Raw genomic sequence first — 134,239 nt, forward strand, 5'->3', positions numbered from 1 at the left:
CTGGGGACACCTGAGTGGCTGATGCTGAGCTTGGAAACACCAGCTGAAGGCTGTAACTCATTTCTCAGGTAGGATTGTCGGTAATTTTACATGGAGCTCAGCAAGATATGGATGCGCACATGTAATTTCTCATAAATTTCTCAAGTAGAGAAAACTGACTTTTCTATTGTGGGAGAAAGCTTTGTAGAGTTTTTAGAAGACCTGACAGCCTGGAGTGACAAAAGAAAGGTCAAAATCAGCTTGCTCCCTTGTGTTCCCTCCATAGATATCTCCAAACACATTTTGGGTTGTATCTTCCCTTTACAGGGTTGCATGATAGATGGAAGATTAAAATCACTGGCCACCATGGTAATTCTTTCTTCATTCTTCAACTGGTTTTGGCCTTTCGCTAAAATTACCCAATACTTTCCATTATAAGGACCTTATAGCTTTGCCAAAGTTCAGTCATTCTAGCTGTAATTTCTCCTGTTGGCTGGATGCCTCTGGCTGATTTTGTTTGGACTTCTTTTGACATTTTTTTTGGAAAATTTTCAGTCATTTCCAAGAAAAAACCTAGGGGAAAATGTATATATTGTTGTCTCTGTCAAAAAACTTGTAGATGTTTTCTTTCAAAAACTCATTTCCCAGACTCTGGAGCACAGTCCTGAATTCTGGTGGGTAGATGATATTTGCGCCTGGAATGGCCTCTTCTCTTTCCCAGTGGAAATCTGCATAGCATAGAAGCAAGATGTCAACCACAGATTTGTACAGAGAAGAAAATTTTAAGTCTTTTAAGAGTTCTGCTTCACTTTTATAGAGGTCAGAGAAGAGGCAGGGGGCGAACTAAATTCTTATTTTCAAAGCTAGTGGCTTCAGTGATAGATAACAAGACTCTGTCAGGCAATGCCTATGTGATGTGAGCAACTGTGCTGGGTCTGGTTGAGGTGGAGGTCGTTTTCTTCGCATCAGTCTGAATGGTGCTGTGGTTTAGATTTGTGACTAAGCCAGTGTTGATAACACACTAATGTTTTTGCAATTGCTGAGCAGTGCTTGCATAGCATCAAGGCCTTCTCTGTTTCTAAATCTGCTGCCTCAAGGAGTGGGCTGGGAGTAGGTAAGAGGTTGGGAGGGGACAGCTGACCCAAACTGACCAGAGAGATATTCCACACCATATACATCACACTCAGTAATAAAACAGGGACCTTTTTTTCCAAAGTAGCTGCTGCTCAGAGGCTGGCTGGGCATCGGTCTGCTGGTGGGAGGTGATGAGTGGTTGCCTTTGCACCAGTACGGATTTTTTAAAATTATTTTTGTGGGTTTTTTTTTCTGTTCACTCATTAAACTGCCTTCATTTCGACCCATGAGTTTTTGTCACTTTTGGCCTTCTAATTCTCTCTTCCATCCATCTGGGGGAAAGTGAGTGAGCAACTGGGTAGGGGCTGAGCTGCCACCAGCTGTCCTCAACCCACCCCAGCAACTCACCAACATCCAGCTCATCCTAGTTTATCACTACCCATGTTTTTCTCAACAGTCCTGATAGGAACTCTACAGTATCATTTGCAGAAGGGCTGAGTACTCACCCATGCTATGGAAGTCAATGGTACCTAGCTGTCAAGCATGTAAAACACCATGCATGACTGCAGCTGGATCAATGAGTTTGTGCTACCAGCAGCACAGCAAATGTCCTGATCTGTCACCCACATGTGGGATTTGGCTCAGAGTATGCCAGGGTTGCTTTTGCAAGTTTCATACATGTGGAAAGCAGAGAGAGGAAGGGCAGAGGCAGCATCGTGTGTAAGCCTGAGCCTTGTGGGGCTGTGACTAGGACTTTTAGCCAGATTTGCAAAGTGGAAGGTGCCCTTGGTGTGCAGGGTAAAGATCAACTGTAACACTGGGTACCCTGAGAAATCATAACACTCTGGGTGATTCACTTCTTAGGAGATGATAACTTTTAACCTTAATCTTCCTGTGTCTCAGCCCCCAAAAATTTAGGTAATAATACTCCTTATGGCTTGCAAAGTTCAATTAACATTTGTGAAACATATAAATGCTGCCCTGATGACAGGCATAGAGGAAACTAATAATTTTGTCTTCAGAGCAGGGCATCAACGTTGCAGTGAATGGGACCTAGAGGAACAATGAAGAAAAGATAAAATATTGAACTGGTACTCACTAAATGAGTCCAGTCCCTTCTCTGTACTGGATAAATGGAGTTACTGGAGAAAAATGAATACACTGTTACAAACTACCATCTATATCAATATTTTTATCTGTAGGGACAAATATGTTTTGTCAATAATTTCAAACATAAGGTCCCATGGGAAATCTTTCTCCTGGAATTTCCTAGCTTGTGAGTGCTCAATTTCACCACCTCAGTAGTGTTCTTTGACAACAATTATTTGTGTGTGGTATTTATGAAGTCTGACAAGATGAAAAAGACATGGGATCTCTCCAGAACTTTCATTAATATATTCAGCGAATATCTAATGCCCTGTAATCTACCTGAAAGAAGATAGAAATTCTGCATCAAAAGCAACTGTTGATAATATAATGTCAGAAGCAATATACAAGGGACTATTTATCACTATCTATCTTTTGGTTCATTTGCTCCTTTTCAAATCTGTTTACCATAAATGCAAGACCAATGTAAACCTGATAAATATGACTAAAAATACTTATTAGAGTGGCTATCTCTTATGGTCATTATGACCCAACAAGCAAAACTCCAAAGGTTCAACTTTCTTCATAAATGGTAATTTACATAAATTACAGATATGCTCTACATAGTGAGCAAAATACTTTAAAATTGCAATCATGATGTTCTCTGATTTTCAAAGTTTTTTCTTCTGTACTTTTTGGGCCAAATTCAGAGCTGAAGAGTTGTAATTTAATATTCCCCTGGACCTACTTACACCCACTTGTTGAAGCGTCAGGGAGTCCTGGTGGGTGTAACTCACAGGCTGGAGAGCCAAAATATATTGCAATAACGTTAACTTAATCTAGGGAGGATTCCTTGTCTTTTTACTTGATTTTATTGCTGTGCCTTTCTCCTGTGGCCAAGCAGTATACATGCCATACTGACTTAGTCTCTGACTCTTAGGTCTATACTGCAAGGCAAGAGGTCAAGAAGACCATGCATGATGCATTTGAACTTATCATGTGGATCTATATTGCCATAACCAGTAAATTAGGGGAGCAGACACGCCTGAACCAAGCCATGTCGGTGTCTGTAAGTAGCACAGCATTGCCAACCAGGGGAGGGAGGTGATTGTCCCACTCTATGCTGCACTGGTGCTGCTTCACCTGGAGCACTGTGTGCAGTTCTGGGCACCACAGGATAAAAAGGATATAAAGCTACTGGAGAGTGCCCAGAAGAGGGCTACAAAGTTGGTGAAGGGTTTAGAGGGGAAGCCATATGAGGAGCGGCTGAAGTCACTTAGTTTGTTCAGCCTGGAGGAGACTGAAGGGAGACCTCATCACCATCTACAGCTTCCTCACAAGGGGAGAAGAAGGGGCAGGCACTGATCTCTTCTGTCTGGCGACCAATGACAGAACCTGAGGGAATGGCAGGAAGATGTGCCAGGGGAGGTTTAGGTTGGACATTAGGAAAAGGTTCTTCCCCCAGAGGGTGGTGGAGCACTGGAACAGGCTCCCCAGGGAGGTGTCACAGCCCCAAGCCTGACAGTGTTCAAGAAGAGACTGGACAACGCCCTCAGACACATGGTGTGAACTGTGGGGTTGTCATATGCAGGGACAGGAGTTGGACTCGATGATCCTTATGGGTCCCTTCCAACTCAGGACATTCTGTGATTCTATGATTAGATTATACCAGCTTCCGCTCCCTCTAATGCCAGGTGACCTTACAGAGACACCACTGTGCATCGCCTTACACATTGGAGAAGTCACACAGGAGCATGCAGAACATACCCAGTTGGCCCTGAACTGGAGATGAAATGTCTGGCATGTAACAACGGCTAGAAGATGCACCTCTGGGCTGACAAAGCCTAATTCTGGGTTCCTGCTTGCTGGCTCCCACTGAAGATAACTGGAAGTCGAACATCCTTTGCATTTGAACAGTCTCAAAACATGACAACATCTTTGCTTCCTTCAATCAACATGAGTCACACCTTGGCCAGTATTGTTTTGATAACACTCCAGCCAAAGAGCTGACGTGGTTAGACCTCCAGCAATCAGAAATTATTTCTGAGGAAATTAGAATTATTTTACTCTGTGTGTTGAAAGAAACACATGCTATGAACAAACAAAATGTTATTACTAATGTATAAAAATCTACTTCTGCAAGCATTATAATAAAATCTGGCACTAATTATTTGGTCTTGGTTTTGCTGTCTTCAACATTTAAGCACTCTAGCAGTAATAGAATTACTTTTCATTATGTGAAATTTTCATGCACAAAAGGTGAGTATTTTATTGGTTTAAAGATTCACCAGATGCAACAGCTACAGTTGTTTTCAGTAATTTTGACAAAACATTGTGCAAGGAAATTGGTCTATAGATTGCTAGAATAAAAATTCCCGAACTTTCTGAGCTTGAAATAATTGCTCTTCATTGAAAATAAGAATAAAACCTATAATGATGTGTTTCATCAAATACCAAAAATATAAAAGTGGTCCCTAAATATCATCTGCAGGTAATTGTAATAGCTGTTCTTTTAATTGCATTCCAGCATTTTGCTTTTCCTTAAATTTAGGGCTATTCTAGAGCTGTCTCGTGTTATCCTTCCAAGAAATCCAGGTTCTGAGAGGAAAATGTCACAGCAATTGAAAGACAAGAGAACTAGTGCATGGGCCTTCGCATGATCAACATCCAAACCATAGCTAGAACAATTCTGTATCTCTGAGTAACTCTGGCATCCTGAAAAGATAGCCAGCTGTTTTGCTGCCTTCACAATTTCCTTCAGTTTCCCAGTTAATCAAAAAATAGGAAAGGAAAAACAAAACCCAAACTCATTTGTAAGAGATAAGTCTAGATAACTAAATACTTTCAAATTACAATACTAATTACCCAAATTAAGAAAAAACTCATTGTGGATTTAACAAAATTATTAGTAAATAACTTCACCATTTGTTCAGGATCATTTACAAACTCATTACCCAGATCCAAGGATAACGTCTTCACTCTGGGCACAAATCCAAAATGGTCATTAACAACAATATGAAATTGTTGTGGAGAAAAAGATTTATCATTAAAATATGTTATAATACTCAACTCTTACTTTTCAGATGCACATTTTGTATTGAACCCAAAGGGTGCTTACTTCAGACAAGTGATCTCTCACATATGGTTCCCATGTCACATGCAGTTCTCCTCAATGATGCGTGCAATACTTTTTCAGATTTTTAAAATTTAATTGTTGCCCTTTGTATCACATCTGGGCTCAGGCAATGAAAAGGCTGCCAGTCAAAAGAGAATGCCACACATACCTACCTCCATGTGCATGGACTAAGGCTTCCTGCAGCATCGCTCTAAGACACGCCAAATCACCAAATAGCTTGTGGTTGGAAAAGAGAGGAGCGATGCTGACACAATTTTGTACGTTAAGACGTGGGAAAGAGCCAGGTGAGGGTAATGGTCCAGTGTCGAGTCGAATCAAAGTGAACAGGAAATGTGCACATTACCTCTGTTTTCAGATCACTTCAGCAAAGTGCCTCTAGGGAAATTAAATCTGCAACTTTTTCTTTTGGATTACTGCCGAATTTGAACATGTTTTGCAGATTAAAAGTGAGTGTGAACCATTATAAATGAACTTCCTTGATATTCAAGAGAAGACTGTAGCAAGGAAAAAATGAGCAACACACACATGGCTGGTAAGTGCTTAAAGTCACACTATGGCAGAACAACTGCAAAGCGCTCACTTTGGTTCCTGATTTCAGCGTTCGATGAATAAATGGTAATAGTTTCATATAAACAAGCCATATTAAGCCAATACGTAAACATTTCTAAACAAGGATGGTTTGTTTAGATCCCATAGACCTTCTCTGAGCCTGAATCTTGCTGCAATGTGGCATCACTTTGTGACAGGCAGCACATCGCAGTAGTAAGATGTTGTCATACTATTATTATTGGATAAAAAAAGGCCTCATAATGTATGTCCTGAACTAGAGTAACAAAAAAGTCTGCAAAATGAAGATTTTGGTGAAATTAGATTTCTCTAGAACACAATTTAAAGTTTCCTGAAAATAAAAGAATATGAAAATATGCTTGAAACTTTTTCTGAGAAGATCTGTGGTTTTAACCAGAGAGGCAGTGTAATTGTGTTTGGCAAATTTCACTGCAGCTTTAAATGAAACTTGAAAAAATATAAAATACTCTATAAAAAGCTTAAGGTTGTGAAGGCCCAGGACCAGACAATGCTAATTGTATGTTGCACCCTGTATTACGTCTTGTATTGCACCTTAAGTATGTATATGCTCTGTGGTTTACCTGGCTAGTAGGAATATCTCTTGATCCCCATGTAGTAAGAAATGGAGATAAAGCTTAAGGTCCAAGTTTGGGGGAAGCTCGCATCTAAGCAGAAATAAGAGGAGAAGTCTGCAAATAGCACCCGATTCAGATGTTGAGGGTCAGCATCTGTCTGAAACCCAGGCAGTGGAAAGGTACTGGAGAGAGGCTGCTCTTGTTAGCTGAAATCAAGTATGCTGGGGTACCTGCACAGTAGGTAGGGCCAAAATTTGGGAGAACTGTGCTCAATTGCTTTTCAGGTCACAGGTTGTGTCTCTGGGTGCCTCCTAGTGTTCTTGTGCCTGAGTATTCTTGTGGGCAGAGCTCAAAGGGCACAAAAGGAGAAAGGGAAAGATGCCCAGACCACAGGACAGCCATAACATTTAGCTCTGAGCTGCCCCAGTAAAGCAATCTTGCTTCACTTAGAACAAGAAATGGTTCAAACCTTGGGACCTGTGGCGCCACTTCCTCCAAAATCAGCCTGGAGAAGAGAAGGCTCTGGGGAGACCTTATTGCAGCATTTCGGTATTTAAAATGGGCCTATAAGAAAGATGGGGACGGACTTTTTAGCAGGGCCTGTTGTGACAGGACAAGGGGTAATTCGTACACTGAGGATGGTGAAACACTGGCACAGGTTGCCCAGAGAGGTGGTAGATGCCCCATCCCAGGAGACATTCCAGGCCAGGCTGGACGGGGCTCTGAGCAACCTGATCTGGTTGAAGATGTCCCTGCTCATTGCAGGGGGTTGGGCGAGATGACCTTTGAAGCCCCCTTCCAACCCAAACTATTCTATGATTCTAAAATACTCCTGGCAGGTTGGCTGGAAGAAGTGCCACGGGAACTGCCGTGTCTCTGTTGTCATTGCCCGCTCCAGTACTGTCCCCCCGTACCTTCACCGTAACCTGCTCCAGGGATGCACCAGCAGCACCCCACGATCCACCTCCTGCAGGTAGGCTGGGCTGTCAGAAGCCAGGCTAAACATAAGGCAAGTCTCTGGATGTAGTGGCTCAGACCGTCATTTGCAGAGCGCTCGCCAAACAAGAACTGGAAATTTGGGGAGCTGTTCACACAGGCGATTGAAACAGAGGCAATGGAAAGGAGACTGGAGGGCTGTATCTATTTGCAGATGGAAAGGGACATGCTATCACTGATTTTTAAAGCAAATATTTCTAAACTATGCCACTCAGTGGTAGGGGTGGGGGGCTGGGATCTAGAATTCTCTTGATTAATCAAACTCTTTTTGACGAACAGAGTATATGCCCCATAATATCAATAATCTGCTGATATTCAGCTCATTAAGTATGCTTGCTCAATTAACCCATGTCCATGAATCATCAACAATGTCTTTCCCTTCATTAATCCCAGGGCTGATAAGGGTGGTGACAGTGTTTAACAGCTATACCTTCATCTGGTGCATGGAGATGGCTCAGTGGGAAGAAGAAAGGAACACTTACTTCAGAAACCAAAACATAAAATACTTGGTTTTAGAGGAAAGATTGAACACATGAAACAGTTCATAAGTTTCCTGAATTTCTTTAATAACACTAGATTTTTTAAGCAGTACTAGTAGAAGCTCAACAGCCATTTAAATAGATAACATATTTATAAGAAATCTAATTGGAATACAACTTAGATAATTAAAAGAAAATATAGAAGCTTACTTTGGAAATATGAAGTGTCTCACTATATCCAGAAATTAAGAAATATTTTAAATTCACAAGAATTGAGGTAGATTTCAGGCCTAATGAATCAATCATAAACTGTATGAATTCAAAATACTAATTATTTTTCTTTCAATTAGTAAGGAACATGTTTTCCTCAGAGACAGCAGTTCACTCATCAGTATCTGCAATTTTTGGTTACTATCCTTCATTTCACTAAGGTTACTGACTGAAGAATTAGGAAAGTGTTATCAGTTACTGCTTTTGAGGAATTTTCTAAATTCCTGCACAGTCCTGCTACTTACACATTCCCTGATAATACAGGTTTAAAGTAATATTCTTCTTTCTTCTTCTTTTTTAAAGCATTCTTTCAGCATTGTGCTTTCAAACAGAAATACTTTTTCTTTGGAGAAATGGAGCTTCATTATTCATTTTGTCCAGTCTATGAGAATTAATTGAAAGATTTCTTCTTGAAAATATACTCACAGGCCTTGGATCAGAGTCTAGACAGGTTTTAGTTTGGGCAACTGAATGATATTGATTCTTCAAAACAAAAATTTTGAGTTAATTTAGGATCGAAAATAAACCACACAACTAAGCATTAATCCATTTTATAAACACTGCAAGAGCCGTTGTCCTAATCCAACACAACACAACGGGACATCCGTAATCACCTGGTGACTGTATTCAGACTTAAGTGTTTTATAATACTCACAACTTGTACGAAAAAAAGATATTCCAGCCAACTACCAGAGCGTAAACTAAAAGCTGAGTCAAGTCTCTTTGATATCTGAGCCCTCCTTTAAAGCAGCAAATGGCTACTGCAGCTGGTGTTCAAGTATTTTGGGTAATCCCACACTGAAGGTACTGCCTCCAAGTCAGCAAAACTCGCTCAAGCGGATGTCAGCGCAAGTCATCAGACCAACCGAAGGAATTCCAGTTTCTGTTCTTTAACTTTTGCTCTACAATGGTGACGTTTTGTGGATTTAGACCTTCATTCCTTGCTCTGGTGTGATTGTACCTGACAGGTTTCGATAGCTTTTTGTCCTGGTATTAAACTAATGCTGTGATAGTGCACCACAACCTTTGTGGTATTTTATGATCCTTATCAGAGCCATAGACCCCCTGAGAAGACTGTGTAGCATAATAATTTCATTGGGCATCTCCTCATTCAACAGACTGTGATACCAATAATTGCAAAGACAAATTCGTCTGCATCTCCTCTCTGCGATGGGACTTTCTGGTGCCTCTGCTACCTTGTTTGCCCCCAGAACAAATTGGTGCACATTGTATTAACTCTGCTTTATCAGCACTGAAGTCAAAGCTGGACCACAAACAGTTATCACCGTCTTCAGTAGCCTTAAAGATGGGCGATTCGCAGGAAACTAAAGTGCGCCTTTCATGAAAACAGGAGCCTGGAAATGTTTCGTTATTCCTGACAACATCCAGAACTAGAGAAATAAAAAACGACTGGCCCGCATCTCCCTAACCCCACAAATATTTACACACATTCTTCAGTGTGTGCACTGCGCGCAATCCCATTGAATCCCACGGGCCTGCGCGGGGCTCTTCGTTCCGCGCCAGGGTGAACTTCGCACGTCCTGCAGCCTCTTCCCATCTGACGGACACGCACTCGCAGCTGCGGGGTCTGTCGCTCGGCACACCGGGCTGTGAGGCACGCTGTCGTGGCGAGCCCGGGCGGTGCGACACTCGCGACAACAGCTTTAGCCGAAACTCCCCCCCGGGTGCCTGCCATGTGCGTGGGGAGGGCAGGGAGAGAACCGTTCTCCCTCCCGGCAACACCGCGTCCCACTCAAGCTCCCCGGCCACCGCTGGGTGCCCTGCGAGACCTGTCCTGAGCTGCTCCCCACGGGCAGTCCCTGCTGCCCACGGCCCCGCACGCCGGGAAACCCCACGGTCCCGCGGGACGCGGCGGAGCGGAGTGCGAGTCCCCCAGCCCCCGCCGCCGGCGGGGCCCCAAGCCCGCCGCCCACAGCCCGGCCCCGGCCGCGGCCCCTTCCCCGGGGCGGAGGGAGGGAGGCGGGGCCGGGCCGCGGCTCCGCGGGGCCGGGCCGGGCCGCGCGGGGCTGGCGGCGAGAGCGCGGTGCCACCGGCGGCCGAGGAGCGACGGCGAGCGGCAGCGGCAGCGGGGGGTGCGCAGCAGGGCCCGCGGCGGGGGCGCGCCCGGCCCCCGGCATGGCCCGGCAGTAGGCAGAGAGCGCCGCCCGCCCGCCGCGCCCCGTCCGTCCTATGCGACCCGCCCCGGCGCCAAGATGAAAGGTAGGGACGGCAGCGGGACGCCCGCTCCGCCGCCCGCACACGTGCAGCGCCGGCACCGGGCACCGGCAGGGCTGGGTGCGGGCAGCGCTGGGTGCGGGCAGGATGCGGGAAGGGAGCAGGCGGCGGGCAGGGTGCAGGAACCATCGGTAGGGTGCGGGAGGGGTGCAGGCAGGGCACTATGCGGGCAGGGTGCAGGTAGGGAAGATTTCGGGCAGGGCGCAGGCAGGACAGTATGTGGGTAGGGTGCAAGCAGGCTAAGCCGGCTGTAAGCACGGTGCTGGCAGGGCACCGTGCAGGCAGGTTGCAGGCAGGGCAAGCCGGGTACGGGCAGAACAGCAGCGGGGCGCGGGCAGCCCGTGCCGGGAGAGGCAGAACGCGAATCTTTCCGGGACCCCGGGGCGGACATGGGGCAGCCCCGGCCCCGCGCACGGGGGTCTGCGCCGCCGCTTCGGTTTGGTTCGTGTTGGTCAGTCCCGGAGCGGGGAGCGGGGTGTCCGGGTGTGCGTGTCCTTGTCATTTGCGCGCTCCCCAGCACGTTTTCTCTTGGCACTCAACTTTTATCTCCCCCCTCCCCGGCGTCCCAAGAAACAGACTTTTATTTCTCCCTGATTGTTTATTTTTTGCCAGCGTTTTGCGATGTTCTTGGTGTTGCTTCTAAACATCTGGCAGTGATTAGGTGCCAGTAGAGGCTTAACTGGCTTTGTGAAATGTATTTGGCATATTTGTCCTCAACATCCACCGACTGGAAAATATTTGGTCTTTGCTTTGCATCTGTTAAAGCTGAAACCTTATTTCTTTTTCTCTTCCCCCCGCCTTTGTTTTAAACGGGTGAAACATGCCACTTCTACCGGTTGACCCTGTCCTACAAAGTTGTCACAGAGAGGTACTAGATAATACACTTCTTAAATCAAATAAAGAAGCAGATTGCTAAATTGCTACACTAACCTAGTAAATACCTATTGGGGGGGACGTTGCAAGAAAGCCTTCCATTTGTGAAAATTGATAGCCTTACTGCAAAAGGCAGAGAATTTCCACACTGGGAAATAGTTACAATGAAAACATCAAAGGACATTACAGAAACTTTAGGAAGTAGTTGGGAGTTTGCGAGAGTCAAATCTAGTTTTTCTTCAGAGGCAAAAATAAACTTGAAGGGTGAGAAGGAAAAAACCATACACACAAGAAAATTGCTTTTGGGCACCAGTGTGCCTGTGCTTGGATTGTAGAGTTTGATTCCAGATGCCAGGAGGTCAGTAAACACCATGACAGTTACACTTAGTTTCCAGAGTCTGAGACACCAAATGATATGATTATTTATTCACTTGCCAGAGTAGCTGCCTGAAGGGAGGAGAAGCTTTTGGGGGGGGTTTGTTCTTGCAAGCCCACACACACTATTTAAGTTACTTCTGGCACTGTGACATGGTGTATCTACAGAGCCGTGCAACATATTAAAAATAATGTATTTACAATGGTTTTTATTTATAGGGTACTCATGCCAAAAGTTTTGTCATCAGCTTGTCATTATCAGCTTAAGTGTAATGTCAGGAACAAACCAAAACAATGGGAATCCAGTAATATAAATCCATGCGTGTTATCACTGAAAGCCTTACGCTCTATTTTTGTTGGGACTGCGACTACACCAGTTTTGGGAGGAGGAGGGATGGAAAGGATCGAGGACAGCAATAACATATAATGCAACTTGCATCTCCTGTTCTGCCTCCATTGCTTTTCTTTGCAAAGTGAGTAAGTGGCATTTGGAGGGAAGATGTTACTCCTGCTAGGAGCACATGTTGGTGCCCCACACTCCAGCAAGAGGGAGATGATTCACTGTGGTTGCGAGTCCTTACTATTCAGTTTCCCTAAGAGACATCACAGCCATCTTATTTCTTTCCCCTGCAGAGTTACGGAAATTGGTAGTAAAACACGCAATGAAGAACCCTTAAATGACTGTGCTAATAACAAGCAAAAAGAAAGACTTTAAACAAATCATCACATCAAGTGCCATTGCCAGTGTTATGGAAGTTAAGAGAGCCAAACCAAATTTTGACTCTATGTTTTCCTTTTCTGGGTAGAGACTTGGTTTTTGATATTTTCTCTTTAAACTTGATGGTGGTGACGATTGTAGGACTTAGAACTCAGTGTAGTTACACATTTCTCTCAATAGCAACAAAATGATCTGTTGATTGCAGCTGTCTCTGTATCTGCCCTCTCTGGAGAACAGAGGAATATCTAAATAATTACATCACTAAATATCTGTAAGGAATAAATTATATTTTCCATTGCTGCTATTTGTAATGTGTTATGTTTTAAATCGGTAAAACAAATTGAAGTTCATGTTTAAGATGCTAGCAGTTTTATTTCCAGCAAACTACACTGAGCTCACAAACTTTGTGATACTTTTTAGTAATAATTCCTGTGATTTATAAAGGGACTTGACTGCTTTAGGGTCAGATGTATCTTCATCAAATGATACTTCTAAGTTGTAGTTGTTTATTGGGTACGAAGCAGTATTTGTTGCCTGGGAAACAAATGTAAACAGCTTCCTCATAGTCAAACACCACCACATGGTCAAAAACGTTAGCCCTAATTTAAGACAGGGATGAGTATTGTTAAAACTGGGAATTTATTTCTATATATCTGTGATATCTTTTGTAATTATTATTTTAAACTGTATCTGTAATCACCACTGTCTCGGCAGTTCTGGTGGTAAGTATTTTCAACTGAAATGTGGATATTGTTTGGGTAACCACTTCATACTAATGCCCAAAATCAGGCAATGATAAAGTCAAAGTGGTCACTTTGGGACTGTTGCTCCAGGATGACAGAGGAGCTCTGCATCATGATGCCCAAGGTAGCTCAGCTGCTTCTTTCCACTGATCCTCCTCATCCTTCTCCCTTTCTGCTGTCGCAGGCACCTTGTTATGTACCACCTGTATAGCGATGGTGCTGGAGGACAAAATGTCTGGTGTTTTGTGCTTGAGAACTAGAATGTGACCAAATACCCTGTGCTGTGCAGTTCCTCTCGTTTATTAAAAAAAGATGCTCAGAGTGAGGCAGTGGGACAGATTCATCCTTGGGTGTGCTCCGCTGAAATCAGTGAAGCCGGCACTGCCTCAGGAATGGTCTAGTCTCAACACCTGGCTTTCTTAGTCAACCAGTTTGCCTCAAAGGCAGCTCTACGTGCTTTGTACACAGAGTTTTCAGTACACAGAGTACATTGGGCTTTCATGGGATACACCGGTTTACCTCGTTTGCCTTATACAGTGCACACTTTAACAGACAATTAATGATATATCACCTGCATTTCTAAAATCATCCCTTCTGTGTTTTAACTTGGAGATGTAATCTGCAGGTAAAGTCTTTTTTGCAAGAGTTGAGTATGCATGCAAATTCAGTTGCTCTTTCTTAGCTGTGTTGAAAAAGTCTTAAAATAAGTAATCTATTTATATGATGTCTACCTTCTTAACAGATTTCATCTTTCTAACCATTTTGATGCCAGCCACCACTGTTTTTAAAGGATAAAGGATTAAACATTCTAATTTTCTAATACTGGAGAAAAATGTCTCTCTTTCTAATCTTCATGTGCACAAAATCAAATTAATAGCCATCTGCAAATAGGTCTTTCCTGGATAGAAACTTCAAACTTCAAATTTCAAAAAAATCCAGTCCATAGCATTTTGCAGAAGCCAGAAAGCATCTGAAAGCCAAAGATTAGAAGTGGAGTGGTCCAGTAACCTTTACTTAGTCCAGTTATAACAGAGTTTATATGAATATAGTGACATAAACCTGAAACACATGCAGGAGCTCTGAGTGGTGTGTGTTGGACATGTCACAGGACCCTACTGCAGAAGTTCAAAGGAATGAGCAGTTATAATAAATGTGTGATACAATGCAGAACAAATCCTGAGCAATGCTACTATACAGTCAGTGTGTATCCTGAATTGGTAGCAAAGAGGATTTTAAACATATGGATGAGAAAGATGATTATGCATGCATATGTCAAAGGATATGCTTATTAACAATATAGAGAAAAGCAGAGTGTTAAAAGCTGTGAAAACAAAAGAGAAATCTGTTATTGCACAGATCAAAATGTTACTGTACAGCTGTAGCGGATATTGAGCAGAATTAGCATATAAGCTATTTATGACAGGAGTATTTTTGGTAAGAAGTTGTGATTGTTCCTCTTCACTTTCAATATTCTACTTTTCCCAGCCACATAGGACTAAGAATAGCGTTGGTGAGCCTACCCTTGTGAAGATGGGAGTTGTTTCAAATTTCTTGTGGCTCTTTCTTCTCCTACTTTGGGTAACATAAATTTATTCTAGACTGATTTTGCTACAGATGAGAGCTGAACAGAGCCCTTTTTTTCCCACAACCACTGAACGGTTTGCATATATCTGCAAAGATCATTGTGCCCAGAGGTTCAAACACCTTTGCCTGCTAGGATAAGGAGGGAAAGGTAATCTTGCAGAGAGATAGAGCTTGATCAGGCCTTGCAGAGCAAAACCAGAGTAAAATAAAGAGAGAGAGCTGGAAGAAGTGTCAAGGATGAAAGCAATTCAGTGCTGCAAAGGATGTGTGCCCAGTTATCTTCAGCTTCACAAAACGTTCCTTATCCTGAGGTTCTGTGTGTCAAAACAGAAATTCCCCTCTTCCAGCCCTCCCCTTGGAAAGGAAAATAAAGACGCTTTTTTACCAGGCACTGAAAGCGAACCTGATCCTCCTAATAATGTGAGCGTGGTCTGTACAAGTGACGGATCAAGCTAAGATGAATTGTCTTTCAAGGAGTTTCACTGCTTCCACCTAAAACTGCAGTCCCTTTTTGTGCATAAATTTGAGGTGAGGACTGGGACGTCGCCGGGGAACAAAGTGAATGAGTTATGGGACGTAATAGAGACGTGTGTTGTTAGGAATGCATATGCCATTTTAATGCTGTTGTTAATTGCCTCCTCTAACATTTTTCAGTGCCCTAATGAGAACAGATCTGTTTGCTCTTAAATCATTACACTGAAATACGATATGATTTAAACTTTTAACTTCTAAGGGTGACCCTCTGCACTGTGCAGCTGGTCCTGACCCCAGTGCTGTAGCACTGCTCTGCGGCACTTACGGGCAAACAAGTTTTGTTCAAGATACACCCTTATTTACTGTCTTCATTTTGTGCCTAAAAAGCAAAACTAGAGCTGTCATTCTTATATGTTTGTTTTGCATTCTTAATGTGAGCTTTCACATTTTTTGGGCATAGCAGTGGGGGACTAGATCAAGACTGGAATATTAAAATGCACCCATTTATCAAGATTCTTTGTTTTGTTTTATTCGTGTGTTAGGTGATGAGAGACACAATCCAAGTCTAAGATTGTAAGTGTCAGGAGAGGATCTCCGTTCTGAGGCCTTGCCTCATGCTTTCTTGCAATACTGAAAGCAGATAAATTCCCGGATCAGGGGCCTGAAGGACAGAGGTGGGAAAAAGCCTCAGTCTTGTTGCCAGAATCCAGGCTCAAACGATATCCCAAAGGATGCTTTGGGATGCAGGGAGGTGGACTCACTTCCAGAATTGCCTCAGCTGAACTTCTGCCACAGCTTCCCTAAAGACCAGGTACTCTGCAAATGCAGAATCCATGTAATTCCCATCCAAAGGAGCTTACTGCATGAAAAGTTGGACAAAGGACCAGGTGGAAAATATGGGCACAACACACAGAGCCAGCAACTGTGGCATTGTGTGATGTGTCAGCTTGGAACCTCATCAATAGAGAAGGGGTTTAAGTATGGGGTAGGTTTTTATGAGGGAGAGCTTATCAAAATAGAAGCAGAGAGAAAGACTTGAATGTGAAAAGGGGCTATAAAGAAAAAGTAGCAGAGAAAGGCAGAAGAAGAAGACAAGTGAAACAAAGCATCTGTGAAGAGAGAGGGGAATGAACAGCCTGTTAGCACAAGCAGGAGGCTGTCCAGAATAAAAGCTATGAAAACCAGTGGAAACCAATTAAACTGATGAAGTCATCAACATCTGAAGACCACAGCTGCTTGCTGTGCTTCTGCTGGCTCAGTTTCACCTCTAGGTCAGCACTTTGAATGTAGACCCGGTTAATGGTGACCAGAAATGCATATAAACCTGGTGGCTGCTCAAAAAGCTTTTGAAATGTGATATGAGAAAGATATTGGTGTTCACTGTTCTCATCTGTCTGAACAGTTGTTAATATTACAGAAACCTCACAAGTTGACAAGTTTTGCCTTTCCCTGAGAGGGCTGAGATGGAGAGAGGAGGCAGAAGTTGCTTTTTGACACTGCAGGTGGTCCCTCTGGCCAGATCCTGGATGCACTTGTTGCACGGTTCTGAAAAGAGTTCTACATCCATGCTGGCTTATGGATTAAAGAGAGGAATATCATCATTTTCAACTAATGGGCACAGTGTCTTTTCAAATGGTACAAAAACCCCTCCTGTTCTTTATAATATTAAAATGAATTTTACAGAGTTGCACTGGGATACAACTATATAGTTCCTATTAAGTCAGTGGGAAAGGCAGGGTCCTAACTGTTACAGCTCTTTGAGAGAGAGATTTGTTTTAAAGGAAACTTTTGCACTGGATGTCTTTGTTACTACAATTTAGCCTTATAGTCCTGAGTTACTCAGGGGTAAGTTCTCGAGTACTGTAAATTCAATTTGCAGGGGGATTATAAAGTAGCTTCTAAAACCTCAGTTGAAACTCAGCATGGCAATTTTTAGTCCAGATGTCTCATTCTCTCCTGGAGCAGATTTTCATAGATTTGAAATGCAGTATAGAATATTGATGTCTTTTCTTAATTCAAGACTTCAAACAGTGTCTTTAAACAAAGACTTTAAACCCATGTTGACTGCACACCAAAGGTCTAGAAAGGAATGGATACCATGTGTCTGCAGCCACCATAGGACCCAACATCTCCAATGGTTCTGAGGTCTGGTTCGCTTCATTAGTTAATTATGTTTAAATGGCTGAGCGGGCTGTACCATTAAAGGGTGACAGCTGGACATGTACATTAGCAGCTTTCCGTAACGCCTTCTGTATGCCAACAATGACACCTGAAAAAAGGAAGGGGAGAAAATGGAAACAATTTCCCGAAAATCACCTTGCACCAAAGGCTCCTCAGATCTGGTGTTGTTCCAGCAAAGGGACCGAACGGTGCGGTGGTGATAGGCCCCATATAGTCCCAGGGCAGCTTTGGCATCCTTTGTGGCTTCAGGCCAGCTCTTTCTTTCTTGACCTCAGACTGACTCTTAAGTGGTCCATGATTAATTTATTTAAGATTTAAAAACAAGAACTAGAAATTACACAGTTCTACTCCACAGATTTTTGCTTTGCCTCTAGCAAATTAATCAAATGAGAGTCTAATTTGTTTTAGATTAAATGAATTCCCTCTGTTCGCTGTGTTAATCCCCAGCTGAACAGCCTTTTTATAATTTCCCCTCCCTTGAAGCATTGTACTGTAACTTATTTAACTCTACAACTGTATTTATTAGAGGTGTTGCAGTAAAAATTTGTAACTGGAGGGCAAGCAGAATTTGGCATAGGTACTTGGTGGGGTGTGGATATTGCCAAAGTATCTCAAAGCTTTTTTTTTGGGGGGGGGGCCAGAGCTCTTGCTTTGTACCCACTCCCTAAAATATTTGATGTACTGCCACTCAGCTACAGCTAACCACTTGTTTTTAGTGGTTTGCTGTAAGCTCCACGTGACAATCTGTTGTAGCCTCCAAGGAGACTCTTGTAAACCTGATGAAATGGGAGATCTCCGGTGGTCCTTCGCCTACATGGCTAAATACAATTGGTTGCTCACATGTGTTACTGTTCTGCCCAAAGTTCACCTTTTTTATGGACCTTCCTTCTGCCAGAGCTCAGTAGAAGTCAGTGAAATAAGAAATTACATTTTAACCAGCTTTTCATGTTTCTTCGTCTTTCTTAACTAGATTTCCTCTCTTTCAGCGCACAGCTGAGAGCTCAGTAGAACAGTTCATAACTAAATTATACCTGTCTTTCCACGAGCACTAAAGAGTTAATTGTTCCAGCTGGGATGTAATGGATTCTGCTTTATTATCTGCTTCAAGGATGAGTCTTCATATTTTTCACCCCAGAAAAATAAGCCTTGCCTATATATAAATGTATATGTATGTAACAGAAATATTGCATTAATTCCAGTCCTCTTTGTAACCGAGAAGGGTCGGATTTAAACTAAAGAAAAATATTTCTAACTTATGGCTTTCACAACGTTAAACTAACTGCTCTTATACCAGTTGTAGTGCCGCTCAAGTGTATGGGCACCACTGATGTAAAAATGCAAAATTTCCTTTTGTAATATCAGCCATGGTGCTCAAAACTCACGAGTTTCTTCCACTCCAATTTCTGATGCTGCCTTTAAAAGCATAAGGCATAAAAACATGCTGGAGTTTTCTTACTATTTACTTTCCTACTCGGTGTGTATTTTCTTAATCTCTGTAATTCATCACAGATCACATTTTCATCTTTTTCTCTAGAAAAGCTGTTCCCTTTTTGGTGAAAACTTAAGTTCTCTTGTATTTTCATGATTCAAAGTTATCACGAAGCTTTGAAATTTTTGTAAAATTTGTGACAAAACTTTATTATTTTCAGCACTGGAACGGGGAGCTGAGAGCCAAGTTTCTGTTGCCTCCTGTGAGCACAATACTGCCCAAAAAACACGGGAGGAGCAGGCTGGGGCACATGGCTTTGCCTTGGGACTTAAATTTATAGGCTTGTTTGTCAGCTTGATTTTTAATATTCCAAACACAGATTTCTTTTGAAGTAGGACTTTCAGCCCATCCTAGTCTCCTTTTTCCAAAGGACACAGTTCTGTTCATTTCTGAACATTTAGTCTGTATCTTGTTTTATTCGTTTCTTCCTCCCACCTTTATTTTCCTTAAACTTGTAACATTACCATTAATATTGTAAAATGTTATATTTGTGCATGATTGGAGAAAAGTGCCTAGTGGCAATTGTGACTGAAAGATGGCCGAGCTTAGTATGTTAAATAATTTTAATATACTTCCCCTAAAATACTTTGCTGCCTGTTGCTAGATCAACTCACAGGGATTTTTAAAAAGTTTGATATGATGTTTTAGATTTTAGTGAACAGGGAGCCAGGTCATCTGTTGACAAAAGTGCCCTTGCTTGTCTCCACTTCCTTTTTCAAATGCCACAAGTGCTCTTCAAAATTAGGAGATTAATGAATAAAGTATTCACAGAATCACAGAATGTTAGGGATTGGAAGGGACCTCAAAAGATCATCTAGTCCAATCCCCCTGCCGGAGCAGGAACACCCAGATGAGGTTACACAGGAAGGCGTCCAGGCGGGTTTTGAATGTCTCCAGAGACTCCACAACCTCCCTGGGCAGCCTGTTCCAGTGCTCTGTCACCCTCACTGAGAAGAAGTTTCTTCTCATATTTAAGTGGAACCTCTTGTGTTCCAGTTTGTACCCATTGCCCCTTGTCCTATCATTGGTTGTCACTGAGAAGAACCTGGCTCCATCCTCATGACACTCACCCTTTACGTATTTATAAACATTAATGAGGTCACCCCTCAGTCTCCTCTTCTCCAAGCTAAAGAGACCCAGCTCCCTCAGCCTTTCCTCATAAGGGAGATGCTCCAGTCCCTTAATCATCTTTGTGGCTCTAAAAAAAGAGCTTAAAAAAAATTCATGCAAGCACAGCATACAGTGTTGCAAATATTAAAAAGTATATATATATTTTTAAAGTGTGTGTATAAATATATAAATTTTATATATATGTATATAAAACATATGTATGTATATATATATAAATATATATTAAAAAGTCGAAAGAAACTGAAACATGACTATAAATGCATGGCCAGAGAGCAATGCCATTGGGCTAAGCGTGAAAAACCAAACAACTGGAGAAGAGGCTGGCAGCCCAGGAAGAAGGTCTTGGAGATGTGGCGTAGGGTGAACCTGTGGGATTTAAGCACGACCATGCTGTATACATCGGATATGGATCAGATAAGCCAGGTTACAGCTCCTGAGAAACAAAGGAGGCAATTGTATTACGCCCTGATAGCAGGAGAGGGCAGGAAGCAAAGGGCTCTGGAGCTGGTATCTGTTATTGTGCAGCATTTTATCTTTTGTGCAAGAGAGGAAGATTTTTCCTGAATAGTTCGCTGCTGGGATGAGCAGCTCAGTTGTTGACTGTTTATGGTTTATTAGTATTTGTCATGTTTTGTCGGGTGACCTTGTCTTCAGATAACATTTGGTACAATTGTGAGGGTTTATTTGGTTTGTTTTTTTAAAGGATTCTTTCAGCCTTCAAAATGAGGGTGCGCTTGTTTTGCCTAATGAGCGTCCACTGATTCCTCCATTTTTTAAAGTGCACCTCTGAATTTTGGGTCTAGCTTAAGGTATGGACAGGAGTACCTCTGGCAGTGTGCAAAGTATGTTTTACCCGGGGAATAATATGAGTTTTGAGCTGTTTTATCAAAAGTACTGTCAGAGTAAAGAGTGACATTCTGAAAAATTACGCATTTCATGGACTCCTTTGCTTCTTCAAGGCAACTTCTCCCTCAGACTTCTGTGTGTGGCACCTTGCAGGTTGGAAGGAGCAGGTCACGTTTGTTGCTAGGTGTACACTCAAATCATTTAGACTTTGTTGAGCCTGGCTGAGGACCATATCTTCACCTTTGAAGTGAAGGCTCTGTTGTGGCCTGAGTTAGGTGTAGCACCAGTGAGCTGAGTCTCATGACACAGAGCAGCCTGTTCATACGCAGTAAGTCTGTGGACAACAAATGTCTAACCGAACACAGGTCTCACTCCATCAGATCTATTTGTCTGCTTTAAGCATGCTTTTCCACCACTGCCCATTCAGTGTTCCCTTCTGGTGAACTCCTTGATTGGCTTTTGAGCTTCTGTTTCCTTCTCCCCTCGTGCTAAGGATGGATGGAGAGGTTGCAAGTGGGCGAGCTTCCTCAACATCCCGTGCTGGAAGGGTGGCACAAGGTGGTGAGCAGCCACTGAAGCTCCCTGAGGTGCTGAGTCTGCCTCCCACCACTGCGATGCAGATGAAAGCCTGGGAGTACACGGGTTTTGGGGACCAGGGATTGCCATTAGTCCCCGGCAGTGTTTCTCACAGTGTGGAGGCAGGCTCACTCGCCCGCCTCTTCTCGGAAACTTGGCAAAGGCAACATGGCTCCTCAGCACAGTGGTGGCTGCGAACCACCAGCTGCCACTTGGGAAGCCGTATCCAAGGTCCTCTTTAAAGAGAGCCCTGCGGGGGCTTCCCACCACATGAAATGGTGCTTGTGGGAGGGGAACCAGGTCTCCTCTGCTCCCCTTGCAGGAGAGGGGCAGCCTGGGCTGTGCTGCCATCATGGCACCAGGCCTGACAGTGTTCAAGAAGAGACTGGACAAGGCCCTCAGACACACGGTGTGAACTGTGGGGTTGTCATATGCAGGGTCAGGAGCTGGACTCCGTGATCCTTGTGGGTCTCTTCCAACTCAAGACATTCTATGATTCTGTGATTCCCTGGTGCGGAGGCTGGTGCTGGTGGAGAGGCAGGGCTCTCGCCTTCCCTGACTCAGCAGAAAGAGGAGTTGTGTTGGTAGAAAGAGGCTGAACACACAAACAAAAACATATCCTTTAAAAAAAAAAAAAAAGTCATGTGTGTGTTTCTTCTGCTGATGCCAGCCTTTTCCTTTGCTGCTGGAAGGAAGTGGAGAGAAATTAGGCTTCCGACAAAATACATTTGTGATTATTAGCATTTTACTGCTTGCTAGATGGTGAAATTGAGAATGACAGGACTTAAATGGCTTTTATTTTTCTCATCTGTTTGAGTTCCTCAGTTCCGTTTCCCATTTTTTAATTGGTTCTTGCCACTTCAGGCCTAGCTAGTGCCTGTGGGAGGTGGTGGGTGGACAGACAGCCGTCCCCTCTGACTCCTCTCTTGTTACTTGGCATAGCTACACAGAGCACTTTGTGCAAAGGGCCGAGCTGGTGCGTGTATAACCCGAGCCTGACCACCCGCACAGTGCAGGCAGAGGGTTGGAGTGAGTGCTGTGGTCTGGGTGAGCCTGCCCAAGCAGCACACTGGTGACAGTCGTGGCCATCATTGTGATGAGGGACGTGTCTGCTCCGGTCTATACTTTGGTGGCCAAGCAGGCCCCAAGATAGCTGCCAGGTGATAAAGCATTTGTAGTCTGGATTTTTGCTGGTGATACTGGTTTGGGGGAAAGGCTCTGAACTGCTTTTTCCACCCAGGGACAGAGGTGGGATATGAGCAATGGAGGGGAAAATCAGTAACATGCCTTACAAACTCATTAAACTTTCAAGTACATTAATTTATGAACCTGCACCTATAAAAACTTCTCGTATTTTTCCAGTGGTAGTAGTAATCTGTTCCTCTGTCTTTCTTTCTCCAGACGATTTTGCAGAGGAGGAGGAGGTGCAGTCCTTTGGCTACAAGAGGTTTGGTAAGTGGCAGCAGGTCTTTCAGCTTGCTATTGCGTAGTGCTTTGGGTAAGTCAAACACTTGCTATGAAAATCTCTCTTGCCGGCAGCTTCAAAACATACAGGTACGGTCCCTTTATCCACTTCAGTCTAATATCTGCCCAGAGAAAGGTGTGATTTTTAGACTTGGTTTATTTTCTTGGCAAATTTAATGCTTCAGAAAGAGCCACAATCAGAAACAAGAAGTAGTTGATTTCATTATTTGGTCATTTTCATTATTAGGTCATATTCATTATTAAAATGAAGCCCATACCTCAACAGAAATGAATGCGCTGGCTGTATAAAAGGTCCATGCCTCTTACATGTCCTTTGCCCAGCTGGGCTTTCCTTTGGCCCACAGACCAATGTGCAGTGAGGTTTGTAGGTATTCCCAAGAGTGGTGGCATGGGACCTCCTGCAGACTCACAGAAGTTGTATTGACAGTTGAGCCAGGATATATGTTGTGCACTCCCCTCAAAAAAGAACAATTAATACAAGGTTGGTCACTTTCTTGCCTTTTTTTATACTTACTTTCCCTTTTTGATGTTTGTTCGCTGAAAATACCCTTCTCATGTGAAGAAGACAGTGCCACACATCTCTGCCTGGACCACAGCAGCTTTCAGCCTCTTTTCAAGACTCTTGTGCTCTCTTTCCCTCAGGGAAGGGTTCCAGCCTTTGCAGCTGATAGGTTTGCCTGGGGCAGGCTGACTGCTGTCCCTCCAGCCATGAGGCGATGACATGGTGGCCTCAGAGCTCCCACAGCACTGACTCTGTCTTGGCGTAGCCAAACGGGTTCATCATCCAAGCCACTAGCTGCCTTTTCAACTGTAAGCCATCAGGATAAAAGCTCACCTTGCCTTTTCTCTCCTGGGAAAGTGACTGAAACAAGAGTCACCTTCAACAACCCCACTTGGCAAACGGATAGGAAAGTCAGGCTGAAAATAAAAAATAAGTCAACAATTCCTTCCATCCCAAAAGGAGGAGGGGGAGCAGCATAAGGAGGTGCAGTGTTCGGGAGGTGGGGATCACATTCGCATGACCTCTTCTACCCCCTGAACTACTCCACTGCTCCCTGCTGTTGAGCTTTATTTTGGATAGGTCAGCCAGCCACAGAGCCAGCATCTGTGGCTTGGAAAGTCCTGCCACAAGGCTGCACATAGGGTTTTTTCCTACTCTTTTTTTTTTTTTCCCTTTTCTGGATTAGGCCCTGGAATAGCAAAAAAGAAAAAAAAATCTTGAGAAATGGGAAGAAATGCTAACTCTTCATTTCTGTCACCTCCAGCTGAATAAAAAATATTAAGATTTATTAACACCTGTAGAAATAGCTTCCCTCTGTGTTGTCCCCTACCCAGCTATCCCTGGTCAGTATGGGTACCCCACTGTCGCTACTGTCCCAATAGTAAGTGCACTGTTGTGACATGATGGGATTTTTGCGTGTTAACTTGTTTTAATTTCTCTCCTTCTCCTGGCTAATGTGGTGCTACCAATGTGAGTCATGTCTCCCCTTAAACATGCAAGTTTTACCTGAGCTTTTCATAAATGCTTGTGCTGTTGTGCTTCGTGGGGTGGTGAGGAGGGAGGAGAGGGCCAGCGGTTTGGTGGTGGCAGGAGGAGGAGATTTCACCACAAAAGGAGGAGGCAGTGTAGTTCTGCCCTTAGGAAACAACCATAACCTCCATGCTCCTTCATGAAAACAACCTCGGTGTGATGAGGGAGGTTTCCCAGATGTCTGTAATTCTTGAAAGTTAAACTCCAAATCATCCCAAACCCTTCCTTGCTTTGCAAGAGCCTCATCAAAACGGGGAATGGGACCATAAAGCCATAGCAATAGCACTGGTGAGACTTGTGGGATTCAGTAGTGTCCTGATCCCAGAAGCCTTCTTTGTCTGCACCACTTCTAAGCCCAAACTTCCTTCCATACCCCCTTCCTCATCTTTAGGGCAGCACAAGGAGGAGCTGAGCTGACCTGGTTTCCATACGTTCCTTCACCAGCACGAGTGCTGTTTGTGGCTTTTGTGGCCCCCTAAAGGGGTTATTTCCCCTCCTTCAGAAAACCTGACTCGGTGTGTTCCCATTTCCACAGTCCTTGCTGCATTTCCAGGCAGCCTCTGAGCAACCTCTGGAGGGAGCGGGAGCCACGTGCCTTCAGCAGCACTTGCTCCTTCACCTGGCAGCAGGCTCCTCCGTTCAGTAAGGTGACACGCACGTCTTTGAAAAACCACAAATTCACTGGCCAGCCAGTTTGGCATTTCCAGTGAAGCACCAAAGATTGCTCTTGGGGCTGAAATGCAGCTGAGTAGTTCAAGCTCCTACCTGACCAGTAGGAAATGTTATGCCTGCTGACCCAGCTGGTGGTCTCTCTTTGCCCTGTGTCCTCACTGGTCAGAGAAGGCAATATGGGGGAAGCCCAAGGTGAGAACCAAGTTTTGCTATACAAAGCCTTGATGAAAGGTCATTTTGAAAGGACTCTTGTCCTGTCTGCTGGCTGGCGCTATAGAACTCCCAGCACTGTTCATGTACAGCCTGCTGGGGTGGGCAACAATAACAGCAGCAGTGGATTTTTTGTTTCAGGAGCCATGATATAAGAGCAGTTGTGTTAATATATTATGCCCAGAGTAGTCTCTGTATGCCCTGTTGACGTGAGACATAGTAGGAGGACCATGACTCAAGTGCCTTTGACTCCATCATTTGGAAGTGGGAGTCTTTGGAGCAAAACGTGCTAAAGCACGACTGGTTTGTAAAAAACATGGCTTGTGGTGAGTCACTGCTGGCAGCTGGGAACATGTGTTGGTCAGCACTTGGCAGGCAAAACCTTGATCAAACTGCTTTCCTAGAGTTCAGCTGAAGAGTTTATTATTAGTTTCCTTGTTGCTGGAGCCTGTAGTTTGGTTCAAGGAAGGAAGAGATCTGCAGAGGGAAGGAAGGAGTCTTTCTCCAACAATTCTCATTTTGGGGAAGAAGCTTTTGAAAAGAGGACTGAATACGTGCTTTCCTACACCACTTCTCCTTTTTCTGAATCTTTCTGTCTCTCCTCCTCAGATAAGCTAATTTCAGAGAATTTATCATGCTACTTTATTTTTTAGTCAGCAGAACATTAACTGGTCATATTAAGCCAAACACACTAAGCATATCACACTAACATATTAAATAACAATGAATACAGATACAGAGAACTCCAATATGCTAAAAAAATACACACCAGCATTTTTTCTCTTTTGAGCTTGGGACAAATTTGCTGCAGGGGATCAGGGAGGCTGAAGGAAGAGTTCTTTCCAGCTGACTGATGCTGTTTACTTCATCTCAGCGGATGTTACAGATGTGCAGAGATGCTGCCAGAATTGTGATGCTCAGCTGCAATGCCTCCAGATCGCTGCAGTGAGAAAGCATGTGAGGAAGCGTGTTTCTTATCACCGGTACTTCATCATCAGTCACTGCTCAGGCTGCTTTGAAGTTATCTGCTCCAGATAACAAGCTGTGTCTCTCCACTGGTTTTCCTCTACTGGATTGCCACTGATGTTAACTCTTTCGTCAATCAGTGTCATTGGTTTGCACTACCGCACACACACCCCACTTTGGGAAAGAATGAATGAGAAAAAAGCAAAACTTGCTTTTCAATATTACACAGTTTTGGGATGCTAAATACCAGCCTTGAGAGCTCAGACTAGTTTCTAGGTGGTAGATAGCAGGATGAGATCTCTTCACCGCAGGGGTTTGACTCTTTCCTCTGAGATTTGGGCTGCAAGTGTAGCCGCAGGCAAAGGAATTGAAGGGAACTAATGGACTCTGAGGTTGGCAGTTCTGGTCTTTCTAGCTTGTGGCACTCCTAGGTAATAGATATGGAGAGCATGGTGAAATTTGTTTCTTTATGTTAATTTTCTAGAACTTAAAACCTGCACTTTACTGAAAAGTGTGTTTAATGTAGGAATTTCATTGTGAAGTTATTCATTGTGGAGTTTGAAGCTACAGCACAATATGGGACAGCTGAAAGCAAAGGGGATGGTCTTTGAATGGTTGCCAAGCGCATTTGTAATGTTTTAGAGAAGAGGCTTCCAAGAAATGAGCTGAAAGCCCTGCTGATGAAGAGAAACCTCCCAAGGAATCAAAAGATAGGGCCAGTCCACTACAGATAAGTAGGAGACTAAACAGCTTGTGTAGGATAATTACCCTTTGCCCTTGGCAAACACAGCCAGAATTGGAGGCTGTAAGCCTGTTCTCCATGGTACAACCCATCTCGGTCACCCCCCTGCTCTGGATCATGAGTCAGGATCCTCCCCAGCTTCACCATCCCACTGCCATGGGGCTGAGCCATCAATAGGGGATGGTCCCTCGTGTCCCCAGGTATCTCCAGTGCGCACCAAGGCACTGGTCCTCTGGCCTTCCCCACACCATGTAGGTCAACAACTGACAGGAGGGGGAGGGATAAAAGTTACTTTGGGGACCTCTCAAGTAAGGTAGGTGCTTTTTTAGGTCTCTTCCATAGGTTATGCAAGAGATGTCACAATGTCACTTCTGTGCGCTTGTGAACAACCTTGCTCCTGAGCATCATTCCAGGTGTAAGGATTACACCTAGGAGTTTCTGGGCCAAAAATGGACAAATCATCCTGCCATGTGGCAGTGACATCTGCTATACTAAAAGGAGGTGGGGGAAAAAACCACTGGGTTTCAAAACATATTTGGAATTTTTTTCCCCTGATGAGTGTTTTGGTAGCAGTTGAACTTGATACATTTAATAACTGTTTTGTCACCGTATATCATTTGTAGTATTTTATACAGTGAGAAGCTATATATTTTGTCTCCACCTTTGATAGGTTGCACCTGGGGAGTTTTAGGAAGTGTAACAATTGATAAAAGCTTTATGAATGGTTTACAGTGAAGAATGAAAAGTTTGAGATAGAAAAAGTTTTTAAAAATACTTTTTTTTCTGCCCATAAATAACAATTCAAACATGATCATGGTAAGCTCTTCTTAAAACCCATGGCCTGGAATTTTGTGATAGTTTACAAATAGTGTTTATTGATTAACGCTGCAAAGACAGAATAATTTTAGTCCTTATCTCTGGATAAATCCAGGCCATTGTTCACATCTATAATAACACGCACAAAAATTGTCTGGCATCAGTTTGGTGTTGTGCTATATCCATGCAAACCTTAAGCCCCTAACAAAAGAAAAGAAAAAAATTCTAAGCTTTAGAAATTTGTCAACTTTTCTTTACGATCTGTAAATGACTAGTGAGGGATTTCAGGTGCCACAAGCCACATTTCTCCCTGGGCATTCTTTCACATGTATGCCTGCAGCATATAATTGTACAGCTTAATAAAAAATCACAGGGTCACTGATACTCACAAAGCCAGAGGAAAGTCAGGCACATTGCTTCCAGTTCACTGGCCTGGCTGTATTTATCAGATGAGGATTTTGTCTGCCAGCATCCTGGGGTAATTAAATCCACACTGAATGGCGGTGCCCGTGTGGCTGTTCATTTTAGGCTGAGAAATTTCATTTGGAGTGACTCTTTTAATTGCAGTGGTCAGTAGGGTGGAAGGGGGCCAAGCCAGTCCCCTCCTGAGGTGAGCTCTGAGCAGTGGAGATTGCCTAGCACCCTCGGGGTTTGTGTTGGGGCTTCAGTCCCGTGCGTCAGGCGCTGCATGTGGAGGGACTGCCTATGTAAGGGTTTGTCTTTCTTATCTTTTATTTTCCAGTACATATTCAGAGTACTGAGGCAATTGGCAGGGAACTGAAGTCTTAATAAATAAATAAACGCTGACATGCGTGCAGTTGTTGCCATTGCAGAGGAACGTCAAGGTGCTCACAAGCTGTCAAGGTGCCTGCATGCCACCGGCTGTGTTCCTCCTCTGTCAGTAGCTTCTGTCTCTTGTGATGTGAAAGGCATGGGTGATAAATGGATTATTACTGATACATTCAAACCACAAATTTAAAACCACCAGTCTTCCTAAAGATGGAAAATAGTTGGTGCACTGTAATAAATCCATCAATGTCGGCAGTAATAGCGAGATCCCAAAACTTAATGGATCTGTGTGTCCTCTGCTAACTTAGGAGCTGTAAGAGCCCTTCAGATCTGTGGGTTTGGAGCTGCCCCTCTCCAACCTGTCCTGCTGTGCCTGGCTAAAGGCACTTTTCCTTCTAATCCAAACCCAGAAATAGGCCTCTTAGCAGTGCTGTGTCGACTAAAGTCATTCCAGCTGTGTGCTCGTATGTAGGCAATCTATTTTCTCTTAGTTACGGGTTTTTCCTATCTCGTACAATTAAAATTCTTGACATGTTTCTTCATATATTGCATTTGCATGCTTGGAGGAATACCTGTTTGACCAATCTCAGTCTTTTATAGCAGTGCATTGAAAGGTGGTATGGTCACCATTATGTGTAGATTTTGCTCTCTATTTTTCATTAGAGCTATAAAATAGCTGTGTGGGCTGAACAGTGCATTGTATTTACTAATGGAATGAAAATTATTGGCCACACTGTAAGCAACATCTGGGGATTTTGTATTTATTTCCCTGTACACAAGCTGCACAAATAATGATGTTTTGGTAAAGTCAGCTTGTTGCCAAAACACCTAAGTTGCCTTATGGGCTGTTTGACTTCATAACAACATTACCTGTGAAACTGGTGTCTTGGAAGGAAACTTCAGTGTTGTATTTTCAGCACTTGTTACCATTATGTTTCCATGCAAAGAAGTAACACAGGAAAACTGTGAGAGAAATGAAAATTTCAGATAAGAAGCCATCACAAGAAGGAAGAAAAAATAGTTGGAAATACCTGTTAGTGGACTTTCCCTCACTGCTGTGAGATTGCGGCACACATCAACATTACTCCTGAGCTTCTCTTAAGCTTTATTCAAAATACAAGTCTGCATCTGTAGCCAGCTGCTACTATACTCTGCTTTTTACTGCATGCTGTTAACTATAAGGCTGCAAGTCCTCAAATGTGTCTAATTGATCTTTGACTTTTCTGTACCCACTTTGGAGTCATTCCCCATCAGAAAGCGCCTGTGCTGTGCTTACTGCCAGCGACAAAGACAAACTGGTGTCTTGTGAAAAAGGGGGTGCTATTTTCCCTTGAGATTATGTTGTTAGATATATCTAAGAACACACGCAAATAAAACACATATCTGTCAGGTGCTGCTTACGTTGGTATCCTAGATTCCTTATATTTCTTGGTAATTTCCTCAAAACGTCCCTGAGCTCTAACACCAATGTTAAGTGACATGGCAGAGGTGACATCCATTGGCCTGATTCTGCAGGGCACTGAGCACTTTGCAAATGCTGCTCAGCGTCCCATCGTGTCAGACCCTTGAACGTGCAGTCTGCATGAAGCAGTGCTGCTGCCATTGCTTTGTCAGCAAATTTATGAACAACAAGTATGCTAACAGCCAAGAGCTGCATGTTTTAATTAGCAGCTACAAAGATAAATAGTTGGTACAAGTCAGCTTGACAGATGTGTTAATAGACACCTGTGCTACTTCATACAATATGCTCCTCGCTGTCAGATTAGGAAGTCCCTCCTCCTTTGGCCGCCTTGCTCAAAAGCCCCTGTAGTCATTCCTGTTTGCTACAGTTAAAGGGGCAGCCGTGTCTCCTGCTGTCCCCTTCAGCAACATCCCAGAGAAGGGGAAAGATCAGATTCAACTGTTTTGTCTGCTGAACTCTCAGAAGCATTAGAACAAAAGTGCCAAGATGTTTTCACATAGGATGTAATTTAATATTACATCAAGATTTCCCTCCTTTGTGTGGCTGGAGCCACTGCAAGAGAGGTGAGAAACTTCACCAGCTTGGCCCAGACCCAAACCTGGACATATACCTGGACCTAGACCCAGACCCAGCGGTCTCTGCTGCCCCCCACGATCACACTCAGCAGCCCTGAGCCCGGCCAGTGTGCTGGGACAGGTGACACCATGAATGCAGTACATCATGTTGTGGTACTTGGCAAATTTCTTGATGATTTCCAGAGAGAAAATTTTGCATCTGAAGATAGACTTCCATGTGAAATCTGAATGTAAGTCTTAGAGTTGGATTAGTTTCACCTACTTTTACGGAGCTTAGACATCTACCTCTCTAAAGACACACATCCTTAAAATGGCAGTAGCAAGGAGAGGCTGATGCTGTGTGAAGGGGCTTCCATGCTGGGAGCTTTGCTTATAGTCATTTTGAGTTACTACATAGAGATCTTCAACTCCAGATCTCTGTATTAGGTCCTATATAAATGCTGGGGAAGGCGTACAAATGCCTAAAGAAACCTGTGAGAAAGAATGGTAACAGGGATAGGGCAAATAAAGAATCTACAACTGTTTTAGGCTTCTTTTGCCTGTTGCAGACACTAACAAGGGACAGTATGTTGTTTTGTTAAGTCAAAACCAATTCAAACTCCACTATTCTGCAGTACAACAGATTAGCCAAAGGAAAGCTGGAATAAGATTTTATCCAGTCTCGATTAACCTTCCGCATATGGATAAACCTACGTGAAGCAGCCAGGGAGCTGGGAAATTTCCATTTGTCCTGTTTCAGCCTGGGTTAAGTGAGTGGGCTGAGATTCTGGAAAGTGAGGGGGGTCGGGAGGGAGGCGTGAGCAGGAAGGAGCCTCGTTCTGTGCCTGGAGCCGGCATGGACAAGTGTTGCGCAATGAGTGCGTGGAGAGGTTTGTGTCCTGAAGATACTCTTCAGCCCAGTCAGGAATGCATCTGGAAAATCTACCCAGCCAGAGAGAGAGATTGATGCCTTAAATAAATAAAAAGTGAATGTGGTTTTTTGTGTTTCAGCTTGTGACTCTTAACGGAGGCAGCTGGAGGTTTTGTGGGAGACTGAGTGCAAGACACTAGGACCCACTTCTCTTCAGCACAGCTCATGCTCATTAGGAGATTTTTGTGTTAAAAGTCTTGTGCAGACATTCAGGCCAATGTAACAGGACTTTGTGGTATCTTTTCTTACAGCTATTTCATAATGCTACAGATTCATGGCAGATAGAGTCATAGAATTACAGAATCACAGAATGGTTTGAGTTGGAAGGGACCTTGAAGATCATCTAGTTCCAACTTCCCCTGCTTTGGGCAGAGACACCTTCCACTAGACCAGGGTGCTCAAAGCCCCATCCAATTTGGCCTTGAAAACTTCCAGTGATAGAGCATCCGCAGCTGCTCTTACAACCTGTTTCAGTGCCTCACCACCCTCACAGTAAAGAATTTCTTCCTAATATCTCATCTAAATCTACCCTCTTTCAGTTTAAAACCATTGCCCCTCACCCTGTCACTACACTCCTCCATAAAGAGTCCCTCCCCACCTTTTGCTGCTGTAATGTCTGCCCAGAGCCTTCTGTTCTCCAGGCTGAACAACCCCAACTCTCTCAGCCTGTCCTCACAGCAGAGCTGTTCCAGCCCTCTGATCATTTTTGTGGCCCCTCTCTGGCCCCTCTCCAACAGGTCCATGTCTTTCCTGAGGACTCCAGAGCTGGACACAGAACTCCAGGTGAGGTCTCACCAGAGCAGAGTAGAGGGGCAGAATCACCCTTGGCCTGCTGGCCATGCTGCTTTTGATGCAGCCCAAGATATGACTGGTTTTCTTTTAAAGATGTCCGGGCGCTAGGATCTGCTTAACAGGGTTTCACTGCATTTCTTTCAAAACCTGAAATTTTAAAAGTTTGGAAGTGCTTGTTGATTTACTTTAATAACATGTTTCTGTGTGCTTGTTACCAAGGTCTTGTCCAGCAACATGGATAATTCTACCGGGTTTTATATTTTGGATTAGCCCAGGACTTGTTAAGGACAATGTACCCTACATTCAGTAGCACTCAATGGCAGAAAAAAAATACTTGTCTTTTGTATTTTGCTAAGAGGTTAGGGTATAATTTCAGACCATCTGTGTATGTAGTGACAACTGGTAACTGAGAGATTCCTTACATACATTTCTGCTTTATGGAGGACAATCTGGATATGAAAAATAATAATACATAGAGCCAAAGGATATTTTTCTTCCTTCCTCCCTTCTCCCTAGAAGTTAATTGCTTCAAGTGGAAATATGGCATATAATACCTCATGGAACTGATGATTTCATTTTAAATCTGACCTGTAAGACTCAACTTTGGGGTGAGAGAGCTCCTGTCCTTAATTAACATTTTAAATGGTCTGAAGCCAGAATAATCTGCACACCTGCTGTCAAGGTTTCAACATAACATCTGTGCACAACTAAATGCACTTGTCCCCAGAAGTTATTGCATGCCACTGCTTGTGTGTGCAGGTGTTTGTATTTAAACCTGTGTGCTCCGGTTCATATGAATACATCCAGATTGGATTTGGGTCAGTGTGTTGGACTACGTAACAGCACGACTTCAAATATACAAAAACCAGACCCATGGATATTTAGATTGCATGTAGGTTCCATCTGGAAATTTGTACTTTAAATGTGTTCCCCAGCATATCGCTCCCTGGGTCTGGAAAGCCAAAAATCTGAGAGGTGGTTCTTGCCCTCACCCTGTTCCAAGTCCCCAGTCACAAGTCATCTTGCTCCCCTAAACAGTGATGCTTCCCTAAAACAAGCCAACTAATCATTGCTCCATAACTTGTCTCCTTAGGAAAACAGGTTTCTGCTTGATTAATGATACTGCATGTTTAACCTCTTACAAATTTATAAAAATGACCGTACGCATATTTCAGTATTAGGCAAAATTTCCTTACTAAAAGTGCCTTGCAGAAAGCAGGAGAGGCAAGGACTGGAGAATAGGCAGAGTGGATCAGTTTTAAGGGGGAGCAAACAAACCAACATCTGGTTCTTCTGCTCATTGCAGAGGAGCTGAAAAAGCTTTCCAAAATATTGAAAACTTTAAAATTGTTGGTTTTTTAAATAGTTGGTCACGGTTAATTAAAATAGGAGGAAACTTTGTAGTGTCGAAGTAATGAGTTTTGTGTGTGCGAGGGGCAGAACAAACTGAAATACTGCTGGAAGAGGAGAATTACATGTCTTTACTGCCCCTCTTTTGGGTCATCAAACAGAACCAAAGTAAAGACCATTTTTCAGAGGGCTGTAATTCAACCTCTCCTTGCCCCGTCTCTGCCAGTCTTTCCTTTGTCACAGGTCAGACACGTCTCTTCTGCAGCATCTGAAACTGTGTGAAGCCACACCCGTGGAAGATCCCTCTGCTTTGTGCCATGTTCACAGTTCAAGTTTTAGTTCAGGCTGCCCAGGGAGGTTGTGGAGTCTCCTTCTCTGGAGACATTCAAAACCCACCTGGACGCCTTCCTGTGTAACCTCATCTGGGTGTTCCTGCTCCAGCGGGGGGATTGGACTAGATGATCTTTCGAGGTCCCTTCCAATCCCTAACATTCTGTGAAGAAAACAATGTGCTTTGTGGAGATGCCGGTCTGTGGTATCATAAAGGAACCCCGTGTTTTGCTTTTTCTTTTCAAGAGGTAGCAGGAGCAAAGCAGAGGTGGCTCCAGTTCCTTTTCTGTTTAGCTGGAACTCTGCTCCTTATTCCTCCCATTCTCTTTGCCCATACGGGTCAAGTCTGGAGTAGTCCAGCAGAAGGTAAAAAGCACATCTCAGCCTCAAGCTCAGTACTGAGCCCTCCAAGAGGACACAGCAGGGAAATTTGGTGGCTGCAGGACATGCCTGCCATTGTCAGAGAGCAATCTGCACCCTGTAAACCCCGTAAACTTCACAGCTCGCCTCTTGCTTCAACAAACCTTGACTGTGGGCCAGGAAGAGATGAAGAGACGGCACGAGTTCTAACCTCTTTACCCAGCGTGCTACTCCTGTGCGCCCTGACACACAGGGTGGGAGGGTGTCAGCTGGGGCCCACCGTTGCAGCAATAGCCACATCTGCTCCTCTGCTGCAGATCTGACTCCTGAGAAACTCGTATTCTTGGCAAGCTGCTTTGTGAAATACAGCATGGTGGGGCTGCTTTTATTCGCAGTCTATGCAAGAGGTTACTGTGAGTAGTCCAGTGCTTTAATACAGAGAAATGGAGCTGTATTCTCCACAACAAGCCCTTTTTATTATACTTGGTTTGAATATAAATTGAATATAAATCATGTCTCCAATGGAAAGAAGATCCCTTGTGAAAGCCTTTCATTTGCTGCAGAGAATGAATTCTCACATGCATGAAACCAGATTACCAAAAAAACCTCACAAAATAACCATAAGAGCTACCAAGAATATGTATTTGTTCAAGTTGACCTAGAAGAGACTAAGTGGAAGTGTCTTTGTAAGAGGAAGCAGAAGAGCTGACTGTGAAATTAAACAGCGTCTTACGTCAAATACTTAGGTCACTGTAGTCCTCTTCATTTTGAGCTTGCTGATTGCGCTGATGTGGCACTATAATAATTTTATTTTATTTCTTCCCCTCTGGGAGGTTTCTAAAATAGTGTTTTAGAAAGAAAAGTAAATAATCTGTAATGTCTTCTCAGTTGTTCTTCTGGGAAGACTTGTGGTGAGTTAAAAGAAAATACTCAGTGAAGCTGTGAATGGGAGACATTTCCAGGGTGGGTGTGTTTTGAGGTTTGTTTGGGTTTTTATGCTACTATACTCCTATGTCTTTTTTTTTTTTTTAATAGTTTTCATATGCTTTTAATACAGTGGAAACTGAATTAAGAAAGCCTCCCTATTCTACCAGTTGCAGGAGCTTTGCAAGGGTGGTGTGTTATAGGACTATCACCACCTTTGCATGTGTGCCCTTCAGACAGTTCTGCTGGAAGTGATCCGTGATACCACTCTAGTCCTGCAGCCTTTACTTGGGCAAATTCACAGCAAGCATTTTTGGCAGGCACTTGTCTCTCCTTTTGCTATGGGAATTGTATATGAAATGGACTCGTAACCTCTAAGTGACTGAGGTTGAGGTTGCTACTTCAAGAACATCCGAGCTCCCAGCGGGAACTGAGGGTAGTGCTGTGCTCATTACAGTCTAGTGAGAAATGTCCTCTTTTCACCAAACACCTTCATTTGGAGATCATGTAGCTTGCTCCTCTTCTCCTTCACAATGTGCAACACTTTGCATCACAGGTAGGACTTGCTCCTAAAGCATTCTGCCACAAAGTGAAAAACCAACACCTAAAAGCGAATCAGTACTTGGGTGGAATTGCTGATGTGTTTCCACAACTTTCCTCAAGTTACTTTAACCAAAATATTCCCAGTCCTGCAGAGCTGCTCTGTTTGATGAAAGACATTCCCTCTCTGACGGAGACATTGCATTAACTCAGCCACTGAAACCCAGCAGTTGAGGGCACAACTGGTTTTTTGGCACTGGAGTCAATAAAACTGCATGAGGTCAGCTGGGGTTTTCCTCCTGCCCTGTGCTGGAAGCAGCAAAAACTGGAGAGCCAGGCTGCAAAGCAATGGAGACATTCTGCGGCTGCGGGGAAGCTCAAGCCCTGGCAGCAGCCTGGCAAAACCAGGCAGAGCTGGCAGGGAACAGCGGGGAGAGGGTCGTCCCAAAGCTCAGCCAAAGGACTCCGTCACAAGAGTTTGACTACTATCATTTGGACGCCGTTCAGCAGGGTTCATGTTTCCGAGCCCATTCATAGAAAGTGATGTAAAACCCTTTGGACTGCTCTGACTGGTATCTGTTGGGGCCATTCCTGCGCTGGCTTGAATTGCTTTTATTTAATGTTCCGGGCTCGACTTCACCGGAGCAGAGCATGCCACACGGGTGCGTTTCAAGACAGGGTTAAAACCATCTGCAGCCTGGAAAACCAACAGAGTCCCTGGAGAGGGTGTTAAACCCCCAGAGTGCTGATCTGTTTCCTGCCTTTGTTATGATTTCTGCCCTGTAACCCAATCTCCCCCACAAACCAGCCCCAGCCCAGCCCAGCTGTGTCAGCAGGGCACAGACCGCCGCCGCTCACGTCGGCACGGCCAGCTTCCGAAATCCCGGCCGAGGGTTTATTAATTTGCTGCATAAGCCGTGCCGGGTCTGCCCTGAAATCGGTGGGCGCTCACTGCCTTCTCACATGGGCTCGGGAAAGGAGAACGAAGAGGAGGAGAGCAGGGCGTGAAGGGGGTGCTCACCGGTCAGCTGGAGTTATGTGCCTGTCTAGAGGGGATATATAGGGCTATAAACATAACTCATTGCTTTTTATATGGGTCCCCACACAGCCCTTTAGAAAAACCCCATAGAACATGTGTACAGCATTCAAGACTCTGGGTGGGGACTCTTTTTTCCGTGTACACCTCCAAAGCTTCTAAAAGGCGTCATGTTCTTAAAGAAAAAAGAGCATTATCTGCGTGCTTTCGCACATTTTTAGCACAGCGCAGTCTGTGTAGTCTTGCAGAGGTGAATGAATAAAACGGCATGGGGTGCAGTGGGAGCAGGGAGGGACAGCCGTGTCACAACCGGCCACGGCTCGCACTCAGCACAGCCCCACGGTGCTTCACCTCCCACCCTGGGAGACAGCCAGGCCCTACGTGTACATCAGTTACCCACCTCCAAGAAGGGCCATCATCACCCTGGACCTTATTGCTGTTCAACACTTGAGTTAAACCCGCACCCAGGCTTGCTTCCCTTCCTTAGAAGTGGCAGCCCCAAGAGCAGGAGCGCTGGAAGGAAAAGCTCGGCTGCTGCCACAATAAAGTCCCATCACTCAGTGTGGGGAGGGGGATGGGGCAGTGATGGACAGCGTGGTCCTCCTCGCTCTGTGGGTACAGGCCCCACGGCAGAGGTGCCGCTTTCTGCCCGGGAGCCCTTGCATGCAGGTGGGCAGCACGGAGTGATGCACAGCAAGAAAATCTCATTTTCTCATTTTGTTTGTTTTCTCCTCTTTCTTGCGAGACTGATGTGAGCTGCCCTGCCATCTGATCTGCTTTTGATCTTTTTCTAGCATGGCCTGTGTGTTTTTTAAAGCATTTCGCTGCCAGCACTGACCACTACTAAGAGAGTGAAAAAGCAGTCAGCAGACTTCCCCGTTTAAAAATGCACTAGTTTAAAGCTTTGCAGATTACATTGCTTATTTTTCAACCAACTCATAAGGTCATTGCCAACGGATTTCCAGTAAACTAGACATTTAAGTCGAAGTGGCTGCTTTGAAATATTTGAACAGTGGTGTGGGTAAGGTTTCAGTGAACGATGGGGCGGAGGGGAGGACAATCTGTAATTTGTCTGCAGCTCTGCCCGGTGCAGATGAGATACCCACAGCAGACCATCATTCTTTTCAGATTATGGTTTGTTATGAGGATTTGGGATTTTCCATGCTGATTCCTCAGGCTTTAAAATACTGATTATGCATTTCAGCTGTTATACAGTAGGCAAAGAAATGTTTTTTTCTGGGATTTCTTCCTTCAGGCTCCTTTTGAAACTCACTGGAGCCATCTATAACATCATTTCCTCATAATAATATTATATGGCTTTTAGAAATATGAGGAGAGCAGATAATTTTCTGACTATTTCTCACAAATTACATTCCTAGGTCATAGACAAATCTCCTGTAAACAGGTACAATTCCACTGAGTAAAACTGCGTTGTCCTCACTGGTGTTGAAGTATGAAGTGACTTGACTATATTTGTGTCACCCCACTGTTATAAGACAGGGGTTAAATCATACTTGTCTAAAATCCAGTACTGGATCTTCTTGCTGAGCAATGGTATTAAAAGAGTCTGTTTCCCTTTAGCTATTTAATAATTTGGTATTTACTGCAAGGTGAATTGAGATAGACATTCCCACATTCTCATTGTTGTTTTATTATTTTTTAATGAAAAAAAGAGATGTTGAATGTGGTCCTAGATGACTGGGTAATAAAAGGGCTAACAGATAAACTTCGTTTTATATTTTATGCTTCAAAATTATATCCATCTTCGTCTCTATTTGGTAATATATACTATCTCAGTCTGTATGTTTCTCTTATTGGGGAAAAGGTTATAAGAAACGAGCCAGGTAACTCAGAGCTTGCCACCTTGCAGCTCTGTTCTCCGACACTCTTTATTTCTTGTGGTGAGTCCAAGAACCATGTCAGTTACTTCTTGTTGTGCCCCAACTGACTTGCAAATATATACCAAAGGAGAAATAGCAAGGACCAGGCTTATCTTACTTCCTCTATTTTCCTCAAAAAAGCGTCAATGTTCACTCAGCTCCCTTGAGGCAGGCCTCTGGCCTCATCTTGATTTTAGAAGAATGTTTGTTACTGCTTTTATGTAATCGGCCCCCTGGGCCATGTGCACATCCCTCAGTGGATGAGCTGCTGCAGCCGTGTTCGCTCTCACATCCAAGTAGTAGCGTCCCTCAGCCTGCAAGCGTACGTAACACAAAAAAATGAAGAGTGGAGCAAAACAGTAAAGCCAAGGCTTGCTTTTAACGTGAAATGCAGTCATGGGTATCACCAGCCTCTGTGAATCGTGGGCTCATACCCATTCCCTCGATGGCATTTCCACAGCACCGTGAAGAGATGGAAGCACCTGCTTTGTCCCCCGTGCTGCTCCGTGCAGGATCAGCGTGGGCTGGGCTAATCAGAACCGACAGCAATTAAGAGTAATTGAAGTAGTCTTTCTAGCTCAGTGATTTCCCTGTAGCTTTTAATAAGGAGAAATCAGAAGGAAAAACAAATGCTGTTGTTCACTAAGCTCTCATGAGCCGTTTCTGATTGTCTCGGGATTCGACAACTCATTAGATGGAGCATTGGCAGTGCTCAGTTTGAGTAACACCAGTTTTCTGCATGTCTGTGTAATGACATTTTTGTTTGCGTTCTTTAAACATGTGGAACGTTAATTTTTCAGTATTTTTTTTTTCTGGTCTTGGTACAGGGTTCTTGGGTTATTTTCAGCCTGAGCTTGTTTTCTTCTATCATGTAAGAAGTCAAGATAATAGGAAGTGTGATGTTGTTTCCTCTCATGATACCGCAATTAAAGGAACTGCAAAGGCCGGACTGGCCAAACAGGATCCTTGTCACAGACTTCTGGTCACAATAAATCACCATCTTTGGAAAACATATTAACAATATGGGGTTGTTTGTTTGTTTGTTTTATGATATTGTTTGCGTTTAGCATAATGAGGACAAATAAATACCAACTAGACTGCAAAGGTGAAACATGTTTGTGGTGGCAGCAGCCCTGGCTGAACAGCTGCCTCACCTGCAGCCTGTGTGCTGGGACCACATTTGACATACCAAACCTGTGAGCAGTGGCTGCCAGTGGCTGCCAATAAAAAGAAAAAAATGTCAAGAGAAATATTTCTCCCATATTCCCGTGTCTCAAAATGTGGGTTTGTTTTCTTTTTTGGCCTAAATTCAGGACCCCAGAGCAAAGATCGCAAATGATTGGTGAGAGGGGGCAAAGAAGGTTCCATGTCAACTGCTTGTCCTGCTGCCTACGCAGCATGGAGCTCCTCATGCCCTCTGGTCAGAGGATGCCCTTGCCACACCATACCTGTAGGCAGATCTTCATATTCATATGTACCTGTGAACTGGGGTCCTCAATATCCTCTCTTCGTAAAGCGTAGCTAAAATGGTGAATCCTCTACCAAGTTCTCCTCTTAAACACCAAACTTTATTTTTAATGATCAAGCCATTCTAGCATAACTTGGGGTCAGTGATGAGCTGTGGTAGAGAGTACTGTAACAAAGGGGAAGATTGTTGGGAAAATTGTACTAATAAATGTAAATAAGCTTTTCAGATAAAAAGAGAAGGCAGCTGCTGATAAATTCTTCTAGTATAACACAGTTTGTCCTAGAAAATTTGCATTTTTCACTTTCTTGACATCAAAGCTTTGCAAATAAAGCCTTATAAGCTGGTGTCTTCATCAGATACCCATCAGGCAACTCAGGTGTTGTTTTGGAGGGTCCATATACTCTCGGTCTATTTGTGAAAAAAATAACATGTATTTATCACATCTCCTAGAGGAAGCAAATAGAATCAAAGGTCTTCACCTTGGATTAGTTGCTACTTTGAAAATGCCTTCTCAAAATGCAGTTTTCATGTTTAAATAACAAACTGTCATGTTCTTCCTTCTTATGCATTACCTGCCTCACCCCAATATTGATGTGCATTATTCCTGTCATCTGTGCAGTAACCAGCATCTTCGTGTACACGTTCATTACATGCTCTGAGTTTGATTTTCCAAAGCCTGATTAAACCAGCTCTGTGGCTCCCTGGAAAACTGGAAAAATCAGAGATTCTTCTTGACTGACCTACCAAATACATGAGGAAAGCTTTAACTGGACAGTAATTGATAGTTTAAAGCAAGTCTGTGCCCACAAGCTAAACCTGTAGCCATGATGGCACAGAACACCCAAGTAACAAGAACCCCACTGGACGCCACTCTATCAGTGCTTGGGCACCTTTTTGGATATCTAGGAGCATAGAAACACAGAATCACAGAATGGTTTGGGTCAGAAGGGACCTTCAAAATCATCTGGTCCAAGCCCCCTGCTATGGGAAGGGACAGCCTTCACCCGATCAGTTTGCTCAAAGCCCCGTCCAACTTGACTTTGAACACTTCCAGTAATGAGAAATCCACTTTTCTGGGCAACCTGTCCTATTGTCTCACTACAGTCATCATAAAAAGTTTCTACCTTATGTTTAATCTAAATCTACCCTCTTTCAGTTTAAAACCATTGCCCCTCATCCTGCCTTGGTGAAAAGACTCTCTCCTCTCTTGTAGGCCCCCTTTAAGAATCAAAAGGCTACAATAAGGTCTCCCCAGAGCCTTTTCTTCTCCAGGCTGAACAACCCCAGCTCTCTGAGCCTGAGGTGTTCCATCCCCCTGACCATTCTTGTGGTCTCCTCTGGACCCAGTTTAACACGTCCACGTCTTTTTTGTACTGTGGACACTGGATGGACATCCAGAACTGGATGCACTATTCCAGATAGGGTCTCACCAGAGTTTCACACTGGTTGGTACAAGTAGGTGCTTCACCTGTAGACTTTTTTTTGTTTGTTTTTTTATGTCATCACTTTTAGCAGTTAATTCAGGAACTTAATGAAAGACTGTGTGGAAAAGGTATTTTTTCAGTGTATTTTCACCATGATTAGTGGTCCATATATTTGTGATATGGAAGTTTCTAAGCACTGGATAATTCTATAGTAAGACCTCTTTCGGGGGATTATATGCTGCAAATATGACTGAATTGCACAGGGCTGAATTTTGTATTAAATTCCAAGTATATTAGTTTGTTTTTATTTGGAAATACCTCTATTCAAAGAAAATGCAATGCTGATGTGTTGCTCTAATACTAGAGCTTGTCAATGACTTTTTACTTTTTTGTCCCAGAGAAAACTCCGGTATTTTAACTTTTTCCTTTTTTCCCCAAATAAAGACAACATACTTTGCTCCCCACTTCCCCCACCAACAAGGGGCAGTTGTAGAAAGCATCGTCTTGGAAAAGCCTAGACTGCTTTATTTTGAGGTCTTCACTTGAAGTACAATTTCAGAATTCCTGAACAACAGGAACCACTTCATTCTAGTTTGATTTTAAATTTTGTGTCTTTGCTTCAAGAGAGAAACAGGTTAGACAAATTATGTCTCAGTTTTCACCAGGAGGCTGGGCTCCCCAGCCAGAGATGTGTGAGATATCACAGTAATTTATTTAGAAACACCGTCCAGTTGTTTCCTTTTTTTGTTACCTCAAAATAAACACATTTCAACTGAGTGCAGCAGTTTTTCAGTGTTACAGAATGTTTTGATGCTTGTTCATTACAATTTGTCCTGAGTGTAAACGTTATCCACAGCTTATTTTAGCTTTTCTTAAAGAATCTGAAATCTGAAAATAATAAATCTGAAAATATTTGTATAATCAAATCTTTCAAATGGAATTGTCTTATTCCATAGACACAATAATATAGTTAAAAATTCCGCTGGGTTTAATTTCCCCAAAAAAGCGTCACATTCTTCACTATGGTTGAATCAGCAGTGTCCTGCTCTAAAAAATATTACAGACTCCCCCTCCATTTACAGAAACTATATATTTCATATGTGCAGAAAATCTGAGAAGTGACTAAAATGTTTCATGCTTGCAGTGAACAACTGTTCTCTTTCCAGTTTCTGTTGCTCATGGTGCTTATTTCAGTAGCATCTGCTGCTAACCAAAATTCACGCCAAGAACTGTGCAGGTACCAAGCGGCTTGTGGTCTCAGGAGTTGAGATAAGCAAAGTGGGTAATAACCAGTAAGCCAAGGGAAGGATGTGATAGCAGCAATCAGCACATCTGCTTTGCTGGCTGCTAGGCTGGAGACCTAAACAGAGTTTAAATAAAGGTCGGTAGAGTTCAGTGAATGTTGAGACAGCATTTTGGGAGCACCCGTGATTCCAGGAGAGCCTCTCCGCTGAATGACTGAGTCCTCGAGCCTTTATGAGCAATAAATAAATGAGTTCTTCTGTTAGCTGTCATATGAAAACATATTTTCATCTATGTTACTTTCCACAAAAAATATTGTGAACAAGCAATTGCTTCTAGACCTATTTGTAAACAGCTTGTAAACAGGAGGTCAAAGTATTATCCAGGCAAATTCATAAAGACTTTTTTTACTTGTTTGTGTAGTTTCATCTAACACATCTAGGTCTCTGCTGGTACAGGCCAAGGAGAGTCTTTATGTGTGGATTGTCTTCATCTCATTTAAGCTTTGTAATCTGGAACCAACAGAGGGACATTTTACTAGGAGATTTCCCGTTACTTTTGTATTTTTTTAGTTTGAGTATCAGAATACAATGTGAGTTTATCGTGCACAGTCAAAAAATCACCGAGGGAATATGTAGTACAGCTCAAAGGATGGTTTCTAGATGCATCCAAAATATGACTTGGAGAATGAAAACCTCTCCAAAAACTTGACGAACAGGGCAGGGGGATGGAGGATGGGGTGGGATATAGCATTCCCATTTCTTTTGATCAGTTCAGCAATGGTTTAGCATCAAGTGATGTGGTTGTGGCTACAAAACTGTTAAGCTTCTCACACAGGTCAGGACAGTATTTGCCCCAAGCAGTATTTGCTGCAGGAGAGCTTGTTGACAGACTCCTTGCTGCAGCAGCATCATGGAAGGTATTACAGCTAATTCAGCATGTCTCTAGCAGGGGTTAGGCAAGTTTGAGGCTTCTGTGGTATCACTGTTACTTCCACATTGGTGTCTGTGAGAGCTAATTTGTCTTTTTTATAAGCAAATATAAACAAACCAGTTGAAGTTGTACAAATTCCAGGGGTGGCACCAGTGCTCGCAGCTGTGGCGAAGCAGAAGCCTCACCTGTCTAGGACAGAAGGATAGTGTTTTTGCTGAAAGGCTGTAAAGGCAGAGAAGATGGAACCTGCTGAAAACACATTTTTATTCTGATGAAAAAACAACCATCAAGTTACTGCATTTTATGATATTTAACTTAATTTGTTCATAATGTAAAATGATGACACGGGCCGCTTTTTGTTATTGTAGTATGTGTTCGCATCAAAGAACAATTTTTCATGTGGTTAGACCGTTTTCAGCAGAAATAAACAAACTCATTTTTTATGAATGAATAGAGCAGCAAGTGAGATCTGACTCTCATGCAGTTCTTCCTGACAGAAAATCCTGATATTCAATTATACCTTTGTTCTGCGACTGTAGACACAGGCATGGTGCCCACTGAACCTGATGGAACTCTTTCCTTGGTTTAATCAGGCAGCTGAGTCCATCAGCTATGCCTGGTTTTTTGTCTCAATTGGGTTGAATGTGATGTAGCCAGGTATAGTGAAGCAAGCTGGACAGATCATGATTCTGTAGGATGCATAATTTATCATACTGATATTCAACAGTCTTTTTAAGACTTGCAGCCCATCCTGCTGGATGTTTGTACGTGTATGCTGACTGCATTTGCTTTCTTGGAGAAGCTGCTATGAGAGCTTCAGCTCCACAGAGGGAGGTCAGCATTGAGGGTTCCCGTGGCATGTTACGGAGCAATCCAGGCATCAGCTGCAAATCTCCAGTGAGCTGCAGCCTTATGGCTGAGGTGTTGCATGCCCTAGCTCCCAAAACGTGTAATGTGAAAAGGATGAGTATTTTGCTTTTTCTGTTGAGGTGTGGAAGGAGTCTGGCTGACCTGCTCTGTTGCTCTCCAAAAGCTTTTGGACAATGTAGAGAAGCTACAGGCCAGGGAGGTCAGGGATTAAATTGAGAGGAAAGTTTTTAGAAGCGGTTTAGAGTGTGCTCACTGCTGAGGGGTAATGAAGTGTAGCTGTCCTTGGCTAAGCATATGGTAGTAAAGGAAGGGCTGATTCACCCTTGGATAACTTGGAGGGATGGAGCTCTTCAGGTAACAAGAGTTACCCTGGGATCATGGGGCTCCTTGAGCCTTTGCACCCTGGTTTCTGCCAGCAAACATGCTCTGGGCTTGTGCCAGTGGGTGAGAAACCTCCCTACCCAGCACGAGCACTTATAGCTCACTTTGGCCCTGGGGCTTGCTTCCCTTGCTCCCTTCCATTTCCTTCCCAAGCCCCAGCACACTTTTTCATGGAAACCAAATTTCCTGGTTCCTGTGGCCAGCAGAACACATCTCGATTGACATTGTTCCTGTGATGGTTCCCTCTCTTTTGAAGGGGTAATATTGAATTATTTAGCGTATGGGCCAATTCCCTGTAAATTAAACCATTGTTGCCTCCCCTTGTGGAGAGTGGGGTGGTTTGGCACATGCCCTTTTCTATTTCAAGGACTTTCAGGGTGGTCATAACTCTTCTGAGCCTTGCACGGTGTATATACATCCCAGGCAACATTCAGTGCATGGACCTCTCCTTCGGTCCACTGTCTTCAGCTCTGGGCAACGTGCTGACCAGGTGGGTGGCAGATTGGCCACCTCCAGCTTGCCCCCTCCCCACACCTGTGGTCAGCAGTGGGGATCCTGGAGCCACGCTCCTCGGTCTGCTGCTGGGTTTGACTCCTAACACTGTCAAACTAATGAATTTTCACTTGATCCATCTCACCGATCTAACTTGTCCAGCATCAGGCGCTTATGCCTGTTGATGACTTTTATTATGGCTAACTGAATTATGGGGGTATTGATGAGAGAGAATTTTGTGTCCTGGAATCCCTATGAACTATTACGTAAGGATGACTGTGAGCTGCAGGCTTTTTCCACTTTTCCCCAGTTTTCACAAGGATATCTCTATTATGAGATTAAATAACCTTCCTTGGACTGTGGGAAATGGGGTGAAGGAAACAGTCATTTGGAAGAATGATACTGCAGCCTGGAAATATATGTTAATCTGCACACTGAAAGAAACTCTGAATTATTGAAAATGTTTTGCAGGGACCATCCCAAAGCCCATGTAGCTTCAGTAATCCATGATCTGTTCCAGCTGTTACCATGAGCACCACAGCATAATAATCACCTCTGTGTGCATTACTCTTTCTGCATTTTATGGTATCTCTACTTATTAGATCACTGACAGAGGGAACAAGCCATCCGTTGAAGGAGACCTGGATGTAATTATGCATAGTTCAACTGGATCCTATTAGTGTTAAACAACAAAAGATGTTACATGTAATGCGAGTTAGTAAGCTACACGGAGTAGTACAGCAGAGTCAGGAAGACAAGGACTGATGCTCAGCAGAGACTGCTGCTTGTGGAGATACAGTCCTGATGACATATTAGCCAAGATGCATGTTAGCCACGGGTCATTAATTTTGGCTTACTGTTCTGTCCAGGTATGAGGGAGAAACACTGAGATCACACAGGACTAATGAGAAATAAAACCTGGCGTGGCACAGCAAAACAAGGGACTATTGTAGCCTATAGTAAAAACATGCCCAAAATAAGAGAAGAAAGAAAATGTTTCAGGCTGGTGCCTCTGCATTGTCATAGGAATGGCTGTGAAGGTCTTGAGGAATCCTCTGGCCCTGTGTAACAAAACAGTTGGAGCCAGCCAGACCACTATCAGCAGACCCCAACAGGGACTCCCCATCATGCAGGTGGCTCGCACCGCACTCACAGGTCTGCTTGTGTAACTGTGGTGCAGTGCCTGGACTCACAAACACATGTTAATTAGCACCAATGGGATCCAGAGTAGTGCTGCTCAGATCCAGTATCCGAGGCAAGTTATTTAATCCCCAACCCCACCAAGCACCGAGCCTGTTTTCTGACTGACCTGCATCCAATGTGTGGTTTGCACCCAGGCTCAGATTGCTAATAAATTCAGTCCGCTGAAGTGCTCTTAGAAAGGATCAGTTTTAGGCTCTGGCTAGATGTAAGTCTTGCCAGTGTAACTGGGCTCAAGTACTTAATTTTGCACAGATTTCCTCTTAGCACTTGGAGACCTATAAATGTTTAAGTTGAAAGGTTGGGGGAGAAAATCCCTCAAAAGTGGAGCACTTGATTTGCCACTTAATGTTCCCAATATCATTGCAATGCTGTGGGCCAACTGTAGCAGTTTTATTCCACCATAAAAATGATTAAAAGGATACAATTTTCAGTCAATTGTGGGAGCTTTTCTTGTCAATATGGTTGTTAAAAGAAGCTTCCTGATTTTTTAATAAGCAAGAAACAAAATATCTGTGGAGTTTAGTTTATATCTCACATGTTGCAACACAGTGAAACAATGTAGGAGTTAGGAATAACACACAGGAGTACTGAATGCAATGATGATGACAATAATACTAGTAGAATTAGGGACATATCCTGATTTTTTTTTTTCCCTATTATTGTTTCATCAGAGGTCATTATGCTACAATTTTTCTCTCAGAACCAGATTTCAAAATTAAGTGATTTTCTTTGCCCAGCCATACTTCAGATGATACCATTCCCACAGCATACACTTAAAGAGGAAGATGCTCAGTTACATCTTGCACATCCATTTGACTTATTAAAGACGTCTGAAGCCAAAGAAAATTTTTGCTAGACACTCCTCTTTTTTATTAGAAAAAGAGCAATCACTCTGTCTTCACCACAAATCTTTTGGTTTCTCATGTGTCAAGTTATCAATAAACTGCATATTCATCAACAAGGTGAGGAGAGATGAAGAGTTTTTATGGAAATCTTTTCCTCAACAACAATAGGAATTCACTGTTCTTCTCACAGTGATCGTTGATCTTTTCAACAACGGAAATATGTGTCATCATCCTTTTGATACAGGAGGAGAGACTGAGACTGAGGCAAGGAATTTGCTAGCAATCATGGCAGAGCAGTGTTCCTGAGGAACCGTGGAGCAATTAGCAATTTGAGCTCTGATATGAGGCAGCAGGAGAGTCAGGACATGCTGATGGTCTTCTAGCTCTAATGGGCATGCATGTATTGTGTTGGGAAATTAACATAATGTCCATCTGAAAAGGTAAGGAGGAGAAAATATGTGGTTGTGTGGTTCTCCACCTCTGAGAACAACAAACCACAGAGCTCATTAGAAAGCGAGGGAGCTGGAGACAAAGCAAGGCCAGTCGAAGGCATCTAGTTAACTTTACCCAAATATATCTCAGATCCACGATCCCAGCATGGAAATAAAACACAAAACACATTGAACAAGTGATTTGTAGCCCAAGAGATAAGAGCCAGAAGTTTTGGGATGCTTACTAAAAGCTTAGTGTTACTGTGGGAGGTTCTTAAATTGTGGCAATGGTGGGGAATGGCACTGTTAGAGAAATTTATAGGTTTGCCTAATCCTTGGATGAAAAGTAACATAGCAGTGTAAATTATCTTTCACGTATGTTATCTTTCAAAATGTAGCTACAAAAAATAAGAGAAATAACTATATGGCCAGCTTGTGCTGTGGCTAAGAAACTTTACAGGACTAAACATATCACACAGGTCTTTCTGGTGTATGATCCTTAGTAAGACTCCCCAAAAGGTCCTAGGCCCCACAGCAGAGTTTCTTGGTTGTACTTTAATTATATCATTCAGAACAATGTATTTCAATTAAATACATAGCAGCTTCTCTGGAATACATCCTTTAGGAATTCTCCCCTCTTTACCATTTTGTATTTAGTCCATAAATTTGGCCCCAGGTCTCAGCTGACGGCACATTCAGAATGAGCGGATGCCAGTTGTACCCATGCTGGAGATGAGTTGCATCCAGCCAGAACCTGTAGGAATCCCAGCTCTACTGTGTTTCAGATCGAATTTGACTTTGTGATCTTGACTCTCAAGTAGTTTCGTATCTGGGAGAAATCTGTAGTTTGCAAAAAGTTTAAAATTTAAAATTTAAAATTTAAATTGTTCTTGAGAAGTTTCTGCCATTCAAAATAACTTGTAATCTTTTTCGCATCCAAATAAGAACATAATTTATTTGTCAATGTACCAGCTTCTCCAATCATCTCTAGTAGCCATGTCTATGTGAGGTAAAGGAAATTTTCAACTGCACGAAGTAAGCATAGCCCAGTTTTCTTTCTTTTTTTTTTTAATGAAACTGCAGAACAACTACACATTCTGTACCAACTAAAAAAGTCTGTGAAGAAATCGCTTCAAAGGGGTTTGCTGTTATTTTCAGAAAATCCATAGTGCTATTTTCAGATAAGAAATTAGACTGTAGGAAATAAACACAAACCTCCCAAGCCCTGTGCTTGAAAGGTATCATCCAGATTGCAGGCCAGTCTGTTAGAAGACAATTTGGCCTACCATGTAGGCCCACAGGCATTGTCCTGTGTCTGTGTGTTACTTCACTTTTGGGCAGAGACAACTGGTGATTCATGAACAGCTCCTGTTTTGCTTCCAAGCCACGTTGTAGTAGGCAAGTTAAGTGTTTGTGCAGACTGAGTTAGGAGCAGCTTTCAGCTGGTATTAGTACCTGCTGAAAGACAGAAAATTACATTTGCAGATGTTTTATAAAAATATTTTATGCAGAACCTTTTGTAATTATAATAGTAATGTAGGTTCTTGTTTACTGCAATGTTGAGTTTTTGATACATCACTCTCCCTCCTAACCGTTGCACAGTACAGGGATTTGGAGAGACTGTTGAGCTCACCTAGGTCAGGAAGGCTTTTTTGAACTGCGCATTTACTGTAGCTATTGGTGAGGCAGGTAACCCCGAGTCTGGTAACCCACCTCCCATATTGCTAGTTCGTGCTGTTTCCCAGCCCTTTCCTGCAAATGCTGGAGCTGCCATATCCATAGGACTGGAGTAGTCTGATGCATGGTCTCCAGATCAGTGGAACAACCCCCCAACCAGGTATATACAGGACCTAGGATAGAAAAGCAGTCACGTGAGGCAGCAAGGAAAGTGCAACTCTTCTGCTGGTGGTGGCTAAGAGAATAAAATTTGTCTTTAGACTGGCAAGGATGAGATCCAAGCTCTTTGGCTCCCCTTTGACAAGGATAGTCCTCCTGTTTGTTAGTGTTCGTGACTCTCCTTAACCTTGGAGAAGCAAAGGGAAACTTTGGAGGAGAGTTTCATCTGATGAAATGCTTGCTTGCTGAGCTGGCTGAGCAACATTTGTTGCTTATTGAGCTCAAGATGTTTCTTAGCACTTCATGAACTCTTGAAAAAAATCCCTTACTGATGCTCAGCCAAGGTGGCCATAGAAAAGCAGCATGGCTTGAAGGGCTGTCATAATTCCTAAAATTGTTTTAAACACCCCGTGCTACTGTGGGCGAAGTAGCTTCTGAAACAATGTGAGTCCTTCATGGTCGTGTAACCTGGGGAATCTCTGCTGCAAGATGCTTTGGAGGCTGCACTTCTGCTGGAGAGGACCCTACGGTCTGCCAAGGCTTGGCGCTGCCATTAGCTCAATGAAAATGTTGCCGCCCATCATGCCAAGAGTGAGCTGAAGGGCGGTTTTCCTCTTTGAACTGAGGACCCCAGAGCAGAATTTACTGGTTGCACAATAAAATAATAAAAATGCTAGTTTAAATTTTGAATTAGTAAAGGACTATTTTTGGCTTTCTCAGAGACAGCATCTGTAAATAATCAGGCAGAAGCCTTTCCATAAAACAACACAGAAAAACCTCAAAGAGCATTTAGATTCTGCAACATTTAAACAAGATTTTTAACCCATGGCGAAGCCAAAATCAACACAATGCTTCCTGCACATAAAGGCATGGAATTTCTTAGCAGTGTGGGGGCAATAAATGACTATCACATTTCCCTCCTTTCTAAAAACTAAATATTTTTCAATGGAAATAGTAATATTGATGGAAAAAGAAAAGAGGACCATGAGTTATGTAAGAATTTATTTAAGCTCTGAACCTACATATATTGCAGACTGGAGGCTAATTAAAGAAAAACTTAAGCTGTTCGATTTTGCTGTAATTGTCCTCCAAGTGCAAGAGATCAAATATGCTAGCTGAGATCCTTCTTGTAATCATCCACATTCATGACTGAGGTTTCAGGTTCATTCCCGCTGCTCTCAGCCAGGTCCCTCCATAATGCAAACAAAAGAGGTGAATGATATACTCTTAATCATGTCCTCTACAAAGATAGGAGAACATGATGACTAACAGCTATACATATATATGTTCCTAGCAACCTCTGACCACAGTGTTTGCCCACAGTGTGGGCAGAAATTCATCCATAACTAACATATGGATGGGTTATTTGCTAGGGAATAATGTAAACATTGTCCAGTGTAAAAAAATTAATACTTTATTCAAGATGCTGTTAGCTTGGTTTCTTGGCTCTTGGAGAAGGAGTGCTGTTGACTTAAGGGGCTGCCAAATCAGGCTCTTGTGCATTTGAATGGAAAATTGTTTATGAACAACTGGTAACATTTCTGGTCATTAGGTTGACCTGACTGAAACCTATAGATCTCCAAGCTGTGGATGAATGAACAAGTAAATACCAAATTTGAGGGGGAATGACCAATGCAGGCAAACAGAACTGAGAAACGTTACGATTTAATACGTCTCTGTGAACAAACTGTGTGGTTTCACAAACCACCCCTGGTTTGTGAACTGCTGCTAGAGAGGGGCTGAATTAAGCATTTATTTCATCTGTGTGAAACTCTGGGTAAAGAAACAAAAATCACAGCCTTGCAATTCCTGTTTACCAGTCTGGTTAGGTTTTAGCCGTAGTTCATAAGTTGTTATTTAGAGTGACTAATCATCTAGCTTCCCACAAAGGATGGATTTCTGTCTTTTCCCAGATGAGGCACAGTTTTGAAAAGTTATATAGTAGAGGAGTCAAGATAATGGCATGCTAAACTGTGCCTAAGTCTGTTTTTCTCTGCTAAATGGTTTACTCATTTTGATATTCTCAGCGATGCCAAAGCAATTTCCCAAAAAACTAGTGTTTGCTTCATCAGATACTTTCAGAGAAAACAAAATGTTGTGGTTCAGACATAGGAAAAGATTGTCACAGAGATACTGAGTTTACCAAAGTGTGTCCATTGTAATGAATTCCCAGAACCCTCAGTAATGGGTCAGTCAGTGTTGGTGGGACCTGAGAGCCTGGCACAGCTGTATCTCCTGGCTGAACTATGTCTCCTGGCCGACTCCTGCTTTCTGGCTGCCCCAGGCAGGTAGTGATGGAGCACGATGTGCATAGAGTTGTGCCCCTTCCCAGACCGTGCATGATCTCAATGGAGCTCAGCAGTGACATTTCCAGAGGGACAAAGGACATCTAAGCTGGTTTCCACCTTTGAAAATCCTAGTTGGGTCTACTACCACATGAAAATGCTTTGATTAAAGTAAAACATGAATGAAGAGAGAATCCATCTTCTGGAGCTGGAAAGGTTTTACTCCATCCAACAGTAAGAATTTCCTCCTTTTTTTTTTTTTTTAACTCTGCCAAGTTTGAGAGCATCACAGATTGGCACACTTTGATCATGGCACCATGTGGAAACCAAACATTTTGTAGTGTAATTACCTTCTCTGTAGCTTTCTTTTCAAACCAACCTAATCTGCCATCAGAAGAACAAAAAGCCGGCGTGGAGTTTGTTATCATGAGACGGATAGACCTGCAGTGGTGGAAGTGTGTGTCATCCCCTATGTGTTGTCCGCATATTAGTTTGTTTACTTGTTAATGTCATTTGTGGCTTTTAACATTTTTCTTTGACTATAGCACTTACAATTTAAGAAAGATACACTGTAAAATTCTTTTAAGAAAGATACCCTTAAGAAAGATTCCCCTGTAAGTGGGAAGGATGCTGAGCTGAGGAACTCGCAGAGGAGAGAACTGTCAAAGAAGGGCAATCCTGCAGTTCTTCAAAATTGAGTAAGAAAGTATCACTTAGCTGCAATGTGGCTGAGGGAAAGGTTTACTAAATTGGTTAACACATGTATCTTCAATATACAGTTTTTCAGGTAGTGTAAGCTGGTGATGATAGATTTTTAATACTTAGATTGAAGATATAAAAAGCAGAAATATTTCCCTAAGTTACTTGACCATACTTGTCTTATGCTGCTGCATTTTCATGCAGGTACTCCAACTTTTTGCATTAAATGCAGCACCTATGCATGTCACAACTTCTCATGGCACTTTTAATGAGTACAGAAAGTCAAGGTAGGAACACAGTTGATGTAGTCTCATAGATCAAAAAAAATGAACTAGGTCATGCTGTTCAGGTATTATGAAACATTTTCCATCATTTTAATTCAATAGTTAATGAGCGCAGCATGATCAACACAGAAGTAATAGTATACAATATGCTTTTCCATTTTTTGTTCATATCTTACCCATTCACTCTCTTCATACCATGTGGGTAGCAAACAGATGCATTACATTATACTACATTAAATCCTGTGAAGGCAATAGTCTTAAGTGCTGCATCAAATATTTATAATGTGGAATTATTTTAGGACAGGAGCCAAGTGCAATATGGCATCCTTCATAGTGTCTCTCTTGTCTTTCTAAGAAGCCAAAGCTCAGCTACTGCCTTACAATTATGTGTCTTCTCTAACCTTCAACATCTCCTTTCATTTGTCACCATCTGAATATGTTTTAATTATTATCATATATTGGTGTCTCTTTTGCTTTCTTTATTAGCTTTCACACTTAAGCTGGGAAGGGCCAAGTTTTCAAGAGCCCCTTTCTTGCTCTACCACCCATCTGGGTGGTCAAGACCCTGCTCTCTTATGCCCGTCAGACTCAGCACAGGTGTGGGGCGTGTATCATGGAATCATAGAATCATGGAATGTCTTGAGTTGGAAGGGACCCATATGTACCAACTCTGTGCACTCCAGCAAGCCCATGGCTATGGACCAGAGTCTGGGAGTGGCTGGTCTGCGAGTCGCCAGTGCGGTCTGAGAGTGAGGTGGTCCCATAGCCCTGGCCATGACCTGAGCGCTGGGACTCAGATTATTATTATTCTGGCCCGTGGGTGAGTGTGCGGGGTGGGGGGCCCAAGGGAGAGGGGTCACAGCAAATAAACCTGGCACGTTCTGCCACCTGTTTTGCACTTTATGCGTTGTAGAAGGTTATGCTTTTCGAGACTATTTTCTCTTAGGTGCACAAGACACTAATAATTTCAACAGCAAGAGACATTTCCACTCTTGCATCTGCTTTATCTGCATAATGCTGTGTTTCTAGACAATGTCTTGCTTTTCTTTTACTTTGCAAAAATGAAGACCCTAACCACAGCAGCCTGTCCTGAAAACATCTAAAATATCTGCAGCTATTTTCTCTTTAGAAAATAGGGACATTAAATGAGTTTGTTGTTCATCTATAGCCACATGTCTTCTATTTATGCATCTGTTTAAATGCCAAACATTTGCATGCTTCTTTTACTTCACAGAATGTTAGGGGTTGGAAGGGACCTCAAAAGATCATCTAGTCCAATCCCCCTGCCAGAGCAGGAATACCTAGGTGAGGTTACACAGGAAGGTGTCCAGGCATGTTTTGAATGTCTCCAGAGAAGGAGACTCCACAACCTCCCTGGGCAGCCTGTTCCAGTGCTCCGTCACCCTGACTGAGAAGAAGTTTCTTCTCAAATTTAAGTGGAACCTCTTGTGTTCCAGCTTGAACCCATTACCCCTTGTCCTATCATTGGTTGTCACCGAGAAGAGCCTGGCTCCATCCTCGTGACACCCACCCTTTATATATTTATAAACATTAATGAAGTCACCCCTCAGTCTCCTCTTCTCCAAGCTAAAGAGCCCCAGCTCCCTCAGCCTTTCCTCATAAGGGAGATGCTCCACTCCCTTAATCATCTTTGTTGCCCTGCACTGGACTCTCTCCAGCAGTTCCCTATCCTTCTTGAACTGAGGGGCCCAGAACTGGACACAATATTCCAGATGAGGTCTCACCAGGGCAGAGTAGAGGGGAAGCAGAACCTCTCTCGACCTGCTAACCACCCCCCTTCTAATACTCCCCAGGGTGCCATTGGCCTTCTTGGCCACAAGGGCACAATGCTGGCTCATGGTCATCCTGCTGTCCAGCAGGACCCCCAGGTCCCTTTCCCCTACACTGCTCTCTAATAGGTCATTCCCCAACCTGTACTGGAACCTGGGGTTGTTCCTGCCCAGATGTAAGACTCTACATTTTCCCTTATGATATTTCATTAAATTTTTCCCTGCCCAACTCTCTAGCCTGTCCAGATCTCGCTGGATGGCAGCACAGCCTTCTGGCGTGTCAGCCACTTCTCCCAGTTTGGTGTCACCAGCAAACTTGCTGATAGTACACTCAATTCCCTCATCCAAGTCGTTGATGAATATATTGAATAATACTGGTCCCAGTACCGACCCTTGAGGCACTCCACTAGATACAGGCCTTCAACCAGACTCCGCCCCATTGAACACGACTCTCTGGCTTCTTTCCTTCAGCCAGTTTGCGGTCCACCTCACTACCCGATCGTCCAGTCCACACTTCTTCAGTTTAGCCGTGAGGATGCTGTGGGAGACTGTGTCAAATGCTTTGCTGAAGTCAAGGTAGACCACATCCACCGCTCTGCCTTCATCAATCCACCTTGTTATGTCTTCATAAAAGGCTATGAGGTTGGTCAAGCACGACTTCCCCTTGGTGAAGCCATGTTGACTGCCCCTGATGACCCTCTTATCCTTGATATGTCTTAAGATGGCACCAAGGATAAGGTGTTCCATCACTTTCCCAGGGATGGAGGTGAGGCTGACCAGTCTATAGTTGCCTGGGTCCTCCTTCTTGCCCTTTTTGAAGACCAGAGTGACATTTGCTTTCCTCCAGTCCTCAGGCACCTCTCCCGTTTCCCAAGACTTGGCAAAGATGATGGAGAGCAATGACTTCAGCCAGCTCCCTCAGCACCCGCGGGTGCATCCCATCTGGACCCATGGATTTATGGATGTCCAGATTGCTTAACTGGTCCCTAACCCAGTCCTCATCAACTAAGGCAAACTCCTCCATTGCCCTGCCTTCTTCTGGGGCCTCAGGGGTACGGGGCTCCTCAGGACAGCCTCCGGCAGAGTAGACAGAGACAAAGAAGGCATTCAGTAATTCTGCCTTCTCTGTATCTTCTGTCACCAGGGCACCCACCCCATTCATCAGTGGGCCTGCATTGCCTCTGGTGTTAGTTTTATCTGCCATGTATTTGAAGAAGCTCTTTCTGTTGTCCTTGACCCTTCTTGCCAGGTTTAACTCTAAGGAGGCCTTAGCTTTCCTAGTTGCCTCCCTACATCCTTTAACAACAGCCTTGTATTCTTCCCAAGTGGCCAGCCCCTCCTTCCATGATTTGTAAACTCTCCTCTTCCACTTGAGCTTGCCCAGCAGTTCCCTGTTTAACCACGCAGGTCTCCTGGCTCCCTTCCTTGACTTCCTACGTGTCGGGATGCTGTGATCTTGAGCTTGGTAGAAGCAGTTCCTGAATATTAACCAACTATCTTGGGCCCCTTTACCTTCAAGCAGCCTTGCCCACGAGATTTCCCCTAGCAATTGTTTGAACAGGCCAAAGTTGGCCCTGCTGAAGTCCAGGGTTGCAATTCTGCTTGGTATTCTGCTCCCGCCACATGATATTCTGAACTCCACCATCTCATGGTCACTGCAACCAAGGCAGCCCTCAACCTTTACTGCTTCAACCAGACCCCCCTTGTTAGTGAGGACGAGATCCAGCAGCGCACCTCTCCTAGTCGGCTCCTCCACCATGTGCATCAGGAAGTTGTCATCAATGCACTGGAGGAACCTCCTAGACTGAGGCTGGCTGGCTGAGTAGTCCTTCCAGCAAACATCAGGGTAGTTAAAATCCCCCATAACAACCAGGGCCTGTGACTGTGAGGCCACGCTCAGCTGCCCGTAGAAGGCCTCATCAACTTCCTCACCCTGATCTGGTGGCCTGTAATAGACTCCCACAACAGTGTCACCCCTGCCAGCCTGCCCCTTAATTCTCACCCACAGACTCTCAACTTGCTCCTCAACCGCACCTGGACAGTACTCTATACATTGTAGTTGCTCTCTCACGTAAAGAGCAACTCCACCACCTCACTTGGCTGGCCTGTCTTTCCTGAAAAGGACATAGCCATCCATGACTACATTCCAGTCATGTGAGCTGTCCTACCATGTCTCTGTGATCGCCACCAGATCATAATCTCCTGACTGAACGCAGGTTTCTAACTCCTCCTGCTTATTCCCCATGCTGCGCGCATTGGTGTACAGGCATTTCAGGGAGCGAGCCGAGTACACCGATTTCACTCTAGGGGCCTGAGGGGCCTCCCGGTCTTTATGTATTCCAGCATGCTGCCCCACTGATGCAAGCCCAGCTACAACCCCATCCCCCTTCAAATCTAGTTTAAAGCCCTCCAAATGAGCCCTGCTAATTCCTGTCCCAGCATCCTTTTACCGCTGTGGGCTAAACCTTTCCCACGTATCACTGACCGGACTGGTGTCTTATAAAACCAGCCATTATCAAAGAACCCAAAGGCCTGCCTGTAGCACCACTCCCGAAGCCAATCATTTACGGACCTAATTTTTCTATTCCATCCCACATCATCACCCCAAAATGGAAAGAGGGAAGAAAAGATAACTTGAGCCCCAGACTCTTTCATCATTTGTCCCAAGGCCCTGAAATCTCTCTTCATTTCCCTCAGACTACGGGATGCCGCTTCCTCCCCATCTGTCTGGAAGATCAGTAGCAGGTAGTAGTCCGTTGGGTGCACCAGTTTGGGGAGGGCTCTGGCGATGTCCCTGATCTGGGCTCCAGGTAGGCTACAAACTTCCTGATGATGAGGGTCAACTCTGCATATCGGGCCCTCTGTCCCGCTCAGAAGGGAATTGCCTACTACAATTACCCTTCTTTCTTTTTTATCGGAGGCAGTCTTGAGGCATGGAGTCAATCACCTCTTCCTATGTGACCTTGTAGGCGGCCCTTGCACCACATCCCCACCTACATCTTCTTCAATATCCAGGGCCTCAAACCTATTACGGAGGGGCACCTGGGGAAGCAAAGCAGGTAGGGAGGGGGGTTGCCCGCGACACCTAACTGGAACTTGCTTCCAACCCTCCTCAGCTGTTTGGTCCCCTACCTCTGCCCGACAGCGACAGGGCAGGGGCTGTCTCAGGTCCTCCTTCTCTGCCCGACAGGGCAGGGGGTCCATCACCTTTTGGGGGGGTTCCTCCTTGGGGCCTTTCTGCCTGGCACACCAGGGAGTTACTCCACCAGTCGATCTCCCTTTCACACTCCCTGATGGACCTCAGTGTCTCAATCTCCTCCTTAAGTTTTGCAACCATGCCGAGCAGATCTTGCACCTGCTCACACCTCACGCAGGCGGAATGCTGCCTCCCTCACCTGGCAGCAGCAGGCTGTGGCACTCCCTGCAGCCGGACACCTGGACAGCCACGGTTCGAGGCAGTTGCTCTGTCTGAGTCACCACAGTCTTTTTGAGGCAAGCTCTCTTCCTGGAGGAGACCATGGTTGGCAGCAGTCAGGGACACTAGCAGTAGTTGAGTGGGTCTAACAAGCGAGGAGTGATAGTCTCTGCGCCCTACTGCACGAGCTACCCCACCCGCTGCTGCAGCACAGTGTGGGTGATACTCACCCGCGTCACAAGCTGGTTGCCTCTCCCAGCGCCTGGTGCGTCGCTGCCCTCCCTGAAGGTTTTTCAAGGCGAGGGGCGGGGGTGTGATCACCGTCACCGTGGTAATGCCCATGCCACGTCAGCCGCTCTCGCAAGGGCTGCCGGGGGCTGCCGGCTCCCGAAACTGAAACCCACCCCCATGCTTCTCCTTACCTCGAGATCGCTCTGACTTCATTTGACTTCGAAGCTTGTCCAAATCATGTTTTTCTGGAATTTACAAGTTAAGTTAATCATTAGAAATTCTTCACTCAGAAATATTGGCAGTATTTTTACTCTTTATTCAGAAATGTTTCTCTCCGAATGCATTCGTTACTCAAACAGCTGTATGACTGACTTAATAATTGAATTATTCAGTTCTTTTGATTTTTTAAATAATTTACCCACACATGCAGGGCCCCAGCTTCACAGTTTGACATTCAATAGGAGAACATCCTTTTGTTTGTAGATGATTTTCTGAGGACTTAGAATGTTGTTTTTTTCATGTAGATGAAAGTTTTGCAGCATCATCCTTGCCTACAGTTATTCTTAGGGTTTGGGTTTGGTTGCGGCCAGAGTCCATTGCACTGTCTCAGTTTGTGGGACCAGCTAGATGCTGACCAAGACACTCCAACATAGTCTTCACATAGAGCCTACAAGCAACCCACAGGCTGCCCATGTGGGGGCAAATTCAGCCTGCCTTATTCACGCCCATTTTTCTTTGCTGTAAATAGACAGCCTTGAATAACCTTAGTGTGGTTTGTCTTCCTCTTACCTCCTCTTTGTGGTTATGGGTTTCGATGTTGAACTTGTTGGAAGATGCATGAGAACTCATGGGTCAGAACTTCCAAAAAAAGAACATTGCTCTTCATAGTGTGCTGCCCTCAGGCTGCTGGAGAGACTTCCCGGTGTGCATGGCTAATGTAGCATGGAGGATGCCCAGGCATTTCCACTGGGTTGTAGTGAACCACCTCAGTCTCACGCATGGGCGCATAAGCAGGACTGTTGGCTATCACTCTATCACCTGAAGGAAGACTTTACACTGATCAGCACTGGTATGGCTGTAGATGAAATACAAGGAAAGACTGAGATGAGATGATGAGATGAGATGAGATGAGATGAGATGAGATGAGATGAGATGAGATGATGAGATGAGATAGCTGAGTGATGAGATATGGCTTTATTTGTACAAAAAAATGTGTGCCCTCTGCCAGCCGTTTTCTGAGCAGTGCCAGTCCTTACCTCTGCAGAAGAAGGCATGCGTTCATTTCAGTGCTATCAGTCTGTTGGAAATTTTTCTCCACGTTTAGGAATCTGGAGAATGTATTCAACTACATCTTGTTATTTAATCAATATTTGCTTGCCTTAGAGCTGAGTTCCAAACTAAAAACACCAGCTTCTCTATTCTAATGATTATTGCAGTATGAAGGGGGCAGCTATGAGCAGTGTGTAGCAGGGAAAATGAGGACAGCCTGAAAGTTTCTCTGTAAGTGCCCTCTTTCAATACTTCCAATCCCAAATCCTGATGTGAAAGTACCATAATTCTTATCATAGCATCTTGACAACCTTAATCCTCTCTGCTAGCACAGGCTGTTGCTTACCCTTTCTCCTGTTTGAAAATGGTTTCGAGGAAAATGGAAACTACTATCTGCTGTTACTTTAAAAAGGCAATTTAAACATAAATATCTTGGCACAGAAGTCCAAGTCAATATATTTTTTAGTTTCTCAAATTCAGTGCGGCATTTTCTCATTCCATAAGAAAGGAACGCTGTCTGAGGTTTCCAGCTTCTCTGGGTGGGCTCATAAGCCAGTGAAATGGAGGGGTGGTTACTACCAAACTTGCCTCGGGTCTTGTGTAACGTCTTGGGTCTTGTATAGCAGCTCATAAACACTGTGATTTGCATAACCTCTCCAGTATCTGAGGAAAAGAGACTGTCAGTCAACACTTCTGGCATGTTAGGGTCATTCCTAACACATTTGATCTGAAAGGGCACCAACAGGGTGAACTTCATCTCCCTCCACTGATGTGACCCACATACCATCCGAGACAGGGAATGATGTTTTCAATCAAGTCAAAATGAAGATGACTACAAACTGAGACCATTCAGTCTCTGAGCCTTTTATTGAACAAACTTCATATGTGATATTCTTGAAACTATCTAAATTTGCAGGTCTCATTGAGACATAAAATACTCACGCTGTCAGTCTGGTTTTCATTTGCAGTCCTTCTAGCTCTGCTGTAATTGAGAGCAGGCCTCATACAGTCTATCTATAGCTTCCATATACCTCTTTTTTGCTTCCTGGTTTTGTACAGGGTCCATTAGAACAATAAGAAACAACTTTGGGAAAAAAATTGAAACTGTAGAGAATATATTTTGCTTTGACAGGCTATTTGACTAGATCCTGAAGAAATTCTGCATTTTTAATTGTGCTGGCTTTCAATGTTGAAAGGTGATGTTTTCTACTTGTCTTTTAATGCTTCTTTGATTTCAGCAGGATTTAGTTGTTAAGGCACTTTTTAAAGTCACAGAAGGTTTGCATCTGCATCTTTAGATGATATAGTGCTTTTAAGAGGCTGTGCCTTCATGACTTGCTCTGAGCCCCAGTAGAAGCCAATGAAAGGACATTGACCATTCCAAGCCAACATCCTGGCTCCTAGGCTGCTTTTCTTTGGCTGTACCAAGGAAAATGTGTGATGTACAAGAGGGCGATGGGGAAAATTTAAATTAAACTATTAAAAAAAAAGTAATGAGGTGGATGACTTTGTGAGAATTGTCACATCTGGGTCTGAATCCTTCCTTAAGCCACCCTGCATTTCTTAGGGCACTTAAGAAGCATTGCGATCCCTGACTAACTGGAACTCCTGCTTTCATGCTGAGCACAGTGTTAAGTGCTATTCCTCTCCTCCTCTCAACAGGCTCAAAGGAGGGAATTCTTTTAGTCAGGCCTTCTGAAGGTTTATCCACTGCCCTATTCAATGCCTGTTGTGGCAAACAAATCAGCTTCATTCTTTACATGTTTCCTCACCGTTTGCCTGTCGTTGTTTGTTAGGGTTTTTTTCTAGTTCACTTTAGACATAACAAGTGGTTGGATGCTCTGGTATATCTTGGTATACATTATCCCTGAAGTCCATTTAGTGCCCAGTATTTTTCCAAAGTCTTTATTTTCAAAAGCATTCAGACTCTGCCTGTGATGTCTTTGATAGATTTCCATCTTTCACATCCACATATGATGACATAAGTAATATCTGAGTTGGAGATTTGTACTTTGGTCTTTTAGCAATAGATGTTTGCTGACCATATATTGTTTCAAGTGGCAAATGCAGCTGTTGTCCTGCCAATTTGTGGCCTCACTTTGTTTTCTCTATCTCTAGGGGGATAGTACGTGGTTTCCAAGGTATGGAAGTGATTTAATTTCTGGTAATCATTCTTATTTCCAAGTAATATTTGTACTAAGGTGTCACCAAGGTTCTCATTAGATTTTTTGTTAATAATGAACTATTAATACTTTGGGTTTGTGATGCTGAATGCTAGTTAGATATTTGCCCGTTGGGTGAGCTGTCACTTAGAAGAGCAGGACTATCAGCAAAACTAAGTTTATTGTTGGTAAACTTTGAGATAGCTGTATTATAGACCGCCCCGCTTCTCTTTCCCCAAGAGCAAAGTGCAAGTCAAGTAATGGAGATGGATGTGGGGATATTGCTCTGGAAAGGCACAAGGTGCTGGGCTTGGGAAGACTAGGGAGGGTGCACACCCTCGGGGAAGTGCTCCACGCTTCCACACAAGTTTGTCGTGGCTTTATTGAGGAAATACTCTTACCCCAAAATATTTAGTATGATTAATAACAAACATTGGATTGGATGTAAGGAGTTGAATGTGCTTATAAAATTAAGGCCAGATCCAGCTTTGGATCAGTCTGTGATAATGCCTGCCTTTTGCAAACCTGATTGTATTAATAAATTTTAAAAGAGATTGAAACGCCACAATGATGAATATCATTTGAAGAGAAACAGTTAAAGTGGAAGGGAGTTTAAATGCACATCCTTCCTGTTCTTCATTTTAAAGAACTTATTTTGAATAAGGTCCAAATGACAAAATCAGATTAGCTTTCTGGTGCTTTTTGTCAATTGATTTTACCTCTTTTTGACAGCTGCATCCCTGTGCAAATGTAAAATCTGAGCTCCCCACTGAGCCCTGAGTTTGGAATAATTCAAACCTCATCTGAAACTCTTTTTCCAAGCTTCAGTGCTGCCATTCTTTATATATATATGAAGTGCAAGCCTTTTTGTTACATGAAAATGATTGAAAGAAAATTTTACTTAACTGAAGACTAGTTGAATAACGTTTAATGTATTTAATTCCAAACAATTAGTTCCATGTGGGCTTATAAAATGCTTTGCTTTGCAAAAAAGCGAGCGTATTTTTATTACAATTTTATAATGCAAATACATAGAATGTCCTGAGATGGAAAGGACCCACAAGGATCATAGAGTCCATCTCCTGTCCCTGCATAGGACAACCCCAAAATTCATGCCATGTGTCTGAGGGCATTATCTTTCTCTCTCTAAGTCCTGAAGACTACATGTAGCTCATAAGAGTACTAAAAAAGGTTCATGTATACAACGTGTGTGTTTCTGTGTGTACATACACATAAAACACACACGAGTGTTACACATATCTATGTTAAGTACTATCCTATAGATTTCTAGGTACATCATTTGCCACAATTATATTGTTTAAGGTGATGGTAGGTTTCCAATCATATTCTGCATGTGTCACACTGAGAAACAATGAGAGCTATCTAAAATAGTTTAAATGCCTTATAATTATTTTATCAGCTGTGGTTTCAGTTACTTTTAATTAGTTCCCCCTGCAGCTCTAAATAAAGAAAGGCTTCTGTTAGATGCAGTTATTTTCTTCTGCAGATGGAGTGGTAAATTTTGGCTACTCGTAAAAGGAGGCTACAGAACACTACATGGCAAACTTGGAGCTCTAAAGAAATGTGATTATTAATTAAGGACAGTTTCTACATGGGTTATTCATGATTTCCAGTCACCATGGTTTTAGATCAGAATGGTCAGCCCTAGATTTTATGCCAGCTGGCATTTCTAAACAGTTAGCTTAGATGCTTATGAGCTGGTGAGATAACCCTCCACCATGGAAGCAAATGGTGTTTTGACAGTGCCCTGTATTTTCCCTAAATCATTTACTCGGTTCAGTGACCCCACCACTCCTAGAGAGCATGGCTCGATCTCTATTAACACATATTAAGCAGATGAAAAAGTCTCATAAAGAATATTTCTTTGTCTTACATATAGGACAAATTCTCACACCCCGTTCAGACCAATATGGTTTTAAAACATTTCAGATGGAAATTGTAGGGCCGCATTCTGTTTCCATGGGACTCAATGGTATGTGCCTACCTGCATCCATAGAAGCAAACACAGGCACTACTTCTTTCCAATAAAGATTTCCTATCATAATTTCTTAGAGAATCATTGAATTTCAAGACTATTTCAAGACTATTTCAAGGTATTTCAAGTCTATCAACTTTGCGTCTCTTCAGTTGTATAAACAAAAGCCACATGAAGCAAAATTAGGGTTCACAACAACACAACTTGAGTTTTTAATTTTTTTAAGGTAAAAATAAATATACTTAAATAAATATTTCTGATTTATATTGCTTCTGATTGACAAGGAAGGTCGGTATCAGAGTTCTGACTATACCCTGAGAGTGAGCTTCAGCCTTGACAGAGCTATAAGATGTAGTGCAGCAGGTATCAGCGGGCAGGAGAGCTCTGCTGGCTTCATTCTGCAATTTCTGAATCGTTTAATTAATTAAAGAATTGTTTCTGTTGCAACCACAAATGTTCCAGTTTGGACTGTTACCCAAGGTCAGAGCTTGCCTGACCTCCCTGGCAGAGAAAGAGAAGAGTAAGGAAATCAGAAAAACAGAGAGTAAGTAAATCCCTTCAAGGAAGCCTTGTTTCTCTTACTCGCAAACCCAGCAGAGCAGAAAAGGCTGAATTGAAAGGGAAGAGGGCTAAGACTGAGATTGATTAAGAGAGGTCCAGCCTGAAGACAAGGCAAAGAATTAAACAAGTAAGACAGAGAAAAATAAACTACATTAATAGTGAGCTTGGATGAGAAAGTCGGCCGCCAGCCAGGAGGGAGCAGCTGTGGCAGGAAGGCTGGGATCCCATTGAAACAGAAAAGGGGCCATCTCTCTGCTGGAATGAAAGGGAAACAAAAAAATTATTCACCTTTAAAGGCACAGAAATGGGATTCGAGGCTAGAGGAAGAGCAGAGAGGAATGGGAATTTGTGAATCAGAAGAGTAGTTGTGTGTTGGTTTTTGTTTTGTTTTGTTTTTTTCTGAGAGCAGCGCAATGGCTGTTAAAGTCCTCCCAGAGAGCTGGGTGATGGCGCAGATAAATCAGAGCGGCCAGGGCGAGTAAGCTTCTCCGAGCAGCTTCATGTTGCATTAGGACCATTGAATGAATGCTGAGCATCAAGCAAATTTCCTCATTTTTACCAGGGGAGATGAGGCAGATGACATACCATACTGATGACATCATGCCTTGCTCCAGATGTGAACAAAGAGGGAAGAAAGTGTAAGATGGATGTTTCACCATGAGCCAGAGTAATCCTCAGTACTGAGGGGGAACATGAGGTTGCAAATCTCAACACACTGAGGTTAAACAAAATAAAGGGCAAAAAGAGGCAAACCAAAACCATGGGCAACTCTGAGTGAAAGTTAAAGATTCTGGCAACAGAGAACGGGACATCTTGAGTTAAATATCTGTGCCTTCTAGAAAAGACACCGAATGAATGCCATCAGTGTCACAACAAAAAGTTACACTGGACTGTGTAAATCTAGTAATTTAGGCGTAGGCTGGAGGGGAAGCAAAGGGTGTGGAGACAGCATCTCACCCGAAAGTGTCCACAAGGAGGTTACCTAGAAAGCTACTGTAGTTTGGATGTGTCAGAGCTCTTACCTGCTTTTAAAAGAAAGAAGGCTGTTGATGTCCCACTTCAAGAACTGTTTCGGTCTCATGGTACCATAACTGTAGGTTTTAGGGCCTTGCATTGGAAATCAAAGAAAATTTTCAAGTATACATATCTAATCGGAACACAAGAGGTTCCACTTAAATTTGAGAAGAAACTTCTTCTCAGTCAGGGTGACGGAACACTGGAACAGGCTGCCCAGGGGGGTTGTGGATTCTCCGTCTCTGGAGACATTCAAACCCCGCCTGGACACCTTCCTGTGTAACCTCACCTAGGTGTTCCTGCTCTGGCAGGGGGATTGGACTAGATGATCTTTCGAGGTCCCTTCCAATCCCTAACATTCTGTGATTCTGTGATTCTGTGATTCTGTAATTAATGTAGAAGCAAAATATTCTCTTTAAAAGTCTGCTGGACTGCAGCTCCTAACTATCACAGAGCTCTTCAAACTCTCCCTTCCTGAACTTTCATGTTGATTCTTGCTAAATAAGATACCAGACCTTTTCTTCTTCAGATGAACCATGCTATCTCCAACCAGCCTATGAGAAGTTTGAGACTCTTTTGTATGATATATCAGCAAGATCGACAAATCCTGGCGGGGGGAAGGACAATTTTGTAATATATATACTAAAGTATGGGGAATATAGCATCTAAACTCAGCTCAGGACACCTTCAGAAAGGACACTTGATTATGGGAAAGAATGGAAATACAGCTGTAAATCCTTCAGTGATGCAAACACTGTGTGGAGACATAACCAGGAGAGTGATGCCACCTCCTTTTCTTTTTCTTGATCTCAGAACTGCTTACAAAGTTTTTTTCACAATGGTAGAAGTTAATAGTGAACTTGTTTGAATGTCTTGGTATTGTTGCCTTTATCTTTGAATAGATGATTTATCTTCTGTGCCTGATACTACAAGAACTCCCAGCTGCACCAGAAATCACTGTTTCTCAGCACCACATAAATTGTCCCAGATTTATACTGATGAACTATGCAAAGACATTCTGGAGTTTTGCAATATTATAATGCGTGTTAAAGCTCTCCTATAAACTCTAAACACTAGGTTAAAGAATGACTGCCGGTTTTGCTGTTTGAATCTTTTGCAATGTTTCCCCAACTCCCAAGTACTGTTGTAAACAAACAAACAAAGCCACAGGAATGACTACAATTAGGCAGTATAAACAGGCTGCATCCAGATCAAAACAAGGGCTAGCTAAATTCAAACAGTTAGGGTTGCATTCTTATACAAAAGAGGTTGGTTTGTAGTCTCAAAGACCCTATCCCTGCTTAGTTATGCCAGGCATTCCCTTCTGGTGGTTACTGTCAGGCTGCATTTAGGTGAACTGAATCATAGAATAGTTTGGGTTGGAAGGGACCTTCAAAGGTCATCTAGTCCAACCCCCTGCAATGAGCAGGGACATCTTCAACCAGATCAGGTTGCTCAGAGCCCTGTCCAGCCTGGCCTGGAATGTCTCCAGGGATGGGGCATCTACCACCTCTCTGGGCAACCTGTGCCAGTGTTTCACCACCCTCAGTGTAAAAAATTTCTTCCTCATGTCTGGCCTGAATCTCCTCTCCTTTAGTTTAAAACCATTACCCCTTGTCCTATCGGAACAGGCCCTGATAAAAAGTCTATCCCCATCTGAAGGTTACAGCACATCCCTGAGAATTCGTGCCTTAGCTTTAGCTCTCCAGTATCTGGCATGACACCTCCCAGATAACTACCACCTGGTATAGACCTTCCACCTTTTAAGGTGGTAACTTAATACAGTTACACCTGCATCCCTGCTCAGCCTTGTGCCTTCTCTGGGTCGTATCCTGATTTCCCAAGGTAACATACACACAGCCTGAGTTACAGATCGCCAGCTCCTACTCAGTCCAACGAGGCACATCTCCGAACAGAGCGCAGCACAGGTAGCCAGCTCTGCAGGGTCATTAGTTTGCATTTCATCCTCATGTGGCAGAGACCCAGCAAGGACAGATGGTGGGAAAGCAGAGTGCTTACCGGAGAAGCCTGACGATGAGGTCTGTGCAGGAGGCAACAGGATGATCTTGGAGTTAAGAAGCAGCAGAGGAAATGACAGGAGCAGTGAGGTCCAGCTCTAAAAGGCTTGGGAATTCACTGTACCTAAAAGTAAGATGCTGCCTTAGCTTTGTGTGAATCAAGCCTTTGGTTTTCCAACCTAAGCAAGCTAGAGCAAAGATGCCAGCTTCCCTGCATCTCAGCTAGCCTAGATTAATGAAACCTTGAACATAAGAGATGCGAATCTGTACAGCGTGTTGAAAGAGCTGTTGTGACGTGTCGCCTGTGGTGAGAAATTCCTAGCAAGTGGGAAGCCACAGTGTGTGGCAGCTGTTGCCTCTGAGTGCTCTTCAGGGGTAGCTCCAAGCTTGAGTGCACTGCAGTAACTACATCTTGAAGGAAAATTAAATGGAAGTGGAAAGCTTTGGTTAACTATGGCAGGACCAGGGTGTGAAGAAAAGGTTGTAAAGCCTTCAGTGATGCAAATACTATGTGGGCACCAAACCAGGAGAGTGGTGCCACTTCCAAATCATGAGCTTCTTGCATGAGAGGAGAACAACAGTCTTCAACAGCAGCAGAAACAACCCCTTCCAGTGCATCACTGTCTTTCCCTCATGTATGCTAGTGATGTACACCTTTGGAGTTTCAGCCCAGGTCAAGCTTCAGCAAAAAGAATCAGTCCAAGCCCCCATGCGAGCCAGAAACTGGAGAAGAAAACTGTATCGTAGTGCTTTGATGAAGGCAGACTTGAAATACACCTTTTGATTCTGAGTAATGCAGCAGCCTCATAGCACTTACTGAACTGGAGCAGTGGCACTAGGATGAGTAAAATAAATTGCTAACACATTTTTCATTTCTCATTTGATTTCTTCAAAGTCTATTCTGTCAAACTGCTGTGGAACATTTAACTAAACTTTTAATACCTATTTACATGGCAGAACAGATATTTTGTATATACTTATTGCCTCTAGACTTTTTTTCCAGTGTCACACTGCAATGCAGCTGAAGCATTTTTTTAATCCAACCCCAAGTTTCCATGGTTTTCTCAAGATAAAGCCAGAGATGTTAACTGTAGTCAAATTTTATACTAGTTTAGTAATAGGAACATGAGAATTGAGGCATAGTTAAGTTAGACTTAGCTTTGATTTTGACCTATCTGTACCCAAGGACTTTCCCTCTAAGCTTTTCCAGTTCCCTATATTGTGTTGTTAGAGAACATAACGCTTGTGAATGGATATATAAACATCCCTCCCACAGTGTGAGATGAGGCGGCGTGCAGAACGTGTGGTTGAAGTTGTCAGCTGCAGACACTTCTCCACATGAAGATATGGAAATCTCAGTGGCATTCAGCTGTTTTCAATCTGCTGAAGTATTTTGGTTTGGGTTTTGGTTTTTTGGTGGGGTTTTTTTGTGTTGGGTTTTTTTTTAATTCTTTTTGGGTTTTGGTTAAATTAAAAAGATGACAAACACCTTATAACTTTTTAATAGAATTTATAGTAGATGTCTCTGTCTGTAATTGGTACATCACACAGATATGCTACAGTAAGTAGCTTCAGATGAGTTTTCATATGCGTACTGTAAGACTTGGAGTCTGCCTTTGTAGGTGCCTTCTCTGTATATCCCTTCACAGAGACATTCTCTGAAAGCAGTGAAAACTGCAACAACCCTGTCTGATGCTGTTACTTTTTCAAAACATTCTTTAGCAAAACAAGACAAGGAGGCAGTCTTGGGATTCTTGATGTTTCTTGAAGGCTCACTGAGACTGTAAAAGATCTTCTTTAACTTGTTGAAACACTTTTAAGTAAAAAAAGAAAGGCTAGTGGTGGATCACTACTGAAAGTATTCATTGGAAAGCAAAAAATATAGAGCTCTGTTTTGACTCAAAATCACTAAAAGTTAAATGCAGGGCTAGCCCTGCACAGAATTTCAAGAGAGTTGAGAAGAATATGAAGAGATTTCCCTTCTTTGAGCAAGGAGAAACCAATATCCTTAGCTTTTTGCTCCAGAATCACAAAAGTCTGGATTTGATGCTGGAAATTTTCTCTCTGCTGTAATAAGGAGCAGTTGCTAGCTGGATGCTGGCTGTGAGATCAGACTTTTAACTGGCTTTACTGAGTACTGAAAATACTGAGCAAACCTGCTGCCTCAGCATGGTTATCACATGGCCTGAGCTGGATCTGAGGCTCTGAACATCAGTGGAAGCTTAGTCCTGCATCAAATTTCATGTTCCACAAAAAGTAGGCTTACTTTGAGCATCCTGTAGTGAAGCAGTTATTTATCCTGGTGCTAAGAGAAATATAAGGTTTGTCTGGCCATCTGAGCAGAAAGGCCCTTGGAGGAGTTTCATGCACACAATGATTTGCGAGAAGCAGACTTTGGTCTCATGAGGACATATCATCCTTCCACATCACTAATCAATCAGCATTTTTCATTTTTAGATGTGAATACATTTGCCCAAGACCACTGGCATCTCTTCCTGGCCCCTCTTCACTTTTCACCACACACTACAATTGTAAAAGAGTGCAGCTTTGAAGTTTCTATGCAGGAAAGTGAAAGCCTTTTTATTCTCTTGAATAAGAGTAACCACATGAGGACTTAACTTGCTTTAAGTCACATGCAACGTGCTTCATATGTCTAATTGATTTATCTTAGCTTTCCCACATGTCCTCACACAGGCATGCCTCAATGCAGCTTGAAAGGAGGGAGTGCAGCCTTATGGCTGAAAAGCTGATGGTAAGTAATTAAACCTAGCAGCAGTGAGAACCCCTGAGACAAAATCTTTGGCAGTTTTCTACACCATGTAGTGAGCTTGGGTCACCAAGGGCCTGTAAATAGCATCATAATGACTGGTTCCTCAGCAGGGATAAACATGTGCTTTGAATTTTCTAAATGATTCAAAGGCGTGCTGTGAGATAACTACTGATAACAAGCAGATGTGAAGTTTGCTTTTCAAGACAGGGAGGCTGAGGGGGAAAGTCAAATAGATTTTGGCTTATGGTCCTCTCAGAAAGCTTGATATTTGAAGATCATGAAAGCTTTTTTTTTTTCTTTTTCCAGAGGAGGAATTCAGTTGTATCTGATGAAGGTAATGCTGTTTTAAACCAGTTCTCATGACGTCTAATGAGATACTGTAGGCAAAGCTTTCTGAGAGTATGAACCTGAGGACAAAAGCAGAACACTATTTTGCAAGATTAGTAAAGTTGTAGAATTTCAAAATCCATTTTACATTATGCCAGTATCTTTCCAAAAGCGTTCTCAAAACCTGCATATATGCAAGTCCTTTTTTCTTTAAGTGGTGCCTAAGTGTCAAAGAATGTGTTCCATCATACCAGGCAATAGGACAGGAAACAAAGGTGCTGAATAATGTGCCCGTACTGATGCAGCGGTATAGGTGCAGTAGTGCTGTGGTACTGTGAGCCCAGGGACAGGGTCAGGGTTAACTTGGAGCTCTCACAGCTGTGTTTCATGTTAGCAGGACAAATACACGAGCAGTGCTGTAGGATGATGCGTTTGTGAGGTCTCAGAGGAAATCTGTTAGTCTCCTAAGTCAAAGGCTCTTACCAACAGGCCACCCGTTCTTTCTCGGGGAGGTCTGGAGTTTTGCTAATACTGTACAAGTGGAGTAAAATAAATTATTTAAAAAGCCAAAGAACATGTCGATATTTTTCTCAATTACAAGAGTTCCCAGCAAACTGAACAGTGAGGTGAAAACTCTTTTGGTGTTCAAGGAGAGAGTAAACCATTTAGTAAGAAAAGCAACTGCAGACATCACTTATCCCCAGTGACTCTTCTGTGGGGATGGATTTTTTTAAAAAAGCAACTTTTCTGTATGTTGTTTAGGAGTTCCCTTTTAAATGGCTTACCCTGATGGCACGCAATACTTAAAAAAATCCCTTTTTCCTAGAACAGCAAAGGAAAAGCTTCTCCCTGCTCTTTTTTGGGGCGCTGGAGGAAGAGAGAAATGAAAAGACATAACCAAGCCGTATTCGGGCTCATCAGTTGCCATATGTTCCTGGTGCCTCTTCAGTTTATATCTTGTCCCAGATTTCCCACCAGAAATCACTGATTCCTCTGGCGCGATGCCTGCTGGTCTGTACTGTGATGTTAGCTCCTTGTTTGAAGGCTGAACCCCCAAGTGCCCTGGTGATACACACTGCCCGTATGGGACCACATCCCTGCTTTGAGGGTGGAAGGGACCAGCCAGGTTTTCAAGCTGGGAGGCTCCAGCACAGTGGAGTTCTGGTGACACTTGAGTCCTGCATGCCCAGGCGGCTGAAGGTGACCGTCCTGACCCACCTGGCTTTGGAAACACGAGTCCCAACTCAAGCACAGTTACTAAACATGAGAGAGAGGTAGCCAGAGTGACGACTGGTGCAACAGGAAAACTGAGTTCAGATGCACAAAGGGAACAAGCACGATATATTATTAGTATTTTCCTTCCTGATCTCCTTCTACCCAAGGAAGGATCCAGCATGGCTCACGCAGCCTCTGTGCCGTCAGGGAGCCTTTTGTACAGACATCCATGTGGTATCTATGTGTTTGCTTTTGCAGTTGAGTCCATTTCCTATAAGGATAGCAGCTGGTTACTAGCTGTTGCAAGATACCCTCTTCAGGCTCTCCATCTAGACAGTGACTCATTTTTATAATCATGTAGTTTGGTGGAATTAACTGTTTTCAACAGCTTAGAGTGTTTTAAAAGTGCATAGGCTTGTAACTTTACAACCAGAGGGGACCATTTTGATCTCGCAACCTGACCTTTTGCATAATGCAAGACAGAGTAATTGCTGGATGATGCCCATTTTTTTTTTTTTTCTGGAGCTAAGGCACATCTTTTAAAAAGACATCCACTCTTAATTTTAAAACTTCATGTGACAGAGAATCCATTAAATGTCTTTTCCATTGCTTCCCATTGTTAATCATCCTCTCGTATAAAAATCGTCAGCTTGTGTCTGCTAGGAATGTGTTTAACTTCACTGTCCACTACATTGGCTCTTATCATGACTTTGTTTACTGGGAAGCCCTGTATTATCAGAAAGGGTTTCATTTATGAACGAAACATGAATAAATCAGCTCAGCCTCCTCTTTGATAAACTCAGTGAAATGAGGTTCTTTAGCCTTTCATTTTAAGTCAGGTTTTTATCATCCTTTGGTCTATACTGTCCAAGCCATTGCTGCATCTCAGTTTTTCAATGAGTGGATGCAAAAGTGATATATGTTATTCCAGGAGCATCACCAGACACAATTGTGCTGTGTATCTAATCTTGCTTATACACACACCCAGCTATTGAATTTGCTCTCTCTTCGGATACAGGGTTTCTTACTGTCAGGCTCTGGTGGTTACCTGCCCTGTCTTCACCTGCTTGCTGAAACACAGTCACCTATCCCTCCCATATGACTGGGCTTTTTTTAGTATATATTTAATTGGTAACATTAAAAAAAAGATATTGGCCAAGTGAAGCCAATTGCCCCACAACCCAGCTGCTTTGTAGACCTGAATTATCTGTATTTTTCCAGAGTTTGTGTCCTCTGGTGGCATTTTCAGCTGCAACCCACAGACTGGGGTGAACCCTGCTACGTACCCACCACAGTTGCCCCATACTTTATGCTGTACAGACATATTCTTCATATCCTCATGCATCATGTTGGAGATCATATTGCCATTTGAAAGGATGTGGTGCTGAATACGGGTTTCACATCAGGCTGTTTCTGGCTCGGTGCCTCTTTGATGTGTCCTCTTTCAACAGCCAAGTGGGCTTGAGGTCAGTACTGAAGCCATTCTGACAACTGCAGCCTTCAGATAACCAAGTTTATCAGCAGAATGGTAACTGTCTTTTGATATACTGTCAACATCTGTTTCTGTCGCAGCCTCGTTACATGACATATCATGATTTGGGGAAAGCAGATAATCCTCTGAGCCTTCATTGAAGTGGTATTGCAGTGGAAATGGGTACGTTACTTTGTCTCCTGCTCTTTCAGGGACCGAGGCAGGGGATGTCAGAGAGGTTTATTTTTAGCAAATTTTGCTCTGTAGTCCTTCAAAAGCCCTCACTGTCAAGACTTCAGATGGAGTAGCTATAATACTATATTCACCAAGTCATTTATAATACACTTTAGATTGCACCATTCAAACTGGAACATATACAGTGAAGTCCTTGCCCAGAATTGTTTCCAAGTTAAGTACAGGGACGTACACCACAAGAGCGAATCTAAAGGTGGCCAGGCAGCAGATGCCTGTGCAATGCAACCACTGGATCTCGAGGGCATCAGGGACTTCTGCAGAGGAGTAGGGAGGAGGAGAAGGTTATGGAGCAGGGCTGGGGCTTTCTGCACAAGGACTTGGTGCTGCTTGGCTCACAGGAGATGGAGAGACCCAACTGCCTGCTTCATGTCAGTTTTACAAATGAAAGGAGCAAGGTAAAAGGCCAGGGTGTGAGAAGAGAGACATTAGGAGTGGGAGAATGGCCAGGAGTGGACCTCTGAATCAACTGGCAGGCCTGTGTGTGTGCTGTGGAGAAGGAGAAGGGGGACATAGCAGGGGGATGCAGGAAATATGATGGAGGTGGATGGGGGGAAAGGAAGTAGCAGCCACCTTGGATCTCTTCTGGAAGAGGTCGGAAAGAAATGCAAGGAATCCGGTGGCAAGGGGATTTTAATCATTGAGTTCAGAGGTGGCCAACCTGGAGTCCAAAATTCTAGCAGAAAGAATGTGGGGAAAGCTCACTGTAGAAACTTCTAAAGAAAGAACCTGTAAGATTTAATGACAGCTTCAGCCTGATTTATTCATAAACCAGCAAGGGATGAACCACTGACATGCTCTCTTTTGAAACAACACAGAAAATTATCACATTGTTGTAAACACCTATAGGAGGGATTTCTGGCAGTTCTAATCCCATGTTGCACAAGGCTTCAGCTATCACAGTAGGAGCTCGAATTGCTGAGGTGAGAAACATCCTGCACTGGCAGGTGGGATACCAGCACAATGATGTATAATATCTAGCTGTATATAGATATGCTTCTACAGTGGAAATTAGCTGTGCGATAGGTGCTGTCAGTAAAGTGTCAGAGACCTGCAAAGCTCTCAGGGTATTCATGAGGGGGGAAACAGGGATGTGTGAAGAAGACTGAAGATAACTGAATAGTGAGTTATTGCACCACATGTGAGTCACTAAATTTTTACCTAATCTGGCTAAAATTCAAAGTCTGGTTTCAGATGGCTAACTTATCCCAGCCTGGCTCCTATTTCTCTGGTATCTACCGAATTGACTATCTAGATTAGAAGCGAGGCCTGGGACTGGAGAGCAGGGACACTAGGTCAGGATGGAGGCATATGAGCTGGAATTGCATTAATCTTAAACCTCAAACTGTCGTAAGTGCTCACTTAGCTAAACAATGTGCTGTTAATTATGAGGCGTTCTGAATGCAGATCACTTTCTAAAACTGTTAAGTGAGCCTTTAGATTTTTCTCATGTATAACTTGCATAAAGGAGGAAGGTAATTTAGGTACAGGAGACATTACAGTTGTACATGGTGATCTTGCAGAGAGACTCTGCATTAATCGTTCCTAATTATATTATTCCCTACAGACCAGACTTCATATTGCTTGTTTTCAGAGTTCCCAAGGGTGTTCATGGAAGCACTACCTTGACAGGGAACTAGAAGGGACTACAGAAAGACATGGTCCTGGGAAGACATAAGCTGATTTCGAACATAATTTTTGATCTGAATTGATGACCCCTCTTTCCAAGTCCTTTTGGATATCCCAGAAAATATTTTACAACGACAAAGCCAGAGCTTTTGGAAATGGCTTCTACAGTTTATTTCAACAAGTAATTTCTTAAGTACGTCATACTGTTCTGTTTTCATTTATAGCATTTTAAATCCAGTTACTACCCTGGAGTTATCCTGGATTTGCACTGATGTAAAAGAGTTAGGAATTTGGTTCAGCAGGAAAAATTTGCTCAAGAAGGCAGCAAATTCTGTGGAACACCTGCGATTATAACTTTCCTCAGCTGTCCTGGTTTCAGCTGGGATAGACATAATTTTCTTCTTAGTAGCTGGTATAGTGCTGTATTTTGGATTTAGTATGACAAGAATGTTGATAATACACTGATGGTTTTGGTCGTTGCCAAGCAATGTTTATACCAAGTCAAGGACTTTTAAGCATGAAGGCTGGGATCACAGACAGGACAGCTGACTCAAACTGGCCAAAGGGATATTCTATACCATATGATATTATGCTCATTATGTAAACTGGGAAAAAGTTAGTCAGGGGATCACTGTTAAGGGACAGGCTGGGCATCGACAGGTGGTGAGTGATTGCACTGTGCATCATTCATTTTGTATATTCTGTTATTATTAGTAGTCCTAGTATTTTCATTTGTTATCCTATTAAACTGCTTTTATCTCAACCAAGTTTTAAGTTTTTCAATTGTCTTGACCATCCCACCAGTGGCAGGGAGGAGTGAGTGAGCAGCTGCATGGTTCTTAGTTGCCAGCTGGGGTTAAACCACAACTTCAGTGTAACTCATCAGAAGAGGGACCAGATATTTCAAACTACTGCCTGCTGGGAGTTAATTTTTGTTCCTGTGCTATTAAAGGTGAACAGTAGGACTGACAGTTTGTATTTATAGGACAAAAGGTATATTATTACTGAAAAGCATAGTCAAAATTCCTCTGAAAAACATAACAGAATACCATAGATTTGGTCAAAGTGGCATATTTCAGGGCTGAAAATCTAAATTTGAGGCAAAATTTTTGTGACTAAAGCAAAGAATTTTCTGTTGGAAAAATGTCAAAATTATAGAAATAATTTATTCTGTTTTCTGTTCTGTGGTTGCCGGATCATGGAATTTTTTCCCATTAATTCACTGTTTGTCTCAAACATGTAGGTTTCTTTTTCAGAGATTTTGTTTCACCCTGTCTACTTGACCAAAATCAGGAACTCCAGTCACTTTTTGATTGACAAAAACAAGTAAGGAAGTGGGATTATTCCAGAGTTTTCAAAACAGGGACCTTGGCTGTGGAGGTACTTGCTAAATAATAATAATAGACCAAATTTCAAAAGAGATGAACCACCAGCAACTTCAGTGAACCTCCTACTCATGTATTTAACCTTAAACTGTTTCCTCGATGAATGGTCTGAATTTCAATAGGAGTTGCCATGTAATTTTGAAATTTAAGCTGTTTATTTAGTAACTCCCCCGAACCTGGAAGTGCTTTACATTCTTGTGGTGCGAGAGCATCTCTTTTTCATATTCCACGTAGAGCCGAACGGTGCGTCCATACTGAAGAAATGCTCACTCTGCTGACCAGCATGTCAGAGGCAGGGGAAGATATATTAAAAAACCCACAGCACTAGAAAAACCCAGTAATTTCCACTTTCTCGTCGTTTTTACCAAGAGTGGTGTCTTTTGCTAGATATTCTGAAACTCTGTATTCTCTGTTCACTTGAAAGCCAATACATTAATTGTGTCATCAAACAATTGCAGATTTAGGGACAAATTCTGCTGATTTCCAAGTGCCTACAGCTGTGAGTTGGCGCATCTGCAAAGCCATATGAATATCAGACATGATTTATGAGGTGAATTTATACTACAGAAAATTATCCTAATTCATTATAATAATCTTTTAGAGCTGAGTTTCAGTCTGTAATAGCTGCTGAGCAAATTCAATCTGTTTAAATAAATGTACATTCATCAAAGAAAGTCTTGATCAAGCAAGTAAAAATACAAATTATAGAAGCGATGCCTTCAGTAACATTCTTTGTTCCACACAGATGAAGGATGGGCTGCCCTCTTTTTTTCTGAAAAGCAGTGAATGGGCAACAGTCAGCACATCAATTTTTGGTCCGAGTTTTATCTGTGTGATGACATTAACTCAGTGAGGCTCCACTGGGGCAGGTACAAAGGTAATTCGGCCTTACTACTGTAAAAAAGTAAAATAGTTTAATCTGCAACTTATCTTGAAGAGGGAGCAAGACAACAGGAACTGGCACTGAACTTGAACACCGAGCCTTAATGAAAATTCAAGGCAGTGTTTTTCACTTTGTAAGGTTGCCAGGTGCTACTCAGATGAGTTAAGAAGACCCTCAGTCTTTCTTTCACAACACGTTAAGCTGAAACGCAACACTGTTAATTTAAGGCACCCCCAGCATTACAATGGCATTTTATTTGTTAATAGGTGTCAGGCTGGATAATATGTTAAGTCTGCGCCCTCAGCCTTCCACATTTTGCTCCCTACCTAGATGAAAAAGGTGAAAAGAACAGTAACAGACCTGCAGGCTGCAGAAAAACTCAGCGTGAGCATGAACATGAACAACCCTTGAGCACGTAGCCCTGAAGTGGAGGTGGCCACACGCTCTTGGCAGTGACCGTCCCCTATCAATGATGGAGTCACTGCTGTGCTGCAGATTCCCCAAAGTGCCCTTACCCCTTCTCCTGGCACAGCAGAGTCGTGGCTGGAAGCAGAGAACAGCCGTCCCCGGCTGTGACTGACGTGCTGAATGGTGCAAGTTACAGCTCACGGGGAGGCAGGTTCCTTGGCTGTAAAGGGCTGATGCATTGATTACCCATTATGCCATGAAAAGCTAACAAAAAAAAAAAACAAATTGCAAGCTGAAGGAACCTTCCCAACAGACACCGATAATGGAAAAATTGCAAGAAAATTGGTTTTAATGCTTCAGCCTTCATGCGTAGTTGTCCAGTATTTCTAGCCATCTTCCAGTATTTGATTTATTATAGCATTTATTATGCTTTTTTTGTTGTAATCAAATCGGCCTGAAATGCAGCATTTAATTTTATTGCCATAAGTAAGGGGTGCAAATACAACAAAGTATGCTCAGAATAGGGACTGCAGGGACCAGTTACATCTCAGTAGTTTTCTGTGGATATCAAAACTACTTCAGTAAACAGCTTCTACAAGCCTGTCAAAGTTAGCACTTTCCAGTGTCCCGGAGAATGCTCTTGTTTCACATCCTGCTCCTAAACCTCTACTTTCCATACTGTGCCTCTTAGCAGTCACTAGCATTGTCATCCGATTTTCATTGATTTGTGTAGTCATGATACATGTGGTTTAGTACTATTGCCTTTTCCCAGTTCATATTAATTGACTGAAATGTTCTTCTTCCCTCATACTTTTCCATATGCTTTGTCTATACTTCAAGGGAAAAGTTGCACTTTGACAAAATGAGCTTACCTACAGAATTTGGTGAGCAGCTCTGAAAAACATCCTGCAGACCTTCTTCAGGACTTTGATTCAGTACATTTATTTAGAGCAGGAAAAAAAAAAAAAGGGGGGGCCAAGATGTGTCCTTTCACCTCTGGGTAAGAGATATATACTTGCCTTGGTTGTCGTCTCTCCAGAAGAATACCCAAGTGACAGGAGATCCTGGCTGAGGACAGCCAGGTCTCACAATGGAGATGGTGCCTACTCTCAGGGAGAGCAACAGATTGATTTCTCAGTGGTGTTTAACGAACAGGACTGAAGATATGTCACTAAAGCTCTCAGAGTTTTCTGGCAGTATTACAGGGCCACGATTCAACAAAATGGACTGTCCCTGAGCAGTTTCTCCCATTGTATTGTATTAATAGAAACAAGCTTTTAATTAGCCTCCAGCCTTTATTCCCTTTGATTGACTCTATTTTGTTTCTTGAACAAAGACTTACTACACTCTTTATAAGAAACAAACAAACAAACAAACAAACCCAAAAACCAAACCTCTGGTGTTCCAGCATACAGAGCTATGCTGACCCTTATCATCTGCTGTCCCCATCCAGTGCTATAAAACATCTGGGAAGGTTATCTGTTCATTCCTTGTCTTAGTTCTGAGCTCAGCTGGATCTGAAAGGCATGTCCCCCTCAGGTCAGTAAGATGCCTTGTCATCACCATTAATTTCCCCTCAAGACATATATTTCCTGCGCAGCAGGCCAGAGCAGAGACACACCTATTTCCATTTGTAGGGATTAGAGCCAAAACACTTAACTACTCTGATCTCCTGTGTATGATAGGCCATACAGTTACTCCGGTACGAAGTCCAATTATTTTATTTTTGGCTAAAGCGTATCTTTTGAATGAGGAGTCAAGATTGATCTAAAGACATTAAAATACAGGGAAACCCCTATGATGGTAATTTGTTCCAGTTGTAATCACCCTCACTGCTCGAATTTTTGCTTCATTTCCAAGAGGCATCTTTCTACCTTCAACATGCAGCCAGGGGCGTATGTTACTCCTTATGTCTCTTCATAAAAGTGTCCTTTAGTGCTGAGGCTCCATTAAAGTACGTAGAGTCTGCAGCCTAGTCTTCTGGTTTTGTGGGGGTTTGGTTTGGTTTGGGTTTTTTTTTTTATGTTTTCTTCTGAGTCAGAAATGCATTTGGTTCAATTAAAGCCTCTCACTATAAACCTCAGGCCCCTGGTAAGACTCATAGTGGGGGAAACGCCTGGTAAAACTTGCAGCCTTCCCACTATGGACATGAGGATCGTTAGCTTGATAGCAGCTCCATCCCATATGTGCTACCTTGGAGCCAGTGTCTCTGGAAGTTCCTGACCCCACCAGGAGCTGCCCTTGGTCACCAGCCCCAGGGGACTTTTTCTCATGGTCTTTGCATGACTGGCTTGGCCCTGAGCTACTGAGTTTGTCTGAGGTTGCCCAGGCTCCAAGTTCTGTCTCCAGAATGACAAGGCTGGAGAGTCACAGCAGTGAGTCATGCTTTTGGAGTCTCTGTGTCGAACCGGCTGCTCATCAATGCTGCGGTGCCCAAGACCTGTCCAACTGGCAGCTCATCGCATCAAACTGAGAAGCTGGAACTGCCCTTTAGGCCCTAACATCATGATGGAAACATTCAAGGCCAGGCTGGACGGGGCTCTGAGCAACCTGATCTGGTTGAGGATGTCCCTGCTCATTGCAGGGAGTTGGACTAGATGACCTTTGAAGGTCCTTTCCAAGCCAAACTATTCTATGATTCTATGGGAACTCTTTGGTAGCGTCTTGTCATCTCACCCGTTACCCTTTTTGGAGCCACTGTTCTCCAAGCACAGCACACAGGGTTTGTGCTTTTTGTTCCCACCATGCTCTCGGCTACATTAATGTTCACTTTCTGTAAGTGGTCCCAGCTTATCCCGTAATTCAGCTTGCTTGAATGGCTGCCCTGTACTCATCATTAGTTGTGCATTAAGTTTTGTATTCCTTTGGAAACCTTACAAAGTTTGTGTCCATGGCTGATAGAGGCCAAAGAAGGATCTCCTACAAAGCTGGATGCCATTTTCAGACAGTCAAAAATATTATGGAGCAGCTAAGCAGTTTAGTGACTAATGAAATAATGATTAAAAATTAAATGCTTTTCTGTCCTCTGGCTTCTGTCCATGTAAAGCAAAATTTTGACCTGAGTTTGCTCATGCACCTTGGCAGAACACTTAGAGGAAATTTCTGTGAGTGCCTTTAACTTTTCTTTAACAAAGCTCACAACAAAACAAGGACTGGAAGAGAGAAGAATCTGCATAACAAATTGGACTACGCTTACAATTTCTACAGGAGTGTAACACTTCTGTTGGGCATATTCTCTCTTGTCTTTTGATAAAGAGCTACCAGAACATCTATCAAGAGGTTTAACCTATTTTAGGGCTGCATTAGTATTATGTGCACAGCTGTGCAACAGCGTTTTCTAAAATTGTACAGACATGGATCCCGCCAGTAAAAACTAGTATTCATGTAATAGGATATGAAGGAGCTGAATCCATTCATTCACCTTAAAAACACTTTCGAAAGTTTTTGGGTTTTGCAGGCTTAAATAAAGTCTTTTTTAAGCTATTTAAATAGAGTAATGCATCATTCAAATGAGCAAACAGGATGCCACTTTTCTGGTGAATCAGTCAAGAAGTGCAGAACAAAAAGAGCATGCGAAGTCATTAAAACCATTAGTCTCTTATGTGAAAAGGTTATGTCTTATGTGTCAACAATTCTTGCTTGTGGAGGCTTGAGTAAGATTCAGTCAGAGTACCAGGAGGTGATGTGTGAAGTATGCTTAGCAAACAAACTCTATCTTTCATGAAAGATGTTCTGCTTGCACTGAAAGATCTGTTTTTCATGGTTCTGTTTGTGATGTGTGCCTTAGCTATAGTTTATGGTTTTCAGCATTTCCAGCTCTGCTTTTCAGGAGTATATAGTTCAGCCATGGAAAAATTCATACTGGCTGAAATTTGGCATACAAAGAACCAGCCAAGAAATACATGTTCTAAGTCAAATAAAACTGCTCAGAAACAGACATTTTTTGAAAATGTTTTTACTCTTAATACATGAAAATTATTTGTCAGCCTATTATTTAAAAGTCTTAGAGCAGTACTGGGACTCAGTGCCTGTGGACTCTGAAGACACAAGGAAGAGTTATTTTGAAGTTTATTGGATTTTCCTCAAATAGGTTATAGTGCTGTGTGTTAATTTTTTAATCCAAAGTTTCCATTGAGCTGCGACTTTGGCTGCTTCACTTGCTCTTCTGCTCTATGCTTTTAGCTAGACATGGAAGAAAATATATTTTCCAGCTCCCTGGTTGAGTGATAGACCTGCACTGACAAAAATTGCATGCAACACTTTGGAAGCCATAGAGGTTACACTCGTGTAACTGAAATTGTGATAAGGAACAAGAGTGTTTAGTGCAGTTTAGCGCTGAAAACATTTGACACTTGCATTGAGCAAATAAATTATAGTGTCTCCACACTTAGGTTGAAAGACTGTGGGTCAAGGGTGTGATGTATTTCTCTGTTGGAGTTCAAAAGGGCAGCTGCAGAGCATGGCATAAATAACAGCCAATATTGACTTATTTGGGAGCAAAAAAGCAAGACGTATTGACCCTGAAGTTAAACATTGACCCCAGATTTACTTCAGTCATTTTTTCTGCTTCCAAGGACCAAGAATCTTGGTATTCGGAAAAAAAAGGAGTTGAAAAACAAATTCAGGCTTAACACAAATGTGTGGAATTCTATTAACTTTCTAAGCGTTTGCCACCTTTTACAATAAGTACAGAAAAGGACCATTTTCCTCATATTTTCAGTGGTATATCACATCACAACAGAGAAACCTGATTGTTACAGCCATTATTTGAGGACTTCAACATTCTTCAAATAGTTAAAGATATGATAAAGTTACAAGTCTAGAAGAACATTGGAAACAAATGAAAAAGTTACACAGCAGCTATTTAGGTTTGCAGTCTGAAAGTCTTTGGCATTAGCTTCAGGAAGAATAATTTTTCAAAAAATATAAAAATTTACACATATTGACTGAGTTCATTCAGTTTCCTTCTTCCTTCTTTCCTGAACTGTTGCCCTGTAAATGTAAACTTTATTTTCAACTAGCTTGGGATTGCTCTCACTGAAACACAAGCTAAGATTTGTTTGGGGTTTTTTGTTTGTTTCTTTTGTTATGTAGGAGTGTACCTTTCTCAAGAACTTTTAATAACATATTTACACATCAATTAAGGAAAAAAAAAACCACACAGGAAAAACACAGAGGTCTCCCTTACAACTTCTACTCTAAAATAAAATTTTCCAAATTCCAATTTGTAGATACAGTTTTATGTTATGCTTTCTGCCTCTTAATTAAAATGTTCTTTAGTACCTGGGATTTTCTTTTGATTAAAGCACATAAAGTTTATACTGAAAACTTCTATTTTTTTATTTATTCTTCTGGATAAGAAAAGCATTTGGTTCCCCTGATAAGACTTGTAGGAATGAGCCCTAAGCATCTGAAAAGTCTGGAGACCTCCATCTGCAGATGTGGAATCAGATGAGCCCCTGGCCTCATGGCAGCCCCCTCCCCTACGTGCTGCTCTGCAGCCAGAGACCCTAAAACTCCCTGGCTCCATTAAAAAATATTTTGCACATACTTAGTTTTCCCTTATTTCATGAGTTATTAAGCAAAGAATTATAGATATTCTTGGTAGCTAAATCAGCAAGGGGTATGTGTTTCAGGAAGATTATAATTATTGCAGTTACTATTATTATTATTATTACTATTATTGTTGTTACCATAGCAACATGTTTAATTCTTTGTTAGGGGGTGGTCTAATGAATTTCCCAAGATATTAAAAAAATGGCAAGGCATATGTACACCCTACAGATTTGGTAGGTTAATGCTTTTAATGGATTTGTCAACTTCTGTTATTTCCCTGATTGCAGTTGAGTTTTCACCTGCTTAACGTGATGATGGCACTGACATTAGGAAGGCAGTAAGTAGGTAGGTGGTATGTTTGTTGGACTCCTGGATAGTCCCTTATCTTGTCTGTGACTACAGTGCTCTGGATGCCCGTCTGTGTAGCTTTTCCTCACTTCTAATAAGCAGATTTAATTCAGCAGTTTCCACTGTTTGTCAAGACAGTGTAAATTTGTGTATTGCTTTATTAGGAGGAAAAGCATGGATTGCATTCATCAACCAAACTTCCGCCTCTGTACAGAAAACTTCTTGTAGTAATTTATAGAACAAAAATTTCCTTTCTTGATACAGGTGAATATTAAGTAGGGGAGAATCACAGAAACCGTGATGGTATTAGGTGGAAAAAATCCATTTATCAGGGCAGTTTGCTCTTTACGTTGTACAGCCATTACACATTGGCACAACTGTGAGAAAAATGTTCTGATTGCCTGAGAAATTCATTGTAAGTCTGCTTTTTATCCAGGAAATTAGATGCTAGTGAGGTGTGTATGAGCCAGGATGTGGGGAGAGCTTTGGAGACAGAGATACTGCAGAACAGAGAGAAGACAAGAGAGAGGAGAAAGGGGAGAACAGAATGAGAAAAACTGAAAGGCGGTAGCTGTGTTGGATCACAGTCCTTCCTCTCAGCCTAGAGATCCAGCTTCACAGAGGAAAAGTTCTATTTTGAAAAGATAAGATTCAGGAAAAGGAGGCAGAGACTGAGGTTGGTTGGGGGAGACTGGCTGGGTTGAAGGATGGGAATGGGATTTATTGTCCCTGCCATCAAGCCTGCAATATTTCTGAAGAAAAAAGCCCTACCTTTAGAAAGTGGTTTTAAAAGAGCGGTGAGGTGAAAAATAAATCCAAGCCCTGCCAGCCCCTCTCATTTAGAGGTGATTTAATGCCGTGCCTCGATTCTGCCAAGGGGACTAAGGCAGCACACTTTCAGAGGAGCAGTGTTTATACCTGGACATAATTTCTCTCCTCTAGTTGAACATGTAGCCTCAGGAGATTAGGAGCGAATTTACAGCCAGTGGAGTTGTGACCATGAGCTACGTTTGATGTGGTGCCTGCGGGGAGCCTTTCTGTTCTGTTCAGGGGTGGTGTCCCAGCCAGGCATTCTTGATATCATCACAGAAAAGGCCAGTCAGAAATGACAATTTGCACTCACAGCCGTAATTAAATGAATGAGTAGAGCAGGCTTCCGTAAATGTACTCTGTTCTCTGCACTCACTTTATTCTGTGAGGTCCTACTCTGTTCTTCCTCATGACCCTCTTCATTTTTGGAGTGTAAGTCCAGCCGTGTGGTCACATTCCAAATAAGGTGCCTGTTGTTAAGTATCCTGCACTAACAGAAACACCTTCACCTCTTCTTTTACATGCACATCAGTCTTTTAAATTCAAAATAATGTCCTCAGATAGACTTTCAGTTAGAAAAGATGCAAATTTTGTGTTAGAATGCTTCTTAATGAAGGCAAGAGAAGCCGTACCACTAAGTCCAGCAAAGGGTGGATAAAGGTCTGTATATTAATTTGAGACATCAAATCAGGTTTACTTTTTTTCAATTCTGTTAATGCCAGCTTTTCTAGCATTACAACTGGAATATGTAACAAAGCCTGTAGATACAGCTAAATCTGCGTTTTAATGCTAACAAATCACAGTCTTTATAACTTTCTCAAACTTTTGCTTTTCCACATGAAGTTGGGCATACTTGTTTGTAGCCTGCAGGCATTTTTTTTTCCTGCTGAAAGCCTCACCAAAAGCAGCTCTGTATTTTTCCCTAATGGAAAAAGAGAAATGCAGCTTTCATGCCATCAAATGTGGTTGAAACTTGATGTTGTTACGCTGTAGCAGATAGGGGAGGAGAGATTTAAAAAAAATTACAAATGAGAGGGGCATCCAGTGTGTTTCCGACTACCTAGTGAAAATTAATTTAGATTCATATGAGTTAGAATCTTAGGATCATAGAATAATTCGGATTGGAAGGGACTTTCAAAGGTCATCTAATCCAACCCCCTGCAATCGGCAGGGACATCTTCAACTAGATCAGGTTGCTCAGAGCCCCGTCCAGCCTGGCCTGGGATGTTTCCAGGGATGGGGCATCTACCACCTCTCTGGGCAACCTGTGCCAGTATTTTACCACCCTTGTTGTTTAAAAGCATACCGTGTAGAGACACATGGGACTTTAAAATGCCCTTGAATGAATTACCTGCCTTGACTGCGTTAGAGATGCATGTGTGCATGTACGTACCTGCACAGAAACGTCCGTGGAACAGATGATCTCCAAATATTCCTGTTTGACTTGTGCAGGTGCATTTTAAAGTTTAATTTCTCTAGCTAGCTGGAACAGCATTTGCAGCAGCATCAGTGCATACAGAAATGTTGCCTTGTTTTGCAGGGTTGCAGTCTTCATTTGGCAAGGGCGAGCTTTTCTTTGGTCTGTAAAAGAGTGATTCAATGTTTCTAACATTGTCCTTGGCATAATGTCAAACGTTGCAGAAGTTAGTAAAACCAAGGGTGAAAGCTTCCCCTGAAGAGAATGGCTTTTCCACCTGTTCTCTGGACAACTTTACCATGTCCCTGGTGAGTTGCTCTGCAGTACAAGTGTCACTGCCAGCAGTGTTGGCACTTACCTGCTCACAGCCCCGGATGAGATCATGTTGCTGTCTTAAAGAAATGTATCTCGAAAGCCACAAAGCACAGAGTTATTATTTTTTCTACCTACCAGTCAATGTAACACCATTACGAGAGTCACTAACACCTAAATCTGTGTGTGTGTGTTAGCTTTTTTCCACCTTTCAGTCAAATGTAGTTTGAATTAAGACTAAAAATTGTGTACATTAATAATCAAATTATACCATCTTAATTAAGAGCTATGTTTCATTAAGAAGGTTGTTTATTTAAGAAGGGAGGGCCTGGAGTTAGGCAGAAATGGCATTACTTTGCCATCTGGCTAAATGCCATAACTCTGAAGGATGGATAACTTCCGTGACTTTGCTAATGCTTTGTTCACTCTAGTTTTAATTAACTAATTGGATGGAATATCCTCAGGTTGTCTTAGGAGTCTGTTGCACAACCCGAAGATCTGGCTTTGATCTCCCTATAGATCTGGCTGTATATCTGTTTGAGAGTTGATCTAAATTCTTCTCTGTTGGGATACAGTTTGGGAGAAGCACTTTACTGTGATGTATCATGGCTGTCTTGCCTGTCATTGAACAGGTCTTTAATTCATACATGATTTTCATCTTCTTTTAACTGTTCTAGTTTTTCTCTCATCTTCTGAACAGCCTAATTAGATTTTGGGGTTTAGTTCCAGGGACGTGCACTGAGTGATCTCTTGCTTGATTTTCAGTAACTGAGGACAGGCACATCTCTTTCTCCAGACAGTTACTTTAAAGCACCAGCACTTACCACTTTTTGTTCTCGTTTGAGTTAAGCTCTATATGTGCCTTTACATCTAATAGTCTATGGGATGCTGGTGTGTGTGATATTCTTACCACATTGCTGTGGCTGGACCTTAAACCATTGTAAATCCATGATTTTTCTTAAAATTTACCACTCTAGTCCTTCAGTTCTGCTCATAATATTTGCCTAACATGCAGTTCAGATACTCAGCAGTCTTTGCCGAGCCTGTGTTGTGGTCGGGCTTTCTGTATCCTTTCAATTAAGATATTTAGTGTTTAATCACAGTAGGACATTGTTTGGTAGTACTATATAATTAAATGGTGATGGTTGGTGAAGTGTATAATTAGGATTTCTGACAATTCATTGTGAATCTCTGGTCTACTGTGAAGAAGAACAAAGCCAGAGAGAAAATGCTGGCTGGGTTATATAAATAAGTAAGAGATGATGGTCAGGCTGAAAATGAGGGTTCTCCCCTCCTTTAATGAAAGGGTTTGTGTACATTAAATAGAATAAAGTATTTCTTAGGCTGAAAGCTTTCCAGAGATAATAGTGTTGGCCCTCTGAGGCTCTTTATTATGTCAGATGTGGGATCTGGATTTACGGGAAGCAGCCGCTGCCTCCGACAGACTCAGTCTTGTGGAGGGGAATTTGCCCAGCCTCTCCTGCCTGCAGAGCTTCAGGCTGCAACCTGTGGATCATCAAGGGTGGGTTTTTTTTCCAGGGTGTCCCAGAGAAGGAAACCCCCTGTTTCCACTGAAATATCCTGGGCTCTTGGGAAAAAGTATCCCCCTCCACCTTCAGGGGATGAGGGACATAGTGACCCCTGCCAGCCCTAGCTCTCAGTGGTGAGAGTAGCTCTTTCGGGGCAGGATTATGAAAAATCCTGAAAATGGTGGAAAAACTCCTCCTCACCTTTCTTTTCTTAAGTCTAGGAATATGCTGTTCTCCTAAAGTGCAAGCTGAAAGACTTGTAATTATATAGCTGCAAGAATCATAGAATCATAGAATAGTTCTGAGTTGGAAGAGACCTTGAAAGTCTAGTCCACCCCCCTGCCATGAGCAGGGACATCTTCAACCAGATCAGGTTGCTCAGAGCCCTGTCCAGCCTGGCCTGGAATCTGTCCAGGGATGGGGCATCTACCACCTCTCTGGGCAACCTGTGCCAGTGTTTCACCATCCTTATCATAAACCAAAAAAAAATTCCTTATATCTAGTCTAAGTCATCCCTCTTTTAATTTAAAACCATTAACCCTTGTCCTATCACAACAGGCCCTGCTAAAAAGTTTTTCCCCGTCTTTCTTACAGGCCCCTTTTGAGTACTGAAAGGCCTCAATAAGGTCTCCCCAGAGCCTTCTCTTCTCCAGGTTGAACAACCCCAACTCTCTCAGCCTGTCCTCACAGCAGAGGTGTCCCATGGCTCTGATCATTTCTGTGGCCTCCTCTGGCCCCTCTCCAACAGGTCCATGTCTTTCCTGTACTGAGGGCTCCAGAGCTGGACACAGGACTCCAGGGGGGGTCTCACCAGAGCAGAGCAGAGGAGCAGAATCACCTCCCTCAACCTGCTGGCCACGCTGCTTCTGGTGCAGCCCAAGATAGGATTGACCTTCTGGGCTGCGAGTGCACATTGCCGGCTTGTGTCCAGTCTTTCTTCCACCAGTACCCCCAAGTCCTTCTCTGCAGGGCTGCTCTCAATCCCTTCATCCTCCAACCTGTATTGATACTGGGGGTTGCCCTGACCCAGGTGCAGGAGCTTGCACTTAGAAAGGAGCACCAGGGTGAAAAAGAAATCCCACAGTGTGAAGCTCAGGATAAAATCACAGGAACTGGCATCACTGGTCTCGGCAGGAGTCGTGCAGCTCATTGAAGGCATCAGTTCTCAGACCAGGCTTTTGAGGTGTGTTTTTTCCTCTCCAGAGGTTATTCATACAAGCTGCCAGCTACACAACAAGGTGATCAGGTTATGCAGGACAATGTAGAAACCTGTGAGGATGGAGTGATTCAGGGTTGGTCCATTTATTTATTAATTTATGAAGAAAGAAGCTCTGTGTCTTGCAGTGTTTACTTGAAATATAGAGTGGCTGTTTTGGCCTCTGTCTTGCTGCTGCATTTCATGATTTTCCACCTGGCATAGGAAACCTGGCACAAGTTAGATGAGTACATACCCACCGCTTAGATTTCAAGTTTTGCCCCTTTAATTGCTTCCTAGTACATAACCAAGAAACCTTTTCAAAACAAGCGTAGCTTGCGTTTATCCCTGTTTGATTACAAAACCAGAAGCAAAACTAGCAGATTCCGGAACAAATGACAGCATGTTTGTGCTAAATATTTTTTCCAATGGCATTGTGAAAATCTGACAGTGAAGGTAAGCAGGCTGTTGCAGTCTGCCTGCCCGCAAGGCTGCACCACCTGGGCAAGCAGGGCCATTGACACTGGGGACACAGGGCTTGAGAAGACTGTGGATGTGGGAGGAAGGCTGGCACTCACGTGCCCCCAGGGCCGAGCAGAGAGGAAACCATGGGAAGAGACAAAGAAGAGCAAAGAAGGGGGTGGCAGCAGACGCAATTTGGTAGTATCTCTTCTGGTTTATGATATGCAATAAAGGGCCTCAGTTTCCCTGGTCTGTAGCTCTTCCCAACAAACCGTGGGGATGGATGTGCACACACGAGGATGCCATGGCATGAGGAACAGCTCAGTTCAAATGAAGGCAGCAGCATGGCTCCTCCAAACCAGGTGCTTCACAACTGCAACCTGAGGGCTTGGCACTCCCCTGCAGACTGGTTGTGCAACAACCATGATGTTTGCTCTTTTAGCCGCACTTATCCCAAGAGGGGCTACTCAGCAGCATTTAGGTCGCAGAGCTGGAGAGTGGCTGGGGGCATCGTGCAGCAGCTAGAGGGGCGGCTGCTTAGAGAAGCCCCAGTGAGCGCTCTGCTACTTTGCATGCCTGCAGCCTCACGCTAAATGCCCATCCAATAACTCAGGGATGGGCACGCACCTTTATGCATTAGCCAGGAAAAATTTAGAGCATGTATTTACACATAGCTCAAGTTACAGCCTTTAGAGTGTAAGAACGTACTCTAAACTGAAGGAAAGAGATTTATCTCAAAATAATAATTTTAAAAAGCATAAAACAGTCTCAGTTTTTGCAATTTGTAACCATTATAAAGAACTGTTCCTTTCTGAGCTATGTTAGTCATATGGAGCTGTCAAATCATCAGTTTTGCTGACTGCAATGAAACCAGTCATAGAGGATCACAGGAATTGTTTTCCTGAAGAGTATGTTAATAACCTGTAACATCACACAGAAAAGAAGACAAAAGTCTCATTTTGAATTTTGTGGTTGGATGAATCCAGTAATCTCAAAGCTACACAAAGTTTATTGTTGGTAAAGATGTGTCTGCTTTTGATTTGAGTGTGCTAATGTAATATGCTGCGTTTGTGTCAGTACAAAACCTTCTCTGTAAAACACATACACACACATATGCATTTCTATATATTTGAACATAAATGTGTGTGTATGTATATATGTACATACTCATATGCCTGAATTTTAAAATCCTCTCTGTCCTAAGAGACAGACTTAATTTCCTAAGGCCTAGGCATGCGTACTAGTAAAAACTAACTATTTTACCCTTGGGTGCCTGATTTTAAGCACTTACAGCCAGATTTTTTTCAAGAGATTTAGTTATTTAGACCTAGAGAGAGCTCCTCATGAGATCATCTACTTTTGCTAGTGAGTTAGGCTCCCACTGGGAGCTGGTTGCAATTCTGCACGGTTAAGTACCTCTCAGTATTTAATTCCTACCTACATGTTGAATCATAGAATCATGGGATGGTTTGGGTTGGAAGGCACCTTGAAGATCATCTAGTTCCAAGCCCCTGCCATGGGCCGGGACACCTTCCTGTGGCAGAGGGGTTGGAACTATTAAAAGATGTACGCAGTTTGCTCAGACCCCTTTAAATATAACCATTAGACTTACTGCTCATCAGTTTTGAAAACATTAGCATTGAGAAATTTATCATTTGAAGGCTGCAAACTAGGCTTGCAGTCTTCCTTCCGAAATTCAAGGGATGTTATCTCTTTTCAATGAACCACACTGGGGAAAACCCCTCCTGACTAATGTATGTATTTTCGTTTCCCGTACTACATTTCTTCAAGTATCTTATCAGTATGTTTTTTGTCAGGGTTACAAAGGGAACTTTGCATCTTTGTCAAAACCGATATGCTAGCAGAAATACTAAGAGACCAGCTACGATCCTGCAGCAAGAGCCAAAAAAAGGACACAGAGGCAAATGCTTCTAAAAAAATTATTCAGAAAAAAAAGCGTGTGTATCATACTTGAGTGTTCAAAGATGTGCTCCTGAAGCATAATATAGTTGAGGAGTCAGGCATTTTGTAAGGTGGTTACTCCATGTCAAAGAGCAAAGATATTTAGTCTCTCATTAAAAAACACAGGACAACAACAACAACCAAAAGAAGAAGAAAAAAAAAGCAACAACCAAAAAGACCAGCTTCTCCCCCAGAAAAACTTCTGCTTATCTGGAGCCCAAAAGGAATCTGCAGATGTATACCCCCTGCATGAGAACAAAGTCTTCAGTTGCTGGAATGCAATGCTATAAAAACAAATACTACAAAGCCTGATAACAGGGGGATGTCTCACTTGCATATTTTTTGGTGACTATCTTGGTTTGCAGAGAAGGGGGTCCCCAAAGCATGTGAGTCAGCAGGATCTCTTTGTACTGGGTCTCTGTCTGTTTGGCCAGATGTCTTCCCAACAGTGAGATAGAAAAACCAGAGCTCTTATTAAAGTAAGTGGGGGAAAGGAATGGAAAAAAAGCATGTGTCCAGTGAAACTAGGCACATTGTGTCCCATCTGATATTTATTAAACGTTGATCAAATCAGCAGTGAGAAATGCACATCATGCGGAAGTGACCCTGGCTCCCCAGGTCTGGAAGTTAGTGACATGTCTGGGAGCAAACCAACATCAAAAACACGTGTCCAGGACACAGAGAGGAGCGTGCTGCACGGGGAGCAACAATAACAAATGGAGAAGGGCTGACTTCAGCCCAGAACCCCCTTTTGCAGGTTTGACATATGTTCTATCCACAGAATTAATGTGTAGGATCTTTCCCTGTACATTTACTCTACAGCTTTCTAGATGAGAGGTTACACATCTCCTGGAAGAACACTGCATTTTATGTAAGTCATGAAAGCAAGCAGTCGAGTGGGTATAAGTTGGGCAGTTTTGTCAAATTAAAGGCAAAGCATGGGCTCCTTCAGGCTTGACTCACATCTTTTGTGATAAACCTGCATAACTTTATGCTAACATGCTGGGTTTTGTATAATCACGACTAGCATTTGAAATCATCTCCCATCTGTTGTTGCTTAATGTTTTGGCCATCAGGTCTTTTCAGAGCAACCCCTCAATAAAATAAGTGTCCTCATAGCACAGACTAAATGCATCTCCTATATCAGAACCATCTTATTTGGGCTTGGTCCTTAAACAGGATAGTGGGGAAGAACAACAGAGCAAGTCAAAGCCAGGTTCCCTGCTTGGGGAGGTCGTGGAGCCCTGATTACACTGTAATTCATCCCTACACAGAGAGGGTTGCATTCCTGGCTTTTACCTTTGCTCATAGCCTGGATCATTTAACTACACAAAAAGACATCAGAATGGGCCTTTCAAATATTTTCTTCATGGTACCTCTACCTTTAGTAATTTTTATTTCTTTAATAAACTAGAAAGACAGCTGTTATTAATACTAGCAGCAGAGTTAGGAGCTATATATTTCCACTAAAGAGTAAATTTAATAGCTCTGAAAGACTTTACTGTGTCCATCTCCAGGCAAAGGAAAACAAAGGACACTGTTAGAGCTTCCTGGCTTTCTACTCCAGCCCTGGACCTGGGGCAAGTTAGGTGAGGGTAGTGGGGGTTCGATGGCAGTTAGATGCGGTTTTAAGCTGAGAGGCAGAAAGCACCAGCAGGCAATGCAATATATAGTTCCAGCCCAGCTCATTTAATGGAATATCTCCTGCCTATATGATCACTGTGTTTATGTTATTGAAACCAACAGCGCTGGACTGTTAAAGGATGGAAAGGTCTGGCTTTTGTTGGGGTGCTGTTCTGATGTCAGTTTGAAATACACTGAAAGTAAAAGTTCCGAAAAGCCAAAGTGCTGTTTTATTGAACCAGCGATAGAGAGGACTGAGACAAGTGAAACAAGATCCTAATGAAGCACTGGAACATGCATGATGCTGGATGCTGAACTGCAATACATCCAGTGACATCAGTGAAGTTTCAGCTCATTATGCTGCACAGAAGACAGAGTACAGTGACAGAAAGCAGGTCATGTCATAAAATGAGTAATCTTAACATGAGACTATAATCAAGTGAAACTTTTCTATGTGCAGTTCCTGTCAAAGGTTTTGTTTTTATTTCTGCCTTTCTCTGTGCTTTGTACCTCTGCAGTCTATCAGTCTTCCCAGTTATGGACCTGGTCCTGCTTCCATTAGCATTCAAATAGGGAAGCCTACGCTTTCTATTATCTGTGTATTTAGAAGGTGAATGTGATGTGCTTTTTGCCCCAAGTTTCTCATGGGGTTTTTTGATATCTGGGATGTTCAAAGACTTATGAGATTGGAATCTGAATTTTAAATCTTTCGTAGGTGGAACGTTGCATTTACTGCAGAGGGGCTCAAAGGGCCCGTTAGTACCAGCTAACAGCAGCAAAACACCATGAGTTCCCATGGTGAAATAATTTCAGTCTCTAAATACCTACTGCAAACTTTTAGAAACTCCACTTTCCCTTTCCAGCTTTTTCAGCAAGCAGAGCTTGCCCACTGTCAAACTCCTTGAGACTTGCAACCAAACAAAGAAAACCAGCTGACACATCAGGATCCCTAAGCAAACTTGGCTACTGAATTATGGAGCCTTCACTTTTTCTTTTGTAGTGAAGGGGCTGTCAGTCTCCCAAATCCAAGTCACCAATAAATGGACTATACAACTGCCCGTCTCTGTGCCAGCTCCCTTCCTTCCCACATACACAGGCAGGAGAGAAGCCTTTCCCCTCTGAAATTTCTGGTCTTAGGTTTATGCTTACAAGTCCTTGTCTCATTTTCCCCTGATGTTCCTGTCCCTGAAAAAAGAACCAGATGTTCCCAACTGATCTCAAGCCTAAACCCCAAGGAACCCAAATCTGTGACATGGCTTTCATCACACAGTAACAGAACATGACATCACAGCTGAAAAGTTTAGAAAACACATGAGATGACATAATGTGGAAAGTGGGCTGAGCTGCAAGAGATACATTTCTGCCTTAGCCAGCTAGCATATGTGCAGAGGGAACTGAGGAAAATACCTTGTCAAATAAACTTAGTAAAAATACTCTTCCTGGGTTTCTCCAGTATAGTAATCCCTTCTTCAAGTACTCTGGGCTTAAGGAAGTCACTGGGAAATGCTGTTTTTTGAGAGAAAAATACAGTTGACTTAACTTGATATGTCGGTCACCCGTGCTTTGTGAACCCGGGGAAGTGGCCTGTGCTTTCCTCTTAAAAAAATGAAAAATAAAAAACTGCTCTGCAGAAGGTCATGACTTGGGGAAAGTATAATCAGCTGTGGGTTAGGCCTCGGGGGAAATATAAGTTACTCATAAAAAGCTACGAGCAAGTTTTGATTAGTTAAGTAATCTGGTACACAGAATTTATTAGAGCTTAAAGCTTTCCTGTGGGACTCCCCTAATAGTACACAAATAGAGTAAAATATCAAAGAAATGCATTTTCTGACAGAGACAGAAAGCTGCATTTATCCTGGCCTGCTTAATGCACATTGGAAGGAGGGATAAATCCCACCATTTGTTCCAGCACAGTGGTCCGGTTTTCCTGTTTTTACACGTTTGTGTTTCTGATTAATTTCTTGGTAACTTAATCAAAGCTTCCAACACTCTCAAGCTGTGTCCGAGGAGCATGTCAAGAAAAGAGGAATATTGCTTCCCTAATAGACTCAAAGATAACAAATGAGTCCGCAAAAAGCTAAAATATAAAACAGTAAAGGCCTGTTCTCTCTCATCAACTTGAGGCCCTTTTCTTGTCCACGAGGGAAAATTCACCAACATTCTTCTGTTGGTATAGGTGTACCGCTGGCTTTACCGGTATAGCACCCCTTCTTCTCTTTGCAAATAGTACTCTCCAGACCCCCTAAAAGTAAGAAAAAAGTCTCTCTCATTATGGAAAGAACATATTCACATGGTAGCCATTTGTGGTAATCGTGGCAAAGCAGGTCAAGTACTCCTACCAGGGTTTCAAAATAATTTCTGTATTTTTCTTCTGTCAGAGCATTTACTGTCTCCTAGGGAGACCGAATGCTAAGAAAGAGCTGCTGCAGTGTGATACCTGCCAGAGGAGATGATAATAAACATTTGACTTCCAAAGGTCACCATAGTCTTGTTAGAACAATCAGAAAAAAGTCCTGTCTCTCAGGAAAGCCATGGATTTTCCTACTTCTCTTCACAGGCTAAAATCCCAAAGTGATTGTATTGCTAAGCTGGTGCTTTAACCACCACGGAGTCTACCCTGGCAGAACAGGCAGATAGGCACCCATATTATCACCTGCTTACACAAATATTTATTTCTTTAGAAAATGGAGGAGAGGAAATGGGGAGACAACACTAGAAATGTGTTCTTTACCGTTGTTTTGAAATTCTTAAAATCTTCTTTTGCAGGTATTCAGGAGGGGACGCAATGTACCAAATGTAAAAATAACTGGGCACTGAAGTTTTCCATCATCTTATTATATATTTTATGTGCCCTGTTAACAATCACAGTAGCCATTCTGGGATACAAAGGTATGTATGCATCGAGCACAACATTCCACTTTCAGCTAAGCATCCAAGCGTATTTCCACATATTAGATAGACAGGCAGTTTATCACATTTTTACCTTAAGTATCAATACCATGGCAATGTTATTTGTTCTACGCACATGATCATTCTTCCACCATGAAGGACTACTAACCCAAAGACTCAAAGCTCTGTGCTATACCTTGATTTCACTGAGCTCGTTTACATATATGACACCTTTCCAGAATACATGTCCTTCTTATGGGACAGCCAGAAAGAGTCTTACTAATACAATATTTATCACAGGCACAAAGTGGAGGATCAGTATTACTTTGAAATATCTGGCAGAAAGATTGAACCAGGATGTGCAAATATATTGAGTTATCTACAACTATTTTGATGAAGAAAGATGCTTAGACACTTTTGACAGTTATCTCAAAGACTCTGGTAGCTGGGAAACCCAGAAATAGAGAAAATGTCGTTTGTGCAAGTCATCAGTTGGGCACATTGGAAAACACAGCTGAAAATTCCCATACGTCCTCAGCACTAATTATCTGTAGCCACTTAGGCATTTTTATGAATGGATTCATGTAAATGTCTGTTTATTGTGCAGTCACAGCTATAATAAGTTAAACAAATAGGACATGAGTTTCTGGTAAGAAAAAGAAAGTGAATAGCATCATTGTGAGTGTCATAACAGGACATCGTGGCATGTTGCAGAGAAACCCAAGCTGGCTTTAAATGAGCTGCTTGAGTATGGCTCTGAGAGAAGCTCCAAACCCCTCCAAGAAGCTGGGTAAATATTCATGTGATTAGCATGCAGTGCGTCCTGTGCCGCCAACAGCTGCACTTGTAGCAGAGCTGACATCACCTCTGGTCCTTTGCCAGTGAAAGAAAAGGAAATTGTAGAAATAGAAAGGGATAAATACTTATTTAAGAGGATTTGGTACAGTTTTGAGCAGGAAGAAAATTAAAACTGCTTTGTTTGGATGGAAGATTTAGCCAGGAAGATGAGAGAATGTGAAGGACAGATAGAGACACGTCGGTATTCCTTTTTCACAGTAAAGCAGATGAAATGTGGTAAATTAAAATCAAAAGTAAATAAACACAATACGTACTTAACTGATCAGACATTCTCCTGAATAATGTGTAACTGGTCTCTGGAGGGGAGATTCTGGTCCGATTCTGAGAAAAAAAAATCTTTCCAAGATTCAAAAACTTGTTCTTGATCGATATAGATAAGGTCATTTGGTTATATGGACTGGGGGAGGGCAAACTTAGGCCTTTTGCAGATACAAATGTGCAGAGATCTGCTTACAGCAGGTGAAGATGGATCCTTCTGGGCTATAACCCAGCCATTAAATGCCTGAGATTTAGCAGAATTTTCCTCAAGACGGTTTTATACAAGTTCTGGGGATCACCAGAAGATTCAGACTTCACTTGACATCACAAACAGCATATCAAGTTGGAGGGACCATTGCTCTGTATCTTGTTTTTGCAAATATTTGTTTGTCTGTGTATAGGAAGCAATAGCAATAAGAACACTATCCAAAAGATCTCTTTGGGAGAGGGAGTTGCTCTTCCTTGTTTTAATTCACAGTTTTCAAGCTTCTTTCTCCATGAAGGCTCTAGCACTGTCTTTTCCTCAGGCTTTGCTCTAATCTTGAGGCCTCATCTTTGCTACACTAATTTCCAAATCTCCTTCTTGTACTGAGTAATCATTGGTGCCTGACCAGGGACTGGTCTTTCTGTCATAGCAGTACCGAGACACATCTATCCAGGGCAAGGACAAAAGAATTTCCTTTCCCACAAAAAAAATGGGAAAAAGACTGTAGGAAGGTGAATAATGCACATCTTACAGACCTTAAGACATCTTGGTGACCACTGCTTCACCGCTCACCGATTTGGTGACTCCTCCACCTGAATGCCAAGAGGCATATGCTGGAGAAATGTCCAATTTAGTCCAAGTCATCCCTTCTGTAATGCCAAGCAGCAAATGGTCTAATGTCAGGCATTAATTTTGCCCTTTGTACCCGCAACTTAAGAGCTTTGTCCCCACAGTGCCTAAGTGCTGATTTGCAGGGAAAACATGAGTTAGACAAAACCCCAGTTGACGGTACGTATTTAAAGGAATTATTGCAATATTTTTGTTCATTGAGAAGGAATTAGGAGTTAAAAGAGGAATGAAACTCAAAATAAAATTTTATAGAGCTCTTGAACTCTGCATCAGAGTTTGGCTTGTCTTTTTTTATTGCAATATTACACTGAAAGAAGGAATTCTGCTGGCATCAGGGATTCTTTCAGTCTCTTAGCTAAGTTTGCATTAAATTTGTCTCCCACACTTATGTTTATAAAGCCCAAAACAACTCTTAAAACTTTCATTTCCTACGTGGTATTTAGATATCCTTTGTGATTTAAGACGTTAAAACTACTAATCAGTGGATTAAATATGGCAGTCAAAAAAATAACTCAATGGGAGGCAAAGTCAATATAGAACAAACCTCCAAACTGGTGGTAAAAATTACATAGTAGGTTGGAGAAACCTGAAACCAAAACATGAGTTAAACATCAAGGTCATGAAGCTGAGTTTACTACCAGTTTGCTTTGAGAAGACATATTAAATTATTGTTAAAAACATTAATAAAGCAATCTGTAATTTTTAATGCAGACTTTCTTAAATTAAATGAAAAATACAATGCTAATTTTTTTCTGGCACCAGTCAGTGTCAGGTTAGCTGATTGAAGGTGAATGATCTTCCTGTGACTCACACCAGTGAGGGAAGCTAGCATGCTCTCAGCTTGAATTTCTGGTAGTTCTCAATCTCTGGTCACTCCTTGTTTTTAGGTGTCTTGACTGATGCCCACCACGACTTTCATCTACTTCTTCCATCTGTCTCCCAGACAGAGTTTGCCTGCCATCACCTAGGGCCAACACACCCTGGTGACATGGCTCATTTTATCCTTGTTTCTGAAATAGTGGCTCAGATGCAAACAGTCCTCACTGTTCTGATCAGCAGTTACTTGAAATTTTGGCTTCTATTGGAGGTTCTTTACCATATTTTCCATAGTCACCTTGTCAGAAAGTGAGCGGTAATGCAGAGAGATTTGACCAAGCTGAGAATTCAGGTGGAGCTATCCAAAAGCAAGCTTAAGGCATAGACAGACTTGGCATTTTTGAGAGCAGCAGACTGTTGAGAGCAGCAGAGTGGCCTTCATAAAGGATACTACGGCTGGTCTGCCTGATTTGCCTTTGCCTTTTTCTGGAGAAGACGGAAAATGGCTGTTCAAGCCCAGGGCACTCCCCAGAGGTTGACTTTCACTCCTGAGAGTGCTCCACGTGCTCACCTACAACTGAAGGCACCATCCAGAGATGGTGGTGGGGGCTACTGCTGAGGAAGGAAAGGCATTCCCAATAATAGGACATCCATCTATCCATGTGGCCTGCTTTGACAGCAAGAGCAACAAAACCTACTTTGGCCACAGCTCTTTACTCATTCTCCCCAGAGTTCATCCTTTCCACTTGCAGAGCTGTGGCACGAAACTAAGTAAGCTGCAACTTGCTTGGAGAAGGAGTTTGGTCATATCAAGTCCCCCAGGACCACGATTTGTTTGAACATGGAGGTAAAGTTTCTTCCCCTGTACAAAGCAAATATGTACATTGGTTTGTCTATTGGATGACAAAATTCAGCTTAGGCTGCATCACTGGAAATCCTTGAGCTAGCCCTGCAGTTTGTGTTTGCAGAGACCACCTCTGTTTCTGCTTCTGGAGCTGGGTGCTTTGAACTTGGCTCTGGCCTCTCCTCTACTCTTCACATGACAGGGCTGACTTGCCTCCTGAGGGGAAACAGAAATAAAATAACGGAAATGGTTTGCCTGATAGAGCTAGTCTGCACTTTGCATCAGTTAATCTGGGTAAGTCATCGCCAGCTTAGTGTCAAATAGACAAAAATCAATACCTTGCGTATTTGAAAGCAGACTTCTCTTTCTGGCCTCTCTAAACCAGCATCTTCCAGCTAAGTGTCGTGTCAGCCCTCCTGATCCCGGGCTGCTGTCTGGCATCCACTTACATGCTAGAATTATTATAAAAGCTATTACTTTCTGTAGGAGGCAAGCTGCTGGGGACTGAAAGACCTTCTAACAGTGCTCATTACTGATCTTTCAGACACAGTCCAGGTACAGTCTGCCCCAAATACTATGGCCAATTGTCAATAATACCGGTAAGGCTTCTGAATAAATCCTGCTTCAGAAAAGTTTTGGGGTGTTCCACACAAAGAACGTCCATAGCTACAGACCAGCTTTGATCTTTTTTATTGTGGGGTGGAGTTTTTTTGTTCTTGCAGCAATGAAAATACCATATGCTGTTGTATCATAAAATCACGGAATAGTTTGGGTTGGAAGGGACCTTCAAAGGTCATCTAGTCCAACCCCCCTGCAATGAGCAGGGACATCTTCAACTAGATCAGGCTGCTCAGAGCCCCATCCAGCCTGGCCTTGTTTCCCAGGATGGGGCATCTACCACCTCTCTGGGCAACCTGTGCCAGTGTTTCACCACCTTGTAAAAAATTTCTTCCTCATGTCTAGCCTGAATTTCCCCTCTTTTAATTTAAAAACAGGCCCTGATAAAAAGTCTGTCCCCATCTTTCTTACAGGCCCCTTTTAAGAACCGAAAGGCTGTATCTTTAATTCCATCCAATCTCATCTAACTGTCATACAGGCAACTCCATATTGATAGCATTCCTACTATTTTCATTTGCTTTGGACTCTTCAGGGGAATATTTTAACCCAAGTTTCCAGTGTTAGATTTCATTCAACTGTGAAAACATTTTTGTTATTATAGGACAGCATAAAATCTCAATTTTACAAACTTCAAATCTGAAGTACAAACTGGTATGCACTTGAACAGCAAAAGGAAGAATCTGCATTTTTCTTTCGTTATTGATAATATATTTTATCAATATATAACATACATTCATTTGCCAACTCCAAGTGGGGAAAACAGGTGAATATTACACTAAATCTGATTTAACAAGACCCTTAGGTGATGTGACATTGCTTGTCAAGGCACAGGTGAAGCAGAAGCACTTGGAGTAGTCCTGCTTTTTAAATCCAGATGGTTTCATGAGGTCCTGTCTAAGTGCCCAGAGTAAGCCGTGTCCTTTGCAGTCACTACCCATAAGAAAAGCAGAACACCACAGACTGAGCAAGAAACTGCCTAGAGCTAGCCAGAAGGAAAAGCCAAGTATGGTCCCCACGCTCACTGCATGTGATGCATAGGTGTATACATGCATCAGTGCAGTGTGAGAAGTAGCTGAAGGAACTCTGCTGATCTGGGCTCCAGCCTGGAAGAGAGTTGGGCAGGACAAACAGAGAATCAACTCTGGCTTCATTTAGGAAAAGTGCTATACGGCTTTTTTGGCAAGTAACTTTAATGGGCACAAGAACCAGTGAAACATTAGTGCTATACTGGGGGAAAAATGCCTTTGAGAGTAAAGGATATTGAGCAATGGTCCTCCTGAAAAAGCAAAGCCATTATTGTAGCCTAAATGTGATATTGAGCAAGCCATGCACCATCGTCCCAAATACAGAAAGCTGCACTCTGACTGTCTTTGTGTACACAGAAGTCTGTGTTTTCGTTGTTTGCAGTATAGAAAAGAGCAGTCAGGTAATTCACAAAAGGGTGTCTGGTCTGTCTGAAAACCTTGAGACTTTTTCTCTGTTGTAACTCCATTCACCTCAGTGCAGTTGCACCAGAGATAATCTTGGTGTGCTTTTTCTCCTGTTAGTTTTGGTGAAGCAATAAAAGCCTGCTGTGTAACTGTGGTACCCAGAGTCAGAAAAACAAGGGCAAAAGTTAATGAAGGAGCACTTGGTGGACTACACTTTAAAAGTCCAGGATTCTTGTGGTTGCTCGTGAGCAGCAAAAGATCCCCTAAATTTCCGCCACTAGTAAAAAGCCAAATCTACTTAGCAGCAACTTCTATGAGGCTATTTCCTAGCTGCAGATTATCTCACAGACAGAAAGAATTAGTGGTACCCTCTACCCCACACAGGTTTACAGAACTGGCTTCACTATCTCAGGACATCAGAAGCACCTTATTTCTTCAGTTTGAAAGGAGAGGCTGGCACAATAACTTGTGTGGCTTCTCCCATGGTTGGTTCAGATTCATTCTGCTCCCAGTGTAGCAAAAGGGCCAAATAATCTTTTGATGAGAAGAAATTTCTGTCCCTGGTTGTGGCTTTTGGTGTAGAAGCTGAAGGCTGCCTCTAACCTTGCAGGCATTTCATGTTTTTGCCACGGAGCCACCCCAAGTTCTTTATTTGCTGCTCTGCTTTTTCCATTCCCGTATCAATTCCATCAATAATCAGATTGTCTCAGTGACAAGAAGATGACTCAGACATTACTAAATAAAGACCACATCAGCCATAAATCTGCACTTGCTGAATGATCATCCTTTCAACGAGGCAGAATGGTTTCAAGACTGTTTTGAGTGATCTGTACCATTATCAAGATGTTTAAAAGCTGATCCCCAAAACATTTAGTAATTGCATCTTCAAACTGCTATCTCAGACCAAAGTTTGCTAGCCAAATGGCAATTTTTAATGATTAAAAGGCACATGGAAAAAAAATGTTGTTTTTAAGGAGAAATGGCTTACAGCAAACTAAAAGCATGTCCTCTCTGATACATCTGAGCCTTTAGCAATTAGGCTGCCTTTTCCATACCGCAGTGCGCTTGGAGCATGGAAATACTGTTTAGAGAAAAGGACTTAGTTCATGAGGAAAACCCACAAAGAGGGATTTCCTCATTCAGGAGAGAGATTGGTCATAAGCCAATAAAGTTTGGGGCCTGTTGTCAGACTGAAGAACTGGAAGAATGCTGGGTCCCACCAGCAGATAGGAGCTCATCCTTCCAACATTTCACAGAGCAAGAGCAGAGTATTGTGGCAAACAAGGCAATTTTAAAGTGGTTTCTTTCTGTGTTTGATGGTAGCAGTGTTTTATTTGTTTGTTTGCTTTATTGTTTACTAGACTTTTTTCATAATTTCGCTTTTCTTCTTTCCATAACGTACTGTTCTCTTTCCCCTAGTTGTAGAAAAAATGGACAATGTGACAGGTGGCCTGGAAACATCCCACAGAAGATATACAGAAAAGCTCACAGAGGTGGAGAGTGATCTGAAGAAATTAGGTAATCTACACACAAGCAAAGCCTCTTTGTATTATGGCTTTGGGATGTTCTCCTGGCAGATGGTGGCAGGAAATTTATCTGAAAAATCTCTAGCTATGACAAGATACAGCACTTCTATTCCAATTTCTCAAGTACTTGGGAAAGCACTTAAAAAAAGTTAAGATCAGCTCTACTTAGGACAGCATTTTAAGTATACTTCAATATTTACACTTCCCACTGAAGTCACTCTGAAATCATTTATACTAAAATAAACAGACACTTAAGGTTGTCCTCAGGAGAGAGTCTTCTCTGAGGTAGAGATGTAAAACATAGCAGAAGCTGTTCCACAGCACAAGAGACTCTACATAAAATGAAAATCTTTCAGCCAGCCATCTTGATGCTGTTTTAGCAATTACGATTCAAAACTGAATGACATTTTAAGGGGTGCACAAATAATCAGCTGTTGAAAATTCTTATGTCTGAGGCAAGTTGATTACTTCCATAAAATGTTTCTTAATCATCTCAGGGAATACAGGACACAAGGTTGTTAAGAGTTCAGGTCTCCCAAGTGCTATCACAGTTCTCAACTTGCAAGAAGACGGAAAAAGATCATGGATAAGGGTTCTACTCATTAAGTGTACTTTTCTACCTCTCTTCCTTGTCTGGAAAGGAAGCAGAGCTGTTTATTATCAAATGGTATATACAAAGACTTATAGTTTGTATAATTAGTTTTTCTTGAATATTAATATACACATAATGCATGTGCTTCTCGAAATAATTTTTGTTTAGCTTCATAGGGAAAAATTACTTGCTTGCAGCTTGATCATAAATTTTTACAATTTTTTCCCCTCAAAAAATAGCTGGATTCTGAAGTATTTGCAAACTGCATTTAATTCAAAGATGTGGGGTAATTCAGAGGCATGTACTTTTACTGATACATATACAGAAGTAAACGGTATGCCTTAAAGCACATGCAACCTTTTGAGTTGTATTTGGGTTATCATATTATGCTGATTAAATTTTCAAAACTTGGAGCACCTTTGATTCATTCATGCCCACACATTTCTACGTGCTGCTGGATGGATGGCCAGTGAGATGCTCAGGACAATCAGTTCCCGTTGAAGTGGACTTGCCATGGAAGAAGTTAAAAAATTTATGGGGCAATGTATGTGGGAGGCATAAAGGTAAGAGAAGTGCTGTAGGGCCAGAAGGATAACAGTATGTGGTGAATGAAAGACAGGCCTTCAGAGACTAGCCATATGTGGACCTGGCAGTTGTCAGAGCTGTGTGAGGAACAAAATACAATTTAAGCTATAACCAAGAAGTAAACATAGAGTCAGAGCTGAGAAGATCCTGGATTAAGACAAGTGGCAGGGAGAGGAACTGTGCTTGGGAAGGTGTCCATCCACAAAAGACTTCTTAAACACTTCAGACTGAAGTCTCACAAGCCACCATTTGATGTTCACCATCATGCCTCATTCAGGCACCCCAGAAGAAAGCTCCGTACACAGCTGTATTCACTGTAGTTTATGAAAACCATTCTGCCCTCTCTTGGAGTCATCTGAAATTATGGAAGCCAGACTATGTAATTCATAAATATAGCTACGCTTAGATGAGGACAAAAATATATGGACTGTGCATGGAGAGGGAAGTGATTGAGGTCAAGGAAGAGAATCTTCCCTGAAAATGAGTGTCGACTGCTTATTTCCTTGGTTTCTGTGTCCTGACTGATGAGCTGTGCAGCCTCAAAAGCTTAATCATACTCAGGCAAGCTCCCAGAAGTATACTGTAGGGCAGTGTAAGTAAGAGCAGAGGTGTTCCTCTAAGATTAAAGGTTTCGCCTTCCTGAAACTCAAATCATGAGGAAACAATAACAGCAAAATAAATGTCATTAAAAGCAATAGTACTATGTTAGAGAGTAAAACAGAAATACATCAGTTCCTGTCATATCTGGAGTAGCCTGCTGGCTAAACTTTTCTCTCTAATCCAGATTGTTTTAAAACAGGTATTAGAACTTTTTAAAAACTAACCCAAAGATTTTAAAAAATGGAATGATATGTACTAAGTCACAATGAAGATATTCCACCTGCCAGGAAAAGGAAGAAGCTAAAATTTACCTCTGAGCTTTCAGCAATAGCCAGTTGGAACTTGAAAACATAAACGTAGTTATACCTCTTAAATATTTTGTATTCTGCTTACCATTCAGTTTTCATTGAGAATACAAGCACAACTTATATTCATCAGTTTCTAATGGTAGTTTTTCCTCTATGTGACAACAGAATCATCATTTTGTCTTCCTCGGCAAGATACAAGGTCTTCATCCCTTTGATTTTTTTCCTCTGTCTAGTGGCAGAACTTTACTTAGTGGTTTGTCTTTTCTGGAGTAGATAGCATAGAAGTTCTATTGACAGAACATTTTGACAACCTGACTGTACTTAAAATAGACTATGGTTTTTTATACTGTGTTTTATAAAACTCATCCTAAAGCCTTACCATTTTTTTCCTCTTCAACAGATGACCAAGCTGGACAAAAAGCCATGAATACTAACACTGAACTGTCTAGCTTCAGATCTGACATTCTGGCTCTTCGTCAGCAGCTTCATGACATTGCAGAGAAAACTACCAGAAACAAAGATACACTAGAGAAGCTACAAGAGTCTGGAAATGTATTAGATGATAGACAGAGCCAGATGAGAAGTGCGTTAGATAGTAACTCTTTCATGATCATCAGTGTCAATAAGACTCTTCAGGCATATACTGGCTATATCAACAATCTTCAACAAGACACAAGTAATATTCAAACAAACTTGCAAAACCAAGTGCATTCTCATAATGTGGTCATCATGAACCTGAACAACTTAAACCTGACACAAATACAGCAAAGAAATCTTATCAGTGTCCTGCAGAAGTCAATGGAAGATACAAGCTCAGCTATTCTAAGTATCAAGAATGACTTTCAAAATCTGCAGCAGGTTGTCCTTCAAGCCCGGAAGGACACTGACTGGCTTAAGGAGAAAGTACAAAATTTACAGACTTTGGCCGCCAACAACTCAGCACTGGCAAAAGCTAACAATGATACACTTGAAGACATGAACAATCAGCTCAGCTCCTTCAGCGGGCAAATGGAGAATATCACGACAATTGCCCAAGCCAATGAACAAAATCTAAAGGATCTCCAGGAACAGCATAAAGAATATGAAAACAGAACTTCAGCCAAATTCAACCAGCTAGAAGAGAGGTTCCAGGTCTTTGAAACTGATATAGTGAATATCATTAGCAACATCAGCTACACAGCTCATCATCTACGGACGCTGACTAGCAACCTCAATGAGGTCAGGACAACTTGTACAGACACCTTAAGCAAACATTCAGATGAGCTGATTTTTATGAACAGCACCCTAGCCAATATTCGCTTAGACTCTGCATCTCTCAAGATGCAGCAGGATTTGATGAGGTCAAGGTTAGACGTTGAAGTTGCCAATTTGTCAGTAATCATGGAAGAAATGAAACTGGTAGATTCCAAACACGGCCAGCTCATCAAAAACTTCACTATCCTACAAGGTATGCAGCTTCTCTAATAATGCTCGTAATCGTCTGTGCTGAACTCCTGCTTGCATTACTTCTATAGTTCTGTGGAAGTTAGTTAGTGCATGATGATACAGAGTTTTCCATTATCTAATCCTAAACTTTGGAAATGTAAATGTAGCTTGAATATTCCTTACTAATTTCCCTATGCCTTCTCTACATACCTAGAGTGGGCATGTTACGAAAGAAGATTCTGACTTAGCAAAAATTTGTTCTGAGTGAATGACTGACTGGATCTGCTGTTGATTTAGTTTCTAAAATAAGCTAGTGAAGGTGTGGAACCTCAAGAAACCAATCCCTGCTAAGGAGGAAATGGCTAAAAAATATACATTGGACTATTCCCAGAAAGGTCCACCCTTATTGAAAAACAAGTTGCTATTTCACTTTAAGCCAGTTTTTAGTCTGCCAGAAAACATCCTACTTCACTTAGTTTTAAATCCTGGGATATTTTATTTTCTCCAGAAATAAATAGCATCAAGTTTAGGAGGTTTCTCCCAGCCAAGTATTATCCCAAATGAAAAGAACACTTATATTTCCAACCTGATGTGAGCCAGTCAGGCCAAAAATTCTAATCACAAATATAAATCCATTGCTCCAAATAAACTAAGGCTGAATTAGAGCCAAGATTACATGTCAGTAACCTTCACCTTTCTCATTTCAACCAGGCCTAAATTACTCGAGTTTAGGAATTTCTCTCTGGAGGAGTTTAAATTATGTAGATTGGCCGGGGGAGTGGGTATTCACAAGGCATTTGCTCATTCATGATCAGAATTTGCTTTGTTGTATATCGTTGTCACAATATTGCTATTTCCTATATTGGGTATTGTTCCCTTTCCTGTTATAGCTGGCCAGTTAGCAACTAGTACTTCTGGTCTTTCCCACAGTTGGCCTATTGCTCACTATCCATTGTGTTGTCTCTTTTTGACATCCTATTATTGACAGAGCAGCAAACAGGGGCATTGCAGAGAAGAGTCCTGTAGTCTAAGAGCGGGGAGATGAGGCTAGAAGGAAAAGAGGGTGTAGCGGAGCGAGGGAACGGGAGCATCAACATGCAGGACCATGTGCATCAACAGCACTGAGTGTGTCTTGCAGGGACTGGCACCTCAGCCGGTCACCTGGGGCATGGTGTCGCCGTCCAGTTCACAGGACAGGGTGCATCAGATTATTTTCTTCTGTATCCTATATTTCATGAATGCTGAGGAAAGAGCAATGGTATGTAGCGCCTGAGGAGCAGACGTACTTTTACAAGCACTGCTAGAAGTAGCTGTTAGCCCAGTTTTCACAGTGCTGACTATCCTGTGTTGCTGGTCTGAGATACACTAAACAAGGACCCCACATGGGCTTTTTGCTTTGTTTTCTGTCCATATGCCCACTTTGCATGCTTGCATTGTTTCAGGCCCTCCTGGTCCAAGGGGACCTAAAGGTGACAGAGGCCCTCAAGGTCCTCTTGGCCCTGCTGGCCTAAAAGGACAAAAAGGAGAGAAAGGAGAGCCTGGACCACCAGGACCTGCAGGTGAGAAGGGCCCACCTGGGCCAGCCGGACCACCAGGAGAAAAAGGAGGGAAAGGTTCAAGAGGATTGCCTGGCTCCAAAGGTCAGAGAGGTTCTCCTGGCAAGACGGGTTTGCCTGGACCAAGCGGAGACCCAGGACCACCGGGTCCACAAGGCAAAGATGGTCCACCTGGGCCACAAGGCCCACCAGGATTTCAAGGCCTGCAAGGAACTGTGGGAGAACCAGGGGTACCTGGACCTCGAGGACTACCTGGGCTACCTGGAGTCCCTGGGCTACCTGGTCCAAAGGGCCCACCTGGCCCACCAGGGCCACCAGGTCCAGGAATGCCAATGGCACTACAAAGTGAACCTACGTTGGTGCCCGAGGCCAATGGTAAGCTGTCCACACACCGCGTGCATCTTTTACTGAGATACAAATATATCTAAGCAGAGGGTGCTCACCACTTAGTTACTGGTTCATATAACCTCTGCTACCTTAGACTAAATCTCTTGGATTTACCGTAAGAAGCCCTGTTAAGTGAATCCATACCTGTTGGTCTTCTTTCTGATGGCCTGAAATTGTTTTAAGCTAATGTTTAGGGCTAAAGAAAAGGTGGCAGTAGTAAGAGTAATTAATTCCCTTGACCACACAATTTATCCTTAATTTCACAGAGTCAGGATCCTAATAAGTAAATTCCCAAACTGTATGTAAGTAGTTTAGGTGACAGCATGCTGTAGATGGGTATGGGATCCACCACTTATTATTGTCCCTATGCAGAAAGTTACTGCTGGCCTATTGAGTTATCAATAACTGGCTTAACATAAAAAATTCACATCACAGGTTGTTCTCCTCGTTGGAAGAACTATACAGAGAAGTGCTACTACTTTTCAATTGAAAGAGAGATTTTCGAAGAGGCAAAGTTATTCTGTGAAGAGAAGTCATCACGCTTGGTTATCATAGACAACAAAGAGGAGCAGGTAACTACCTTCTCTTTCCTTTTCAAGGGGAGGGTTTGAAGTTATTTAACATGAGGAAGCCACAAGGCAAGTGGGAAGCTGACAGCATCGTGAGTTCATATAGTGACGCACAGTGATTGACTCCAGTTAGCATTTGGTCTACCTTCTGCCTGCTCAGTAGCTTCTCCGTGTGCAGAAGGGCAATGTGAGCAGAGCTATTTCTGACCCTGAAGGTAGTAGGCATGGAGCAGCCAGAAAGGCTGGTGAGAATTGTAGTTTTGGACCTTTAAAGATGGAGTCAATTATGCCTTGCATATTATCCAAAATGTAGTTTTTGTGGTGGTGAATATAATTTAATTTTAAATTGTCTAATTTAATATATGCAGCCTAAGACTACTGTGACCCAAAAATATTTTTAATATAGCTATACTTTTAGTACTGTTCAACATGTGTTGCATGATTCTATAATTATTTGGTGGCTACATAGCAGTGGGGACATCATCAAGATACAACTGCTTGTACTTGGGTTTTTTTCAATTTGTGTCTATAAGACATTGGCTGTGACTTTATTTCAACCCGATTTTCATGCCTAGCTTTCTCTACCTCACATGCAAACACTGCTATGGATTCTAGTGTGGGCAAGGGGTCGCAAGGCCAACTTCTGAAATGTATCTTCAGCTTAGAAAAATTTCATTTGCCTTTCCTATTCTGATAACAAAGATACTCATGAAACCAGAGTAGCTTATTGGCTCCAAAGATGGTTGTGTTTGTTTGTTATGGACTAAGATCTTTCTTCCACAGCAATGGATAAAAAGGCAGATTTTGGGGAAAGGCAGCTTCTGGATTGGACTAACGGATTCAGAGAAGGAAAATGAATGGAGATGGCTGGATGGATCCTTACCAGTTTACACGTACGTAAATGAAAAACAATGGTGTTTATTTTCTGCAGATGCTACCACTCTTGCTGACACTTCTAAAACCAGCATCTAGAAGTAATCCAATGACTCCAGAGGGCTGTAGATGCCAATGAAATAATTCTTTACTGAGGGTGCTGTTGAACTCGTTTTTTTCTCTCTCCCTTCTCCATGCACAAGGCTTTCTTTCCTTGCCAGAAAGAAAACTGAATGTTGAATGAAATAATCACATAACTACATAGCACAGTGTTTCTTGCCAAAACATTTGCTTATGACTTTTATTACAGAGTTGAGATGGAAAGCACAGACAGTTTTGCTGTCTTGGTTTGATTTTCCTTATTTGCATTACAACTGGCTATAAATAGAGTGCTCGTTCTGATAAAAAATGACCAGCCTTTAGATAAAGCCCAAATCCAAGTGGAAAGCATTAAACATAAGGAAAATGCATGAAATGAGGGTGTCTAAGCTATGGCCAACTGAGAACTGAATTGGCAGCTCTCCAGGAATCCTAGGGCTACACCTAATTTGTCCTAAATGGAACAGATTGCAACCACCCAAATATTTAATACTGAGGAGTGGACTAAAGAGTTTATAGAGCTGAGCATGCTGTGCTCCAGAAAAACAGGCTACAGTCAGTCAGATGTTACAAAATGATTAGCTGTGATCTCATTGGTGTTCATTTTGATGAGAAACATGGAAAAAGTCAGATGTATTTCAAATGAGCTGTGGTAATTTTCCCTTTTTCTCCCTCCCTGTTTTCGTCTTTATGGCAGCACTGTGACTGATTCCCACTTCAGCCACTGCTTTCAATAGGTTTCCACTACACCATGGTTTTAGGTGCCCTGTTGTAACCTCAGGGCTGTCAGTTACTGATTTCCAAAGTATTTCATTACTTTTGGAAAGCTGCGTGTCCTCCCAGGTGCCCGGTCAGACACTCTGTGTCAGTCAGGCATGTTTTTCAGCTGAGCACGGACCGTATCAGCCAGCAATCACAAGCTCCCTTCAACAACCTGTTTCTTTAGGAAAACAGAGCTTTTAAGTCCTAAGGTTGGAAGCGTTTCTCACTTGTTAAACAAAAACAGGATGAGGGAACACTTGCTGCAAGCTTTTTACGTGCTGCGTTAAGTTTCCCCATCAAAGCTAATGATCTGAAAAGATAACGTGCGTATATACTTTGTATATTCCTTAGAAGTCCAAAAATGCACTTCCCATCCAAATATGGGTCCGTAAAACAGATCAGTCTTTGCTGTGCCTCCCGAGAAGCCCGCCCTGGTGTGGGCAGGGGTCTGAGCACCTCTGCGGTGAGGGATGGCAAGGTGCTGACACCCTGGGTAGCCCTCAGGAGCCCGCGGCCCTTCTCAGTCCCACCCGCCCGCAGGAACACAGCGCACGGGCTATGCAGGATTGGAGCGATGCACACGGAGCACTCCCACTATATGTGCATGTGCACTCAGAAACTAAAATAAAGTTCGTCGGTCTAATTTTAGGTCTCTGAGTTTTGGCAGCCCAAGTCCAAATAGATTCCCTGCTCTGTAATACATCTGTTTTCCATTTTCAGCAAGAGTCATGTATTGTTTGTTTCAACGTGTATTTCCAGTTCAGAACAGACCTCATGATGTTTTCGTTAATTTCTTGTGGTGAAAAACTGTCATGTGTGCTGTGTTGTGCAATCATATATCTCTTGCTTTTTGGTTAAAAGAAACTGGAAAACGGGACAACCTGATAACTGGAACCACGGGCACGGGCCAGGGGAAGATTGCGCCGGGTTAATCTATGCTGGGCTCTGGAATGACTTCTACTGTGAAGATGTTAACAATTTCATTTGTGAAAAAGACATGGACAAAGGTAAGCAAGGTGCTTGGTTTGATTATTTCACCCTAACAGGGCAAATTCAAGTAAATTTTCCACGGCTATGAGGGAGAAGATTGAGGCATAAGGCCAGATGCTATGACAGTGCCTTGTTGAGGAAGAGGAAGAATCACACGTGGAGCACTTCTACACAGACCCAGCCCAACACAGGTTTTTCTAATACTCTGCACGATGCAGATGCTGGATTTATTGCAATAAATCTTGTGCTCTTTCACCACAAGAAAAGAGCAGCCTTCAAGGTGGTTGTAGGCGTAGCATGCTCCGCATCTTGACCATCTCCTGTAGACTTCAAACACGTCTAACATTTCAAGCATGATTTGGCACATGTGCTCCAGACCCTGGCTGCACTGAAAGCTGTTTTTATCAGCTCAATGGCCATGTAGGGGGGAAAGCTGGTCTTAGGATGCCTCAGGGACCAGCCTTTGAAAAGCAAAAGAACTATCTTGAAAGTTTGTGCAACAGGAGGCGCTTGGTGACTGCTGAGGAGGTCTTAAAATCCCCACTGCTGCCAGGAGATGTCCCATAGGGCTGAGAGTCTGGGCGCACAGGCCATTAGCAACACATCTGTTGCGGTTGGTGTGGAGGACTCATCAACTGCCAGTGTGGCCGAGCAGCCACCCTTGTGATTGCCATGGGCATCTCTTTCTGGTTATAGAGGCACTTCTGCAATGGCAGCAGGCAGGTTGTTCACACGGCTGCTTAGAAGCTCGCCCTGTCTTCACAGAGCTGGGTGGTATTTGTGTTCATGGTGGGGCTCTGCCCAAAATAGTATCATCTCCTCCTTGCAACCTATTTAAACATTGCTTTGCCAAAGGTGCCTGGATGCTCCAGTTGCAAACGTGTAAGCTGAATTTCAGTGAAGGCAGACGGAAATGTCAGCTAGAGCCAAAATTGCATCCTATCCACAAAAAAATGCCCTCCTAAACCAAAACAAAGTGCCGTATAAGGTTTGTGTGTGTATAACTCTGAGTGTCCAGAGTAAAGGAGCATGTGTAACAATGTAATTTGCCCTCCTTTTCCTACAGACGTTTGTTATTTTAGGAAAACTTTATGGTTTACAAATATTTATGCTCCAGGACTTAGAGGATCTGAATATGAGTCCTCTCAAATTTTTAACATACCTTGATCTTTTTGGAAATGCGTTTAATCTTCACAGGCTTTTTACTTTTTTATTTTTCTCTTTGTTTTTCTTTCTCTCATACTGTAGAGCAAATATTTGGAGCGTAATAGGCTGTGACTTTACAGATACCTACATATTACGGAAAATTACTTAAAGAAGAAGAAAATCCCAGCAGAGAGCAACATTGCCTACCAAAATTGGGAAACAAAAAAAAGGCAAGCACTGAAAACTGGTTTAAACACGTAAAGGAATTCAGCAGCAACTCTTCTCCAGCATCCTTCAATTATTCAAGGCCTTTCAACCCACAGCATCAGGAAATACTATTGGACTAATTCTGATATAGATTTTTTTTCCCAATCGGTAACCGCATACATAAGCAACTTTTGTCTTCTGAGAAAAGACATTCTCTCAATCTGAGTAAGACTGTTGGTCACTCATATAGAAAAACATATAAAGCAACTGTGTAAACAGTATGTTTCATTTGCTAACATCCTAAATGTAGGAAAATTATACAGATACACGAATATATAGATTTTATATAAATATATATATATAGTCCAACTCTTATCAATAATATGGAATATACTTTTAAGAGCTTTTAAAACTTTGTATTTTTGTACAAAATATTTGCTTTTTACAATTGTTCTCTTTTTTACTGACTTTTTTTACAAATATAGTGCACAGGGGCCAAAGAAAACAACAAAGGTACTAATAATTCATTAAGGTTTGCTGTCAGGCCTAGCTCAACTATAGAGAAATATTTTTCCAGTTAGAAATATTTGTACTTTCCCAGATGATTTGTTCTGGTTAAATAACTTTTAAAGCAGATTTTAGATAGTGTTTTCTTTATTATATGCAGTCTAGTCTGCATGTGTAAGAATTAATTTGACTAAAGACTAGATACTCATCATAGCTCCAATCACAGCCAATGTTCCACCAGGGTACTATGCAAAGACTGTGTTAATAAAAGCTTTTCCTTCCTTCCTTCCTTCCTGCTTTCCTTCCTGCCTTCCTACCTCCCTGCCTTCCTACCTCCCTGCCTTCCTTCTTTCCTGCCTTTTCTGCCTGCCTGCCTTCTTTTGCCTGCCTTTCTGCCTGCTTACCTTCCTTCTTTCCAGCCTGCCAGCTCTCCTGCCTTCCCACCTGCGTGCCATCCTCCCTTCCTTCTGCTCACAAGAAATGCCACAGAAGTAAATCTCCACATTTTTAGAATGATTTTGAAATTTTTGCATTTCTTCTCCCTTCTCGTGAAGAATTCTACCCCAGTAGGTGCTACCCACATTGCAAGTCAAGCCCAGATGAAGGATCTTGTGAAAACAGAAACGGAGCTGCACACACTGAAATATGTTTCTTTTTAAGACAGATTTCAAAATTTGGTAAGAAAAACATGCCATACTCAGAAAAGTCTGATCAATTTGCACTTCTCCAAAGTGATTTGTAAATCAATCTCTCCGTTTTCTTGGACCAGTACTTACCCCTCTCCCAAACAAACTAGAAAATAAAATATGCTGCTAAACAGAAGGCAGCGTGGCTAATAAGATGATATCATCACCCAGCCAGTTTCCTCCGTGGTCCCATGAGCCGTTGTCTAGGCAGCAGTGCTGCTTATCAGGAATTTAAAAAATTAGCAACCAGTTGAAGTTCATTAGCAGAAACCTTGGTTTCAGTTCTCAGTTTTGATGCTCTTCATGGCCACATGCTATACCACGAAGGAAGTTGTTTTGCCTTCTTGGGAAGGAGAGTTGTTTTTCCATTGCCTCCTGACCTGCCGTTTACCTTGGCTGAATGCAGATTAAGTTTGTTGAAGTACTCCAGCTCTGTTGGAAAGAGACAGGATTTTGTACTTGAGACTTTCAAATATTGCTCCTAAGACCAACTAATTAAAGACTGCTGCTGTCCTACAGCCCACACTCCCTCCAGTGTTCATTTGGGGGGTGGGGTGGCTTTTAATTTTAACTCTAATTTTCTTAAAGAAAACACACAAAGTGTTAACATTTGGGAATATGTCCTGTGGGAATATGTCCTCATATTAGATATGAGACAAGAACAACATGGAAATTGCGTATGTTTAATTAAAAGGGAAAGGTCTGTGTATTTCAGCTGCAGAAACCATGTGTTGCCATCTTAGAGGCTGGGGTTTTCTTCACACAGGCTGTATTTCCTGAGATTTTTCTTTTGGCTTTTTCATCAGGTTTTGAATACAACATGATTCTGCCACACACCCTGTCATGCTGTACCTAGGAGCTGTGTGTAGATACACGCTGTAGCGTTTACATATTTATTTACACAGTGTCTGTGGAGATAATGTTAAAGTGCTATTTTTGGATAACAAGGTACAAAACTATTACTTGGCACACCCAGAGATCCTCACAAACCCTGGGAGTGGAGCTTTGCAGAGCCACACTGAGACAGAAGCACTGCGACCTTTGGTTTGAATGCTGGCTTATTTAGGTGAAATAAGCCCATTCTGAGCATCTGCCACATTAAATGAAGTTCTTCTTGCTTTTTACTGATGTGATAGACTTCTGTCCACAAAAGAAGTTCATGAGAAACCTCTGTGTAAGCTCCAGCTGTACTGTTTTCTTGCCCTGATTTCATCCTTTTCTTCCTTCAGCAACAGCAGTGATGGTACATTTCAAGGTGAGATGATCCAAGAGTCATCTAGTCTCCTCCACTCCCTCTAAGAAGGTTTTCTGCACAGTGGTGATCAAGAGCTATGGCTGCACTTATGCCCGCATATGGTGACAGAAATGGTTGCTTATCAGCAATAGCTGCTTATCTTGTTGAAAATGAGCACAGCGGCTCTGCTAAACTATGGGCAGTTGGGTGGCCTTAGCATGGAAATAACCATTGAACAAGGACAGTTTAAGGATGCAACATGTTTATGAATTAATTACTCATTTCGAGGTGAATTTCAAAGTTGGGTTGTAATTATCTATAGTAATGCTCTAATGATCTACCTTCAACTGAGAAATGAAACGTGCCTGGGCGCAAGCTCTCCGTTCACACGTTTGAAGCAAAGCCTGCAGCTGTTCAGCAAAACTGGCCAGAGAGGGATGCTGCAGTTGCGTGCCTGGTGTGTTCGGTCATCCCTAAAATCCGGCCTGAGCAGCCAGGCGGGCTGAGATAGACCATCTTTCTGACCCAGTATTCCCGCAGGAGGGAAACGGAGGTGTCAAATGGCGACAAAGATTGAAATCACTGGGAGGACTGGGACGCAGCTCAGGAACCCATCACAGAAAGGAGAGATTGGCAGGGATGCAAGCAGGACACCAGGAGGGGCCAATAAATTGTCATGAAAGTCAGAGCTGCCGCACGGGGTCTGGAAAACATCCCCGTTAAATCTGCTTTCTGTATGGCTTGAGCGATAACACAGGTTGTACGGAAAGTTTTAAGTGATAGGAAATTATTTTGTCCCAGCTCGAGTTTTGGCTTTCCTTCCTATGCACAAATACTGTAACTTGGCACACTGAGTACACGTTTCCATCGTCCTTTTTCTTGTTTTACATCAAACTAAATGCAAGTTCGTATATGCTGGCAAGCACTGAGACTGTTACAGGAAGGAGAGGGGAAGGCAGAGAGAGTGCAAAGTCATTGCAATTTACATCCAGTGCTGGATTTCTTAATGTCATTTCTGACTCCTTCCATTTATTTGGAAACACCTTCAGTTGATTAGAGCGTATAAATCTCAAACTCTCATCCCCCTTGGTGTCTATAAATAATACCTGCAAATGTTCCAATAAAGGGAGCAGAGACATGGAAGTGAATGTTGTTTACTCTGTGTGTGCTTGTGTAACCAAGAGAGATGTGGAGACTGGAGAGATGTGAAGCCAGAAGCATTCGTCAGTATTAAAAATCAAACAGATGAAAATTATTTTCATTAAAGCCTTTCTTCTCACTTGCACCATCCTAGTTCTAATAATGATTGCAGCTATTTTATCCCGTAATTGCAGTTTTACTGTGTTTTTCTTGCAGCACCTAGGTGCTAGAAACTTGGTTTTAAAGGTCTGAGTTGAACAAGACCTTTAAGAAGGTCTTAAGAAGCAAGAATTCCCTCTTGCAGTTCCCTGTCCTAGCAAAAGCAGGCAAAGCACCTTAGATGGCCCCCCCAAGTGAAGGATGTCTTGACCCGAGTAGTGCAGGATCAGTCCCTAGATAAGCCATTATTGCGTCTAGCTTAAATCAGATGTTTATAACAGCTGATCTGACCTTGCTGTTTCTGGTGAGGGACCAGGCGGCAGCTGTAGGGCTCCTGGTGCTTTCCCACATTCACTCAGAGGTAGTTTGGGTATCTGTAGATGGGAAAGCACAGTGCCTTATGGACAAAACCCTTGTTCCCCAGAAACCAGGCCTTCCTAAAAACAGAGCCTATTTGTACATTCACCTTCTCCACCTCACTTTTTCCATGCTGTGTAGTGAAAAGAAAAAAAAGAAAAAAAACTTGCCTAAAATTTTTTTGAAAGTTCTCATGTGTTTTCTTTCTTAAGGCGGAATACATTTGTTTTTTCTTTCCATCTGGCTCAGAGATGAAAAAAACATTCTTTGATTTCTTTTTCAAAATAAACTCAGTGTAACAGTCCAAAATTTGTGGAGAATTTTTTTTTTTGAATACCAGAACAATAAAAGCAAATAACTGAGCAAATAATGCTCTTTTTAGAGAAGATCTTGTACACAGTGGGGATTTTCTTACCCAAAGGGCTTCCCAGAGGCATGTAAGTATTGCCAGCCCCATTTTGTGATGGAAGGAAAAGGAGGTTTTCAAGAGTGTGATTCATTTTGATGTCCCTGTTTTGGGGGATGTGTTTTCATATGTTGGGGAGGTGATTTTTAGAGGTGATTTTTTCCAGTGAAGCCAACATTGGCACAGAGCAAATTAGTTTTCATACACCTCGGTGCAGCAAAGGTGGGTCTTTCCAGCACTAAACTAAACAGAATGGTGTGTCTCCCACACCACGTGTGTGGGAAGCAGCTGTTTCTGCTGTTTTGGAGAGCAGAGCTCAGTGTCATCGCACCAGAGCATCACCAGCCCAGCAGAGAGCAATGTCTGGTGTAGGTAAGAGTTAACAAATGAGTCTAAGTTACCGAGAGACCCCTTGACAGGAAGGCAGGTTAGAGGACTGCTGAGACTACTGAGTCCTCTGCAGCCCCCAATCAATAAATCCTCCCAAAAAAAATCTCAAGTTCTACTTTAAAAATAATTAGGGGTTTCTTTGCCCCTTTAATAATTTTGGCTGCTCTTCAAAAACTTTATTAAGAATCTTCTTTTAGAAAACAGCATGAATGTAATTATGTCCAGTTTAGACACATTTTTTTGTCATTCCAGTGATGTTCTTTAGCGTAAATAGCACCTCTCCTGGGGCCATCATGCAATTGTAGTGGTCAGTGTGGAGCCATTCATCTTGAGACACAGTAAGGGATGGTTGGGAACAAACACATCCCTCTGACCAGCCGGGGAGCCCTGACAACAGAGCCTGGCTCTGGTCCCACCGTCCAGCCCCACAAGGGATTATCTGAGGACACAGGAGCCTTCTTGCTGAATGGTGGAAGTTTCCGTACTCTTTTTCTTGTTAGTACTGCTAGAGGACAGGGAGCTACAAAACAGGGATAGAAGATGGTTTCCTGCTGAATTAGAGTAGGTTACGAGTGCTTGGCTTTTTGTAAGGTAGTGCTGCGTTTTATAAGGCGTTTGAGAAATTAGTCTGCAGGTCCGAGATTAAGCACACTTGTTCTGGTTTTACACCAGAGCAGAATCTAAGTGCAGGTCAGACTTAGGCCCTTGATCTTCAAGAGATTAAAATCTCCAATTCAGAGATTAACATGTGACTTCTACTTTTTCTGGTCTATCTGTCTCGCCAAGGCACAAATCCGCGGCTCAGGCATCAGTCTGGTTCCAGGCTCTGGGAGTTGCTTCCAAACTCCCTGCATTTGCAGTCATGCTCCTGCCAGCCTTGCCAGAGGTCCTGCTGGTAGAAGCTGCAAGTCTGAAACGTGACTTTGGAAGACGTTTGTTCGGGAATCCCTCTCATTCAGAAGTCTGGGCATATTGCAAATACAACATTTCCTTAATTCCAGCTCTATTACCCACATTCATATAAAACAGATGATGAATTATTTTTCTGAATGGTAACAATGTATTTTTGTCCACTTTTTTAAAATGCCAAAAAAAAAAAGCCTGGAGGTGGAAATTTGACAAAATATCCCTTGGCATTGCAGTATCCCGCTGCAGCAGGCAAATAATGTTCCTGGATTAATGCCTGTGAGAACAGCATGAATTGATATTTGAACAGCAGACAGCTTAGTGCTATCTGCTTGTGGAGGCAAACTAAACTGCAGGTACAGCCTTGTCACTGGTCTATCTTCTGATGGATGGGGGCAACCCCGCATGCCTGCAGTGTTTTAAAGAAACTGTAGGAGGTAAGAGAGAAAAAAGGAACAGAGAGAAGAGCTGAGAACAGAAAGGGAACAGAGAGAGAAAGAGAAAGGGACTGATTGGGAGGAGAAGCGAAATAGATGGAGAATGACTGAGGAGGAAAATGAACCCTGATGTTCTCATCATGGTTTCTAGTAAGACCAGCCACAGTGGAGCTCTCTTCTCAGAAACAACAGGGCACTGTCGTGGTTCTCGTAATTCCCAGTTGTGAAAAGAATACCTCCTTGGCTTGTGAGAGAAGCATGTCATTCAGTTGGTGCCTGAAGTCATGAACTACTTTCCCAGCACAAACAAAAATTCCTGGTGGCTCCAGGCCTCCAGGGAGCTGGTTTGCGGCTTTTGTTTTGGTGGTTGGTTGTTTTTTCCTACACGTCCTTTTCCTCCTACACAAGTTTTGAAACACAGAATATTTTCTAGTTTTGCAGCTGTATTAGAAGTACAGAGCTCAACTGTGGAAGATATTAAAGCAAGAACATACAGCAAGTCTCCAAGCAACAAAACAATGTGTGCAGTGGGAAAAAGGTCCACAATAGTATTTGGACTCATAACTCCTATTTCTGTACTAAACTCTCATTGGTATCTGCATTTGAACAGGTGCACTTTATGAACAGTCAAACATGCACTTTTAATAATTGTAATAAACAGCAGCAGAAATGTACAGATGTTGAAAGAGAAGAACTTTTGAAACAAAAATGACGTAGTATGGTTTTAAAAAACAGATAGACAATTGTTGAATTTGAATACGAAGAGTTCGACTTCAAATACCCAAGTGCTTTTCTTGGGTAGGGATTTTAAAGGTAGCATTTTTAAATGAGTGAGTATCAGCTTTCCTCAATTTTTAACTTTAAGGTGCAAAACCTGGAGCCTCCGGGGGACTCTTAACTGTCACTAGCAAAAAACTAATTTTAAAATCAGGTTAGATCTCTGCATCCCATTTTATCCAGATCAGCCACGCTAGGAGAGGGAAATTGGTCGAAAGTCTGGGTCAGGGCACTTCACTAGCTGAAATCAACTGAAATAACTCTTTCCTTCTGTGTGTTTTGCAATGTTAGGTAAGGAAGAAAGCATTTTAAACATAAGTTTCACTCAGGTATCACTGGGACACTTTATTTATTTAGCAGACTTCACCACGAGGTCTCCCAGTCTGTGTCCATCTCCTGGCATTTTACATATGAGAAAAGTCTAAAAATAAAATAAACCAAGAAAAAACACAGGCAGAACAGCTGTTGTTCTACCCAGACAAAGCTTTGAATGAAAGCCATTACGATGGCGCAGACTCTGCAATTGAAAATCCATTTACATTTTCAAGTCTGATTCCAACTGTAAATCTTTGGTTATATATATGACAGATTAAAAGACTCTGGCCCCACTACACTTCTCCCTGGCAAGAGAAAAACCATCTGCACAGCATCACTCGTGGTTGCTTCGACTCTGTAGGTACACATTTTTAAATGACATGGTGGTATATTTTTTTTGTTTCCCTTCCCTTCATTTTCGCATGCAGCAAAATGACATGCATGGCATTTTCCCCAACTCTGTGGCAGTTGGCATGGTGGCTAAGGAGACTGATGGATGTTTTGATTTGCTCTTTTCCCTCAATTTGAGGGGCTACTGCACTATTTCCTTTGTAATCACACTAGCCAGGGTAAAACCCTGTACAAATCTAGGCTGCGAAAACCAGGCAAAAAAGCCAGGAATTTTCCTCTTTTTCTGAGCACAGAGAGAGAGTGAAAAAGAGCGTACACCATGTAACAGGCTGTGCAAACCCACCGGGAGCTGACTCCCACAGCACTTTGGCCACACTCTGGGCCCCATGATCCTCATGCCATGGGTAAGGGATGAGGGATGAGAGTCCTTCCACATGGAGAGCCAAGAACAAGATTCCCAAAGCCTAAGCAAGCCTTGCTTTGACAGTTTAAACTCCAGCTGAGAAGTGCACGGACCTTGCACCACAGCTGTCAGAGGGGAGCTCCCGTCCCACAGCCGATGCTGCAGCCAGAGGTGTTTCCGTGCCCAAGGATCCCGATGAGCGCTGGGTCAGCTATTTCCCAATGCATATGCGGCAGCTTGCAAGGTTCAGCCCTAATCTTGGAACATATCAATAGGAAGAAGAAGAAACCATGTGAAAGACCTGAATTTCTGCTGGGAAGAAAAAACAAACAAACAAACCACCTAGAACCTTTGATCGTTAGCCAAAATATGTGACAAGTAGAACTTAAGGAAAATATATTATTTATTGTTATTTATTGTTGGCGTGATCAGGGCACTAGAAAGGAGCACACACCATGCATTTCTCCTCCACATGGGATGACACATCCAAGGGGTCACAAAGTGTAATATCTGTGGCAGGGAAGAATCAGGCCCATTGCTTCTGTTCAAAAGAGAGAGGAAACAAACCAAACAGCAAAGGATGTATTCAGGCACTTACTCACAGGTGCTGAGTTCTCAGGGCCATCTTCTCCCACTTCCAAGGGCATGATCTTGGGCTGTGTCATATATGCCACCCTTGTGTGAATGTCTCAGCTACACCACAGCATCCAGTACCTGAGTTAAGGTGACACCAGAAAGTGCCTGGAAAACGCACCATTAATGCTACACAGCACCACAAACAAGCTTGGCCTGGTTTAGTTTGGTTCATATAATAACGAGTGTATAATGGCATAAATAGATTAAATTCTAGAGCAGGAATAGTGTACACTTGAAAAAAATATTAATTAAAACATCAGCTAAAGGATTTGCAAGTTGGCTTCTAAACCTGCAATTAATATAGCAGGCCGAACTATGTCATTTGCATGCCAACCAGAGAGGGAAGAAAAAAACTTAAACAGAGAAGAGCATTGCAGTGAGTGTAACACTTCAGCTCTTGAATTTGCTGGAGAAGCAGTTGTTTTCAGTAGTGCTCATACTGAGCAGCTCTGAGTGTCACCATGCCATGGTACAGGAAAAATCACTGTGGCAAAATGTGCTCCAGGCCTCTGAACAGGTGCTACGGGGTGGGCAGGGAAAGCTCCTTTCTTCCTTTGGAAAAGAATAAAGGCAGGACATCTAGAATCATATTAGTTTCACCAGCAAATTGAGAGACCTCGTTACCCTTGTAACTAGAGAGATATATGTGGAAGGAAGAGCACACAGACTTACACCCAACAGATCAACTCCTAGACCATCATTTCTTAATGAACCAACCTAACAGTGAAGACTGGGCTTCCTGAACAGGAAGCAACACATTCAAAAAGGTAAAGGCACTGTGGTATTTAAGGGCATCATTAGGGCTAATTCAGATTGAGCCAGCTGAAGGCAGCATGGCCACTCAGAGGTTTGCATTGCACTTTGTAGAGCAGGCAGGGCTGGATGCCACAGGAAGTACAACTTGCCAAGAACGTTGCCTTCTTTTGTCCTGCTCATTGACATTTACCTTTTACTTTCTTCTAAGCTAGTGTAGAACAACCTTGCATTAAAACATATGCTTTAATGAAACAAAGTATTGATTTTAGGCTGTACCACGCCTAATAGGGAATCACTGAATGTTGTTACGGTTTAGGCAGCAGCAGCTATAGATATCTTAATGTTTTTCATCTTTCAGGAAATGAGGTCAAATTTGCCTGCTGTTTTAACAAGTCTATAGCCTGACAACAGATGATTTACCAAGAAGACATCCATCCCTCTACCTCACAGATTCTCTGCAAACACGCCCAGTCTCTAGGGTCCTTCCTGCAGGGGGGTTAACCAGACTGAATCCCACCTTGTACCACTGTCACACAGGTCTCCCATGTGCAGCAGTCTATCACAAAGCCAGTCCATTTTTATTCCCCGTTTATCTGATTTTTTTACTAAATTAAGCAGTAGTTTGGTATAATAAAAGCCAGAGCACGGCAGCACTGTAGGAGAGATGGGTACTATTCTCAATTTTCTGGGTGACATTTGGCAAAGATTTGAAAGTCTGATGTGGTAAATCACTTAAATTTGTGCTTGGCTTTAAACATATCACGGGTCCCATTGACCAATGTCTAAATGACTCTTCACTCGTTTCTCTCAGATGCTGATCAAATTTCACTAGAGATGCTGATGAAGTTTGCCAACCAAAGAAAGGTTTTGTGAGTATTCCCGCAGCAACACCTGCAAAATACCTTAAGAAAGTTGACTGGAAGATGGACTAGAAATATTAACACCCAGAAAATTCAACTAGTTCAGCAGATCCTTGTAATCAACTAACTCAAACTATCGTTTGCCTCATTTATTATATCAAAGACAGCAGCTGACTAAACCAATTACAACTTCTCCTTAAGTAAGGCAATGAATGAAGAGCTGATTCTGAGCAGGTAGATGGAAGTTATGGGGCTGGATTTAGGAGATGCCTTGAGATCTGGCAACATTGACTAGTTGCAAACAGCATCACTGCTACTCCAGGAAGGTTGATCTTGCCAGCACCTCCTGAGTTCCCCTGCGCCAAATGTCCCCTGCTCAAAAAGCTGGAATAAGATCTGTGCAGACTGCCCTACTTCAGATGGCCTTTCTTGTGATGCCTCTCTCCCTGATTTACACTTTTCTCACGTGAAGGAGACACGGAGCTTTCAAAACATTTTTAGACGCAGAGCTGCAGCAAGAGGGCGGCCCTACTGGCTGCTGCTGAAGCAGAAATTACTCTTCCAGGGCTGAATTTTAAAGAAAGGCCCCCCATGGCTACCTCTAGTCTGTCCAGAGCCAAACAGATAGCTGGATAATCTTAGGAACCTTCAGGTGAATACTTCGGTAAGTTATTACTGTTCCCTTGGGTACCCCAGAAAAGTAATTTGCATCTGAAATTTAAGCAGGTAAGTTATTTATTACAAGAAAAGATGTGATTGGCTGAAAGCTGTAGTCGGATTTTATTTTTTGTCATTTGAATATTTTATCTTCAGGTTAGAAATCACACTGTTAGCTGAGCATCCCTGCTGCTGTGCAGCACAGAAGCACCTCAGATTACTAATCCTACTTTAAAGAAATTATGGGGAAATGTATTTTTCACTTTTTTTCAGTGAACTGACTTTGCATGGCTGGCAGCTCTTTGTGTGTTTGGCAGCTCTTTGCCATGTATTTCTCCATGTAATAAGTTCTCCATTTTCTTCTCCTGCTGCTCTGATGTGAGAGAAAAACAACTTGAAAACAAGGAGAAAATGTGCCACAAAGTCATTTAAATTGGCAGTTAGAGTCAAGGGCAAGTAAAGAAAGTACTTCCAGTCCCTCCCAAAATTTTCTTCCCTCATGAGCCTGGGGAACTCTTTCATGTGCTAGCAAATGCTCTTCTTTGGCTGCTTACCCAGCTCTCAGATCCTGCAAAGCACAGGAACTTGTAAAGGAATTTTTCTTTGGAGGTACCTGCATGCTTCAGATGGTACTTAAATATTTGCTTGTTTGCATCAGACTCTTAGTTGCAGGCTTTAACTTTTCAGCTTCCTCAACCTATTTCTGAGCAAAACAGAAACATTAGCAGACTTTATATTAGTAACAGTGGCCTAGTAAACCTTGTTTCTGAATTGCTTTTACAAATCTGTTGCTATCACAGCCCTAAACACAAGCTCAACCAACTGGTTTAAAATCCAAAACGATAGCTCAGTGGCTCAGAGCTTCTGATGCTGCCATGCAATCATTCTCATTTTAATTACATGATTGTGAAATTCCTCAACAAGAAAAAATCCAGTGGTTGGTCACCATGCCAAAATATTAGAATAGTTAGAGAATTTAAGTCTCATTATGAAGAAAAACAAGAAGCCAATACCAAATGTTGTGAGGAAAATGAAATTGCAAATAATTTGATTGTGAATACAGAAAGAATACAGACTTGTGAGCGTCTGGGGAACCACCTAACCAAGGAGAGAAATCACAGTGACACTCCTGGTGCTACAGTGCTAGATATACCTCTCAATACATTAAATTTGCTATCAGTTTTCATAAGAAATTCTGTTTCAAGACCATGACTAAGTTCCAGAAAAAAGTGAACAGGCTGATCAGATTTTTCTTTAGTTTTGTAAGAAGCACCTAAAGCAAGCAGACATCTGGAAAAGCAGCAGATCTGAGATTATGTTGAGTAAGTCAATGTAGCCAGGCTACAGCCTGAAGGAAGGGTAAGTGTGTGCAAGGAATTAAAATCGTCCTGCCAGTATCCTGGTCTGCTCCCCTTGCCAGTTAGGCATACAGCACAAGAGAAACAGAGGAGATTATTTCTGGGGAAATAGGGGAGATTTATTTCTGTCATTTAAATCCATCCCACTTAATTTATGGTACTTAACTGAGTGCCTAAGAGAGATGCCTGCTTGCCCTAGGCTCCCTGTAAGGACAGCACACCACCACAGCATCACTCATCCCACGTAAACCCTGAATCACCCTTGGTTTTATCAGAAGAGGTGCTCAGAAAGGCTGTGCTCCTAGCCTAGTCTCCACAGGCGACTGGGATCTGGGCCGTACTGAAGGAACAGAGCTAGCTGTGAGATATATGAGTACAAATTAGTAGGTCTTTTACCCCTCACCTTCTGTCCACATAATGTGTCTGAGTCCACCATTCCCACATCTTTTGTAGGAAAGATGCTCAAGAGCTTGGCTTCAAGGCTTTTCATCTAGAAGGGATTCCAGAGGAAAGCAGCCTGTTTGCCACTTTCCCCAGGGATGACTAGGGACATCTTTTAAGCAGCCTCAGAGCCAGACAGAGCGCTGCTACCAACCAAAGCCATTTTGCCATTGTGGGAATTAGCCTTCTCTTTGGTCATTTGTCATCACCTAGCCTGATTCACCTGCTGGGAGGCTGGGGAAGACTTTCCATAACAGAGTCCCAGAAACCTGCTCAGCACATGTCACAGTCATACGGAGTAGGAGGAGCCCTTGGAAAGGTGTTGGCTTGCATCACCATAGTGGGTTGCACCACGGCAATGACACTTGATCTTCTGGGCCCGTGCTGTCTTTTTATACCTAGAGACACAGCTCACCTTAGCGAAGCTAAGAAAACAATGTGCATAGATGTGCACGTCAGAGTGAGAGGCAGAGCAGGTTTGCTACTGTTTGCAGCATTAAGGGACAGGGGGTGTCTTCATGAGCTTTTTCCAGTACTGTGTGACATGTGAGGCTGCCTGGAAACAGGCGACTTCTACTAGCAGCGAGCACTTGGAGATAATTGACAAGAATGTAAACACCGTGCTGATTCCAAGTCTGTTCAGACATTTTGATTGAACACGATACACTTCCAGATGCTTTTCCATACTTCAGTAGGTGAAACTGTGCTTTAATAGTTAGATAGACAGTTGCATTAAGACAACGTTCAAAACAAGAAATCCTCTGGGGCATTTATTTCATGTTGAGGTGTATTGATGTTGCAGGGATTTTAAAATGATTGGATTCTCTAAAACAATAAGAGTGACTAATTTCCCTTTCAATGAATCCACATATGTTCAGCTTTCATGTTTTGAAAGGCAGCCAAAGTGACATTCTTTCAGGCTTTAAGTTGATATAAATAAAGTATAACAGAGAGCCACGATAGCAAAGTTTATCAATGACACATGCCTTAGTTAGAACTTACACATGGACACGGCTGGATTTTCTACTTTGTCTTCAGCGGGCTCTTAAAGAATACCATCAGTTCCCATAAGCTGGCAGTTTCCAGCCACAATCTGTCTGAGAGGGTGACACAAGACCCCCACACACAAACGATCTACAATGTCACTTGGAGAGCAGCAGGCTGAGGTGAAACACAGGTCCACACAATGCAAGGTACTTTACAAACCTCCATTTCGGCATGGAGACCTTATGGATTTCACAATATAAAGAACCAGATAAAATAGAAAAGGACATACTAGTGAAGTGAGGCGGGAGATGCGACACGCACAGTTTGCCAGTTCCCCTTCTGGCCCTCCTGATGTTTGGTTTTGTCATTTTTGTTTGTTTGGTTTTGTTTTATTTAAATCTTAATAAAATTGTTAGCCGTAGACCTTACCTTTTTTAACATATTTAACTGAACTCCACTACAGTTTTTAAAATCATGTTTTTCCATTCTTTCTTCATTCTTTGGGGAAAACCAACACATAAGAGTAGCACATAGAGATGATGCAGCACCTAAGAGAGGATCCCTTCTCCTAAATTGTGCCCATTGCTGAAGCACAGGAGAGAAGCAGCAGCTGCCAGAGCAACAATTTCTGATCTAAAGACTTTGCCCAGATAGCCTGCCTTGGTTTGGGTAGATGTTGGGATTAATTCCTGCTACGCAGCATTGTATTCCTGCAGCTTGAACTACAAGAGGTGATTCCTTCTTTTCCACTTGTCCATCCATGTGACAACGAGAGGGTATTTGGACGGGACAAAACACTGGTTAGGGATCATTTCCTCATTAACCAAGCCTCCGACAGAGCCACTGGGCAGCCAAAGGACAAACAATTGCAGCACGGTGGATTTATTCAATTTCAGGGCAAAGCAGGCTGAATGTTTCAGGTAAGGTGGGTCTCCCTGCCTTTAGCTTCTCTATTATTCCTCCAAGGGTTCTCTCCCTCTCCATTGAGACCAAGCTCATCCTCCAGGTTGTCAGGACTCTGCCTCCTTCTTACATCTTTTTAACTCCCACTCTTTTCCCAAATGTCTTTCTGGAATCCTCACTTTCCTGTCTTCTTCCATCCCACCCCAAGCCTGGAGTGCTGAGTGGCTTTGTTCTCTTACTTTGAATTCATCCTCAAAGAATAGCTCATTTTCAAAACCTTGCAATTGGCACTACCTGCCTACCTCTGCCACTGGCTTTTGTATTTTTTTATGTGCATGTTTGAACTAGACTTCAAGCTCTTTGGGGCAGAGCTGTATTTTACCTGAATATTGACAAGGAAGATCAAAAGGGATGACAAGGAGAGAGGAATGAACTTCAGTAGTGCAATCTATAGGAACTGAATCTGAAAAAATGGTATCAATTTTGAGCAGCATGATCACAAAACTACAGCATACTTCAGAATTCATACCAATGGCAGATGTGAAAGTAAAGAAGTAACCCCAGGCACCTGTGATATAGAAACATGGGTATGTGGTCCAGAAAATGCCTTCCTGCACTTTTTAATAACCAAGCCTGACATTATAAGGTACTCATGAATAAAATTAAAGGGATCCATATCTCGGTATACTCAAAATGAGAGGTATGTTGCAAGGAAATTCTAGCTAAAAAATGTCAAGCTAATCCAAGTTCTTTGCTGAACTCACAGTAGTTTTTATTAGGTTATAATCCAAAAAATATTACCGACTGAGGGAAGGAGCTGTTGATAGCATGATTATTGTGAATAGCAGCCAGATGTGTGACACCCTGCTTTTGAAAAAAGCCAGATTTCTGCAGTATTAGTAGCATAGAGATATAAAGTTTGGTAAATTATTTTGGCAACGAAAATGACATGTTCTCTGCATCGAGATAAAACAATATATGATAACCACTTTCACAAACTGATACTCAGGACATCCAGACCATGATGATAAATTAGACAAATACAAAAAAGACATTTAAAGGTAGCAAATAATACTATTTGACAACATTTAATTGGCTTTTATTTCTGCAGAATATTAATATTTATGTACAAAAATTGTGTATGTTGATAATTATGATGACAATAACAGAACATATAGAAATAGTGCAAAGTTTTAGAGATGGGCCAAAAAAATAGTCTTTTTTCCTAGCTCAGTCATTCAGCTCATGGGTTTTGGGCCACTGCAGGTATCTATTAATAGTTGCAGTACCTTGTCTGATCATCATCTCTTGTTAGAATAGTAGCTTGTTTGGCTCAATGAAGATGGAAACAATGGATTGTAGTTTGGGCAGTATCAGCCTGTAAGTGTCTTTAGCATGTTGCAAGAGCATAATCCATGCTCTCAGCTTCCACTGACTCCCATTTTCATCGTACTCTAACATCAAAACCCTGGTCTTGATCATTAAAGTCATTAAGGGGTCAGATCCATTTTCATTTGTGATCATATTTCCATCTATATCCAGACTGGTAGTATTCTAGGACAACTGTCAGTAAGTCCCATGTCCCAGACGAAAGATGAGTAGAAAGTCATTCTCAGATACACATTTGAAACAGGTGAATACAGGTAAATGAACACTTTCAACATCCCCTTACCAAGTTATTTGAAAAATGCCACCAAAACGTATTGGTGAAACGTTTCAGCTGTAACTGGCATGACAGAATGGGATCATATGACATATTTTCCCCAGCAATTTATTCAGGAAATCAAGAAGAAACCCAGAAAGTCGCAAATGCAGCAGAACATCATCATGAGATTTAAGAAACATAAAAGTTATATGTATGCTCTGGTGAAAAGTGTAACACACTAATAAAAGGTAGAAATATTCTTTGTTACATAGTTTTTAAAAGATGTAATTGAATTTTCCTGAGGGGCTCTTTTTTGTGTTAATCTAGTTTCCCCTTCATCGGTCCACACATTATTAATTGTATCTCACAGTCAGTAACATCTTAAAGCGGCTGGCGGGATGCCACCTAAAAATTAAGTACCAAAGGTAGTACGGCTTGTATTCACAATTGTTGAAAAGATGAAAGCATCCTGTGCAACTTCCCATGACTGGTTTGGAAATAACAGATAAGCTACTTAAACTAGGCTAATAAGGCAATTTGTCCACCTTTTGTACCAGTCCTTCTACACTGAATGTTGTGCAAGCTTGTCCAGGGAAGAAGAGGGTTGAAAAGAAGAGCTCTTGAGCACAAGGGAGGGCAACAAAGGAGGAGGCACCAACTGTACCGTTCTGTAGGAATGACAGCAGAAGTTAAAATGGAAACTCAATTTGGTCTTGGAACAGGATTTTATTCAGAAAGATAGCATCTGCTTTAGGTGAAGCTTTTTGTGATTCAGACTGCAAAACCTACTGACATCAGGTAATACAATCGCTGTTTATCAACTGCTCTCTGAGCACAGAGATGTTCTGAGACACTGTTTTTGTTAATTGCTTTCATCCATCTGGGTTTTCAGCTGGTGACTGCATTTAAATCTGGGCTAAAAAGTGATGTTGTTTACAATACTTTTAAAGAAAATTACTTAACTTGTTTGTTCCATCCTTACCTTCCCACCTAGCACATACTAGAAGACATAGGCTAATTGATGCTGTACTTCTCTAACATATTGCAAGCTAATTTAGGACACTGACTCCTCTTTACATCAAGAACAGTTGCAGCATTTTATTACTGCCTTACAGATATGCAGCAGTACTCCTCTGACTGAGTTTCTGATCTCCAAAACAGAATAAAATTTCTATCTGCCAGTCCAGTGCAGAGTTTGGCATCTCTGCCGAAATCATTGATGAAAATGGCTTTAAGCAAAGTTGTTGGATTTTGCACTGTGGCAACAACAAGCGGCAAGCAGAAGTGATACGGTGCTGACACTGCTGTGGGAACAGTAATCTCTGCCAGGGGTGCACAGCAACTGCTGGGGTGCCAACATCTGCAGTCACTGTGGCCAGCTTGCTAGACTCATTTGTCGATATCCCACCATGAGCACTAACAGCTCAGCATTGATTCCCTCCTCACATGAGATCTATGGGAAGCTAAAACTGTTCTAAACAGAGGAAAAAAACAGTATCAAAGAAGAGGTGGCTATAAAATGCTATTAAATCACAGTGGCAACATTGTTCTTCATCTGTTCCTACACCAGGAAAAAAATGGTTTTGTCTATGCTGTGCTCACTAACAATTATACTGTACTGCTTTTCAGCATGCTGGCGGTCCTACTCTCTGTTCACGTACAACATCAGTCTTGGCTTAAGGAATATTTGTATTCTAAAAAAGACTCAATTTACTTTGGCAGTATCTCTTCAGGACAATTGCAACTGGCTTTCTACTACCTTTGTAAAAGTTTACAAGCTTTTAAAAAAAAAATATTCAGAGAGCTCTTTATCTTTCATATAGCTAGAAGTGGGAGCTAGAATAATCTCAAATGATTTATTTAGAATGGCCCTTCATTCAGCTGATAATATGGTTTAATTTAATTTAATTAGTGAAAAAGCCTTGTAAAAAAAACAAGTAAACTTTTTTCCAAGCCAGAATGAATAATATTAGTCATGCCTTATAGCATATGCAGGTGAATAATTCAAAATGATAAATCAGGTTCAGCCTATTTTGAATGTTATGAAGTCTCTTTCCACATTATTTGAAATGAATTGGCATGGCTCTGACATATTTCACATTTTTTAGGCAGTGTCGAAGAACAGCTTCATTGATAGATGAAGTGACAAACTCTAGGCTGGTGGCATGTTCCCAGCTCCCCGTTCCCGGAGCAACACCAGCACCAGCCACCCAAGCGCAGGCCAAGCCGTCCCTCACTCTGCGCCTTCATTTTCTGGGCAAACACTTCCCTCTCCCGGCACAAAAACCAACTACAGCCACACCACACACAAAATCAATTCCATCTATCCTTTCATACGTTGCTTTAAATATTTGCTTTTAACAATAACGATAAACTTATTTTAATAGTATTTGCCTCTTCCAATATGAACAGCATATTGGATGTCTGAGCTTTTTCCTGCCTATGCAACAAGAGTCTGGCAGTACCTGAGCTGTTTGGCCAGACACCAAACAGCAGGCTTAGGAGACCTGGGAAACCACGTCAGGGCTTGGCTTTCTCTCAGTTCTCTGAATTAAAACACAGGTTTGGCAGTCCTTTACCTTACACAAACAAAAAAAAAAAAAAAAGAAAAACTTAGCAACAGTGGACATTTTCTAATGCTGTCAATAATTCTGGTCAGACCCTCCCCTTGCGAGCAACTTTGCTGATTGAATGGTTTTCTGCTACCTCCTATACCTACTCCCCTAAACGCGCATTTAACTCCACGCTGCCTTGGAAAGGGTCCTGGGAGCAATGCAGACACGCTGAGCTTGCACAGAACCTGGGCAGGCGTGGGTGAGCTGACGCGCTGGCCCAGCCAGCTCAACCCAAAGCACATGTATGATCCCCTCTGCTAGGAAGGCGGTAAAGGCTCGTCCCAGCCTGGCTGGTGCACAGTGGAGAAAAGCTGGAGCTTCCAGCCCACAAAGCTGGATGCAGGAAAGGACTTCAGGCTCAGAATAGGACTTCTGCTCTTCTCCTGTTAATAGAAATCAAAGCATATACTGGAGCACTGCGGGTCATAACATGGGCCAACCCCAGCTGAGCATGTTCCCTTCAGGGATTCAGAGACAACAGCAGGAGACAACTGCTGAAATACTCATGCGAAGAGCCAGAGATGGGCAGGAGGACTGCCCACACATGCCATGCGTCAGATGGCATAACTGACCAAAAGCCTGAGGTTACAGTGCTAGAAAAGAGCAAAATAGAAATATTTCCAGCAAAATCACACTATTCATGGTGCTCCAGATTTTCTTATAGCAATTACGTATTTTGGCTTGCACTATAGGAACTTCTTCAGATGGAAATAATGTGGAATCTCAGTGGGGCCTCATAACAATTACGCAGGGGGAGAGTCTGTGTCCTCAGGAGTCGTCTCCAGTGGAAGAGGACGTAAGGGCACTTCTCCATTTGACAGTAAGAAACCAGTGGTCCAGCTGTTTGAGAAATTGCAGCCCAAAGCAATTAGAAACAGACAGCGGTGCTGAGAAAGAACACCATGCATGGATAGATGCATGAGCTCACCGCATTTCTGGCAGACCAGTGCTCCTCACGTGGTGAACTGCAACCAGCAGGTCTCTACATATGCGAGAATGAAGCCTTCCTTCATGAAAATGAAATGAAGAAATAAACTTAAGAGCAGAGTCAATTATACTGTTCAGCAGCATTCTTTATTTAATCAGCACTGGGGAAACACTGGGGATCATCCTCCATAAGTGCTCCAAAGACTAGATGCTCTTGTGTTGCTTATATTCACATAATTATTACATATGCATCGCAATTTTTGAAAATTTTGACATACACCTATACTAAGAAATAATCAATGATGTTAGGTATAATTGTTTAGTTTCTTACTTACAATACATCTATTAATTATTAGTTAAATATAAACTAAGCACTCTGCTTCTAAACAATGTATTACTTAATCTTCTGTCTCCTTCTTGTCATGCAGAAAGATCTAAAACATGAAAAATATCCCCTCGTTTTGCAGGTGGTCAGAAAGCACTTATGTCAATTGGTTAATGACGGGTACGTCTTTTATAACTTAATCACAGTATACATTAATTCGGCAGCTTCTCTTCAACTGAACATTGCTTTGTCTTCCAGGGGCCAAATAAATCCGCTCGATGCTGCAACGCAGCCATGCTGTGTTGAGGAATTTAGGTTTAAGGGCAGCCACACACCTGGAAACATGGTGACAGTCTAGGCAGACTTCAACTGGTTTGTTCAGTGCTGGTCGCACATCTTGAGGGCCATTTATCACCAGGATGGGCTGGCAGGCTCAGCCAAGTAGCTGGTTTTTAATAACAGTGATTGCTTAACGAGTTTCAGCACTGGTAAGAGAAAAGGTGGGGTGGGGTTTTTTCAGCAGGAAAGGAAAGCGAGCCAAATGCTTCTGCCTTGATAGCAAAAAGGAAAGCAGGATTGAGGAGTAGCAGGAGAAAAGAGTAATCCCAGTCAGTTTTGAGGAGCTCTTGGAAGAGGTCAACAAGGAACATCTTTGTAAGGGTTTTACAGCCAGACAGCACACGGCAAGGGTTCCCCACTCAGAGTTGCAAGCCTGGGCATGGGAATGG

General features: G+C 42.6%; 1 protein-coding gene across 1 annotated transcript; it reads left to right on the forward strand.

Annotated features, from left to right (window-relative positions):
- The first annotated feature begins 10,229 nt into the window (after positions 1–10,229).
- On the forward strand, positions 10,230–117,663 carry COLEC12 (collectin subfamily member 12). Its single transcript, XM_065629540.1, has 10 exons — positions 10,230–10,382; positions 22,789–22,839; positions 95,927–96,049; positions 103,128–103,226; positions 105,720–106,766; positions 108,187–108,675; positions 109,123–109,259; positions 110,040–110,149; positions 111,852–111,997; positions 113,229–117,663. The coding sequence occupies exons 1-10, from the start codon at positions 10,376–10,378 to the stop codon at positions 113,246–113,248; spliced, it is 2,229 nt and encodes a 742-aa protein (XP_065485612.1). The 5' UTR covers positions 10,230–10,375; the 3' UTR covers positions 113,249–117,663.
- Positions 117,664–134,239: the final 16,576 nt, after the last annotated feature.

Source organism: Caloenas nicobarica, chromosome 2, assembly GCF_036013445.1.
Source record: "Caloenas nicobarica isolate bCalNic1 chromosome 2, bCalNic1.hap1, whole genome shotgun sequence".
NCBI lineage: Eukaryota > Metazoa > Chordata > Aves > Columbiformes > Columbidae > Caloenas > Caloenas nicobarica.

Bases quoted from the DNA above. Each gene is read 5' to 3' on its own strand.
- COLEC12 (XM_065629540.1), top strand. The intron at 108,676-109,122 runs GTAAGCTGTCCA...TTCACATCACAG, and splicing joins GTTGGTGCCCGAGGCCAATG to GTTGTTCTCCTCGTTGGAAG. The intron at 109,260-110,039 runs GTAACTACCTTC...TTTCTTCCACAG, and splicing joins TAGACAACAAAGAGGAGCAG to CAATGGATAAAAAGGCAGAT.